Source organism: Melospiza melodia, unplaced genomic scaffold, assembly GCF_035770615.1.
Source record: "Melospiza melodia melodia isolate bMelMel2 unplaced genomic scaffold, bMelMel2.pri scaffold_18, whole genome shotgun sequence".
NCBI classification, from domain to species: Eukaryota; Metazoa; Chordata; class Aves; order Passeriformes; family Passerellidae; genus Melospiza; species Melospiza melodia.
In genome coordinates, this window is record NW_026948525.1 from 4,007,878 (window position 1) to 4,136,072 (window position 128,195).

At 50.1% G+C, this 128,195-nt stretch overlaps 1 pseudogene; it reads right to left on the reverse strand.

Annotated features, from left to right (window-relative positions):
* Positions 1–19,956: 19,956 nt before the first annotated feature.
* On the reverse strand, positions 19,957–115,553 carry LOC134433334 (serine/threonine-protein kinase pim-1-like; annotated as a pseudogene).
* Between the last annotated feature and the right edge of the window lie 12,642 nt (positions 115,554–128,195).

Below are 128,195 nucleotides of genomic sequence, written 5' to 3' on the forward strand. Positions count from 1 at the left end.
GCCAAGTGCTGTGATGAAACCTTTGTTTCACAAGGCCTCAAAGAGTAAAAATGGCCTCCATTGTTTCCCAAGTGTTTGCTGTTTCACAATGGACCTATGACTCCATGATGTCCCAGAGTGTCACAATGGCCTCCTTGGTTCTGCTCTTTAAGAATGTCCCCTTGGTCCCTTGGAGCCCCATAGTGTCACTATTGTAGTGACACTACAGTGTCACTATTTTGTGCCCTTGGTTCCATGAGGCCCTGCAGTGCCACACTGGTCCTTTGGTTCCACAAAGCCCCATGGGTCACAATGGCCTGCTTGGTTCCATGATGCCCCGTAACACAGCATTGTTCTCCTTGATTCCACAGTATCACAATGGCCCCTTTGTTCCATGGAACCCCACAATATCACTGTGGTCCCCTTGATTCCATGAGGCCCTGCCGTGCTACAATGGCCCCTTGGTCACAATGGGTTCCAAAGGCTCATAATGGTCCCTGTGGTTCCATGACGCCCCACAATATCCCAATGGACCCTTGGTTCCAAGGGGGCCCGCAGTGTCACAAGGCTGCCTTAGTTCGACAAGGCTCTGCAGTGCTGTAGTGGCCCCTTGGTTCCATGAAGAAAAGCAGAATCAGAATGGCCCCTTGGTTCCATGGAGCACCACAGTGTCACCATGGTCCCATTAGATCCACAGGGCCCTGTAGTGTAACAACAGACCTTTGGTTCCATGAGATTCCTCAGTATCTCAGTGGGCCCTTGGCTCCATGCAGTCCCACACTGTCCAAATGGTCTCCTTGGTTCTGTGAAACCCTACAGAGCCACAATGGACCCTTGGTTCCATGAGCTTTTTGCACTATCAACAATAATCTGAGTTCCACAGTATCCTGGGGTGACGTTGTGATGCTTGTATCCCCATTCATGTTCTGTGCCTTTAAGATTGTCTTTGAAGAGTGAAAGTTTTGTTTGGGTTTCTCTTATCAGGGACACAGGGATGAGCAGTACATAGGGCTGTTTTTGCTTTTTGCTTTTTGGCTTTCTGCTTTGCTCTCTCTCTCTCTCTCCCCCCTCTGCTCTCGCTTCTGCTTGCTTTTGCTTCTGCTAGTTCTAGTTACACAGTCCAAATTCCTTCCTGAACTGTTTCTCCTCTCCTTTTTTTGCGACCATCTTGAACCTGCTCCGGACTGGGACCTGGGAACACCAAGGGTTTGCACTGTTTGGCCTGCAGCAACTGCCCCAGCGCTGGAGAGACTGAGAACAGAGCAATCAGCCCAGAAAGAGAATTTCTGATTTTGTGACCTTTTTCAGAGCGGTGTCATCCGGTATTGTTCATTTTGTGTGCTGGGGGGTGCTCGGCCTGTTAAATAAACAGGTTCTTTCCACATCTCTCTGAGGAATTCTTCCTGAACTGGTTGGGGGGAGGGGCTGTGTGCATTTGCTTTCTGGAGGGGCCCTCCTTTGGAGAGTCTCTACCAAATGTGCCCTAAACAGGGACAAGGTGTTTCCAGCTCTCCTGGTTAAATGACCATGTCTACGGACATCTCCTCACTACACCAGCTGGATCTATGTTCCTCCTGCTGCTCTCAGATATCCTCCTGCAGATGCTCTCTGGTCATTCGAGTATGTCTCAACTGACTGGTTCCATGTTTTGAGTTTCTGGGAGTTGACAAGTCTTTTTGAAGTTCAAATAAATATCACATTAGTCAACATCTAAATTGTGTTTATATCTATCACAAAATTTTCCTTAATCTTTGTCTAAAACAGCTCCTGTATGGAAATTCTTTGATGACAGGGGACATGTCAGATGCTGCTGGGACATACCAGAGAGTTAAGGGAAGAGTTCAGTGATGGTGAATAAACTTTTCAAATGTTCAATTTTTTTTTTGCTGGCAAGAAACCTTTCTGTGCCTCTGAGTGTCACCAGGCCCTGACCCCAAAGGACACAAACCTGATGAGTTGTGGTTCCCACTGAAAGGGCTGCACTTGGACCTTGGCTCTGCACAGGAGAGCTCTTCATCCTCTCTCTCTTTTCCTCCTCTGGGCATGGAGGGAGCTCCTGACTTCAGCGTGTGACTCGTGTGTGCAAAGAACAAATCTGGGCAGAATTGGGGCAGGCAGGGTTTGGGGGACCTTGGGATCTTTTCTGGGCACAGAAGGTGTTTTCCATTGCTCTGAGACTGTCTGCTGTGGAAAGTAGATTTAATATCCAGCAGAAGAATGACTTTTGCATTTGATGAAGCTGTGCCCTCCCTTGGCTTTGTTGGCCAACAAGAAATGAACATCCCTCTGTGTCTCGGGCAGCTCCTTCTCCAAGGAAAGCAGGCGGGAGTTGGAGCCAAGGAGCTGAAAGCTGCAGGTGCAGCCTGGGCTGGAGGGAGCTCAGATTTGCACAAGGCTGCTCTGGGTGCCAGGGCTTGGATGGGGGAAATGGTGGGGTGGGGGTAGGGACAGAGTCGGATTGATTGTGAGCCATGAAGGGTCTTGATTTTCATATCTAATCAAATTGCATGAGGAGGTACTGGGATTCAATTTAAGTTGGAGATTGCACATATCAATGTATTAACAGGGAAAAAAAAACCTAAGCAGGACCTAAAAATCTTTTCTCACTCTCTTTTTAAATAGAATATATTCAGTTTGAATACATTTCTTAAATCTGTCTGAACAACCATGAAGGATTTGGAAAATTAAAATCAAATTATTCCCTGAGGCTTGGCTTGTTCAGGTGTTCTGAATGTTTATGAGCCCTGGGACACTGAATTCCTGCACTGAAGAGCTGAAGGCTGAACAAGCCTCTGCAGCAGGAAAATTCAGCAGCAGCCTCCAAGTTGCTGAGGATATCAGCAGTCCCCACTGAGGCCAATCCTGCCCAGAGACCATGGGGGAATAGGCAGACAAAGAGAGCGTCCCTGGGGCTGGGGCAGCACAACTCAGAGGCACCAGCAGCTCCAGCTGGGAAATGGAGTGGGGAATGTGGCTGGGAAAGCCCTGCCTGGGCCATGCCAAGCAGGACACACAAGCCCTGACTCCCCCCAAAAAGCTCACTCAAAGAGACATTTTAAAGGAATTACAATTGTTTGCGTCCTCTGAGTTAAACTCACTGGAGAAATACCAACAGGAGATTCTCAGGAGCTCAAAACAACCAAACAGCCTTTACTGGCAACTTCAGAAAATCAGAGAAACTTTGTCAAACGTTTATGGTAACATTGTACTTTGTTTTGTTTGTTAAATTCAGATTTTTCTAATCTTGATATTTCTTAATTAATGGATTGATGAGTGTGGTGGGGTTTTAGTGTCGATTAATTATTTATGTATTTATTTTGTTGTGAGATAGGATTACAAGAAACGTAAAGTAGGCTTAAAATTTTAAAAGGGTATAAAGAAAATTTTATGAAAAATAAATTAGAAAAGAAGAAAGTAGTAAGAATTAAAATAAACTCCTTAGTACACTTTTTTTTTTCTTTACAACTTTTTCTGACAATGTGAAGAAACTAAATTTAAAATTTATAGTTACCTTACTATTTCCAGAATAGTCTTTTTTTTAGATCACTTTGGGAGAGAAGTTTCTTCTGTTAAACCTATGGAGTTTTTTTAGAAGAGGAAAAAAGTATTTTTTTTTGTGGTTCTTAATTTTGTAATGAATACAGTTGTCTGGGGAACTTAGATATTGTGAAGTTGTTTTTATTGCTACAAGCTTTTGTACAGCTTGTTGATGGGCCATACTGACTTATGAGGTATTGTTTTAAAGATGAGTTGTTTAAAGATTTTATTATTTACTTTTACAATTATTTTTATCTTCTGGAATAGAGTTCTTCTCTTGGGGGTATTGGATTATTTTTTTTTCTTTTCCTTTTTAAACTTTTTATGAAATTACAGTGATTTTAACATTTGTTTATTTTAGTATTCAGGTTTTTGTTTGATAATAATTTGAATATTTTTTTATAATTTTATGTGCTTTAAAAGAGTTTTTTCTTTACAGTTTATAGGAGGATTTAAGATTTAAGATTAAGGTATTTTTTCGTCTTTTTTATTTGAGATTGCATTTTTTTTTTTACTGACTTTGATGGGTGTTTTTTAATATATTTGTATTTTGTTTTTTTCTTTTACTCAGTGGAGGATTGATGTATTGAAAGGATTAACACCTGACCTGACAGTAACTTGTGGTGGGAGTTGGTTTTGGGTTGTGTTGGATTGGTTTTATGGTTGGTTTTTGGGTTTATTTTGTGTTTAACTTTAGTTGTAGGGTTATTTTTTATAGGTTATGTGTTGTAGGGGTTTTTGGTTTTTGGGTTGTGTTGGGAGAGGGAGGACAACAACTCAATTATAAGATTTTAATAGCTGTGGCTAGCTTTGTTCTGGTCGGGGTTTTGTACATTTTTTTGTTTTCCTGTTTGGTAGCTGTTGGGGTTTGGTTTTGTTAGAATGGGGCCAATGGAGCCTCGAGAGAGGGGAAGGGGCTCAGCCCAGGGCAGGGTTGCTTGGTTTGGTTTGGTTTGGTTTGGTTTGGTTTGGTTTGGTTTGGTTTGGTTTGGTTTGGTTTGGTTTGGTTTGGTTTGGTTTGGTTTGGTTTGGTTTGGTTGAAATGGGGGCCAGGGCAGGGCCCGCTACTTCTTTGTTGCCTGGAAAAGAAAGAGGAGGTTCCTGGGTTTTTTCATCTTTAACATATGTGTTTCACAGAGGCGTGTTCAGTATCTCAGTGGTTTAACAGATTGTCAGTTACACAAAAAGCTTTGTATTACTTTTGAAAATTCTTCTGATGTCAAACTACGACAGACATTCAATCAACAAAAAACTCTTCGCAAAGCATTGACTTGGTCCATTCAGTTTCACAAACTCTCAGCCTGTTACACGTAATGTTACTCAAAATTTGCAGGAGCACAGAAATAGCAGAAGACACAGAAAGAGAGAAAGACAAAAAAGATACAGAGAGGCACGCACACAGCTACGATTCCTGGATTCCAGCACTGTTCAGATGGAAATTCCAAGAGGAGGTAGGGTCAAGATGTGTGCTTGCCTTGTGGTCAGCCTTCAATACCCCTTGGTCTTCCTGGGCTCTTCCCCCAGGTGGGACTTGGGCTCATTTGGTCCCGCGGGAGCTGGGCTGGGGGCTGCAGAGGTGGCTGTGGAGCATTGCCTGTGCTGTGCCAGGGACTGGCAGCCACTGCTGGGCTGGGGTAGAGGCTCTGGGGGGATTGGGGTTCCAGGTCAGGGCAAGGCTGGACCTGCCCCTTCCTGCCCCCCCACATGAAATGTTTCCAGCCAACAATCTCCTTCAGACTGTCACAATAGGGAATGTTAGAAGGTGGAAATCCCAGTTCTAGCCATGGGCACCTTGACTGAGTAGGACAGTTCTTTTCCATAGGAAGGAAAGCACAGAACCCCAGTGTTTGGAGAACCTCGCTAGTCCAAGGCCAGCTTGACTTGTTAGGAATGGCAGATTTTGTCTGGAAGTAGTCTTTGGATTTAAGGAATTTTGTAGGTGGAACTGAATCTCAGCAATGGGTACCTGGAGAAGCAGGACAGGTCTTTCCCACAGGAAGGAAAGTACAGAGCCTTCCCCAATGTTTTGGGGAGAGATGGAAAGTGACCCTTGTGAAACTACTGCAAGACCAAGTTGTCCTGGCAATATTCCTATGGGAACAATCCCTAGATATAAGGAAATTTGGAGATGAAATCCCAATTCAGGCCATGGGTGCCTGGAGGAGAAGAACAGTTATTTTCCATTGGGAAGGAAAGCACAGAGCCGTGGTGTTTCAATAGCATATGAGAAGAGACCCTGAACATGGGCAAGGTCAGCTGGACCAGTCAGGCAGTCCATGGGAGGCTAAACCAGCCAGACCTGTTCTGTCTTGCCTTGGTTTTATGGGGCCCCATATTGTCAAAGTAGCCCATTGATTACAAGAAGACCTGCAGTGTCAAAATGGACCCTTGGTTTGATGGGCTCCCAGAGTGTCACAGTGGCCCCTACATTCTGGAAGGCCCCAAAGAGTCACAATGGTCCCAACAACTCGATGAGGCCTTGCAGTGTCACCATGGTCTCCATGGTTCCATAGGCCCCACAATGACACGTGTCTACTCTATTCCATGAGCCCTGCAATGTCACAATGAACCTTTGGACCCTGGGGGTTTGCAGTGTCACAATGGTCTCCTTTGGCTCCACAGTGTCACAATGGACCATTGATGACTCAAGGCCCCTCTGTGTCAACGTGGAGCTTTGGTTCCACACAGACCTGCAGTGTCACAAAGGCCTCATGGTTTCACAAGGCCCCACAGTATCACAATGGTCCTCTTGATACTGTGGGAACCCTCAGTGTCACAATGGTCTGACTGGTTCCATGATGTCCCTAAGTGTCACAATGGCCCGTTGGTTCCATGAGGCTGTGAAGTGTCCTGATGGTGTCTCCACAGTTCCATGATGCCTTGCAATGTCACAATGGACCTTTGACTCCATGGGATCTCACAGTGTCACAATGGCCCCTTGGTTCCATTACATCCCAAAGTGCCATAATGGTCTCCACAGTTCCACGAGGCCATGCAGTGTCACAATTGACTCTTGGTTTGATGGGGCCTCTCAGTGTCACAATGAACCCTACATTCCATGGAGCCACATAGCATCAATACGGTTCCCTTGGTTCCATGAGGCCCAGCAATGTCACAGTGCTCTCCATGATTCCATGAGGCCCCACAGTGTCACAATGGTCCCTTGGTTCCATGGGCCCTGTGCTACTGCATTCCCCTCTCCCCTCCTCAGACCACCCTGCTAGCTGAGAAATGCTCCCTGGGGCTCGGCCTTGGCCAACAGCCCCTGGGCTAAGCTCCTCTGCAGCTCATCACAAACACTGTCTGCTCCAGGCACTCCTGCTGCCCAACCAGCCCCTGGTTTCTGTAGGAGCAGCCCTGGGAACTGTTTTTGTTTGCTTTTGTTGATGCTTTGTTTCCTTGGTGTGCCTGAAGTGTCCAGTCAGGAGCAGAGTGACTCTTGCCGAGGAACTTTGTGCTGCTGTCCCTTAATATTAAATATGGTTTTTGCTGATCCCTTGCTGGGGATTTTTTCAGCGCTCTCAAGGCCTCGTTCATAAGAGGGTGAAGGAGCCCTGGCCCAGGTTCTGGCCCTGGGGGACAGGGGGATGCTGCCGGGGGGGTCCCTGTCCCCCTGTGCCACCCTCAAGGCCCCGGCCCCCATCCCTGTGTCAGGCTCTGGGGTCGATCTCGTGGAACATCCTCTGGGGGAGGCTGCAGGGCCAGGGGCGGGGGGACCCGGGGGGAGAGGGGCCCCACTGTGCACGAGCAGGGTTGGACTGCTCTGGGGGGAACTGTGAGGGGGGCCGGGGCAGAGTGACCTCCCCAGCGACCTCACATAGCCCCTGTGATGCCACACAGTCCCCTGTGATGTCACAAAGCCATCTGTGATGTCACACTCCCTGGGATGTAACACAGCCATCTCTGTGACCTCACACAGCCCCTGTGATGTCACAGAACACTCTGTGATGTCAGAAAGTCACCCTGTGATGTCACTGGCATTTCTGTGATGTCACAGCTGGCTCCATGGTATTTCACTCCGAGACAGTGATGTCACAATCTGCTCTCTGATGTCACAGAGCCACCTTCTATGATGGCAGGATCTGCTATATGGCCACATACCCTACTATATGATGTCACAGACAGCTGTGTGATGTCACAAAATCCTCTCTGTGATGTCATACTGCCACTCTGTAATATCACATCACACCCTTTGACCTCACAGCCCGCTCTCTGATGTCACACAGTCATGCCATGATGTCACAGCCTGCTCTGTGATGTAACAGAATCCCATATATGATGCTGTAGCTGCTCAATGACTTCACATAACAACTCTGTGATGTCATAGCTCAACGTGTGACCTCACACAACGCACTCTGCGCTGTCACACAGCCCCTTGTTGACATCACAGCTGCTCTGTGCCTCTATGACACAGCCACAGAGGTGCTGCTCTGACACAGCCCCCACTGGGACATGCCATGAACCCCTGCCAGTGCTGAGCCCCTGTGAGCTGTGTCTGTGCCCTGCTGGTGTCCCTGAGGGGCCCTGGCAGTGCCCCAGCCCTGCTGGGCTGTGCACAGGAGCTGCTCCTGGCCAGAGCTGTCTCTCTGCAGCGCTGCCCCTGCCAGGAGCTGCCTCTGGGCCAGGAGCCCGGCCCAGCTCAGCAGCACAGACACAGCACAAGGACTTCAATGACCCTCTGGGGATTCAGTGCTCTTGCATCTGCCCTGGCCAAAGTGCTGCCCAAGTTGGCTCTGTCAGGGCTGTCTTGCAGCTGCTGCCCAACCCTGTGCCCTGTGCAGCCCATGCTGTCCCAGGGGGTCCCTGCCCTGAGCCTCTGTCCCTGCAGGCTGTCGGCATCCCCCGACTGCCCCACCTGGCTGGCCCCTTCGTTTGCTGACAGCTCTGGCTCCTGCCTGCCTCTGCCTGCCCACACAAGGCCTTGGGCTGATACCAAAATTGTTAATTCAATTTTTCCTGTGCCTGTGAACTTTTCGCACAGGAACAAGTCATGCAGGTGCTGCTTTCCCAGCAAGGATGGTTGGAAGACAAGAAGACATCTGGCTCAAGGATGTAATGGCAGAAAAAAGAAGGACTGAAACTGGGAACTTGGGGTGGGTTTTGTGGTAATGGGTAAATAGTAATACACATTTAGTGACACTGGTAGAATTACATGCCCACATAAGGTTAGGAATTATCCCTCGCTAGACCTCAGGCCTGAATCAATGATACCCTCTTAAATAGCAATTTAGTGTTAATGAGTCTTATTCTGATATTTTGGAGATTTGGTGACGGCGAGACCTCACAGAACCAAGGAATCAGCTGTGACACTGAGCAAACTCATGGAACAAAGGATCCATTATGACACAGTGGAACCCCATGGAACCAAAATCCATTTTGGCACAGTGGGGCCACATTGAACCAATGGTCCATTGTGATACTGCGGATCCAAGGAGACCATTGCGACTGAGGAACCTCAAGGAACCAAGAGTCCATTGTTCCACTGTGGGGCCCTGTGGAACTAAGGGGACCACAGTGACTTTGAGAAGCCTCATGGAACAATGGAGACTGTTCTGACACTTTGGGACCCACTGGAACTGAGGGGCCATTATAGCGTGGCAGGGCATCATGGAATCAAGGGAACTACAGTGATCCCTGTGGGTCTCCGTGGGATGAAGTGTCCAATGGAACCCGAGATACCATTGTGACACTGGGGCCTCATGGAACCAACGGTCCATTGTGACACAGCAAGGCCTCATGGAACCATGGAGGCCATTTTTACACTTTGAGGCCTTGAGAAACCGAAAGGCCTTTGTGGCACTTCAGAGCCTTGTGGAGCCAAGGGGACACAGAGACACTGTGGGGCTCAGTGAAACCAATGGTCTGTTGTGACACTGCAAGGCCTTATGGAATCATGGAGAGGGTTGTGACACCACAACGCCTCACAGAACCAAGGGGCCATTGTGACGCTACAATACCTCATGGAAGCAAGGAACCATTGTGACACTATGGAATCTTGTCAGGCCAAGGGGCTGTTGTCACGCTGTGTGGCTCCATGGAATCAAGGAGTCCATTGTGACACTACAGGGCCCCATGGAACTAAGCATTCATGGAACAGTGCTGGAACACATGGAACCAAAGTTGCCTTTTGACACTACAGGGCCTCATGGAATCCTGGAGGCTATAATGACACATTGAGGCCTCGTTGAATCAAGGGGCTGTGCAGGGCCTCATGGAACCAAGGAGACCCTTCTGACACTGTGAGTCCCCATAATACCAAGGGTCCAGTGTGACACCATGGAACCAAAAAGACTGTTGTTGGCTGTTGTTGGCAGTACAAAAGCTCTTTGAATCAAAAGTCCATTGTGACATTGTGGGGCCTCATAGAACCATGGAGTCCATTATGACACTTCAGGACCCACTGAAACCAAGGGGCCACTGTGACACTGTGGGCCCCCATGGAAGCAAGGGGCCAGTGTAACATCCAGGCCTGGTGGAACCAAGGGGCCATTGTGACCCTGAGGAGCCCAATTGAACCAAGGGGCCAATTTGAAACTCTGAGGCCTCATGGAACCAATGGGCCATTGTGGCATTGCGCAGTCCCATGGAAACAAGGAAACCATTTTGACGCTGCAAGGCCTCATGGAAGCAAGGGGCCATTGTGCCACTGTGGAGCCAAGGAGACCATTGTTATATCACTGGGCCTCATGGAAACAAAGATCTGTTCTGATCCTACAGGGCCTCATGGAACCAAGGGGCCGTTGTGATGCTGCAGGGCCCCAAGGATCCAAGAACACGGAACAGGTCTGGCTGGCTGGGCCTCCTGGGGGCTGCCTGACTGGTCCAACTGACCTTGGCATGTTGAAGATCACTTCTCACCTTCTCCTGAAACCCTGGAGTTCTGTGTGTTCCTTCCTGTGGGAAAGAACTGTCCTTCTCCTCCAGGGGTTCATGGCCAAAATTGGGATTCCTCCTCCAGATTTGATTATATCCAAGGATTATTCCCATATGAAACTTGCCGAGGCAGACAGCTCTGCCGGGCCTTGTCTTCTTGGGGGCCACCTCTCATCTGCCTTCATAACACTGGGGGCCTGTGCTTTTCTTCCCATGGAAAAAGACGTCTTTCAAGTCCAGGGCATCCATGGCTAAAATTGAGAATCCACCTTCAAAATTCCTTATACCCACGGATAGCTCCCAGACAAAAGCTGCCTGGACTGTCCAGGTTGCCTTGGCTTCCTGAGGGCCAGCTCTCATCTCCCTTTGAAACACTGGGGCTCTGTACTTTCCTTCCTGTGGAAAAGAACCGTCTTCTTGTCCTGATGCCCATAGACAAAAGCGGGCTTTGGCCTCCCAAATTCTGTCTGTCCAAGCATTCTTCCCTGACAACAAGTCTGGCTGGCCTTGGCCTCCTTGGGGCTGCCTCTAATCAGCCTTTGAAACACTGGGACTCCACCCTTCTCCTTCCTATGGAGAACTGTCATTCCAGTCCAGGAACCGTGGCTGAAATGGAATTCCACCCTCAAAACTCCCCATATATCCAAAGGCTGCTTTCAGACAACAGCTGCGAAGACAGACAGGTCTGGCTAGCCTTGGTCTCTGGTGACTGCCTCTCATCTGCCTTCAAACCCTGGGGTTCTCTGGTTTCCTTCCTATAAAAATAAAAACTGTCCCTCTTGTCCAGGAATTATTGGCCTCAAACACTTGACCACTCTATAGGGACACAGGAGATCTGTGCATAGTGGGGCGGAGACTGAGTACAGCAGAGAGCCCTGGGAGGGATTGAAGGGTGCTTTCAGAGATGTTGGATCCTTTTCACATAGTAGAGAACAGCCAGCGAAAGAAAGAATTAATGCCAAAGCCAGCTGGGGAGGCCCAGGTCGGACATAAGGAGAAAGGAATTTCCCTGCCAGGGCAGGGCTGTGGTACAACACATTCCCCAACAGGAGCCTGGAGCAGCCCAAGGCTTTGTGTGGGCAGGCAGGGGCAGGCAGGAGGCAGAGCTGTCAGCAAAGGAAGGGGCCAGCCAGGAGGGGCAGCCGGGGGATGACGACAGCCTGCAGGGACAGAGGCACAGGTTTGCTCAGCATCAGAAACACCTTTCACTTGCTTGTCCCCAGCCATCATCACTGCATCCAGTTCTCTCCTCTACCTGGAACCTGGGGACACTTTGTCAGTTATGTGCCTCAGAGGGATCCAATTAAAGTACAAGAAAATACAGTCTTTCAATATCAGTTTGAGTTATTGAGAAGTTCTTTGAGCACACTCTGAGGGACTGGCTCTGATGCAAAGAGCACCAAAGCCCCAGAGGGTCATTAAAGTCCCTGTGCTGTGTCTGTGCTGCTGAGCTGGGCCAGGCTCCTGGCCCAGAGGCAGCTCCTGGCAAGGGCAGCACTGCAGAGAGACAGCTCTGGCCAGGAGCAGCTCCTGTGCACAGCCCAGCGGGGCTGGGGCACTGCCAGGCCCCTCAGGGACACCAGCAGGGCATAGACAGAGCTCACAGGGGCTCAGCACTGGCAGGGGCTGTGGCATGTCCCAGTGGGGGCTGTGTCAGAGCAGCACCTCTGTGGCTGTGTCATAGAGGCACAGAGCGGCTGGGATGTCAGCAAGGGGCTTTGCGACAGCACAGAGTGGGCTGTGTGAGGTCACTGGTTGGGCTATGACATCACAGATTTTGTTGTGTGAGGTCATTGAGCAGCTACAGCATCATATAGGGGATTCTGTGACATCACAGAGCAGGTTGTGAGGTCAAAATGTGTGCGGTGACATTACAGAGTGGATTGTGTGACATCACTGAGGGGATTGTGTGACATCACTGGGGGGATTGTGACATCACAGAGGTGGCTGTGACATGATAGGGTAGGATGTGATGCCATAGACCAGACTCTGCCATCATGGAGGGTGGCTGTGGGACACCAGAGAGTGGGTTATGACATCAATGGGTGGCTGACTAACATCACAGAACTGGCTGTGACACCATAAATCAGACTATGATGTCATGGTGTGATTGTGTGATATCACAGAGCCTTCTGTGACATCACAGAGTGTCACGGACATATTTTATGAAAAATCCTTTGCCAGGATTTTTCTCCTGAGAAGCTGAGAGGCCTCAGAAACAAAAGGTAAACAATAATTACCTGCTGCTGTGGAATGCAACAGGTACATCTTTGATTGGTCTCATGCGGTTGTTTCTAATTAATGGCCAATCACAGGTCTGTCTCAGACTCTCTGGTCAGTCACAAGATTTTATAATCATTCCATTCTTTTCTACTCCTTGCTAGCCTTCTCATGAAATACTTTCTTCTATTCTTTAGGCATATAATTTTCTCTTAATATAATATATATAAAAAAATAATAAATCAGCCTTTTGAAACATGGAGTCAAGATTCTTGTCTCTTCCCTTTTCCTGGGACCCCTGTGAACACCACCACAACAGAGCAGCTGGATGACATCACAGCGTGACATCAAAGAGGGCTCTGTGACATCACAGGGGCTGTGTGACATCACAGATGGCAGTGTGACATCACAGGGGCTGTGTGAGGTCACTGGGGAGGTCACTCTGCCCCGGCCCCCCTCACAGTTCCCCCCAGAGCAGTCCAACCCTGCTCGTGTGCAGTGGGGTCCCCTGTCCCCCCGGGTCCCCCCACCCTCGGCCCCGCAGCCTCCCCCAGAGGATGTTCCACAAGATCAACTCCAGAGCCTGACACGGGGATGGGGGGCTGGGGCCCTGGGGGTGGCACAGGGGGACAGGGACGCCCCGGCAGCATCCCCGTGTCCGCCAGAGCCAGAGCCTAGGCCAGGGCTCCTTCACCCTGTTATGAACGAGGCCTTGAGAGCGCTGAAAAAATCCCCGGCAAGGGATCAGTCAAAACCAGATTTAATATTAAGTGACATCATGGCTAAGTTCCTTAGCAAGAGTCACTCTGCTCCTGACTGGACACTTCAGGCACAGCAAGGAAACAAAGCAACAACAAAACAAAACAGAATCCAGGCAATCAAACCAGAAATGAAGCAGGAACTGTCCCTGTGTGTGTGTGTGACACAAGGACAGTGAGGGCAAGGATGAAAAAAATATGGCGTAGAAGCTTAACAGAGCTCAAACTTAAAAGGACTTAAGTTATGCCTTAACCTTAACTGATACCTTCAACTTCAAAATTTGGCAAAAGAATAGCACCTAATTTATAACCTATGACTTGACAATTTAACACAGGAATAACACTTAACAAAACTTAGCTTATAACTTATATTAAACATAACAACTTAGAAAAGAACATCTCTTAGCAGCATTTAACTTCACTTAGACCTTGTGATTTAACCTTACTTACAGGCCTGACTGACTCAGCTATCCAAGGCACTCAAACCCCTCAGAGAGCAGCATTTCTGCCACATTTCCCCAGCACAGGCATTCCTGTGTGCACACAGACACCAAGAGTCAGTGGAAGGCACCTGTGAGAAATTCCCCTGAGGACAGGAAATGCTCACTGTGGATCCTTTGGCATCTCCCCAGTGGGTGAAGGGCTGAGCCTGGAGGAGTGGGGGGATCGGCCCAGGCTCTGTCGTTGTTCGGGATCCCTGAGTGCAGCAAACGGGAGAGTTCCTGACTGGTAGAGGCCCCACTCAGAGGGAGTCGCTGGCCCAGGAGTGGCACTATAGGACACAAAAGAACACAAACACACCATTGTTCTCAAGGTGAAGAAAAAAGGGGAAGTTTATTTTTTGACTCCAACATTTATAGTTTTCCAAACTATAAATTGGAGGGTGACAGTGCCATCTCTCCAATGACACTGGTCAAACCAACAGTCCATCAACTCTCTCCTCCTCCATCAAGGAATGCAAAACAATGGGTTATTTACAGAAAGTGTGTGAGAAAGTTCACTACAAGAATGTCAACATCAGAAGGCTTAGAAAATCTTTAAAACCAGGGTGATATCTCACCCTTTTCCTTTTAAAAAAGAAAAAAGAGAAAAGAAAATTAACAATATGAAAAAGAAAACATGAACAATGTTCAGCATCCATTTGCGGAGGAATCAGCAGAGTGATCACTGCCATCATCTGCATCCAAGTCATCACTCAATGATTCACCCGCTTGATGCCTTTCAGGTTGGTTACAGTTTCCATTTTGCTTGTTGGCTTGATTCTGTCTCTGTGGTCCAGGTCAGGGCAAGCACACTTCGAAGGTACCCAGGTACCCCAGTATCTGTGGATACACAAGCATACCACTGTCCCGAAGCGATAAGGTCATAGGGACCTTCCCACTGTTTGTTGACTAAATTCCGCACCCGAACCTTCACTCGAGGCTGACGTGCCTCGTCTGCAGCCTGCAACAAGAGATGGTGATTCGAAATGACAGGATTATTTGAGTTCTGCGGCACAGTGAGATGACTGATTGTGCACAAAGTTTTGCCAACCGACTGTGCGGGGTTTCACCCTGCATTCCCCGGTTTTGTTTTTGAAGAACCTGCTTCAGATTACCATGACCGCATTCTACAAGAGCTTTACCAGTTGGAGAATGATGGATACCAAACTTGTGCGAGACACCCCACAACTGCAGGAACTGCCACAACTTTTGCGATGCACAAGCAGGACCATTGTCGGTTTTCACAGCAGAAGGTATGCCCAGAACAGCAAAGGCCAGCCTCCAGTGGGCGAGGATATAATGGGCCTTCTCCCCAGTGTGACCCAAACCCCACATCGCAGAGGAGAATGTGTCCACAGTGACATGCACATACTTGAGCCAGCCAAACTCGGCAATCTGGGTGACATCGGTCTGCCAAAGCTCCAAGGCCCTAAGGCCTCTGGGGTTTACCCCTGCTGGCAAAGGTGGAGCAAGTGCATTGGCTGTCATGGTACATGGAGTGTATCAGGCTGAGGCGCTACCCATGCTGGGTTAGCCAACTTGTCAGCCCTCGCGTTACCTTCCACTATAAATCCTGGCAAATTGGTGTGACTCCTCACATGCAGAACATAGAATGGATAAACCTGGGCCTGAATGGAACACCACAAGGTCTTCAGTAAATGAAACAAGGCAGGATTACTGACCTCCTTCAAAACTGAATGACCCAACTGGTGTGCAATATCAGCCACATGGGCAGAATCCGTGACCAAGTTGAAATGTTCCTGGGAAAATATCTCAAATGCCATGACAGCAGCCCTCAATTCGACCAACTGGGCTGACCCATCCTCATGGCCTTCCAGAACCTGCCACTCAGATCCGTCCCCCAGGTAACAATGGCTTTTCCTGTTTTCCCTGAACCGTCAGTGAAGACGGTGGGTCCTTGCACGGGTTTCTGGCTGTTTTTGGGCCGCAAAGAGATTTGTGTGAATATTGCCATATGCAGTAGCCTATGGCTAGGCAGATGATAAGTGATCTGCCCTGAATAGTTTTCCAGAGCACTCTGCAGGGACACACTGTTTGCAAAGCTCCAGTCAAAATTCTCCGGTTGCACCGGGAGTATGATCTTTGCGGGATCCACACCCATCAATTAAAAACACTGTTGCCGGCATTTGATTATCAAGCGAGCAATCAGCTCAAACAATGCAGTTGCCATCTTCTGCAGCTGATGGGGCAGGAAAACCCACTCTAAAACATGCAGGGAATCAGACCACTTGTCACTCCATTGGCCAATGATGCCCGTGGGATGCCAATCTGGAGTGGTGATGAACACAGTGACATCAACGGAGGAATCAATGTGATGAACTTGGCAAGCTGAAACAGCTTGCTGAACCACCTCCAATGCCTTACAAGCCTCAGGGACAGTGTGCGGAGGCAACTTTAGATCAGAGTCTCCTTTCAACAAATCATACACAGGAGACAGCTGTGCGTCAGTTAGTCCCAAGTACGGACGTAACCAAATGATGACACCTACCAATTTCTGAGCATCATTCAGTGTCTTCACAGAATGCACAAATTGCACCTCCTGGTGACGGATCGTCCGTTCCAGAATTTTGTCCCCCAAGTACTCCCAAGGCAGTTGTTGTTGAACCTTTTCTGGAGCCACCTGCAGTCCATGAGCATGCAAAGCATCGAGCAACCGAGGCTGAATCCTCAGCAGCTCATCCTGGGTGGACGCAGCCACCAAAATGTTGTCCATATAATGATACAGATGTGCATCAGGAAACTGCTTGCGAACTCCAGACAAGGCACGGGCCACATACCACTGGCATATGGCAGGAGAACTGAGCATGCTCTGGGGCAAAGTCCTCCACTGATATCTTTGTGCGGGCTCAGCCTTGTTAATTGCTGGCACTTCGGTCTGTCATCAGAATGCAAAGGAATTGTAAAGAAACAATCCTTCAGATCCACAATGAGGACCAGCCAGTCTGTGGGAAGCATGGTAGGTGATGGCATGCCCACCTGCAATGTTCCCATGCTTTCCATCACGGCATTAACCTTTTGGAGGTCTTGCAACAACCTCCATTTCCCAGATTTCTTTTTGAAGCAGAAGACAGGAGTGTTCCAGGGACTGGGAGAAGGCTCCAGATGACCCTGGTCACACTACTCCTGCACCAAATTCCGAAGGGCATCCAATTTATCTTGAAAGAGGGGCCATTGCTTCTCCCAGACAGGTTTGTCCACCAGCCACCAAATAGGAGGCATAGGACACTCTGCACCCTTCATCACAGTGACCCCCATCAAAAAACTGTCCTGATGCTCACCCCACAGACAGACAGAACATCCCTCCCCCAGAAGTTGGGAGGAGTTGAAGTAACATGAGGCCTGACCCAGGCCATCTGTCCCTCCAGGTTCATAACCAGTACGGGCCGCTGGCTCACATAGCATTGCGCCATTCTTCCCAGGCCCACGACAGATGTCTCCACCAGATCCAAGGGCCACTCTGGGGGCCAGGCGGCAAGGGAGAGAACCGTGACGTCAGCACTGCAGTCGAGAAGCCCGCGGAGGTGGATTTCCGATGGTGTTCCACCAGGAACAGACGGTACACAGCATCTCAGGATGGTCCGTGGTCAGGACAGCAGTCCAGTGAACTTAAGGTGGCCCAGTGGATCCAAAGCCACCAGCTGCACGCAACCGGTCAGCTGTCCTGCGAACAGAGGACTTAAAAGGCACAAGTCGAGCAAGCCGCGTCCCTTTCAGGATTGTGATGGGGGGTGGCTGTGGAGACCATGGCAGAAATCTGCCCTGTGAAATCTGTATCAATGAGCCCCAGGTGAACAATGATGCCCTGAAGGCACTAGACCTCCCCATGAGAAGAGCACTCATGCCCCTGCCCAAGGGACCAAAGGCATCCAGGGGAACCTTGCGTATCTCAGAAGATTCTAAGACAACTGTTGCTGCGGTGCAGACATCCACACCTGCTGATCTGCGGGTGCTGACTGCGAGCTGGCAAAGGAGACCTCTATCGGCTCCTGGGTCTGGAGAGAAGCTTGTGTCTGGGTGTGCCCCTCCTGCTGCGCACTCCGCTTCATGTTTCCTGAGCCCGGTAAAGCCTGGCCATGAACATGAACAGTGCCCTTGCAAATATTGGACACATGATTTGGCCTACCACACAGACTGCACAGAAACATGGGGAATTTGACCTTCTGTGTTTTCTTCCCCCGCTTCTTGCGAGCCTGCGCAGTCCCCTGCTGTGGCCGCTTGCCGTGCGGTGCCACCCAGACTGGCTGCACAGCAGCAGCCACGGCAGCCAACTTCTGGCCCGAGGGGATGATGTCCGCACAGGCCTCCACCGTCTGGGAGACAGTAGGAACACCTGGCAGAGCCACTATGACCCTCCTACAGAAGCAGAGGTCATGAGGCATGAGCACGTCCATAGCAACCCTCTGGAGAGTCTGCATAACCTCAGCAGACCCCAAACCATGCTGAGCAACCACATCATGGACTTCCCTCTCCAGCTTATACGAAATGGGTTCATGGGTGTTATGAGTAACACTCCTGAGCACAGGGAAAGTCTGGGAACTCCCTAGCAAAGCCACAGCACCTGCTGTGTCCTGGTGCTTGGGCCCCACAGGGACAAGAGTAGATGATCGACTGGGAGCCAACTCAACACCACTCGCCCCTGCGCCCCCTGCAGCACCGGCAGAGCCAGAGAACCCCACTCTGCGACCCTGCGGATGCCGCAAGGAGGCAGGCTCAGACATCTCGTAGAACTTAGTTTTTAGTTCTTGCCAGAAACTCTCGGGGTGCCTAGGACGCACAGTCACCTGGCACAAGGGAAGCATCCACAAATTTGATGAGGAAGCGCCATGGCCCCGGGCACCCACCGGCTCCCGCTGGCCGTGTCAGCAGTTGCGCTAAAGGTAAGGTAAACACCTCAGCGCCCTGTCGCGCTGCAGCCCCGGCATGGGGCGCCTTGGCGGGCACAGGTTCCAGCATGGCCCGCAAACCTGGTGTGCACCGGAACGAGACCGGCGCAGGGCCTCCGGCCCCCAACATGGGGGAGGGGCGGGGTACCGAGAGAGGTGCAGCCCGCGGAGCCGCGTCACTGCGGGGCAGCACAAGGGAGCCCGGCACACTCCCTATGAGCGTCCGTCCTGAGCCGCAAGGCACGGCCCCCACCGAGTGGAGTGGGATGGACAGCCTGCTCACACCCAAGCGAGGCCAGACAGAATACTAACCAACGCCCCGCCCCCGGCTGCTTCCACTGACTGCGCATGCTCAGCAGGCTGCGCAGGCCCAGAGACGGGCAAAGTCGCCCCCCCCCCGCCGAGGAGCCTGACTCGAAGGCGAGTGAAACTGCCTCTGCCACGCTCAGCGGGAACTTCGTGGAAACACCGCAATTCAGACAAAGAGTCGTCAGCGAATCAGACTCAAGCCGAGGCGGAGGCTGACCCTCAAGTGCCGGGAAGGCACAAAGAGAGGGCAACCAGTCCCCCACCCAGCCGCCTGCGCAGGGCAGGGTGGAGCTAGAACGGTCCGCTGAATCCACAGAGCCCTCAGAAGCCCACAGGGCTGCGCCCCCCTGATTCAGGACCAGGAGTCCACCCCGGGGGAACAGTCGCCACCCCCCAGCACACCATCCCGGGGCGGGGAGGGGGACTCCACATCACACAGAAACTCAAACTCCCCCTTGTCCACGTCCGAGACAGAAGGGCTCCCCTGAGAACTCCGAGGGGTACAAGAACTAGACCCCTGCCAAAGCTCCTCACACTTTTTCCCCTGCACCAGCAGCAATCAGACGTCTACAGTGCAATCATCAAAGAGGGCATCCATGAGGCCGACCCCCACAAGAGACCACACCTCCCTGGAGAACGCCTTCACAGAGTCCGAAAAGAAACCCCTTTCACGGGCCCACAAAAACAATCTCTCGAAATCGCTCCAGGAAATTGAAACCTGTTTCCACTCCAAGACTCCTCTCCAGAGGTCCAAAACGAGGGAATCCTCCTCGAAACCCGCAGAGGTTTCCATCACCACGAGAACAGCAGGCAAAGCACCAAAGAGAAGGGGACAATACAACATCACCAGCAATCCAGACTGTGTCTCAGCCTAGGCTGCAAGACACTTCGGCATCACCAGATGTCGCTACAGGACACGGAAAAACACAAGCACACACCACTGGTCTCAAGGCGAAGAAAAAGGGGAAGTTTATTTTCTGACTCCAACATTTATAGTTTTCCAAAAGTGACAGCAGATTGGAGGGTGACAGTGCCACCTCTCCAATGACACTTGCCAAACCAACAGTCCATCTCTCCTCCTCCATAAAGGAATGCAAAATAATGACTTAATTACAGAAAGTGTGTGAGAAAGTTCACTACAAGAATGTCAACATCGGAAGGCTTAGAAAATCTTAAAAAACTAGGGTAACAATTTCTGACAAGTCTGGCTGGCCTTGGCCCAGTGAGGCTATCAGCTGCCTTCTAAACAGCGGGGCTCCATGCTTTCCTTCCTATGAAAAAGAACTGTCCTTCTCGTCCAGGTACCCAAGGCCAGAATTGGGATTTCACCTCCAACATTCCCTGTTGTGACAGATGGGAGGAGATTGTTGGCTCAAAACATTTTGTGTGGGGGGAGGAAGGGGCAGGTCCAGCCTTGACCTGACCTGGAACCCCAGCCCTGCCCTGCCCTGGAACCCCAATCCCCCCAGAGCCTCTACCCCAGCCCAGCAGTGTCTGCCAGTCCCTGGCACAGCACAGGCAATGCTCCACAGCCACCTCTGCAGCCCCCAGCCCAGCTCCTGCAGGACCAAATGAGCCCAAGTCCCACCTGGGGGAAGGGCCCAGGGAGACCAAGGGGTATTGAAGGCTGACCACAAGGCAAGCACACATCTTGACCCTACCTCCTCTTGGAATTTCCATTTGAACACTGCTGGAATCCAGGAGTTGGTAGCTGTGTGTGTGCTTCTCTTTATCTTTTTTGTCTTTCTCTCTTTCTGTGTAATCTTCTTCTGTTTCTGTGCTCCTGAAAATTTTGATTAACATTAAATTGAACAGGCTTAGAGTTTGTGAAGTTGAATGGGCCAAGTCAATGCCTCGAGAAGTGTTTTGTGTTGATTGAATGTCTTTCATAGTTTGACTTGAGAAGAATTTTTAAAAGTAATACAAAGCTTCTTGTGTTACCGACAATCTGTTAAACCACTAAGATACTGAACATGGCTCTGTGAAACACATATGTTAAAGATGAAAAAATCCAGGAACCTCCTCTTTCTTTCAGAGTCAACAAGAAGCAGCGGGCCCCCACCCCAGCCCCCATCTCCACCACACCAAAGCAAAGCAAAGCAAACAAAACCAAACCAAACCAAGCAACCCTGCTGTAGACTGAGCCCCTTCCACCCTCCCCACACTGCTCCCCCTCCCCATTGGCCCCATTCTAACCAAACCAAACCCCAGCAACTGCCAAACTGTAAAACAAAAGAGGCTAAAAGACCTCAACCAGAACAAAGCTAGCCACAGCTATTAAAAGCTTACCATCAAGTCCCCTCCATGAAACACAAGTCACACCAAAAACCCCTACAACCTACCACCCACACAAAATAACCCTGAAACTAAAATTAAAGACAATAAAACCCCCAATACCAGACATAAAACCAACTGTAACACAACCCAACCACAATTTCCACTGCAAGTTACTGGTGGGTAAGGTGCTAATCCTTTCAATACTTCAATCCTCCCTCGAGTAAAAGAAAAAAAAAAATACAAGCATATAAAAAGAGCCATAAAACCATCAAAGTCAGTAAAGAAGTTATATCCCAAATAAAAAAGAAGAAAAAATACCTTAATCTAAAAAATAAAATCCTCCTACAAACTATAAAGAAAAAACTTTTTCTTTATAACACATAAAACTATAAAAAATTTTCAAATTAATATTGAAGAAAAACTTCCATGTTAAATAAACAAATGTTAAAATAACTGTAATTTCATAAAATTTTAAACAGGGAAAAAAATTTAATCCAGCATCCCCAAAAGAAGATCTCTATTCTCAGAGATAAAAATCATTTTATAAGTAAATAATAAAAATTTTTACCTTTAAATAACTCATCCTTAAAACAACACCCCATAAGTCAACTTGTACATCAAAAAGCTGTAAAAAAGTTTGTAACAATAAAAACAACTTCACAATAACAAAGTTCCCCAGACAACTGTTATCCATCAAAAATTAAGAACCAAAAAACCCTATTTTTTCCTCAAATAAAAAATCTCCATAATCTTAAAAAGAAAAACTTCTCTCCCAATGTAAACTAAAAAAAGACTATTCTAGAAATAGTAAACTAACTAGAAATTTTGAGTTTCTTTACATTGTCAGTAAACAGAAAAAGTCGTAAAGAAAAAATATTGTAACGAAGAGTTTGTTTTAATTCTTACTACCTTTTTTCTTTAGGCTGCTTTTAATGAAATTTTCTTTATACCCTTCTAAAATTTTAAGCCTACTTTACCTTTTTCATAGTGCTGTCTCACAACCAAACAAGTACATAAATATTTAACCGACATGAAAACCCACCACACTGATCAATACAATAATTAACAAATCTCAAGAATAGAAAAATCTTAAACTAACAAACCAAAACCACTGCAATGTCATAATAAACATTTTGCCAAAGTTTCTCTAATTTTCTAAAGTTCCCACTAAAGTCTCTTTTGTTGTTTTGTGGTCCTGACAATGTCTTGTTGGTATTTCTCCAGTGCATCTAACTCAAAGGACGCAAGCAATTGTAATTCATTTTAAATGTCTCCTCAAGAGAGTTTTTTAGTGGATGGGAGTCAGGGCTTGTCTGTCCTGCTTGGCACAGACCAGGCAGGGCTTTGCCAGACACATTCCACACTCCATTTCCCAGCTGGAGCAACTGGTGCCTCTGAGTTGTGCTGCCCCAGCCCCAGGGACGCTCTCCTTGTCTGCCCATTCCCCCACGGTATCTGGGCAGGGATGGCCTCAGTGGGGGCTGCTGACATCCTCAGCAACTTGGAGGCTACTGCTGAATTTTCCTGCTGCAGAGGCTTGTTCAGCCTTCAGCTCTTCAGTGCAGGAATTCAGTGTCCCAGGGCTCATTAACATTCAGAACACCTGAACAAGCCAAGCCTCTGGGAATAATTTCATTTTAATTTTCAAACCTTTTGTGGTTAGTTCCACAAATTTCAGAAACCTATTTAAAGTGAATATACTATAAGAAAAAAGACAGGTCAAAAAGGTTTTTTAGGTCCTGTTTTGTTTTTTTTCCCTGACAATTCATTGATATGTGCAATCTGCAGTTGACACTGAATCCAAGTACCTCCTCATGCAGTTGGAATAGATATGAAAATCAAGACCCTTCATGGCTCACAATCAATCAGACTCTGTCCCTACCCCCACCCCACCATTTCCCCCATCCAAGCCCTGGCACTCAGAGCAGCCTTGTGCAAATCTGGGCTCCCTCCAGCCCAGGCTGCACCTGCAGCTTTCAGCTCCTTGGCTCCAACTCCCACCTGCTTTCCTTGGAGAAGGAGCTGCCCGAGAAACAGAGGGATGTTCATTTCTTGTCAGCCAACAAAGCCAAGGGAAGGCACAGCTCCATCCAATGCAAAAGTCATTCCTCTGCTGGATATTAAATCTACTTTCCACAGCAGACAGTCTCAGAGCAATGGAAAACACCTTCTGTGCCCAGAAAAGATCCCAAGGTCCCCCAAACCCTCCCTGCCCCGATTCTGCCCAGATTTGTTCTTTGCACACAGGAGTCACGAGCTGAAGTCAGGAGCTCCCTCCATGCCCAGATGGAGGAAAAGAGAGAAAGGGGATGAAGAGCTCTCCTGTGCAGAGCCAAGGTGCAAGTGCAGCCCCTGCAGTTGGAACCACAACTCATCAGGTTTGTGTCCTTTGGGGTCAGGGCCTGGTGACACTCAGAGGCACAGAAAGGTTTCTTGCCAACAAACACGAGTTAAACATTTGAACAGTTTAACAACCATCATAGCTCTTGCCTCAGCTCTCTGGGATGTCCCAGCAGCATCTGACATGTCCCTAATCTGCTCTGCTCCAGTCTGAAACAGGGCCCAGCATGGTACCAGGATCATCAGAGAGCTGAGGTGTGTACTAGAATTCAATGCCCTCCTCATCCCACAGCAGCCCTGCATGTCCCTCCTGCAGCCTTGGTCTCCAGCACAGCCATGGAGGCTCTTTGGGCTCTGGACTGTTCCTGCAGCCCCAAGGGCAGCTGAGCTCTGCCTTTGGCACAGTCAGGCCTGGCCAGCGCAGGCCATGCTCAGCAATGTCTTGTGTGTGCCTGGCCTTGCTGTCAGCCCCGGTAGTGGCTGCGTGGCCCCTTTGTGGCCCTGTGCTGGCCCAGCCATGGTGGCCCAGCCCCTGTGCAGGCCCAGCCCAGGCCAGGAGCATTGCGGTTGGGAATGGCCCCTGTGCCGTGGTGCCCACAGCAGCCTTGGGGCTCTGTGCCCCATGGCCTCCCTGCTGGGCAGCCTCTGCCAGCTCCTGCAGAGCCCCTGGCACCTGTGGGGCTGCACAGACAGCCCTGCCCTGGGCTCTGCCAGTCTCTGGGCCAGCAGAGAGGCAGCCAGGGCTGGCCATGGCTGGGAACAGGCCCTGAGCCCCGCAGGAGGATGGAGCTCAGCCACAGCCAAACTCAGCCCACGCCAAAGCTGGGCTCAGTAGCCAGGGCTGCCAAGGGCTGGGCACAGAGGCTGGCGCTGACAAATGTCCTGGGCCCCCTCCCTGCTCTGTCCATGCCACCAAGGGCCCAGAGCAGCCTCCTCTCTGGGCCACTTGCCTGTTTGCAATGCCTTGCAGAGGCACTGGCCCTGCCCCACAAGGCCTGGCCTGAGTCCTGCCCCTGCATGCTTAGCCAGGTTGAGACGGACACTGATGGTTTCCGGGCCAGGCTTTCTGGCTGACTGCAGAGGCCAGGACAAAGCTGAGTGGTTTCCCTGGTGTCCCCCAGCCCTTGCTGGCCCCAGGGGCTGATGGCATTTATGCTCCCTCAGGTTCATTTGCCCACAGAAACAGCATGGGGGTGCTCCCACGTGCTGTGTGCAATGTAAACAGAGGCTCCTGAGCCAGTGCTGCCATGTCTGTGCCTGCAAGGATGGGGCACCTGTGTGAGCTGGGGGAGAGGCCAGGGCTGCAGAGGTGGGATGTTGTTGGCAGCTCCATGAGGACGCTCTGGGACGCTGCCCTGGGCTGTCCAGTGCACTGAGGATGGATCAATCCCTGCTCTGCTGCTCCTTCCCATCTCCCTCATGGCCCTTGCAGAGCCCCAGCCATGCTGTTTGCCCCCAGCCTGCCCACAGCCAGCCTGGGGCTGCTCACGGGGGTTTTCTGTGCTAAGCATGGGCCTGGGCATGTTCCTGAGAGGGCCTGGGCATGTTCCTGAGAGAGCTTGGGCAAGGAGTCTGGAGCCCCCAGGGCCTGGGCTGAGGCGTCAGTGCTGCCCCAGCAGGGCGCTTGGCCTTTCCCTGCTGCAGCCCTGGCACTGCCACCCCCAGGACTGTGCCTGGCCCTGAGAGCACTCAGGCCCTACATCAACACCAGGGCCACCAGGGCAGTGGGGCAGGGCCACAGCAGCAGCACTGGCAACACCAAGTGCTGCTGCTGGGCTCAGCTGCTGGGCCAGCACTGATCTGCCCCCAGCTCTGCACACAGACATTGCTGCTGCAGCTCCAGAGAAGGCAACAAAAGGACATCTCTGCAGAAAACTCTGCTGGGAGATCCTTTAGTTCATTTAAAGCCACCAACAGCACAGCTCCTCATTGACACAGTGTGTGGCCACAAAAAAGGTGGAGAGAAACAAAATGAGAAATGGCACAAAAAATTACTTTTTTTGATGGACAATATGAAAAACGTAAAATAAACATAAAGAAACAAGGAAACCAACAAGAAGTACGAAAGATGCCTTATTACGAGTTATTTGCAGAAACTGGCCAGGAGTTTAATGTTTCTGAAACCATCCAGTAATCAGTGTCCTCACTGCAGCCTTGAGCTCCTGGTTCCTCAGGCTGTAGATGAGGGGGTTCAGGGCTGAAGGCACCAGTGAGTACAGAACTGACAGGGCCAGATCCAGGGATGGCGAGGAGATGGAGGGGGGCTTTAGGTGAGCAAATGTGCCAGTGGTGAGGAACTGGGAGACCATTGCCAGGTGAGGGAAGCAGGTGGAAAAGGCTTTGTGCCGTCCCTGCTCAGAGGGGATCCTCAGCACAGCCCTGAAAATCTGCACATAGGAGAAAACAATGAACACAAAACAACCGAGTCCTAAACAGCCACTAAGAGCAAGAGGCCGCAGTTCCCTGAGGTGGAATATGGAGCAGGAGAGCTCGAGGATCTGGGGGACTTCACAGAAGAACTGGCCCAGGGCATTGCCATGGCACAGGGGCAGGGAAAATGTATTGGCCGTGTGGATCAGCTAAAAGAGAAAGGCACTGGCCCAGGCAGCCGCTGCCATGTGGGCACAAGCTCTGCTGCCCAGGAGGGTCCTGTAGTTCAGGGGTTTGCAGATGGACATGTAGCGGTCATAGCACATGATGGTCAAGAGGAAATACTCTTCTGACAGGAAGAACATAATGGAAAATAGCTGTGCAGCACATCCTGTGTAGGAGATGTCCGTGGTGTCCCAGAGGGAATTTTGCATGGCTTTGGGGACAGTGGTGCAGATGAAGCCCAGGTCGCTGAGGGCCAGGTTGAGCAGGAAGAAGAACATGGGCATGTGCAGGTGGTGGCTGCAGGCTACGACACTGATGATGAGGCCGTTACCCAGGAGGGCAGCCAGGGAGATGCCCAGCAAGAGGCAGAAGTGCAGGAGCTGCAGCTGCTGCATGTCTGCCAATGCCAGCAGGAGGAAATGCCTGATGGAGCTGCTGTTGGACATTTGCAATGCCTTGGCATGGGGATCTGTAAAAAAGTAACCATGGAATAGTTGGGTTTGGAGAGGACTTTAAATATCCCAGCACAGCTTGGGGGCACTTTCCCTCCACTGCCTGCCCAGGGCTCTGCTGCCTGGAGCTGTCCCTGCAAGCAGCTACTTCCCTGTGCCCAGGGCTGGGCCCTGCCAGTGCTGCCAGAGCCCAGCCCAGTCCTGGGGGCTCAGCTCTGCCCTGCAGGACCCTCCCAACTCTGGCACTGTCCAGGGACAGCTCTGGCTCTGCAGGCTCTGATGGCAACGTCAGAGCAACCCTGTGGAGGCTAGAAAAGCGACACTGATGCTGCCTCTAAGGGGCCCTGTGCTGATCTCCGCAACTGCCCGGTTTATTCAGATCTGAGAATTTTTTTTTCTCAACCTGAACCGAGAGATGAATATGTATGTGCAAATTCCCTTCCAAGCAAACCAGAGCAACAGATTAAAAAAGTAGGATTTCCCCTTTCATGCAGTCCCTGCATCGCTGTGCTCTCTGTATAATCTGCTTAGAAATGTTCTGCAGTTGAATGCCATGCTGGGAGCAGTCCTGAGCAATGCAGCATCCTCTCCACACAAGGAGATCACTTCCAAGCCTTACCAGCTGTCTCCTCCCACCCAGACCTTGTGCCCCAGTGCTGGGAGCAGCTGCCAGGGCTGGCTGAAAGCTGTCCTTGGCAGGCAGCAGAGTCCCTGCCCCTGCACAGCGCCCTGGGCTGCAGGACCCTACTCTGCAGGACAGCCCTGGGCACCCCTAGCTGCTCTGCACAAGAGACAATCGGAGTCTGTAGGCATTGGGAGGTTCCAGCTTTAGGAGATGGCTCCAGGAGCTGCAGCTGCATTGTCCTGCAGCCAGAGGTTCCTGTGCCAAGGGCTGGCAGTGATTGTGCCCCAGGCACTTCTCAGCACCTTCCCAGCCCTGACTGACTGAAGCTCTCTGGGCCTCTGTGCTGTGCCTGGGGTGGCTGCAGGCAGTGCCCCAGCCCTGCTGGGCTGGCAGAAGAGCTGCTCATCAAGAGAAATGTGCTTTTGAAGCTCTTCTTGATTACCAGAAACTGCCTCTGTGCCAGGAGCCCAGCCCAGCTCAGCAGCACAGACACAGCACAAGGACTTTAATGAGCCTCTGCAGCTTTGTGCTCAAGCCCTGAATATCAGTCCCTGAGAGGGAGCTGAAGAAACTTCTCCAGAACTCCAAGCCAGAATCCAACTCCAAACTTTCTTGGACTTTTAATGGGTCCCAGAGAGGGACACAACTGAGAAAGTGTCCCCAGGCTCCAGGCAGAGCAGAGAACTGCAGGCAGTGATGACAGGTGGGGACAAAGAGAAGCCAAGTCTTGGTGCCCTGGGGCACAGCAGGGTCTGTGCTGCCAAGGGCTGTGAGGAGACGCCTTGTCCTGAGGCCCTGGGGCCTCCTGGCACAACCCCAGTCAGGCTGGGCACTGTCAGCCCCTTGTCCTGCCCTCAGCATCATCCCCCTAGCCCACATCCCAGTGGCCTCAAGGATCTGCTGGAAGGAGTCCCTGGGGAGCCTTGCTCAGGAATGGCCTTGGGGGCTCCTAATGCTCGCTGTAGGGACTGCAGGTTTTTCAAAGGACTTTGGGTTTGGTTTTTGCCTTGGAGTCTCTGAGAGGCTTGTGCAATCCTAGTCTTCAATTATCTGCTGTAATTAGTCCCCGGAGAGGCTTTGTCAGTAACAACACTCAGTGGGCTCATTAATGCTTCGGGGTATTCATTTATTTTGAGTTACTTTGTGTTTCCCTTTTGGATACAGGTTCTATGAGAAAGATTGTGAAGTCACAGACTCCATTATCTCCTTTAATTAGTCCCTTGAGAGTCTTTATCAGTAATGACATTTTGTGGGCCATTAATGCTTCAAAGTACTCAGTTATTTTTAGGTACTTGGTGTTTCCCTTTTGATACAGACTCTGTGAGAGGCTTGTGCAATCATGGCCCCAATTATCTGCTTTAACGAGTCCCTTGAGAGCTTTGTACTGACACTCAGTGGGGCTCATGAATGCTTTGAGGTACTCAGGGTTTCTAAGGTACTTTGGATTTTCCTTTCCATTTTGACCCTCTGAGAGATTTTATGTACAATCCTGGCCTCCAATTCTGTCCTCCAAGGAGTCCATGAGGAGCCTTTGTTGGGATGGACCTCAGCATGACCCATTCATTCATTGAGACACTTTGGGGTTTTCTTCTGTCTTTGACTTCTGGAAAGGTTTGTGCAACCTCCTCTCAGGTCCTGACGTTCCAGGACTCAGCTGCAAATGCACCACGGGGCTCATTAGGATCAAGCAAGTCCTGACAAACCATGGCTCTGCCTTGATTTCCCTCTGGTCTAGTTCAGTTCAGCAGGAAGGCTTCTTTTTACAGTTATGGAGAAATATTTCAAAGAGCTTCTCAGAAATATGTAATCCTATCTTAAAGGGGGCCTTTTATTGCTGTTCCTATTATACAAGATGTGATTTCAGCATTCTGTGATTGATATTGATCCAGGGTCTCTCCTAAGGAAGTCTGGCCAGGTCAGTGAAGTTTTACCCCGAGAGCTGACCCAGTGTGGAAAACCTTGCCCCATATTCCCCAACCCCATGTGAGAAATTATTTTTACTTTCAAAAATGTAAATGTTTTTTTAAGACCTTATCAAAATACAACAGAAGACTGAATAAAGAAAAGAACACAGCACCAGGAGCAAAGGATTCTGACACTATGTGCTCATCTACAGAATGGATGCTCTGTCCTTTACACCTCTAGCCCCTCCCAAAGTCTTGTCAATCAATTTCTTCTTCACTGTCCAGTGGTGGACATCACTGTCTTACCCCTTCATTGGAGGTCAGGTGCTGCCACTGTAACAAGCCAAATGCCAAATGCCCCGACTACTGAGGCCATCCTGTGAGAACAATGCAAGGGGGAGGGGAAGGATAACAATACATCTACAAAACTTCTCTTAACATATATTTAATATTCACCCCTTAATTGCAAGAGTCAACAATAGGATTACTCATCTATAACAAACTCCTCTTTTCTTTTTTTATAAGTTATTTTGTTCAAACAGTTCAGTCAAAAATTTTCTCTCTCTTTTGAATGAGTCATACCAGCATCTATTGATGTGGGCAAGGACAATGGGAACAGGAGAAAAAAATCTCAGGTTTTCCTTGGACACAGTTTTTTGGAATGGACAACAGGACATCCCAGAGGTCCAGTATGGCTTTGACTCCTATCTACCATGCCTATGAGGTTGCTACCCAGAGTTGATGTATCTTAGGGGTGAGTGCAGAAGCCAATTTGCTCCTTCTCTCCAGTCCCTGTGGAATTAAAAGACAATTGAGGAATTATAGAGGTCTCGTATGGCCTTTTGTCTGTACCTTACCATGCCTACAGGGTTGATACCGGCAGCAGGGCTATGGAACCTTCTTGGTAGCAAACAAAGGGGCCAACCTCATCTTGCCCTCCTTCCTTTGTCTTATTTCCTTAAGAAGCTGTCCCATTACCTTTTACGGTTCCTTGTGTACTTCCCCTCAACAGATGCTGGTATTTCTAACCCATTAAAACAGAAAGACAGTTCTCGAGCTGGTTGGTGGATGCTTGACTCTACCTTTTGAGCATCTTGGTATTTTTCTGGTTGTCTCTCAGTCTCTACTTGAAAGTCAGTCTTGTTTCACCCAGCCTGGATATTACAGTCCACTCTTTGGGTTCTTCTAGTGGGCCTTTGACTCTGTTGCCATGAGTCCATCCCTGCTCTGCAGTTCACACCGCTGATTTGGCGGTGAGCAGTACCTGAAAGGGACCTTCCTACTGAGGAGTTAGAGGCTGATGTCTCCATGACTTAATCATCGCCCAATCCTCAGGATTAATATTATGGATTCTGAAATCCAGGGTGGTAGTTTGAGGAATTGCCCCTTTATGTCTTAGCCCTTCTAACGTTTGTGCTATGGACATAACCTATTTCTGGCTTCCCCTTCCTCATAGGTGGCAACCTTCTGGGGTGAGGTCAGGAAGGGTAACCCAAACATCATTTCATGGAGTGACACCCCCAGATCTGATTTGGGTTGGGTTCTAATTCTTAATAAGGGCAAAGGGGGACATTTTATCTGTGACAGTTGCGTTTCAATAATTTGCTTAACTTGAGCTCTTTTAAGAGTTTGATTCATCCTCCCAACCTGACCAGAACTCTATGGTTTCCATGGATTGTGTAATTCCCATTTTACTCCCAGGGCCTGAACAACTTTCTGCAATAGTTTCGATTGATATGAGTTTCCTGGTCTGAATCAATCCTGTTTGTCATTCCATATCGGGGACTGATTGATTCTAGAAGTGTTTTACTCACAACATTGGCAATGGCTTTCACAGTGGGTACCACCTCTACCCAATGAGTCAAGTGATCTACTATCACTGGCAATAATTTCCACCGTTGTACCTGGGGAAGCTCAGTAAAGTCTACTTGGATGTTTTGAAAGGGCCTTAAGGCTAGTTCTCGCTCTCTCCTGGGTGTTTTCCTCATCATTGTTATTTACTTGTTGACATATCACACACCATTCACTTACTTACTTAGCTATTCTGAAAATTCCTTTGCATCCCAAATCCCTTAGAAATTGATCACTTAGCACTTGTGTACCCCAATGTGTTGTTCCATGTATGCCTTCTAGCATTTTCTTAGCAAGGGGCTTATTCAACATTTGCCTCCCATCTGCCAATCTCCACTTCCCTTTGTTATCTTTCTTGGCTCCCATTTTGAGGAGTTCTTCCTCTTCTGTCCCACTGAATACAGGGACTTCTTGCATTTCTCTCATGAGACTTAATGCTATCATTAATTTTTCTGTCCCTGATTCGGCTGCATTCTTACCATCTAAATCTGCTAAATCGGTCCTTTGTTTTTCTTGAGCCACCACTTTTTGATATCCTTTAACATACACCACTGCTATTTCTGACAGTTTTAGGATTTCTAATAATGTGAATCACTCCCTTAACCTTTGAATTTAATAGCCCCCTCTCTTCCCAAAATTTTTCAAAGATATGTACTATTCTAAAAGCATATTTTCAGTCTGTATATATTTTTCCCCTTTTTTGTGCTTATATTTCCAGAGCTCTCTTTAGGGCATACAACTCACACCTTGGGCTGACCAGTTGGAAGGTAACTTTCTGTTTTCTACGGCTACTAACCTTTCATCCACTATAGCGTACCCCGATACCCTGTTCCCCCTTATTACCTATGAAGATCCATCGATATACAATCGTTTTCCACCTTGGAGAGTTTGATCTCTTAGGTTCTCTCTTACTTTGGTTTGATAGTTTATAACCTTTAGGCAATTATGTATTAGTGCCTCATCTGGTCCTCCATACAAAAACTGGGCAGAGTTGAGTTGGTTACTCATGATTAGCTCTAAATCATTATGTATTAAGATGGCTTCATAATTTAGCACTCAGGAATCAGTGAGCCATTTCTCAGCCTTTTGGCTCAGGATACTCCTTACTGAGTTAGGGATATATATCTTTGACTTCCCCCCAAAAGGTTAATTTTTTTCTTTCTGCAAGGAGTAGGGCAGTCACTGCCACAGCCTGAATGCAGGTTGCCACCCCCAGCTGACAAGGTCTACTAATTTTGATAAATAGGCCACTGGCTTCCTGGATCCTCTCCAGTCTTGGGCTAATACTCTTTGTGTTACCCCTTTTTCTATATCCACAGACAGAAGGATCTGTCTAAGGCAGGAAGACTCTGTTCTGGTGCACTAATTTTTCCTTTAAAGCTTTAAACTTTTGTTCATCATCTTTTTCCCACCTAATCTCTTCTTCTACTAACATTTCATACAAGAACTTGACAGCGTGTGTGTATCCTTCAATCCATAGCTTACAATATCCCAAAAGTCCTAAAAACCTTCTGCCTTTCCTCTTTGTTTTTGGCCGTGGGAGTGAGACTATCCCTGTAATTCTCTCAGGGTTCAGCCCCCAGCTCCCTTGACAAATCCCATCTCCTAGGTATTTTAGTTCTCTGTCTACAAATTTGACTTTCCCTTTTGATACCTGAGGTCTTTGGTCCCCCAGAAAATTTAACAACACTATGGTTGATTCCCAAACTTCTTTTTCTTCCCATCCTGATAGAAGCAAATAATTTACATATTGGATGAACTTTATCTCAGGTTTAATGTAAAAGAGTTGTAGTACTTCTCCCAAGGCTTGACCGAAGAGGTTTGGGAATTCAGAAAACCCTTGGGGTAACCCAGTCCACCAAAGCTGTTGCTTCCTCTCAGAATTGGGGTCCTCCCATTCAAATGCAAATATATCCCACTTTCTCTGCCAGTGGGCACACCCAAAATGCATCTTTTAGGTCTATCATGCTAAACCACTGGTGTGCTGGGGGGATATTACTCAGTAGCGTTTAGGGGTTAGGCCCTACTAGGTACTGATTCACTGCTCTTTTGTTCACTTCTCTTAATCTTGGACAAGCCTGTAAGTCCCATCTGACTTCTTTACTGGTAATATGAGTGTATTATGGGGGGACATGCATGGTTCTAAGGTCCCATCCTCAAGCAGGTCCTGGATCAGCTGCTGCAGTCCTTGTGTCCCTTCCAGGGAGAGTGGGTATTGTTGTACCCAGACTGGATGGCTCTCAATAACTATTTTTATTACTATAGGTTTCATGTTCAATTTACCTCAGTTTTTCGGTTTTGCCCACACCATCTCATGAATTCTTCCTCATTTTCTTACCTTAATTGGAGAAGCTTAACTACCATTTTCCCTTTCTCTGGGAGCATTCCAATGTAAAACTGCACTTGTAAGTCCTGTCCTAATAAATCTCACCCTGCTTCTGGAACTAATAGAACATTCCCAATTCCTATTTTATTTGTTCCTTCAAACTTTATATGCATTATAACTGAGGTTTTGAACCTTTCCCTTTGTCTTGCTTTGAAAAGACAGGTGTCTGCTAAAGAAGGCAGTAGCTGTTCCTGAAATGAAAAATGTGAACCCCCTCCCTCCAAATTGTTATAATTTTGAAATTAAGGGGGCTCTCAGGCACAGGTGTGGGAGCAGGAATAACAGTTCTTTATCAGGGAAGGAAAAAAAAACCCAAAAAATCAATGCACTAAAAAAAAAGAACACTGACAGAGTCAGAATACTGACACCTGACAGAATACTGTCAACCTGACACCCTGTGGGTGAGGGTGTTTGTAGCAGTGCAATTAAAATGGTGGCTGCACTCCTCCTGCAGTCTTCCTGCAGACAGGTGTGGTTCTGTTGGAGCAGCGATCCTGTAGAAGTGTGTAGTCTTCCTCTGAAGATCCATTGGTGGCGTAGATGGGCCTGGTCTTCCTCTGGGAATCCAGTGAGAAAGGGCTGCTCCTCTAGGAGTCTGGTGGAAAGGCTGTTCTGAAAGGCTGTTCCCAAAATCTCAGATTATATTCAGTTTGGAATGCTTGGCTCCTCCCTATGGGCGGAGCATCTCACAATGGGCTGATGCAATTTTGATCAGTCATTCAGTGATACTCAATAGCCCATTAACAGCAGATGTCTCTCCAGAGGGAGGATTGGTTTGTGGAAGAGATAAAGAAAAACTGCCCAATTAACAGAAGATAACTGCAACACCTCTAACAGATGGGAACAGAACACACACATTACCTTGCAATCTAGGACATTATCCATGCCTTATTCTATTTCGATCTGCATCACAATGAAACCTTACACACAGTTCTCACTTAAGACTAGGTTTCCCTGTGGTACACAATGGTTTTCTCCATCTTTCTGCATTACCCACCAAGTGCAACCAGGTCCTTGAAAAAAACAATCCCACGGATGGGTTTGTCTTTGCCTGAGGTGGGATTAATCCAAACAGTCTTTCCTAAAATACCTTTCATGTGTACCTCTAGGACTTTATCTCCATCCACTGTGTGCAGGGGTTCAGACTGGGCTGGACAAGCTCAATTGATGGACCCTCTGGTGTTGACCATCCAGGTGGCTTTTGCTGACTTCATTTTCCAGTTTCCAAAAGCTCCCCTTCCAAGTGCCTTCAGGGTAGTCTTAAGTAGTCCATTGCACCATTGTTCAACTTTCCTGGCAGCTGGTGCATGATAGGGAATATGATAGATCCATTCAATACCATGTTCTCTGGCCCAGGTGTTGAAAAGGCCCATCTTGAAATGGGTCCCGTTGTCTGACTCAATTCTCTCAGAGGTGCCATGTCCCCACAGGATTTGCTTTTCCAGGCCCAGGATGGTGTTCCTGGCAGTGGCGTGAGGCACAGGGTAGGTCTCCAACCATCCAGTGGTGGCTTCCACCATGGTCAGCACATAGCATTTGCCTTGGCGTGTCTGGGGCGGTGGGATGGAGTCAATCTGCCAGGCCTCCCCATACTTGTACTTGGACCACCGCCCACCATACCACAGGGGCTTCACTCGCTTGGCCTGCTTGATGGCAGCACATGTCTCACAGTCATGGATAACCTGAGAAATACTGTCCATGGTTAAATCCACCCCTTGGTCTCATGCCCACTTATAGGTGGCATCTCTGCCCTGATGACCGGAGGCATCATGGGCCCATTGAGCTAGGATATAACTCTCCCTTGTGTTGCCAGTCTAAGTCTAACTTCGACACCTCTGTTTTTTCTGCCTGATCTAGTTCGTTGTTTTGGTGTTCCTTATTAGCCCGACTCTTGGGGACATGGGCATCTACATGGCAGACTTTTACAGGCAACTTCTCTACCCTGGTAGCAATGTCTTTCAACTCTTCAGCAGCCCAGACTGGCTTTCCTCTACACTGCCAGTTGGCCTTCTTCCACCTTTCCAGCCAGCCCCAAAGAGCTTTGGCTACCATCCACAAATCAGTGTAAAGGTGGACTTTGGCTACCTCTCTCTCTCAGCAATGTCCAGGGCCAGCTGAACAGCTTTGAGTTCTGCAAGTTGGCTTGATCCACCTTCTCATTCAGTAGCTTGTGCAACCTGTCATGTGGGACTCCATACGGCTGCTTTCCACTTCCGGTTCATCCCTACAATGTGGCAAGAACCATCAGTGAAAAGAGTGTAGCGTGTATCTTCTGCTGGCAGTTCGTTGTATGGTGGAGCTTCTTCAGCACGTGTCACTGGTTCTTGTTCCTCTTCATCAGTGAAACCAAAGTTCTCACCTTCCAGCCAATTTGCAATTATCCCAAAAATCCCAGGGCGATTCAGGTGTCCAATACGAGCGTGCTGTGTGATAAGAGCAATCCATTTACTCCATGTAGCATCAGTGGCGTGGTGGGTGGTGGGAACCTTTCCTTTAAACATCCATCCCAGCACTGGTAGTCGGTGAGCCAGGAAGAGTTGCGCTTATGTGCCCATCACCTCTGAGGCAGCCTGGACTCCTTCATAGGCAGCCAAGATTTCCTTCTCTGTTGGAGTGTAGTTGGCTTCAGAGCCTCTGTAACTTCGACTCCAAAATCCCAGCGGTCGGCCTCGAGTCTCCCCAGGCACCTTCTGCCAAAGGCTCCATGACAAGCCATGGTTCCCGGCTGCAGAGTAGAGCATGTACTTCATCTCTGGTCCTGTCCTGACTGGGCCAAGGACAACCGCATGAGCGGTCTCCTGCTTGATCTGGGCAAAATCTTGTTGCTGCTCAGGGCCCCAGTGGAACTCCTTCTTCTTGCGGGTGACCAGGTAAAAAGGGCTCACAATCTGACCGTATTCGGGAATGTGCATTCTCCAAAAGCCTATGGCACCCAGGAAAGCGTGCATTTCCTTCTTGCTACTTGGTGGAGACATTGCAGTGATTTTGTTGATTACCTCAGTGTGAATCTGACGCCATCCATCTTGCAACTTCACTCCCAGGAACTGGATCTCTCGGGCAGGTCCCTTGACTTTACTCTTTTTGATAGCGAAGCCGGCTTCTAGCAGAATCCTGATGATCCTCTCTCCTTTCTCAAATACTTCCATTGCCATGTTCCCACACACAATCATGTCATCAATGTATTGCAAGTGCTCTGGAGCCTCACCCTTGTCCAGTGCAGCCTGGATCAGTCCATGGCAGATGGTGGGACTGTGTTTCCACCGCTGGGGCAGTCGGTTCCAGGTGTACTGCACAGACCTCCAGGTGAAAGCAAACTGAGGCCTGCATTTTGCTGCCTAAGGAACGGAGAAAAAAGCGTTAGCAATGTCTAAAGTGGCGTACCACTTCACTGCCTTGGACTCCAGCTCGTACTGGAGCTCTAATATGTCTGGCACAGCAGCGCTCAGTGGTGGAGTCACTTAATTCAAGCCACAATAGTCCACAGTCAGTCTCCATTCTCTGTCAGACTTGCGCACAGGCCAGATGGGGCTGTTGAAGGGTGAGTGGGTCTTGCTGACCACCCCTTGGCTCTCCAGCTCTCGGATCATTTTTTGGATGGGGTCACGGCATCTTGATTCGTCCAATACTGCCGGCGGTGCACTGTTGAGGTGGCAATTGGCAGTCGTTGCTCTTCCGCCTTCAGGAGTCCTACTGCAGATGGGCTTTCTGATAGTCCAGGCAAAGTGTTCAACTGCTTGATGTTTTCTGCCTCCACAGCAGCTATGCCAAAAGCCCATCTGAGTCCCTTTGGGTCTTTGTAACAGCCGTTCTGGAGGAATTCTGTGCCTAGAATACACAGGGCCTCTGGGCCAGTCACAAGAGGATGTTTCTGCCACTCTTTTCCAGTCAGTCTCACCTCAGGTTCTAACAGGGTCAATTGCTGTGATCCCCCCGTCACCCCGGCCCTGGAAACAGGTTCTGCCCCCACATGTCCTGATGGTATCAGGGTACACTGTGCACGAGTATCAACTAAGGCATTGTACTTTCGTGGTTCTGATATGCCAGGCCATCAGGTCCACACCGTCCAGAAAATCCAGTTTTCCTGTGCCTCTCCCTGGCTAGAGGCAGGGCCCCTCTAACCCTGGGTATACATGGTAGAGGTACCTTCCAGGGGATCTGACAGATCATACTCAGCAGCTCGGTCATGGGAGGCTGAGGCTACCTTCATTTTACTGGAGTTCCCTCGATTATTGTTTCCCTCTTTGAGTTGATGCACCCATGCTGCCAGGACAGAAGTGGGTTTTCCATCTCACTTTCCTATATCTTCTCCATGGTCACGCAGAAAAAAACACAGGTCAGCCCGTGGGGTGTACCCTCTCTCTCTAGTTATGGAACGTTGGGCTCTGACTTTGGGGCCTGTGACTTGCACTGGTGCAATGTGGGAACTGTTCCTCCTGATCTCCTCCGTCATCTCCCTCATCTCCTCTCTGAGTTCTTGGACGACAGCAGAGACATGAGCCTGCAGTGGTCCATTGATCATACTTTCATAATTCCTAAGCTCGTTGGCCACAGAACCCACTGTCTCTTGGTTGGTATCAGCATTAATCATTGCAATAAATGTGGTGTATTGGGATGGCCCCAGATTTGCCAGGCTCCACAACATTTGCCCTGTGCACCTGACTTTGTCAGGGTCATTATCATGCTGTCCATCCCTCCCAAAGAGTCCCTCCAATACTGCCACTTCTCTCAGCTGTTGGATCCCTTCCTCAAGAGTCTTCCAGCACATTCTATGGTGGTGCTCCTGCATTCTTTCCCTTTGAACAAACCTCTCTTTGACACTCATTAAAAGCCGCTCCCAGAGGGAAAGGGACCCCGCCTCCCTTACAAAAATATGATTGATACCTGAGTCCTGGGTCAAGGGTCCCAAATTCCTTGCCTCACCACCGTCCAGCTGGATGCCTGTACCCATAAAATCCCAGACCCGGAGTAGCCAGGTTGTATAAGCCTCATGTCCCCATCGTACAATGTCTTTGTGCAGATTACGGAGACTTTCATACATCAGGGACTCGGTGATGATCGCAACCTCTGGCTCCCCTGTGGGTTGTGAGAGCCATCCCCTATCTGGGTTCTCTGCTTTCATCTTAGATCTCCTTGTTTCTACAGGGGCAACTGCTGCTGGATGTGACTGCCTTCACAATTCAGCTGGAACCCAGACAGTTGTAACATATATGGGTTCCACTGCTGCACTGTTAGACTCTCCCTCTTCGAGGCAGGGGGAGGTTTCCTCACCAGCTGGGAAGTGCATTCCTTCAGCATTTTGCACATCTCCTTCACCAGACCCCCCACCCAATCTGGGTGGTTCGTATCTGAGGTGGGCTGTGGTATAGGGTCAGGCTCTGGGGCAGCAGCATCCCTAGCTCTGGTGACGTGTTAGGTTCTGGGGTAGGTGTCATGGTAGTTATCCAGGTAAGTCTCCCCTTCTCTCTAAATGCTAAATAGAACAGGCCTATCAGCAACACCAGCCACTGTATGATATTATTAACATTTAGAGTGGATCTCAACCCTTCAAAAACTGGTGGGGCGGACCCAAAGAAATGGCTAAAGGGTTGGGAGAAGATTTCGCCCAGTGTCATTTCCTTACAGCAGGTGCTGTATTATTAAAGTAACCCCAAAAACATACAGTTAGTGTGTGATAGCTGTGAATCCATGTGCTTGCTTTCCAGAGGAAGTTAAAAATCCATGAATCCCTCACCTTATTCACCCATAAAACAAACCGGATAACAGCCACAGTAGCCTTGGTTATAGGACCCATATTCAGATAAGGGCCTATAAATGGGAGAAATACAGCCACGATCACGTGACACCCAAACCAGGGCAAGCTGGACCACATGGTGTCGCTTAATGAGGTTTCTATAGCCACACACAAAACTCAGATTACTCGAGAACTGTTATTCCCTTTTTTGTTTCTGTGCCCTCGTGCCGCATGTTGGGTGCCAAAATCTGTCTTGGTTTGGAAAGACAGGAGTCTGCTAAGGAAGGCAGGAGCCTCCCCTGAAATGGAAAATGTAAACCCTCCCCACGCCTCCGAATTGCTATAAATTTTAAATTAAGGGGGCTCTCAGGCAAAAATATGGGAGCAGGAAATAACAGTTCTTTAATAGGAAAGGAAAAAAATAAAGGATAAAATAAACAATGCAGTACACTAGAACAACACTGACAGAGTCAGAACCCAACCTGACACCCTGTGTGTCAGGGTGTTGGTGGCAGTCCAATTGGAAATGTGACTGCAGTCCTCCTGAAGTATCAGGTGTGGTTCTGTTGGAGCAAAGGGAATCTGTAGAGAAGGATGTATTCTTCCTCTGAAGATCCCATGGAAGGAGAGGCAGCTGCTGTTTCTCTGGGGAATCCCGTGGAGAAAAACATGCTGGTGTCTCAAAAAAATTTCTGGATTATATCTGGGTAGCAATGCTTGTCTCTTCCCTCTGGGCAGAGCATCTGACAATGGGATGTTATAGCTCTTATCAGTCATGAAGTGACATTCTATAGCCTGTTATCAGATGTCCCCTCCTGAGGGAGGTGTGAATGTGGTCACTCAAAGAGAGAGATAAAGCAAACTGCCCACTTGACAAAGGCAATCTGCCATACAGATGGTAATGGAAAACAACTTGCATTGCCATCTTCAACATTCCACCAAGGTGTCACCATGGTTTCCTGGGTCCTTTAACAATTCACACTTGGTTCCATGAGATATACCACCATGGTGTCACCATGGTCTCCTGGGTCCTGTAACAACTCAGAGTTGAGATTCCATGACATTGCACTGTTGTGTCTCCATGGTCGCTTGGGTCCTGAAACAATTCACACTTGGTTCCATGAGATTCCACAATGTCACCTTGGTCTCCTGGGTCCCATGAGGCCCCTCTCTGTGTCACAGTGTTCTCTGTGGTTTCCTGAGAATCTGATGTGTTTACAGTTGACCCTTGGTTCCTTGAGATCCCATTGCATCCCAGCGGTGTCCTTGGTTCCATAAAGCCCAGGTTTATCACAAGGGAGCCTTGATTCTAGGATATTCCATTGTGGCACAATGGTCTCACCACTCTCTGGGGCTGTACCATGAAACAGTGGACACCTGGTTCCATGAGAGTCCGTGGGATAACAGTGAATTCTTTTGCTTCTTTTCTGCCAAGGTCGGGATTAAATCCCAAGACAGCATGTCTTGTTTGGACTCAGGTGTCCATTAGCTCTTGTCTCTAGAACAGTCTCACAAGCTGTTAGTTCTGCAGCACTTCGCTAACAAGGTAAAAATGGAGCTCCATCTCTCTCTCTACAAGGTCTTTTAAGAATAAACTGTCCAATTAAGAAATGACACCTAAATTATTCTTACTTTTAACCCAATAACCAACCACCCATGCCTAGCAATTGGGACTTTTTTATCCATTAACACAATACCACCCAAACCCGAGGAGTGGTGAGAGTTTTTTGCAGGACAATGGACTAATGCAACATATGCACAATCCAGCCTTCATAGGGACTGAGTAAGGTCACGATGTCCATGAAGGACACAAAAGAAGAAGAACACGCTCAAAAGCTGACAGTTCAGGATGCAAACACAGACAAGAAAACTGCAGCGAGAAGCATGAAGAAGGAAGACCAACAAAAATTAACTAAAATATTAAAATGTGTGCATAAAAAGTATTTAATCAATCATGTATTAGCTTGAGGCATGAACAATAGAGAATAGTATAAAACTCGCTTTTTGTAATAAATTGGCTTCACATGATCACATTGATCATGATGTGATGTCCCATTAATGATCCTCTGCAGAGGAGGAGGAAAAGGAGGAGGAGGAGGACGAGGGAGGATGAGGGAGGAGAAGGCAAAGAGGAAGGATCAGCCTCCATCCTAAAACCTCCATCTTGTTTTATATATATTACTATATTCAAAAACCTTAAACTCCAAGTTTTCCACCATGTGATATTACACCCTTCTATTCAAATTCCACACTCATAATACCAGTTCTGTCTTTCCATTTTGGAAGCCTTCTTCACAGCCTCAGGTCAAATGCAGTGTTTTCTTGGGGGTCAGTGTCTGTCAGCTCAGAAAGTCTGAAATTCTCAGCAGCCAGGGTTCCAACAGGTAAAAATGTTCTCCTGTGTTCCACTAGCTTCCATTAGGCCCGGCTCTGTCATCATGGACGCCTGGTTGCATGGGATTCCATTGGGTAACAATGTTCTCCACTGTTCCATGGACGCCTGATTGCATGGGATTCCATTGGGTAACAGTGTTCTCCACTGTTCCATGGACACCTGATTCCATAGATTCCACTGGGTAACAATGTTCTCCAGTGTTCCATCAGGCCTGGCTCTGTCACTGTGGTCACTTGGCTCCATGAGATTCCTTTGGGGAACAATGTTCTCCAGTCTTTCATGGACACCTGGTTCCATGAGATTCCATTGAGTAACAATGTTCTCCAGAGTTCCATCAGGCCTGGCTCTGTCACCATGGACACTCGGTTCCATGGGTCGTGTTCGTGTCCCAGTGGCACCTGTGTTCCAGGGCACCCTGCTGTCTTACCAGAGACAGTTTGTTCCAGAACATTCCTTGGAATTCCAGCGGTCACTTGGGTTCCATGCAGGTGCCTGGGGAGCAGGAGCTCAGCCCAAATATCCTGGGTGTCCCTGGGCTGGTGTTTTTGGGGGGGAATCTTTGGATCTTGCAGGGCTCCAAAGCTGAGCTGCAGATGCCCCTTGCGACAGAGTGGAGCATCATGGAGCCAGGAGACCCTGATGGAGCCAAGGCTGCAGGGGGACACAGGGGGACCTCAAGGGAGCCAGCAGAGCATTGTGAGGCTGTGGAACAGTGTGGCACCGAGGTTTCCCTGGGGCTTGACAAAAGCTCCTGGAGACAAGGAAGCACTGGGAGCCTCCGGAATCAGTGTTTGCAGGAGGATTTTCTGCTCCCTCCTGGGATGCTGGTGGACAATAAAGCCTGAGGCAGCCTCCCAAATGTCCAGCTGTGTCACCAGTGGGGGCCACATCTGGGGGGATGCCCTGTCAGCCCTTGCCCTGCTGCTCCTCCTGGCCAGGCGTGGAGATGCTGGGAGCCCAGGCTGGGGGATAATCCTCAGGACTGTGCAAGGAAAGCTTCCCCACAAGCAGCACTGGAGCGAGATGTGCAGGCAAAGCCAGTGAGACAGCAGAGAAAGCAAGAGAGCAGAGCAAGCGACACAACAAACGCCTCAAGAGCAAGAGAGCAAGTTTGAACAGAACTTGCAAAGGGCAAAATCAGCTCAAACCAGGTTAGAATGAAGAACAAGGAGCACCAGGAATAGGCTGATGATCCAGGTAAAAAGTTCCAACATGAGGAGGACGACAGAAGCCTTCATCAAAAGAGCACCAGAAGACTGATGAGCACCACAGGAGCAACTGACCCAGGTGCTGAAGCCACACAGGGTTGTAAAAACATGACACAGCTTTATGCAAATATGAGTATGCTAATGGAGTGTAATTTGACTTTTAAAATGGAACTGAAGGCTAAAGGAGATCGAGTGGGTGACACCATGGTGGAATCTCATGGAACCAAGTGTGAATTGTTACAGGTCCCAGGAGACCATGGTGACACCATGGTGGAATCTCATAGAACCAAGTGCCCAGAGTTTCACGGCTCAGCCTCATGGAGCGCTGGAGACCATTGTGTCCCAATGGGAACACATGGAACAAAGGCTTCTTAGTGACACAGCAGGGCCTCGTGGAATTCAAGAGATCATCCTAATGGAATGGAAACTCATGGATCCAAGGGTCTACTCTTTTACAGCATGGCCTCATGGAATCCAAGAGACCGTTGTGATGGAATGGAAACTCATGGATTCAAGGGTCCACTCTTTTGCTGCGTGGCTTCATGGAATGCTGGAGACCATTGTGGCACCATGGAAACGAATGGCACAAAGGCTCCTCTGTGACCCAGCAGGGCCTCATGGAACCAAGGACACAGTTGTGATGCAATGGAATCTCATGGAACCACGGTCCAGTTGTGACAAAGCTGGGCCTTACGGAACCAAGGACACTGCTGTGATGCAATGGAATCTCTGGGATCCAAGGATCAATTGTCAACACATCAGGTTGTCATGAAACCAAGCAGAACATTGTGACACAGTGCAATCTCATGGGAGCAAGGCTTTACTTGGATCAGATGGTGCCTCATGGGACACAGGTGCCACTGGGACATTGTCAGTCCTAGTAGGAACAAGACACCACTGTGTCAGACCAAAGCCTCATGGGACCTAGGACAGCACTGTGACACAGTGGAACCTGATGGAACCAAGGGCCCATTGTGACACGGCAGTGTCTCATGGAACCCCTGTGTGTCACAATGGCCCCTTGCTCCCACGAGCCACAGCACGGTCCCCATTGCACCTGGGTTCCATGAGGCCATCAAGGGGCTGTGTTCACAACTGACACTTGCTTCCATGAGATTCCATTGTGTCACAGTGGTTCCCATGTTTCCATGAGGTTCTGTTGTGTCACAGTGGACACTGGGTTCCACAAGAGCTGGCAATGTCCCGCTGGCACCTGTGTCCTGTGGGCCTGACTTTGCCAAAGCAGAGCCTTGGCTCCATGAGATTCCAGGCTGTCCCAATGCTCTGCTGAGTTCCATGAGGCTGTGCTATGTCACAATGGACACTGAGTTCCACCTGCCCTGGCAATATCCAAGTGGCCCCTGGCTTCCATGAGGCCCCGTTGTGTTTGCAGGTGACACTTGGTTCCCCAAGATGTCATTGTCACGTTGCTCTCCTGAGCGCCCTGAGGCCTTGCTGTGCAATAATGAAGCCTTGTTCCTACCAGACCTGGCAATGTCCCAGTGGCACCTGTGTCCCATGAGGCCCCACTTGGTCAAAGCAGAGCCTTGGCTTAACAACTGACCCTTGTTTCCGTGAGATTCCATTTGTGAAAAACACATTAATTCCCCTGTGAAAATGTAAAAAGTTTAATAAAGGACAGTGGGAGACCAGGACCATGTAGCAAAGGTTATTATGGCCAGGTGCATCTTGGCACTCAGCCAGGAGCACCCTGTTACCTTCAGGGATCCCCTGAAATACCTTTCCCCTTACATCAGTCTGTTGCATAATCATAGACCCTCATGCATATCCATAAACTATTTTACATACTCCTGGAACGATTTTACATGGCCCCTGTTTGGGTCTGCCTTTTCATGTGTGTTTCTTGGCTGTGGTTTAGGCTCCTTCTCTTTATCACCTCCAATTTTTGGCCTTGGTCCACTCGGCCTTCAGACGGGGAGTGCTGATAGTTGGCAGATCTGAACAGGTGTCCTCATCCTGTGTGCATTGGATGTTATCCCTTCCAAGCAGGCAGTTTAACACAAGCAGCTATTTCACTGAGCCTTATTAACAACAGAAATAAAAACAATCTTTAGAACAAAGTCACTTTAACATCCCACATATAAAATCTGTTGTTTCCTTATTGTTGTTACCATATTTCTAAAGTCCCGTACCTTCTGGGTGGTTTTCTCACACAAAGCGCTTCACAGCAGTGTTGCTCCTGCTTCTTTGTCAGCACTCCTCCAAGGCTGTCCCTGACTGGCCAGCCCACCCCCTTTTATCCTAGTTATCTTCATTAGCCACAGCTGCCACCCAATTAAGGACATCACAGTTGCAGCCCATTTAGAAATACTAGGATCGGGGCAAAGCCACTTAAACAATACATATATTTTACTAGGACTCCTACTAGAAAATTCATTTTAATATTTTCAAAAAGCCAATTATATGATATTTATCTCTAACAAGGTGAATGAGCCCTGGCCCAGGCTCTGGCCCTGGGGGACAGGGGGATGCTGCCGGGGGGTCCCTGTCCCCCTGTGCCACCCCCAGGGCCCCGGCCCCCCGGCCCCATGTCAGGCTCTGGCGTCGATCTCGTGGAACATCATCTGGGGTAGGCTGCAGGGCCGGGGGCAGGGGGACCCGGGGGAACAGGGGACCCCGCTGTGCATGAGCAGGGTTGGACTGCTGTGGGGGGAACTGTGAGGCGGGCTGGGGCAGAGTGACCTCCCCAGTGACCTCACACGGCCCCTGTGATGTCACACAGCTCCAGCAATGTCACACTGCCGCTGTGATGTGACATAGCCCCTGAGATTTCACACAGCCCCTGTGATGCCACACACCCACCTGTGATGTCACACTGCCCTTGTGATGTCACAGAGCATCCTTGTGATGTCACAGAGCATCCTTGTGATGTCACACATCCCCTGTGATATCACATAGCCCCTGTGATATCACGTGCTACCTGTGATGTCACACAGCCTCCTATGATGTCACACAACCACTCTGTTATGTCACACAGCCTCCATATGATGCCATTCAGCTGATATGTGATGTCACAGAGCAGATTTGTGATGTCACAATCACCCTGTGGCGTCACAGCCTTCTCTGTGACATCACACAGTTGCCCTATGCTATCATATCTATGTCACAACCCACAGTGTGATGTCACAGAGCCACCTTCTATGATGTCACAACTAGCTCTGTGACATCACACTCCCCTCTGTGCTGTCACACAGCCCAACCTGTGACCTCACACATCCCACTCTGTGCTGTCACACAGCCCCTTGCTGACATCACAGCTGCTCTGTGCCTCTATGACACAGCCACAGAGGTGCTGCTCTGACCTTGGGGCCATCCCACAGCCCCTGCCAGTGCTGAGCCCCTGTGAGCTCTGTCTGTGCCCTGCTCATGTGCCTGAGGGGCCCTGGCAGTGCCCCAGCCCTGCTTGGCTGTTCACAGGAGCTGCTCCTGGCCAGAGCTGTCTCTCTGCAGCGTTGCCCTTGCCAGGAGCTGCCTCTGGGCCAGGAGCCTGGCCCAGCTCAGCAGCACAGACACAGCACAAGGACTTCAATGACCCTCTGGGGATTCAGTGCTCTTGCATCAGACTCAGTCCCTCAGAGTGTGCTCAAAGAACTTCTCAAGAGCTCAAAATCAGATTCAAAGTCCAAATTTTTATTAATTTTTAATGGGTCCTGTTGAGGGACACAGCTCATGTGAAAGTGTCCCTAGGTTCCAGGGAGAGCAGAACATTGGAGGCAGTAATGACAGGTGGGGACAAGCAAGGCAAAGGTGTCTCTGGTGCTGAGCAAACCTGGATGTGTTTCAGGAATGCAAAGGGCCAAGGTCTGAGCCCCAGCCTTTGGCCAGGCAGATCCTGTCCCTCCCTCCTTGCTCAGGGCTCTTCCAAGAATGGGCACTGGCATGTGGGGATGGGCAATGGCAAGGGCAGGAGCATGGGGCGGCCCCTGCCAGGCTGCTGAGCAGGGACAAGGAGGCAATGAGGCCCCAGCCTTGCAAGGGTCACTTGTCCCCTCCTGGCCTCAGGCCCAGGGCAGCAGATATGGCCAAAATGCTGCCCAAGTTGGCTCTGGCAGGGCTGTCTTGCAGCTGCTGCCCATCCCTGTGCCCTGTGCAGCCCAGGCTGTCCCCCAGTGTCCCTGCCCTGTGCCTCTGTCCCTGCAGGCTGTCGTTATCCCCTGGCTGCCCCACCTGGCTGGGCCCTTCTTTTGCTGACAGCTCTGCCTCCTGCCTGCCTCTGCCTGCCCACACAAGGCCTTGGGCTGATACCAAAATTGTTAATTCAATTTTTACTGTGCCTGTAAACTTTTAGCACAGGAACAAGCCATTCAGGGGCTTCCTTCCCAGCCAAAATGGTTGGAAGAGAAGAAAACATCTGGCTCAAGAATTCCATCATAGAAAAATGACTGAATCTGGGAACTTGGGGTGGGGAACTTTATGGTAATGGATAAATCGTAATACACATTTAGTGACACTGATAGAATTACATGTCCACATAAGATTAGGAGTTATTCCTCTCTAGACCTCTGGCCTGAATAAATGACCCCCTCTTAAATAGCAAAATAGTGTTAATGAGTCTTATTCAGATATTGTGGAGATTTGGTGATGGTGGGGCCTCACAGAACCAAGGATCCAGCTGTGACACTGAGCAAACTCATGGAACAAAGGGTCCATTTTGACACAGCGGAACCCCATGGAACCAAACTCCATTTTGGCACAGTGGGGCCACATTGAACCAATGTTCCATTGTGACACTGCGGATCCAAGGAGACCATTGTGACTCTGAGAAGCCTCTTGGAACCAAGGGGCCATTGTGACACTGTGGGGCCCTTTGGAACCAAGGGGACCACAGTGACTTTTTGGGGCCTCATGGAACATCGAAGACTGTTCTGACACTTTGGGACCCACTGGAACCAAGAGGCCATTACAGCATGGCAGGGCCTCTTGGAATCAAGGGGACTACAGTGGACACTGTGGGTCTCCATGTAATGAAGGGTGCAATGGAACCAAGGATACCATTGGGACACTCTGGAGCATCATGGAACCAAAGGTCCATTGTGACACAGCAGGGCCTCATGAAACCATGGAGGCCATTTTTACACTTTGAGGCCTTGTGAAACCAAAGGGCCATTGTGGCACTTGAAAGCCTTGTGGAGCCAAGGGGATCACAGTGACACTGTGGGGCTCAGTGAAACCAATGGTCTGTTGTAACACTGCAAGGTCTTGTGGAATCATGGAGACCACTGTGACATGAAAGGCCTTACTGAAACAAGGGGCCGTTGTGACACTACAAGGCCTGATGGAAGCAAGGAACCATTGTGACACTATGCGGTGTGTGCAGGCCAAGGGGCAGTTGTCACACTGTGGTGCACCATGGAACCAAGGAGTCCCTTGTGACATTACAGGGCCCCATGGAACTAAGGATTCACGGAATAGTGCTGGAACACATGGAAGCAAAGGTCCATTGTGACATTGCAGGGCCTCGTTGAATCCTGGAGGCCGCTGTGAGACTTTGAGGCCTCATTGAATCAAGGGGCTCTGCAGGGCCTCATGGAACCTTCTGACATTGTGACTCCCCATGAAACCAAGGGTCCAGTGTGACACCATGGAACCTAGGAGACTGTTGTTGGCTGTTGTTGGCAGTACAAAAGCTAATGGAATCAACAGTCCATTGTGACATTATGGGACCTCACAGAGACATGGAGACTGATGTGACACTTCAGGACCCACTGGAACCAAGGGGCCACTTCAGGGCCTTGTATAACCAAGGTGCCATTGTAGCCCAGCAGGGCCTCATGGAATCAAGGGGTTCACAGTGACCCTGTGAAGCTCCATAAGGGGCCATGGGGCTCTATAAGGGACTGTGGAGCTCTGTGAGACCATAGGGCCATCCTGAATGTGGAACCAACAGTACCATTGTTACACAATGGGGCTTCATGGAACCAAGGAGGTCATTGTGAGCCAGCAGGGGAACCCATTGAGACCATTGTGACACTTCAAGGGCCATTGTGGAACTGCAGAGCATTGCGGAACCAATGAGACCATTGTGACACGGCCTCATGGGGGCAAGGGGCCATTGTGTCACACTATGGGGCCTTGTAGAACTGAGGGGCCCTTGTGACCCTGTGTGGCACCATGGAACCAAGGAGAGCACTGTGACACTGCAGGGCTCCATGGAACTGAGAACTTGTGTGACAGTGAGGAGCCCAATGAAACCAAGGGGCCATTCTGTCCTTCAGGGCTTCACGGAACCAAGGTGCCATTGTGATACTGCGGAACCCAAAGAGACCACTATGACACTGAGGGGCTTCATGGACCAATGAGACAATTCTGACACTCTGAGTCCCCATGGGACCAAGAGGCCATTGTGACACCACAGAACTTCACAGAACCAAGGCAACCACGGTGAAACTGCAAGATCTCATGGAAGCAAGGGACCATTGTGACACTATGGGTCCCCATGGAAGCAAGGGACCGGTGTAACACATCCAGACCTGGTGGAACCAAGGAGGCATTATGATCCTGGGGAACCCAATACAATCAAGGGGCTATTTTGAGACTCTGTGACCTCATGGAACCAATGGGCCATTGTGGCATTGCACAGTCTCATGGAAACAAGGAAACGATTTTGACACGGCAAGGCCTCATGGAAGCAAGGGGCCATTGTGTCACTGTGGAGCCAAGGAGACCATTGTTATATCACTGGGTCTCATGGAAACAAAGATCTGTTGTGATCCTACAGACCCTCATGGAATCAAGGGACCGTTGTGATGCTGCAGGGCCCCAAGGATCCAAGAACATGGAACAGGTCTGGCTGGCTGGGCCTCCTGGGGAGTGCATGACTGGTCCAGCTGACTTTGGCATGTTGAGGGTCACTTCTCATCACCCCCTGAAGCCCTGGAGTTCCGTGCTTTCCTTCCTGTGGGAAAAAACTGTCATTTTCCTCCAGGGGTTCATGGCCAAATATAGGATTCACCCTCCAAATTTCCTAATATGCAAAGATTGTTCCCACATGAAACCTGCCAGTACAGACAGCTCTGGCTGGCCTTGGCCTTTTGGGGGCCACTTCTCATCTGCCTTCAAAGCACTGGGGACCTGTGCTTTTCTTCCCATGGAAAAAAACATCTTTCACATCCAGGCCTCCATGGCCAAAATTGAGAATCCACCTCTAAAATTCCTTATATCCAAGGATAGCTCCCAGACAAAAGCTGCCAGGACTGTTTAGGTTGCCTTGGCTTCCTGAGGGCCAGCTCTCATCTCCCTTTGAAACACTGGGGCTCTGTACTTTCCTTCCTGTGGAAAAGAACCGTCTTCTTGTCCTGATGCCCATAGACAAAAGCGGGCTTTGGCCTCCCAAATTCTGTCTGTCCAAGCATTCTTCCCTGACAACAAGTCTGGCTGGCCTTGGCCTCCTTGGGGCTGCCTCTAATCAGCCTTTGAAACACTGGGACTCCACCCTTCTCCTTCCTATGGAGAACTGCCATTCCAGTCCAGGAACCGTGGCTGAAATGGAATTCCACCCTCAAAACTCCCCATATATCCAAAGGCTGCTTTCAGACAACAGCTGCAAAGACAGGTCTGGCTAGCCTTGGTCTCTGGTGACCGCCTCTCATCTGCCTTCAAACCCTGGGGTTCTCTGGTTTCCTCCCAATAGAAAAGAATTGTCCCTTTTGTCCAGGTGCTGCTGGCATCAGGAATTTGACCACTGTATAGGGACAAACGAGCTCTGTGCTCAGTGGGGCGGAGACTGAGGACAGCAGAGAAGAGCCCTGGGAGTGACTGAATGGTGGTTTCAGAGATGGTGGATTCTTTTGGCATAGTAAAGAACAGCTGGAGAAAGGAAGAATTATTGCCAAGTTGGGGAGGCCCAGACTGGACACCAAACAAAGGAATTTCCCTGCCAGGGCAGGGCTGTCGTGCAGCACGTCCATCAGAACGAGCCTGGAGCAGCCCAAGGCTTTGTGCGGGAAGGCAGAGGCAGGCAGGAGGCAGAGCTGTCAGCAAAGGAAGGGCCCAGCCAGGTGGGGCAGCCAGGGAATAACGACAGCCTGCAGGGGCAGAGGCACAAGGCAGGGACACCGTAGGACAGCCTGGGCTGCACAGGGCACAGGGATGGGCAGCAGCTGCAAGACAGCCCTGACAGAGCCAGCTTGGGCAGCATTTTGACCATGGCTGCTGGGCCTGGGCCTGAGGCCAGGAGGGGACAAGTGACCCTTGCAGGGCTGGGGCCTCATTGCCTCCTTGTCCCGGCTCAGTAGCCTGGCAGAGGCTGCCTCATGCTCCTGCCCTTGGCATTGCCCATCCCCACATGTGAGTGCCCATGGCCAGGAAGAGCTCTGAGCACTGAGGGAGGGACAGGATCTGCCTGTCAAAGTCTGACAGGAGCGCATCAGCCAGCAGGAACAAAGGCAGGTGGTGACATATCCTGAGCCCCTACCCTGATCTGTCCCTGCCACCAAGGGCCCAGAGCAGCCTCCTCTCTGGGCCACTTGCCTGTTTTCAATGCCTTGCACAGGTGCTGGCCCTGCCCCACAAGGCCTGGCCTGATTCCTGCCCCTGCACGCTCAGCCAGGCTGAGATGGACACTGATGGTTTCCAGGCCAGGCTCTCTGAGCCCAGCCCAGCTCCCTGCAAGCTCTGCCAGCTGCCCTGAGCTCTGGACAGCACCAAGGGCCTCTCCACAGCCCAGGCCAGCCAGCTCTGGACCCACAGCTCTGCTCAGGGCAGGCTTCTCTGGGCACTGGCCCCACAGCTTCAGCCCAGAGGGCACAGCAGCAGCTGCAGCTGCCACAGGACTCAGCCCCAGAAATGGGAGAAGGTGTTCAAGTTCCCAAGCTCTTGCTATCCCCAGGGGCTGATTGCATTTGTGCTCCCTCAGGTTCATGTCCCCAGAGCAACAGCATGGGGGTGCTCCCACCTGCTGTGTGCAATGCAAACAGGAGCTGCTGTGTCTGTGCCTGCAAGGATGGGGCACCTGTGTGAGCTGGGGGAGAGGCCAGGGCTGCAGAGGGGGGATGTTGTTGGCAGCTCCATCAGGAAGCTCTGGGATGCTGCCCTGGGCCATCCAGCACACTGGGGATGGAGCAGCCCCTGCTCTGCTGCTCATTCCTATCTCCCCCCGGGCCCTTGCAGAGCCCCAGCCATGCTGTTTGCCCCCAGCCTGCCCACGGCCAGCCTAGGGCTGCTCACGGGGGTTTTCTGTGCTGAGCATTGGCCTGGCTGTGTTCTTGAGAGAGCCTGGGCAAGGAGCCTGGAGCCCCCAGGCCCTGGCCTGAGGCGTCAGTGCTGCCCCAGCAGTGCCCATGGCCTGTCCCTGCTGCAGCCCTGGCACTCTCACCCCCAGGACTGTGCCCGGCCCCGAGAGCACTCAGGCCCTACAGCAACACTGGGGCCACCAGGGCAGTGGGACAGGGCCATGGCAGCAGCACTGGCAACACCTAGTGCTGCTGCTGCTGGGCTCAGCTGCTGGGCCAGCACTGATCTGCCCCCAGCTCTGCACACAGACATTGCTGCTGCAGCTCCAGAGAAGGCAATGAAAGGGCATCTCTGCAGAACACTGGGCTGGGAGATCCTTTAGTTCATTTAAAGCCACCAAGAGAACAGCCCTTCATTAACAGAGTCTGTTGGTCACAGGGAAGGTGGAGAGAACCAAAATGAGCTATGTCACAAAATATAACATTACTTTGTGGACAACATTAAGAAGAAAAACTAAGAAAAAGGACCACCAAAATGAAACCAAGAAGAAGTATCAAAGATTACTTTTATTACAAATGATTGGCAGAAATTGACCATCAGTTTAACGGTCCTGAAACCATCCAGTCATCAGTCTCTTCACTGCAGCCTTGAGCTCCTGGTTCCTCAGGCTGTAGATGAGGGGGTTCAAGGCTGGAGGCACCACCGAGTACAGAACTGACACTGACAGATCCAGGAATGGGGAGGAGATAGAGGGGGGCTTCAGGTAGGTAAAAAATGAGGTGCTGATGAACAGAGAGACCATTGCCAGGTGAGGGAGGCAGGTGGAAAAGGCTTTGTGCCGTCCCTGCTCAGAGGGGATCCTCAGCACAGCCCTGAAAATCTGCGCATAGGAGAAAATCATGAACACAAAACAACCAAATGCTAAACAGGCACTTAACAGCAAGAAGCCCCAATTCCCTGAGGTTTGAGTGTGTGCAGGAGAGCTTGAGGATCTGGGGCACTTCACAGAAGAACTGGCCCAGGGCATTGCCCTGGCACAGGGGCAGGGAAAATGTATTGGCCGTTTGAAGGAGAGCATTGAGAAAGGCACTGGCCCAGGCAGCTGCTGCCATGTGGGTACAAGCTCTACTGCCCAGGAGGGTCCCGTAGTGCAGGGGTTTGCAGATGGACACGTAGCGGTCGTAGCACATGATGGTTAGAAGATAGAACGCAGCTGCAATGAAGAACAGAAAGAAGAAGAGCTGAGAAGCACATCCTGTGTAGGAGATGTCCCTGGTGTTCCAGAGAGAATTGTGCATGGCTTTGGGGACAGTGGTGCAGATGGAGCCCAGGTCGCTGAGGGCCAGGTTGAGCAGGAAGAAGAACATGGGCGTGTGCAGGTGGTGGCTGCAGGCTACGGCACTGATGATGAGTCCGTTGCCCAGGAGGGCAGCCAGGGAGATGCCCAGCAAGAGGCAGAAGTGCAGGAGCTGCAGCTGCCGCGTTTCTGCCAATGCCAGCAGGAGGAAGTGGGTGATGGAGCTGCTGTTGGACATTTGTTGGGGCTGCACATGGGGATCTGTTCACGGACAAAGGACAGTGCAGAGTTAGAGGAGATACCTCTAACCAAAACCAAAGCCATTTCCTACAAATCCTCCTCTGTAACAGGCACAGATTATTTTTATTGAAAATTAACATGTTGCTGTGTTTAAGTCTTTGTTTTTGAGCTCCCCCCATGTCTCTCCTGGTATTCTTGGATATCAGAAACCCTCAATATTTTTACTGCACTCAGGGACAACAGAGCAAGTTCTGGGCGGCAAAGTGATGAGTGGTGAGGGGCGATGGTCTGTCATTCTGACCTGTTCAGAGTTTCTCTCAGCTTTAACCTTTCCCAGGTGGAGGGAAACCACCTTCCCATGCTTCCCTTAAAATGTCACCAGGTACTGCTGAGAGCAGATGGATCCCCTACAGTCCAGCTCCACATTTGTAGCCAAGGACTCACGCTGCTCATTTCAACAACCCAGCAGCATTTTCAGTGTCAGAACACCTCTGCCTTTTTCCATCCATCTTATAACTCAGAGATGCTCTAGGACAGGTTTGCACCCTGGATTGAAGCTCCTAGCTTGGACTGAAATCTCAGGGAGACTTCCAAGTGTCCTTATGCTGGCATTGGATGAAGGGAGACACAGCTCCTTTCCTGGCTATACTGACAGCATTGCCCAGAGCCAGGCACTGGGGACAGCGTCACCCTGAGCCAGCTGTGCCCCCTGCCAGAGCCCCCAGTGCCGGGCAGCTGCTCCCAGCCCTGTGCTCTGCAGACGGAACTGGGCCCGGGGCTGCAGAGCTGCCCCATGGCTCTGCTGCAGAGCTCTGCCTGCACAGGAGGGGCTGCATGCCTTGGAGCCCCAGCCCTGAGGGCAGAGGCTTGGCTGGGGACACAGGAGGGAGGGGGCTTGATCAGAGGGAGGGGCTGCACTGGAGGGGATCCTGTGGACATCTCTAAACTCTCACTGCCTCAGCATTGCTGGGCTTTGTTTTCTCTCCTTGCCTGATCTTCTCTCTGCTTCCTGGAGATTTTCCTCCTGCAGGTGTTTCCCTGTGCCTGATCTCTCCCTGCCAGTACTGACAGACCCCAAATCTCTATGCACTCTCCTCGGCCTGACAGAACCCTGCCTGTTTGCAGGGCACAGGCTGGGGGCAGGTTCTGTTTGCAGCCTGGAGAAAGGACAGCTCAGACTGAGCCTGATGGTTAAGAGCGAAAGTGATGCTGGTGCTGTCCATGGGCAGAGTGGCTGCAAGCACATTAGGGATCTCCTGTGAACCTATTGATCACTAATAGGAACAGTACGAATGTCTCAGACACTAGTCAAAATTCATAATCAGTCTTTAATATTTATACCCCCTTCCCTGCCATTGTTCAGTAGTATGAAATGGAATAAAAAATCTTTGGAAATTTCCACGTTCTTATCAAAATGCTTGTCTTGGAAATACTCCTTGACTGATCGGAACCCCTAAGCATGTCAGAGCTTCATGAGCATTTCACCTCCCCTGCACCAGAAATATTCAGAATTGTACTCACAGAGTCTGTAGGCATTGGGATGTTCCAGCTTTAGGAGATGGCTCCAGGAGCTGCAGCTGCATTGTCCTGCACCCAGAGGTTCCTGTGCTATTGGCTGGCAGTGATTCTGCCCCAGGTATTTCTCCTTCCCAGCCCTGACTGATTGAAGCTCTCTGTGCCTCTGTGCTGTGCCCAGGGTGGCTGCAGGCAGTGCCCCAGCCCTGCTGGGCTGGCAGAAGAGCTGCTCATCAAGAGAAATGTGCTTTTGAAGCTCTGCTTGGTTACCAGAAGCTGCCTCTGTGCCAGGAGCCCAGCCCAGCTCAGCAGCACAGACACAGCACAGAGACTTTATTGAGCCTCTGGGGCTTTGTGCTCAGACCCTGAGAAGGAGCTGAAGAAACCTCTTCAGAACTCCAAGCCAGAATCCAACTCCAAACTTTCTTGAAGTGTTAATGGGTCCCACTCAGGGACACAACAGAGAAAGTGTCCCCAGGCCCCAGGCAGAGCAGAGAACTGGAGGCAGTGATGACAGGTGGGGACAAAGAGAAGCCAAGTCTTGGTGCCCTGGGGCACAGCAGGGTCTGTGCCACCAAGGGCTGTGAGGAGACACCTTGTCCTGAGGCCATGGGGCCTCCTGGCACAGCCCCAGCCAGGCTGGGCACTGTCAGACCCCTGTCCTGCCCTCAGCATCCCCCCTAGCCCACATCCCAGTGGCCCCAAGGATCTGCTGGAAGGAGTCCCTGGGGAGCCTTGCTCAGGAATGGCCCTAGGGGCTCCTTCATGCTCACAGAGTTTTTCAAAGGACTTTGGGTTTTGCTTATGACTTGGAGTCTCTGGGAGGTTTATTGCAAACATGGCCTCCAATTATCTGCTTTGTGTCCCTTGAGAGCCTTTGTCAGTAACAACACTCAGTGGGCTCATTAATGCCTCAAGGTACTTCAGTTATTTTAAGGTACTTGGTGTTTCACTTTTCATACAAACTCTATGAGAAGTTTCTGCAATCATGGCCCCAATTTTCTGCTTTAATGAGTCCCTTGAGAGCTTTGTACTGACACTCAGTGGGGCTCATCAATGACTTGAGATACTCAAGGTTTTTAAGGTACTTTGGAATTTCCTTTCCACACTGAGTCTCTTAGAGCATTTAGTGCCATCCTGACCTCCAATTCACTCCTCCAAGGAGTCCAGGAGGAGCCTGCGTTGGGGATGGACCTCAGTGGGACCTATTCATGCTTTCAGACACTTTGAGTGTTTCCTCTGACTTTCACTCCTGTAAAGGTTTGTGCAATCTCCTCTCATGCCCTGAGGTTCCAGGGCTCAGCTCCAAATGCACCACATTGCTCATTAGGATCAAGCAAGTACTGACAAACCATGGCTCTTCCTTGATTTCCCTCTGCTCTCATGCAGTTCATCAGGAAGTTCTCTATAGTGGTTTTGGATCACCAATATGAGATTTCTTAGCCAATGCATCAATTAGTGTGGTGGGTTAAGTGTTGGCGTATTACCTGTACACTCACTAGAATATTCTTACTGATTTTCTGCTGTGAGATCGAATTAGGAGAAAGGCAAAGTGGGCTCAAAACTTTTAAAGGGTATAAAGAAAAGATTATTAATAGTAACTCAAAGAAAGAGAAATAAGAATCAGAACAAAACTTTTAGAATACTTCTCTCTCTAAAACCTTTTCTTTGTTACTGACAATGTAATGAGACAAAACCTAAAGGTTTCAGTCAGTTTACCACTTCTATAAGAGCCTTTCTTCAGTTCTCTTGGGGAGAGGAGTCTCTCCTTCATTCTATGGAGACTTCTCCATAAGAAAATAATTCTTTCATTGCTCTCAATTTCAATGAATAGCAGCTGCCCGGCAAATCTGCAATTGTGAAGTCCCTCCCATTTTTTCCACAACTTTTCCCACAGCTGTGTTCATAAGCCATGTCTGCTTATGGGGTATTATTTTAAAGATGAGCTGTTGAAGAGCAAAAGTCCTCTTCATGTATTTCTGAAATCATCTTCATCTCTGAATAGAGATCTTCTCTTCATGAGGGCACAGGGTCTCAACACTCTTCTCTCTTTCTCTGTTCAAATTTCTCATGCGATCACAGCTACTTCAACATTTGCTTACTTTAGCATTGATGTTTCTCACGTTAAGGGCTCCCAGACGGGTAATGATAGACATTGACTCAATGATTTACAGAAGGTTGATCAATAATCTTTATTAAGAAACCCATACTTTTATACCCCAGTTTGCTACAGGTGGACCTAAATGGTCCTCCAATCCAAACACCATCACCATTGGCTAATTAAGAACCCACCCTTTGGGAAACAAATCTCCATAAAACATTCAACTTTTTTAAAATACCAAATGCAGCAAGTTAAGCTAAGAATTTTTTCATTTTTCTGATCTTCTCCAAAGGCTTTTCCAAAACAATGCCTGGGAAAGTTGTGTTTCTCACTGTGGCCAGAGAGCTTCTACCATAGAAGGCTTTACTGAATAAGTAATTTCCTCATACTTTTTAGTGCGTTAGAGGGAAAAAGAGAGTCTGATGTATCAATTACATCCTTCTCCATAGCTTTACAAGAGGATTTCAGCCCCCAGATCAGGGCATCTCCTCATCCCTCCCATCAGGGACTCAACTTCCTCTTCAGTGACCTTAGTGTCTTCATATTGCTTCTCTATGAGCCTGCACTTTGTCCTTTTCTCTCACTCGAGGGAGGATGGAAGCACTGAAAAAGTTCATATCTCACCCGGGACCTGCAGATGGTTCTGTGACCCTGGCCGGGCTCGGTGCTTGTGGCTGGAGCTGTTTTACAATGGAGGTTTCTGCAGTGGCTGCTCTGGGGCTGTGTCAGGATGGGCCGTGCTGGGGGGAGGGCCAGGATCTCAGCAGCCTGGCCAGAACACAGCAGCAGCACGGCCGGGGGCTGATGGCTTCTCCTCCCCCTGCCTGGGGCTTGCGGGTGAACCCCAGAGATTTTTTGATCTTTAGCATCTGTCTTCACAGAGGTGTGCACAGTTTCCTTAGTCGTTTAACAGATTGTCAATTCTCATAGCTAATTACTGATTGGTTATTTTGTCAGACACAGAGGAAACTGCTAGCAGCTTCTCTTAGAACAGTACTTCAGTTATGCAAAACCACCACAACAGCACAGAGAACAGAACTCCTTTGTCCATATGTACTAGTCATCTGCCCGAGGCTTCAAAACTCCTCCTTGGGAGATTTCTGGGCCCTCTCCAAGGTGTTTTCAAATTAAAACATTCAGCTAATAACCCAAAAAAATCACCAGAGGACAGGGCCAGCCAGACCTGTCTGTCCTGGCTACTTTTGTCTGGGAGCAATCCTTGGATATACAGAATTTGGGAGGCCTAATTCTAATTTTGGCCATGGTCCCTGGACAAGAATTCTGGTTCTTTTCCATAGGAATGAAGGGACAGAGCTCCACTGTTTCAGGGGCAGATGAGAGGTGACCACCAGAGGCCAAGGCCAGCCAGAGCTGGCAGATTTTGTTCTGAGAGATATCTTTGTATATAGGAAAATTTTAGGGAGAGTACCAATTTTGGCAATGCATATCTGAAAAGAGGAATGGTTCTTTTCCATAGCAAGGAAAACACAGAGTCCCAGTGCTCCAGGAGCTGAGGAGAGGCAGCCTTTGACATCTCAACATCAGCCAGACCTGTCAGGCGGCCCCTGGGAGGCCAAGCCAGCCAGACCTGGTCCATGTTCCCTGGGTTCCACGGGGCCCCACAGTGTCCCAATGGTCCCTTGCTTCCCTGAGGCCCTGAGGTGTCATAATGCCCCCTTGGTGGCATGAGGCCCTGAAGGGTCTCCATGGTTCCATCAGGCCCCACAGAGTCATAATGGTCTCTGGGTTCCATGAAGCCCCGCTGTGTCATCATGGCCCCTTGGTTCCATGGGCTCCAGTGGTGCCACAATGATCCCCTTGGTTCCATGAGGTCCCCACAGTGTCCCAGGGATCTCCATGGGAAGGAAAGACCCCAGCCCCAGTGTTGCAGGGGCAGTCACCAGAGGCCAAGGCCAGCCAGACTTGATGGTACTGGCATATTTTGCCTGGGAGCAACCCTTGGATATTCAGAATTTTAGAGGTGGAATCCCAGTTTCAGACATGGACACCTAGAGAAGAAGGATCATACTTTTGATAAGAAGGATCATACTTTTGATAAGAAGGAAAACACAAAACACTGGTGTTTGAGGGGCAGATGAAAGGCAGTCATCAGAGGCCTAGGCCAGGCAGACCTCTCTGTCCTGGTAGCTTTTGTCTGAAAGCAACTCTTGGATATAGGGATTTTGGGAGGTGGAATCCCATTTTTTATCATTTCTGCACAGATAAGAAGGACTGTTCAGTGCCATAGGAAGGAAAACACTATGCCCCAGTGTTTGGACAGTAGGTGAGAGGCAGCTCCGAAGAGGCCAGGGGCAGCCAGATCTGTCTGTCCTGGCAGTTTTAACTTGGGAGCAATTCTTGGATGTACAGAGTTTTGGAGGTAGAATGGCAGATTTGGCCATGGGCACCTGGTCAAGATGGGTGGTTTATTTCCTATAGGAAAGAAAAGTGAAAAGTCCAAGTGTTTTGGAAGAAGATGAAGGGTGGCCAACCTTAGGCCAAGGGCAGCCAGACCTGTCTCTCTTGGCACCTTTCATCTAGGGGATATCCTTGGACATTGGGCATTTTGGAGGTGAAACATCAATTTTGGCAATGAGCACCTAAACAGGAAGAAGAGTTCTTTTTATTAGGAAGGAAAGCACAGAGCCCCAGTGTTTCAGAGGCAGATGAGTGCCAGCCCTCCAGAAGCCAAGGCCAGCCAGACTTGTCAGTACTGGCAGCTTTTGTCTGGAAGCTCTCCTTGGATATAGGGAATTCCAGAGGCAGTTTCCCAATTTTGGCCATGGGCACCTGGTTGAGATGGATTTTTTTTTTCCTAAGCAAGAAAAGCACATGGTCCCAGGGTTTCAAAGGCAGATGAGAGGTGGCCCCTGGGTGGCCAAGGCAGGCAGACCTGTCTCTTCTGGCAGATTTCATCTGAGAACAGTCTGTGCATATAAGGAAATTTAGAGGAGGAATACCAATTTTGGCCGTGGTCCCCTGGAGGAGAAGGACAGTCCTCTCCCTTAGGAAGGAAAGCCAAGAGCCCCAGTGCTTCACGGGCTGATGAGAAGCAGCCCTCGACATGCCAAGGTCAACCAGACCTGTCAGGTGATTGCCAGGAGTCCCAGCCAGCCAGACCTGTTCCATGTTCCCTTGGTTTCATGGGACCCCACAGTGTCACAATGGTCTCCTTGGTTCCATGAGGCCCTGCAGTGTCACAGTGTTCCCCTTACTCCTGCAGCGTCACAATGGTCCTGTGCTTCCATGGGGCCTTGCAATGTCACAATGGTGTCGTGGTTCCACAAAGCTCTGATGTGTCACCATGGCCCCTCAACTCCATGTGCCCTCGCTGTGTCACAGTGGCTCCTCTGTGACACTACGGGCTCCACAAGGTCACCATGGACCATTGGTGCCATGGGGCCCCCGAGTTTCACAATGGTCTCCTTGTTTTCATGAGGCCCCACAGTGTCCCACTGGCCACTTGGTTCCTTGAGGATCTGCAGTGTCACACAGGTTTATGACATTTGTCCTTGCTGCCCCTCACATCCCACTGCCCCACAAACCACCCCAAGCCACCCGTGAGGGACAGGCCCTGCTGTTCCAGGCTGGGCTCAGGCCTTGGCCTTTCTGCTTCCCTCAGCCCAGCCCAGATCTTGCTCAGCATTGCAGTTCCCTCCTCAGAGCATTTGGCTCCCTGCAATCCTGGCCTCAAGGATCTACTCTCCGCAGTCCCTGGGGAGCCTTTGGCAGTCCCTGCCCTCAGTGGGGCCCAGTGATGTTCCAAAGGACTTGGAGTTTTGCTTCTGACTCCTTGAGCAGCTTCTTCAGCCTTCTCTCAGTGCCTGAGGGTCCTGGACTCAGCCCCAAATCCACTGTGGGGATCATCAAAATACAGAAAGCGCTCAGGAGCTCTTTTCAGCCCCTTGTACAATTCTCACCCTTTGGCTCAGCCTTTGTGTCCCCTCAAGGTGCTTGCAGAGCCGTTGGGGACAGGGCAGGAGCAGGGCAGCCCTAGCTGACAACCAGCTCTGCTAAGGACAAATCAGAAACTTTGATAACAATGGGATTCTAAGTCACTGCAACTAAATTTAAATGGGCTAATTCAACAGAATTGCTAATAGTTCTGAATTAGACATTACGCCCTGGCTACTATCAAGAAGCAACATTCTCTCTGCAAAATGAGCTTTTCATTCCTTGAAAGTTCTGAAATGGAAAATTAGGAAATAGCCAGCGATGCCTTTGTTATTGCTGCTGCAGACATGGAAATGGATTTTCTTTCAGCCTACACAGCTGGCCCTCTACACTCTGCTGCCACAGGTCAAGCTCACAGCTTACTCTACAATTCTTAAGCACCAGGAACATGGAATGTTCCTTTCTCACTCACCTCAGGATCAGCACCTCTGAATACAAGGATCATGTGATCTGGAGTGGGCAAGGGAAATGAACAAGTGCTGTGAGAAAACTGCCTGGGCTGCTGAATCCCACAGAAGAGAAGAAGTCAACCCAAACAGAGAGTATTTTTCTTTATCAACATCCCTCCACATGACATAGTTCCTTCACACAGCCAGCAAGAGATCAGGACAATAATCTTGGTTGTGCCTACACTTCAGCCTGTTTAGCCTGTAAATGAATACAAACGTGATCAAGAAAATGCAAATTGTTCTTCAACACTCAATGCTTCTGTTCTGTCCAGCAGATAAAGCAGCTATTGTTCTCTTGTCTTTCAGGTACTTTTTTAAAAAAAGAAGTTGCATGCACTAATTCCCATTAAGTTGCTGAAAACAGTCACCCAGAAAAGCTTGCCCCAAATCCCCCTGAGCTGTGGCAGTTCCATTGTGAAAGAGCACAGCAGCAGCTCCAGGCCGCAGGAGCAGACACTCACTGCTTTGGTGTTTGCACTTCACTGCAAAGGGAATCACTCTTTTAGCACTCAGTCAAGGGTCAAAATAGACAGTCAAATCCTTTCATTACAAAATTTGGAACAAAAGAAGCTTTCCCTGAGTTCTGGGGAGAACTACAAAGTCCTTAGAAGGCCTTCTGAGAAGGCCTCCCAGGCTGCATTTTGGAAGTTGTCCTGCTTGTCCCAGCAACCTGAGGAAATGACAGACTCTGCTGCCCCAGACTCTCCTGTGGAGGGAATGGAAGCCCAGCAGGTTCCCTTGCAAATGCTGCCCCTGTGGCTACAGACACCCCCTTTTTAGCTGAACCTCTTGACAGGAGCTTTACCAAACCACTGGCATCCTAATGCTCTTTCTCTTTCAAAATCAGAAACTCAGCCCCCAAGAAAGAGCAGGAAGACATACAAAAGCCGCAAGGATACACCCTAACCTAAGTAGAATGGAAAACTCTACTTACGTGCAAAGTGTGTAACGTAATACGCGGAAAAAGAAATGCCATATGCAGCAAAAGCTGCTGTGGCCAGATGGTGAAACATTGTCATTTTTGAAAGTTGGGTAAATAGAAGAAACAAGGCTCTTGTCAGTGGGCAGCTACCCACTGACAAATACCCCAACCAGAAAAGTTCTCCTCAACTGATCAAGGCCCAGGGCTGCTCTGACACTCAGGCCTTCTGTGCACCAAGGCAACCTTCTGATGTCACGACGACAAGGTGGCAACCATGCCCTGACATCACAAAGCAAATGCTCCATGTTGGTCTGTGAGTTTATGCAAAGCAATAACCAACCTTCCCTACAGCAAACACAAAAGAGCCTGGGAAGTTTTTCTGTGTCACAAAGCAGCGCAAAAGCCCCTCATGGGCCAAACCCGGTTCAGGGATCCAAGAGGAACTCCAGGAGTGCCCCAAGCACCTACAGCCTGTACCCCAGCTGAGCACTCAGATGGGACCCAAGCAAAGGAAACCAGAACAAGACAATGGCCCACAGCATTGCACATGTGAGAAATGACTCTCACTTTTAAAATTTTAAAGGTTTAGTAAACCTTAACAAAGGACTGAATAAGGAAAAATTGCAGCATTGGGAGTCTCTGTGACTAGCAGCCATGTGCTCATCTACAAAAACGATGCTCTGCCTTTTATACCCTTAGCTCCTCTAAAAGTTTTGTCAGTCAACTTTTTCTCTGCTATCCATTGGAGGATATTACTTTCTTGCATCCTGACTGGAGGCCAGGTGTTGTTATACCCTGCCTGCTGGTCACAAGCCAGCCCTCCCCAAATGCCCTGACTACCAAGGCTATTACAAGGGGGACGGGAAAGAGGACTATGGGATGATATATTACAATATAATCACTACACATTTGAACATCCACATAACATCTACTTCTTCATTGTCAGAGCCAACCATTGCATTACTCGTCTAGAACACACAGAGCCAGGAGAGAAGCTACTGTTGGCATCACAGCTGAAATTCTTCCTAACAAATCTCCCCACATATTTGCACCTTTATTGGACATGCCCAGGGCTCCGGTGCGGGTACATCTCTGCCTCTCTTCCCTTTTGGCAGCAGTCGAACTGGCAGCATCTGCCCGCCAGCAGCAGCTGCTCCCAGCTGGGAACGCCACTGGCGGTGCTGATTTCCAGAGGCTTCTGTGTGCCAGGGGAAGCCAAGGCAGGAGCGGGTTGAACGGTGCTGGCACTGCTGCTGCTCTGTGCCAGAGAGCCCTGGCTGGGCAGGGCACGGTGCCCACTGCGCTGCGGGCTCCTTCTCCTGCCACAGCTGGGCACACCTGGCAACAAGGCATGACAACCTGTGGGCAAGCCAAGGGGTTTCTGGGGCTGCACTGCTCTGCACACACCCAGCACACCTGCAGCACACAATTTTAACCCTCAAACAGGTAAACCAAAGGAAAACAGCTGGAAAAGATTTCATTTTCACCATTCTTACCTGCTCAACAGAAGTCTTCAAAATGAACGTTACCAAGCAGGGCCCAATTCCTGCTGCCAGCTCAGGGTTAGAAGAGAGGCAATCCTTGATCTCAGCACTGGGTGTGTGGGGAATCACTTCCCTAACACGTGCACTCCCAGCAATCTCACTTACTAGTTTGTATCCATGGATCTAAGACATATTCAATACTTTGCTGAAACTCACAGGCTAAATATTCCCCCAAATGATTTGATTTACTGATTGATACTTATTGACTTCTTGATACTTAAATCACTTCTCTGAATTTACTGACAAGAGAATAGGAGTGTCCTGTAGATCCCTACTGGTCATTGTCCCAGGTTCAGGACAATGCAGAAAATAAGCCAGGACAAAACTGGGCTTGCAAAGCAAATTCATTCTATTTGTTGCAGTAGCAAATAATACATACCAAGCCCTGGATTCCTAAAAATTTGCTGAGCAGGAGAAGGAGGTGGAGCATGGTGCTCGGCAGCAGGGGCAGGTGGGCAGTGCACTTTCAGGACATCCCCTGGAGCAAAACCACGTGCATCTCATCCTTCTCACCCTTCCAGCTCAGAACCAGGCCTGGGATCTCCTGCTCAGGAGTGGAATTTCCCAGTTACAGCATGGGCTCACACATGGCTGGTGTGTGAGATGAGGCCATGAATCCAGGATTTAAAAGAACTGGAAGAGTTAAAATTTTAGCAAGATTTAGTTAGGGGGAAAGAGTATAGCAAGAAGAGTAGAAATAATAAGGGATAATTAATTTTTATCAGATAAGGTAGTTAAGGCTAGGGTAATATATCACTTGCCTGTCTTTACTATGTTTAAAGAAGCAGGATGGGATGCGGATTCCTTTGTGACAAAGAAGAGGACCGTAGCCTGCAGCTGGGCCCCGAAACTACAACTATAGCCAAGGGGTGTGAAAGCCTGCCAACAGATTATAAGGAAAGAGGACAAATTGAGGAAGACATCTTGGCCTTCATCAGAAGGAGACCATTCCCCACTTTAAAACCCACCAACCCATTTGAAGTGAAAGACTGCAGAAATGTGAAGGAACTTTGGACTCAATTATAATACATTTTAATTCAAAGGAGGGTAGGCAGTGTTATCTAATGAATATGTGTTAGGTTTTTTGGGATTTATATGAATGTGTAAGATATTTTAGGTGAGTAGAGATGAGAGAGAGAGCCAGTGATTCTTCACACACGTCTTCAGGAGACAACTCCTCCTGTGCCTGGCTGTAATAAACACACCACCTCCTACCTTTAACTGTGGGGAGTTCTATTCCACACCTCATTTGCTGACCGCGGCAGGAACGCTTCCCTGCTCCAGCAGGAACATCCGGGCTCTGGACGTCTCTGGGCGCTGCCAGGACATTCCTTTCCTGGAGGCACCTCCGCTCTCGGCTGTTCCTCGTGGGGGACAGACAAGACTGCTGGCACTGTGGAGAAAGGAACGTTTAACTCTGTATAAAGTAACCCATAAGGCATATGCAGGGGAAGGGCTGTTCACAAGTCACACAGAGATGTCCTGTGCACAACGTACGCCTGTGCAGTTTGGGCTTGGATCTGGCTGATGGCAGAAAGGATTTGCTGTGTCAATAAGGGCCTGCTAGGAATTCTGGGGGTGAATTGAGCAAATCCTGTTTTATTGCTGCTGTTTTGCCTGTGTGTTGTAACTGTGGTTGTATTTTCAGTGTGTGAATGTTTGAGGAAGATGATGTGGGTGGATGCCGATGTGGTGGATGGTGTGTGTTGTGTTGAGAAGAGTGAGCTCTCTGTCCCCTCATCAAGAGATATTCCCTTCCCGGTGAGCCTGTGTGTGTGGACTTTCTAGTTGCAGGGATTGGTACTCCCTGTGACACCTGGTGCTTGGGTATACAGGGGGGTTGAGTGGTTTTTCTCCCACACTGTGGTCATTTGGGACTGCACGGTTGTGTTTGGGGAGATTTCAGGATTTTGTTTTCAACAAGTGCAGCAATTTATGCAGAAAACTACAGTGTGGTGATTTATTATGCTGAACTATGGCAGTTCCTTTCTACTGCCCCCCTCTCCGAGCATTTACAGTCTCCTGCCAGGAGGAGGACACTCTCTTGCCTCCCCTGGACATCCTCTTTCCTTTCCTGGACACTCCCTTTCTCTCCTGGAGCTGTTCTCCATTAAAGCTGTGGGACTTTGGTCCCGGGAAGAGAGAGCGCCTCTCGTCTTTTGCTTTTGTCCTTGTCAGTGTCACTGGGCCCAGAGCTCGCCAAACTGATCCACCACGAGCTAAAAACTGACAAATGGTCCCATATACACAGCTCAAAAATTGGCCACATTTTTGATGGACTGGAGTGTTCGTCACATTTTGGAATTCTCTATTCCTACACAGGTCAGGCAATTGTTGAAAGGACGCACCACACTCTAAAACCATTCTACAACAAGAAAACGGGGAGTGGCCCAAGCAACACCCCAGATGAGGTTGAGCAAAGCTTTATATGTCTTTATGTTTTTAATAGCTCATTTGCAGGAACTAATCCTCCAATTTTTAGGCACTTTTCAAACAGCACACAGGAAAAATTGAAAGAAAATCCTTCAGTTTTGATCAGAAACCTTGAGTTAGGACAAACTGAAGGACCATTTTCACTAATCATTTGGGGCAAAGGGTATGCTTGTATTTGCACAGGTGCCGGACCTAAGTGGGTCCTGGTGAAGGATGTGAAACCATCTCATACACAAGAGCACACCAACAATTCCACCAGCAGGGAAATGAGCACGCAGACGTGAGCTGCACGGAGAAGCTACGGTGCATGCCAGACGTTCCCCGTTCAACCTGTGAAAGCTACAATTCTGGAGTTTGATGTTGATTTTTGGACTGGGAAAATGGTTTGTATCATAGAGCTCTTTCAGCAAAAGCGTGGTGTCCATTGTGTTCCAAAGAATTCTAAGATATCCAAATTTGTAAAAATTGAAGGTTCGAGGGACAGTTTAGTGCCCTATAGTTGGCCAGTCCCTGAACAAGCGCTAAAAGATTTGCTTGAGAACTGAAATAGATGGGGAAGCTTTTGCCAAAAAACAGCTGAACAGGAACATGGGGCTTGATCAAATTATATACTGGCACTTGTTGGTTTTGCTTGCTTGCTTTTGCATGCATACGTGCCTGCAGATCAACCAAAAATGAATGTTTGCCTTGCTTTAGCCAAGTCAGCAGGCTCAGACACCGTGTGTTTGACCCATTTCAGCCCAGACAAATCATTTGCAACCCATCTGGTTGGTGTGCCTGTGCCAGCCAAGGAGCAGCCAATACCCAATCGTGACAAATATTGGTGTGAGGCTGCCAACGAGACCAATCTCATAACCAGCTGACATCACTGGGCCCCTGATCTTCTTAAAGCACCTTCTGAACCTCAAAAATTGGAATTCTTGGTTCATTGGTGATGGAATTTTGTGCTGAGTTTCAGTACCAGGGAGATCCACAGTTGAATGTTACTCCCCATCATCCTGAGGACAGATACTCCAGTTTGTGGTGCAATTGTACTACCCCAGTGCCCCCTAAGGGTGAAACTGCTGACGAGTAGATGACCTAGATGAGTCCCCACATCAATTAGCAACAGAATATTGCCTCATTTGTGGAGATAGAGCCTGGCAGGACATTCCCTCAAAAATTAAAGGTGGCCCATGTAGCATCAGACAACTCACTGTGATAGCACCTATCGTTCAAAAAGCCATCAAGAGAAAACACAAAGAAAAAAGATTTGCCCATCATTATAAAAAAAACTGTAATAGCAATTTCAGACCCTAGGGCCCTGCAAAATGAGGTACATTGAATTTATTTCTACATCAACTTGCCTTGGGTGAGGCATTGAAACCATTACATCGATTGGGGTGTTGGCTGAAGAAAGAAGACAGTGCTACTTCCATTGCAATTAGTGACATGAGGACTGATGTTAGTGCTGTCAGACATGCAACCTTACAGAACACAGCAGCAATTGATTTCCTTAGCAGCCATTCCATGTGTTCAGTGTCACCCCCATGTTCAACACTGTCACTGTCAGCTTTGACAGCTTTTGGACTGTGTTTGAGAAGTCAATTTTTTCTGACTGTTGAAGGGCTTTGGGGCATAGAGTTCTTGTTAGGAACAAGGGATTAAGTGTGTGAGCCATGGAGTTGTTGGACCAGGTGTTTTGTCTAAGTGGTGAGAAGGGTTTCTTCCTTTCTGTTTCTCTTTCAAGGGAAATATTAATGTTGCCCCTGAGTTCTCAGGAGGGGAGCCTGTGGACAGAGCTGCAGCAGAGGGAGCTTTGCCTGGCACCGAGAGCTGTGGGAACAATCCCCAGGAGCCCGAGGAGCCTGGTAAGGACAGAGCCCCCACTGGTTTAGAGAGGTGTGAGATGGCTGCTCTGAGCCTGCCTCTGGCAGGGAGGGAGATGAGAAGGGTTGAGTTCCTGTCTGCAGCCTTGGTGCTTCCTGGTGCCTTGAGTTCAAATCCTGCACTGGCACAGCCTGCCTGAGCCCTGCCCTCCACGCTTCTCCAGAGGCTCTGACACTGAGTCCTCTGAGGGAATCCACAAAATTAGAGAGTTTTGGGAAAGCTGCAAAAGGCAGGTCTCAGATACAGCAGAACTGTGATTAGAGCCAAGCAGCAGCCGTGAGATAGGTCAGCAGAAAAATTATTTAAACTGCAGAAAAGCAAGAACAAATAGAACAATGGTCTGTGTATTAATGCTGGTCTAGAATAAATCTCCAAGCTACAGAAAAGTTTATCTAGCAAGATATTGGGAAGGTTGAAGCTTAATAATGGAGCTCAGTGCATTGTGTTTTAAGGCTTCCTGGTAGGTATTGTCTTCAAAATAAACAAGCACTGTTTTAACCAAAGGTACCTGTGCTTATAGTGATTGGATAGAACTACTGTCAATATGCTTTTGCTTTGTGTGATTGGTCAAAAATTTTAAAGTAAATTTTAACATTAAGTTCTTTGTCTGCTGCCTGGGATGTGAGCTGCTGGCATCTTCCCATTGTCATAACCACGTAATGAGACTGATGCTGGAAAACAAACAGCTCGAGGCGCGTTCCTCAGCAGCCCCGGCCCGCTCGTGATTTCTACATAGCCCCCTGCCAGCGTCAAATGGCACGGCTTGATTTGCAGGGCAGACAGTCTTAAACATCTGCAATATACTATCAGAGTCCTAGTTTGGCTTCATTCAAAGAAAGAGGAGAGTGCACCTAACACTGACCACTTGTTAGGCAATATCTTCCACCTTGCCCTTGTACCCCTACAGAGAGGCTGTCTGCAAAATGCCCAGAACACCATCCAAATCTGCAGCAAGGACAGGAAAAGCAGGCAGAGAATCTTTCTGTTTTCAAGGTCCCCCTTCCTAGGCGACTTGACCCTTTCTACCTGATTCTCACTTGAGATCTACCCATGATAGAGCACTGCAGGAAAACACTTTAAAGGGTCATTAACCAGGACCTGCTTGGAAAGCAAGGGTAGAAACTCTTTCCCTCCCTGGTGGGATGCGGGCCGGCAACTGCTGCTCTGAAGATGTGCAGCTGCTCCTCTCTGGAGAGGCCATGGAAGGGCTGTGATGGTCTACAGGAACCAGAGGAATGATGAGCTCAGGTTGCCATTTGAGCTTCATGGGAACAAGCAGAATGAAGAGCTCACAGTGGAGATGAAATTTGCCTGTGCCTGGCTCCTCCAATGAAACCCCAAGAAGTCCAGATGAAGCAAACACCTTCTCCCAAGAAGCTAGGAAACCTCAGAGTCCTGAGCACCTGCACTTAGCCTGGAAAGGCCGGGAGGCAGCTCTGAATCCTCAGGTGAGGCAGCACTGAGGTCCTGGTATGAGAGCACTGTGTAGCAGTGTTGTCCAGAGCCACTGCCAGGAAGTTCTAGGAGCTCCAGTCTATGAGATTCAGTTCTACAATTTGAAAGAGCAATGCAGGTCACACCATGCTTGGCTAGAGAGCCCTGCCCTTCACCCATGCTGCTGCAGCAGGTGTGGGTGCACATGTGCACACACACATGTGCAGGTGAGGGGCAGCCTTCTGAGTGTCACTATGCCCAGCTGCTGGGGCCAGGTACCCTGCTCCAAGGCATCTACACTGTGCCCTAGACCACTGTCCCGCTAAGGCCACACAGGGACACTCCAGAAGGGGTCTGTGCTAGCCTGGCTACACAAAATAATACAGACAGCCCAGTTACACTGTCCTAGGAACAGCAATCCAGTGCAGAATGTTCTGGATGCCCAGAACTCAACCCTGTAGCCTACTTACAGTAGTCGTTGAACATCTCTGGTGCATCCAAGACCCGTTCTGGCTTTGAGGGAATATTTCTGCTATTCTTCCTGCTGGATCCAGGTGCCATTTTCTGACTGTAGAGCACTGTCAGGTTATTCTGACAGCCTGTGTGCAGGGGAACAGGTTTCTTAACCTGAGTTAGTTTCCTCCCAGCTGAGTGCTGCTCACCCACCTAGGAATCCCTTGGAGTGAAAATAAAGTCCTAAGAGAAACACTCACAAGCCTGCAGTGCACTAAAATCACTGGCAGTATCAACTGCTGAACAGGGGTGAGCTACAATTTCCTCATTCATGGAAACAAATTTGACAAACACTTGGGTTTTTGAATCCCATTATATTTAGTTGCAGTTTAAGCTAGAAAGTGCACAGCAGAGGGTTTGATGCTCTTACAGACTTCATGAAGGTTTGGAACCTGCAGTATAGGTGAAATGTCACCGACATCTTTTCATAAAAATCCTTTCTTTAGGATTTTTCCCCCTTCTGAGAAGCTGTGGCCTCAGCAACAAAAGGTAAACAATGGTCATCTGCTGCTGGGGAATGCAACAGGTGGATGTGTGATTGGTCTCAGGTGGATGTTTGGATTTACTGACCACTCAAGGCAGAGTGCCGTCACTGGGCAGTGCGCGGCCGTTGGGTCCTTGATCAGCCGGCACTTCTGCCAGCCGCTCTGTTTTGCGGAGAAAAGAAGAAACCTCACAACTTTATAAAAGTTGTAAAGCCCGGTATGTTTATTTACAGCGCGCGCCGGATGCAAGTCCCCCAACAAGTCATGCATACCTCTGAAGACCTCGAGTCTTCTTTTATCCCCCTTCCAAATGCATATGCATACAGTTTCACAATAAGTTCATACATATTCATTCCGCGTGACATTTAGCACCAGTTCTTCTTTATCAAAGGAATTTCTAAGTTGGGGGCAAATCGACCTTGTGGTCTTTTCTGTTTTTCTTTCTCTGTCTCCTTGCTGTCTCGGCATGCGAGTTTTTCCTTCAGCTTTGGCCTCACAGACTTTTCACCTTTCTTAGACACTTCACCTAATTCAGAATGGATCTTTACTCTGTCTCATTCCCCCTTTCCTAGGAAATAAGTAAATTCTTTTACTTAATGAAAACCTTCATGACAGTAAGTGTCTTTTAGTGCTTCACCATGTACGTTTGACAAAGATTTTAGTACAGCGTTGTAGCATTCTACAGTTCCAAATTAACAATATAATAGATAATCTTAAGCTTATCCCAACTAATATTAGTAAAACTAAGTGGGGTGGCACAACTTATTAAAGATTCCATTTGCAGTTGGTGACCACCCAAAGATCAAATCTCACCAGTAATGATCCATATTTTGTTTTATTCTTTGTAGAACTCTGGTTATCTCCTTTGTATCATTTTGGACAGTAATTAAGGTTTTCTTTCCGCTTCCTTGGATTCCTTTCAAGCCTTCCAGTAGGTCTTGGTGCTTAATTAATTGTTTTACCAATGTAAGGTTCATCCCACTAGGGGTAGGTGGTAGTCTGTGATACATTGTGTAATTGGCTTAAATCAGCTGGTGGGATGTTACTGGTACCAAATACCAAAAATCACACCCAATAATCTTAACAAAATTACAAATACAGAGATTAGAATGGTTTCTACTAGACAGAATAACATCATTGCTATCAATTTGTACAGCAGCACAAGCAGTTCTCAAGCATACACCCTTTTCTAGTATATACGAGCACAGTTTTCTGGTCAGTGACTGGATGAATTTCAAAGTGACAAATACTCTGTTCAGTGTCCAAACACACATCCTGAGCATTAATAGTATTGCTTTCACAAATGAATCCCATCTGTTCTCTAGTAATGCAGGATTCCAAGTTTACTGTCTGCCACTTTGCATTCATCTTTCGTGCCCACACTCTATGTTGTGAAGGATATTGTTTTTTCATGGTTTAATCCTAGGGCAATGATGGGATGGATAACATAAACAGTGGCATTATGTATGGTAAGCACAAAGGCAGTTGCCACATTAGAAACAGGATCATAGGTGAAATTCACCATAGTCTGCCAGGATTGAAAGTTCCTTTCAAAATCAATTGCATTATCTAACACAATTTCTTGAATTTCAGCTGGAAAATTACCTTCACCCCTTTCCCATATGATCAGAGCTGCTGTTGCTTGTATCCATAACTGTGCTTGTATACAACTGAAAGCTAAAGACACATTATCTTGAACTATACTAAGTGCTTCTGCTATCAACTTGTGGTCTTGGTCCCCGGCCTTTTCATACTTCCTTACTTTGGCAGTACTTTTGAAATCTGTCACTGGCTAGTTCCTAATGCTAATAGAGATTACTATAAAGGCTGCTTCAATTTTGTTAGGCCACCTGCTGCAGTGGCCAGTTTATTCATCAGTATTTCTGAATCAATTCCATTTAAAACTCCTAATCTTGTCCCTAATATGCCAGTTAGATGTTTGTTATGGGGAACAGGAACTGCTTTCTGTTTATGACCATCCCTCCCTGCCAGAGGGATGTGCTGGGCTCACACTGCAAATTCAGACGCACTTCACAAGTGTATCTGACAGAGGTTTAGGTACCCTACTTTGATTTCTTCTCCTCTGATTCCTTGAAGAGTCCACAGTTCCTGTTCTTGCCATTCTTGCTCCTCACATACCTGATTCTCGTGGATTACTACAGTAGATATGTTTAAATCTTTTATCTCAGAAGGTTTTCCTATGGATCCAGTATACTGATTAAATGCCAGGGACCAAGGCCATTTAGCATTACTTTGAACAGAGGTACTCTCAAGTTCTGAAATTTCAGTTATGATTACACACAATACAATTCTACAAACTAAAATATGAGCTACTCCCGACCGCAATATACTCATTTTGCCCGAGTAAGTTTTAATCTCAGTTCATTGTCTCCTGGCGTCACTCCTTAAAGGGTTTCTGGGCCTTCTTCACCCGAGAGTGATGGATCCAGGCATTCTGCTCCTTGATTTTGATTGCAGTGAAGGTGGTGAGAAGTACTCGCAGTGGTCTGTCCCACTGTGGTTCCGAAGTCCTCTCTGTAAGAGACTTAACACATACATCATCCCCAGGCTATCTAACTCCCTGCTCCAAGTTCCAGCCACATGTTTCTCAATTACTCTGAGCTGTTTGCTTAATGCCACCATGTAGGTGGACATTCTGGACATTCCCTTTGTATTCTATATGGTCTTCTATAAGGCATTCCAAAAGGACTCAGCATTCCTTTAGCTCAAGGTTTAGTTTGAATTTGCAATAGTGCTAGTGGAAGAGCTTGGGCTAGGGTAGATTAACTTCTTGCCCCAGTCTTATGATTTGCTGCTTAATCAAATGATTCATTCTCTCCACCTGGCCGCTTGATTGGGGGTGGTATGGGGTGTGAAGTTCCTGATCTATGCCCAGATAGCTACTAATCTGTTGCACTATTTTGGAAATGAAATGTGATTCTTTATCTGAGGATATCGTGGCTGGAACTCTGAAGCGTGGTATTATTCCTTATAAAAATAATCTGGTCACCTCTTGAGCTTTGACAGTTCTGGTGGGGAATGTTTCTGGCCACCCTGAAAATGTATCTATCAATACCAGTAAATACTGATACCCCCCTTTCCTTGGGAGTTCTGAAAAGTTAATTTGCCACTGCTGTACAGGCCCATGGCCTCTCCCAGTCTGACCGAGTTTTGGCCGGGGGCGTATTTTGGGGTTAGTCTGGAGGCAAGGATCACATTGTCGGCTTACCTGAGTGATAGTGGCATATAAATTCCTGACAACGATACAACGATTGTTTCAATCAGATTTGTGTAATGCACTCTGTATCACTCGCAGCCTTGGTCATTTCGAAAAAGGAGCCACACTCTATAAAAGGCTTCTAAGTAGTTAGGCCCTAGTGTTTTTTCTAGTGCCCTTCCTTCACTAGTAACTACGAAAATGGGAAGGGATTACTAGCCCTCTTTCAATGGTAGCCCACCCCTTCCAGTTGTACATCTCTTTTGGTTAGTATTATTGTATTATGTCTTACCTTCGAGGAAAATCTGTACCTCACCCTTTGCTGCTTTCTTTGCCTCTCCATCCGCCAGCTCATTTCTTTCCTCCAATTTTAAGCTCACTCTCTAGTGTGCCTTAATATGCCTTTTCAGGTAGCTGAACTGCTTCCAGCAGCTGGATTGTCTCTTCTTTCCCTGTGAGGTCAGCAGTCCCCTCTCTTTCCAGATGGCTCCATGTGCATGTATGACTCCAAATGCATTCCTTGAGTCTGTGCAGATGGTTATTTTCCTCCCTTTTGCCCTTTCCAGGGCACGGGTCAGGGCAATTATCTCAGCCTTCTGCGCAGAGGTACCTGTTGGTAAGGGTCCAGACTCGATTACCTCTCTGCAGGTAGTCACTGTGAACTTTGCAATGTCGCTTTCCTGTCAGTGAACCAGGTCTCTGCATCGTCCGGAGGAGTGAGGAGTGTCCCTTAAGTCTGGGCGGCGGGAGTAGGTAGCTTCGGTGGTCTCTAGGCAACTCTGGTGTCCACTGAGAAAAGAAGCTGAGTTGACAATATTAGTCACCACTATCTCTACATCGTCTTGCTCTACCATGATGGCCTGGCATTTCAGAAACCTCTGTGGTGAGAGCCAGTGGCCACCCTTTACTTCCAGTGCTGCGGACACTGTGTGGGACACTAGCACAGTCATTTTTGTCCCAGGGTAAACTTGCATGCCTCTTGAATATTCAGCACGACTGCTGCTACAGCTCTGAGGCAACCTGGCCATCCTTTGGCTGTTGCATCTAGTTGCTTAGAGAAGTAAGCAACTGCCCTTCAGTAAGGGTCCAAGTCCTGAGCCAGTATTCTCTGGGCAATTCCTTGCATGGGAAAAATAGAAAGAATGGTTTACTTGCATCTGGAAGTTTCAAAGCTGGAGCTGACATGAGGGCACTCTCTCTAGCTGGCGAAAGGCCCATGTGGTGTCTTTTGTCCACTGGAGATCTCTGTTTCCATTGGCAATAAGAGCATAGAGGTGTCTGGCGAGCAGTCCATAATTATAAACCCACATCTGGCACTACCCTACCATGCCTAAGAGGGTTCGGAGTTCTTTCATTGTCTGGGGTTTCAGGGTTTGGCATACGGCTTCTTTGCTTTAAAGTCTGCTGCTCCGCACTCACTTCTTACCCCAGGTAGATTACCTTCTGTTTCACTACCTGTGCCTTTAATTTGAGACTCTGTGTCCTTGGAGTCCTAGGAAATTCAAAAGGCTTACTGTCCATGTTTCTCTCGCTTCCATCATCCGAGTAGCTACTAGAAGATCGTCCACGTACTGCAACAGCCTCCTTTCTTCTTGTGGAGCTTCCTGGGACTCTGGGTCTTTGCAAGCTGTTCTCCAATCGGAGTGGGGAATCTTGAAGCCTTCAGGCACATGGACTATGTGAGCTTGAGTTTGAATGCAAAAATTTCATGGCTGGCTTCATGGATAGGGAGGCAAAAGAAGGCATCTCTTAGGCCTAAAACAGTGAACCAGGTTAGCTCAGGTGTTAAACAAGTCAGTAAGGTATATGGATTTGCTACCACAGGGTATAAATTCTGTGTTATCTTATTGACAGCCCTTAATCCAGTACTATCAGTTATTGGGCTGATTCCTTCCTTATTTTCCTTTTGAGGGTACTACTCAGTTCTCACTGGTTGTGTTCTTTCCTTAAACTTGATGCTCATGGGGGAGCATCTTTCACTCTCCCTGGTACAGCAGAGGCCCATACCCTTGAAAACACTTGTTTACTTATTCCAATATCTCCTTACTAATATCTTTCTTAATTTCAGTGTCTGTTAATGTTAAGCCTAACATCTTTATATCATTTGCCTCCAGAGTAACCTTTCTCATTTGAGAATGTTTAGCAAATTGAGCGAATTGTACAAAAGCTTTTAGGTACACATAGTACACATATTACTTTAAAGGTTTGCACAAGGATGCCTTCTCAGACTGGCCAGTTGTTCAGTTGTTCCCCACACTGCAACATAAACATTCTCCACAGGTACTAAAGTTTTATTTAAAACTGAATATATGGCCCTTGTGTCAACAAAAATTCTTCCCTTTTGGGGAGGTCATCTTTACCCTTCCTCCCTTACCTTGGGAGGAGCCTTTAGCAAATCATATGTACTCATTTTGTGAACTGTGATTGCTTTGCATTTCAGCATGATAATCCTTGCCTGATTTCATACGTCGCTATCTTATGCTGCATGCTGAACAACATGTTTGATTTGCTTTCTCTTTGCCTTGTTTTCCCTTTTCAAGAAATCTGGGTGATTTTTTAAAACACAAAGACATTTCAGCATACAAAACTCTATCCCATTTATCCTTCTATTTTAAAACAGTACTAACAGCAATGAAGTATTATAAATCTTTTTATTTTCTGAGCTACTCCTACTGGCAGCCTTCTCCCAGTGAGCCCCTCCCAAAAGGGGCTAATTTAAAAACCTCTTTGCTCTGGTCAGTTCTTATTATTTATTTCTCCTTGCCCTATCTTGCTTCCACTCAAACCTTTTTACAGACCTTCACAGTAGTTTCTCAACTTTCCTCCTATACACACAGCTCCAGGTGGCAGGTATCAGATGTGATTCCCACACGCAAGTTCTAAGACCTTAGGTTCTGAATCCGCTTGACCAGAAACCTCTAATTTACATGTGCCCTGACACTTATTAGAACAGCAAAACCAGTGTTTCTCATAAACACCGCACTGCAATAATAACTGCACATCCAGCTTTTGCTCACAGGCCATTCCCATGTTCCCTGGGGAGACGGCGCAGCCAGAGCTGTCCCTGTGCCCAGGGGACAGCCACTGTCACCTCACACAGCATGTTAATGAAAAACGTGACATAGACACTATGTTCTGTTCAAACAAAATATCAGTCTTTTCTAGTTCTCTTCTTGCACAATCTAATTAAGCACTGTGTCTACTTACACTTGTTTTACTGCTTTGCAAAAAGGCTGTGCTAGTCACAGCCGAAACTCTGATATGCCCACAGACACAAACACTCGCACCCGCATCCCCCCTTTATCTCAAATTCGCTAGAGCCAAGGCTTGAATTGCTGTGAGGGGGGGAATTCTTGGAATTCCTTTAACTCTATCATAATTAAGCATAAATCACCGTACTATAGTTCTCCTATGTAAAATGCCACTCTTGTTGCAACAAAATCTTAAAATCTCCACAAACACTACTATACAATCTGAGAATCAAATTACCACAATGCAGCGGAAGAAAATCACCACACAAAACCACTGGGAAAGGGCATATCTCTCAAAGTGCTCGCTTTTCTCAACACAACATAGCATACCATAATTCAGCATTTACTCACATCAATTTTCTTGGACACAATCAAAATCAAACATCTAAGGCAAAGGAACTCTCTGAGCTCATACTCATACTCACGGTTAAAATGTACCAGATCTACACAAATCACTACATTTAAACACGATAAATACCCTCACTGACATTCTTCCACTCGCTTCTCGGTGGGGCACTTCCGTCCCTGCCCCCGCAGCCTGCTGCAGCCGGCGCCTCAGGCCTCACTCGGTTGCTGCAAACACGGGTAGTACTGACCCCCCCCGCACTGTAGAATTATTCTCTTTTATACACCATACACTTATACACTTGCACGATTAGAAACACAGTGCACCGACCACACAATGCACACATTAACCATACAGCAACACAGTGTCCGGACATCACACACACACAAACAAAGCACACACGGGCTCAACAGTTTTGCTCTATCAGAACTATGAACCCCCAACACACATACACGGGTTTACCCGGCTCACCCCCAGAACCGCTTGCGGTCTGCTCTATCAGAACGATGAACCCCATCTCTAATACAGCTGTTCTATCAGCTGAACCCAGACGTCTCTGGGTGGTTTACTCCCTTGCTCTCCTTTCCCTCCCCCGGGGGCCCCTCAGTACATACCGTATCTTCCTCCACAGGCCAGTAGGTCCTTGTCTGTCCTCGCAGGTGGCAAGTTGAGACGAGCGGAGCCCCACCAGGAAAAAATCCTAGGGCGTGCCTTGGAGGTCCGTCTATCCCCCCTGCCCCTGCGGGGGCAGAGAATTCCTGGCTGGCTTGCCATAATGTTTTGCGGAGAAAAGAAGAAACCTCACAACTTTATAAAAGTTGTAAAGCCCGGTATGTTTATTTACAGCGCGCGCCGGATGCAAGTCCCCCAACAAGTCATGCATACCTCTGAAGACCTCGAGTCTTCTTTTATCCCCCTTCCAAATGCATATGCATACAGTTTCACAATAAGTTCATACATATTCATTCCGCGTGACATTTAGCACCAGTTCTTCTTTATCAAAGGAATTTCTAAGTTGGGGGCAAATCGACCTTGTGGTCTTTTCTGTTTTTCTTTCTCTGTCTCCTCCTGTCTCGGCATGCGAGTTTTTCCTTCAGCTTTGGCCTCACAGACTTTTCACCTTTCTTAGACACTTCACCTAATTCAGAATGGATCTTTACTCTGTCTCAGTGCCTGGCCTTGCTGTCAGCCACGGCAGCGGCTGCGTGGCCCCTTTGTGGCCCTGTGCTGGCCCAGACATGGTGGCCCAGCCCCTGTGCAGGCCCAGCCCAGGCCAGGAGCATTGCGGCTGGGATCGGCCCCTGTGCCGTGGTGCCCACAGCAGCCTTGGGGCTCTGTGCCCCATGGCCTCCCTGCTGGGCAGCCTCTGCCAGCTCCTGCAGAGCCCCTGGCACCTGTGGGGCTGCACAGACAGCCCTGCCCCGGGCTCTGCCGGCCTCTGGGCCAGCAGAGAGGCAGCCAGGGCTGGCCTTGGCTGGGAACAGGCCCTGAGCCCTGCAGGAGGATGGAGCTGGGCCACAGCCAAACTCAGCCCAGGCCAAAGCTGGGCTCAGCAGCCAGGGCTGCCAAAGCATGGGGACAGAGTCTGGTGCTGACAAATGTCCTGGGCCCCCTCCCTGTTCTGTCCGTGCCACCAAGGACACAGAGCAGCCTCCTCTCTGGGCCACTTGCCTGTTTGCAATGCCTTGCACAGGCGCTGGCCCTGCCCCACAAGGCCTGGCCTGAGTCCTGCCCCTGCACGCTCAGCCAGGCTGAGATGGACACTGATGGTTTCTGGGCCAGGCTCTCTGAGCCCAGCCCAGCTCCCTGCAAACTCTGCCAGCTGCCCTGAGCCCTGGGCAGCACCAAGGGCCTCTCCCCAGCCCAGCCCAGCCGGCTCTGGCCCCACAGCTCTGCTCAGGCCAGGCTGCTCTGGGCACTGCTCCACGGCCTCAGCCCCTGGCAAGGGCACAGCAGCAGCTGCAGCTGCTACAGGACTCAGCCCCAGCCATGGGGGAAGGTGCTTGGCCAAGGCCAGAGGAGGGTCCCTGGCTGCCCTGCTCCCCACTGGCTGAGGTGCTGAGAGCTCTGCAGCCCCTGCTGCCATCCCATCTGCCCAGGGCAGCACAAGAGCCCGGGCCTTGGGGCCCTCAAGAGCTGCTCCTGCTCCAGGCCCAGGGCCCATGCCAAAGCTGGGGCAGCCACAAAGCTGTGCCCATTTCTGTTCATTGCTGCTCTCATGGGGATGGATCCTCAGCCACTTGGAGGTTGCTGATGAATTTTCATACTCCAGTGGCCTCTTCTTTCTGGAGCTCTTTGCTTCAGAAGTTCACTGAGAAAGGCTCATTAACACATTAACATTTGCACAAAAAACACAGGGAAAAAATGTTCCGGGGAATAATCTGTATTAATTCTTCTGTGGGAAAAATTATTCTTCCTGGGAATAATTCTTCCGTGAATAAATAGACAGATTTCAGAAGTATGTTCTAAGTGAATATATCATATGGAAAACGGTACATGGAGAAGTGTTTTGTCATGTTAAGTTTTCTTTTTCTGTTTGTAGATTGGTATCAGCAATATCCAATTATCATTGATCCTTAGATCATGCTAATGCAGTTTGAACAGATATGAAAAGGAAGACCCTTCATGGCTGATAATCAGACTTTGTGCCCACCCTCTCCCCACCATTTCCCTCATCCAACCCCTGGCACTCCCATGGATCAGGAATGGTGTGGCCAGCAGGAGCAGGGCAGTGATTCTTCCCCTGTGCTCAGCACTGGTTGGGCAACACCTCGAGTGCTGTGTCCAGTTCTGGACCCCCCAATTTAGGAAGGACATGGAGGGGCTGGAGCGTGTCCAGAGAAGGGCAACAAGGCTGGGGAGGGGTCTGGAACACAAGAGCAGTGAGGAAAGGCAGAGGGAAGCTGGGGTTGTTTATCCTGGTGAAGAAGAAGCTCAGGGGAGACAAGGCAGTGTCAGGGCACACATTGGACTTGATGATCTCCAAGGTCTTTTCCAACCTTGCTGATTCTGGGACTCTCTGAAACTACCCTTGGAGCAGTTCGTACTATGAGCCCTGGGCCTCCTCTTCAGAAGAAGGGAACAGGGCTGGGCAATAGGAAGAAATTCGGACCAGGAAAGAGTTAAGGAAGCAAAGGTGAAGCAAAGGAATTGCTCAGGGCAGTTTGGGGGTGGCTGCCAGGCAGCCCTGGCTCTGAGCAACAGCATCTGCAGTGGGACAGGAAATTCCCAGTTGATGTGAACAAACTTTCTGGCTGACTGCAGAGGCCAGGACAAAGCTGAGTGGTTTCCCTGGTGTCCCCCAGCCCTTGCTGGCCCCATTTGTTCTCCCTCAAGTTCATGTCCCAACAGCAGCAGCATGGGGGTGCTCCCCCTGCTCTGTGCAATGCAAACAGGGGCTCCTGAGCCAGTGCTGCCGTGTCTGTGCCTGCAAGGATGGGGCACCTGTGTGAGCTGGGGGAGAGGCCAGGGCTGCAGAGGGGAGATGTTGTTGGCAGCTCCATCAGGACGCTCTGGGACGCTGCCCTGGGCTGTCCAATGATCTGGGGATGGATCAGCCCCTGCTCTGCTGCTCCTTCCCATGTGCCCCAGGGCCCTTGCAGAGCCCCAGCCATGCTACTTGCCCCCAGCCTTCCCACGGCCAGCCTGAGGCTGCTCACAGAGCTTTTCTGTGCTGAGCATTGGCCTGGGTGTGTTCTTGGGAGAGCCTGCGCAAGGAGCCTGGAGCCCCCAGGCCCTGGGCTGAGGCGTCAGCATTGCCCCAGCAGTGCCCATGGCCTGTCCCTGCTGCAGCACCGGAACTGCCCCCCCCAAGTGGCACAAAAATTGATATTTCTTTGTGGACAATATGAAAAATTAAAACAAGGGAAACAAAACCCCACAACCAAACCAACACTAAACATCATTTTTGACTTTTATTATTAGTGAGTCGCAGAAATTGGCCAGCAGTTTAATGTTTCTGAAAGCATCCGGTCATCAGTCTCCTCACTGCAACCTTGAGCTCCTGGTTCCTCAGGCTGTAGATGAGGGGATTCAGGGCTGGAGGCACCACTGAGTACAGAACTGACAAGGCCAAATCCAGGGATGAGGAAGAGATGGAGGAGGGCTTCAGGTGAGCAAATGTTGCAGTGCTGAGGAATAGGGAGAGCACAGCCAGGTGAGGGAGGCAGGTGGAAAAGGCTTTGTGCCGTCCCTGCTCAGAGGGGATCCTCAGCACAGACATGAAGATCTGCACATAGGAGAAAACAATGAACACAAAAAAAACAAATGATAAAGAAATGGAAACTAAAAGGAGCCCAAATTCCCTGAGATAAGACTTGGAGCAGGAGAGTTTGAGGATCTGGGGGATTTCACAGAAGAACTGGCCCAGGGCATTGCCATGGCACAGAGGCAGGGAAAATGTATTGGCTGTGTGCAGCAGTGAATAGAGCAAGGCACTGGCCCAGGCAGCTGCTGCCATGTGGGCACAAGCTCTGCTGCCCAGGAGGGTCCCGTAGTGCAGGGGTTTGCAGATGGACACGTAGCGGTCGTAGCACATGATGGTGAGAAAAGAAAACTCTGCTGCAATGAAAAATACAGTCAGAAAGACCTGAGCAGCACATCCTTTGTAGGAGATGTTCCTGGTGTCCCAGAGGGAATTGTGCATGGCTTTGGGGACAGTGGTGCAGATGGAGCCCAGGTCGCTGAGGGCCAGGTTGAGCAGGAAGAAGAACATGGGTGTGTGCAGGTGGTGGCCGCAGGCTACAGCGCTGATGATGAGGCCGTTGCCCAGGAGGGCAGCCAGGGAGATGCCCAGCAAGAGGCAGAAGTGCAGGAGCTGCAGCTGCCGTGTGTCTGCCAGTGCCAGCAGGAGGAAGTGGCTGATGGAGCTGCTGTTTGACATTTGCTGGTGCTGCACATAGGGATCTATTCATGGAGAAAGGACAGCGACAAGTCAGGAGCGGCTGCTATGGGCCAAACCTGAGCCATTTCCTGCAGATTGTCCTGCTGGGACTCACCCACCCTTGTTGCTGCTCTGGGAAAACCTCACCCAGGTCCCTGCCTGAGTTCCAGTTGTGCTGGCTGAGTGTGGCAGGAGGAGCAACACCTGTGTGTGGGGGCTCTCTTGTAGCCATCCCTGCCCTGCTGCTCTGGGTTTGTGGCCATGGGGCAGGCGGTCAAGGCTGGGTATTCAGGATTTGTCAAGGGAATCACTCTGAATGCAGAAAGGCTTGGTAGCATCTGCAGTCCTAGTTCTATAAGACATGGATGGCAGGAGTTGATTTTAGGAATTGTTTTCCTACTCACACATCATTCCTGGCTCTCTGAGGTCAGAAATCCCCAGCATTTCTACTGCACTCAGAGTTTGCCACTGAGAGATGGGAGAGGCAAAGGATTCCCTGTGGCTGAGGGAAGGTGAGGGGCTGGATGGGCTGGTTACCAGCTGCTCTGGCTTTGCACCTTTGGCTGCAATACGAGCACAGTAACACATCCAGGTTACCCTGGGATAAACCAGACCCTGCCCAGAGCAAAGGGATCCCTGAATGTCTCACCCTCTCTAAAGGTCTCTGGGTGGGGTCTCAGCACCCCCTTCTGCCAAGGACACCCACGGCTCCCTTGGCAAACTCAGCAGCATTTCCTCAGCTGTGGCAGCTCTGCCCTTCCCCGTGGGACATTCAGGGTACTCCCAGAGACCTTGGCACAGATTTGCACCCAGTAGGGCAGCTCAGAGCTTGGAGCATGATGGGATCTCAGGGAGGGGGCTCAGCTCATTCCCCTTTCCCATGGACTGCTTTGCCCACAGCCCCACAGGTGCCAGGGAAGCTTGGACACCCCATTCCCATGGACAGCCCTGCCTGGCAGGAATGCCAAGGGCAGTGCCTGACTCAGCTGCTACAAGTGCCAGAGCCTCCCTGAGAGCAGCAGATAACAGTGACAATATCAGGGCAGTGCAGAACCAAGAGAAGATGTTGTGGTGCTGTGCCTGAGAGGGCAGGGCAGAGACAGCCGGGCACTCAGGACAGTGTTCCTGTGCCCAGCTGTGCCCGGCACCTCCCACACACCAACAGTGCCCTCATCCTGCCCCCAGCACTGTTCTCTTCAGCCCCCTCTCCTTCCCTGAGCATCTCCCTGGGCCTGGACATGCCCTCCTGAGAGGAGCCTTGTCCCTGCCAGCGCTCACAGAGCCCATCCCAGCCTGTGTCCTCTGGCTGGGGCCCTACAGAAACCTGCCTGTGTGCAGGGCCCTGGCTGGGGCAGGCTCTGTGTGCAGCTGGGCAAGGGCAGCTCAGGAGAGCCCTGCTGGGCCCTGCAGAGGTGATGCTGCTGCTGTCCAGGGCTGAGGAGTGGCTGAGGGCCCTTTGGGAGGCTCCCAGCAGAGAGACTGACCTGCTTAATTTACAGTTCTGCAGTCCCTGTAAATGTTCAAACATTAGTTGTATGATCCTGTGTGTCCCTTTCAACTCAGCATGTCCTGGGATTCTGGGATTACAATTCCTGTTCTTCTTCTCTCATCCCCCTGTTGTCTATAATCAAAAGAGAAAAAAAAAAAAAAAACCAAAAACAACCCTTGCAACAGTGTTAAAACAGTAAAGTAAAACCCAGACACTTATTGGAAGCTTCCAGGTGTCCCAGTGGGGATGGGGCACACCTGGGGACTGATTTACACAATTTATTAAAGTTGATTAATTAAGAAAATTTAACAGGAACATCCAATAGGAGATTCACTTACCCCAGTTACACACCCCTGGCTCAATCCATTGGAGTAAGTCCGAGGGCTTCTTTGCTTTCAAGTTTTTGTTATGACTGCTCACATTCTGGTCAAAAAACAAAATGCTCTTCTAGGTCCTCTTCCTGATAATAAGACTATACAGGATACTATATGTATTGTATACTATATGTATTTCCGGAATGCATTTAGATATCAGCTTATTTTTCTAAAATCAAAGAAAAAGCTTAGGGAAAATAATAGAGTTAATACAGGATTATAGTTATATAAGTATATAATAGTAATAGAGTTCATTAAGAGTTTACCAGACTGAAATAAGGATTATAGATTTATAACTATGTAATAGTAATTTATAGTGCTACAATTATATGAAAAATGTATAAAATGAAAAAATCTTTTTTTCATCACCCCAACGTTCCCATCCTTCTCCAAGCAGGAAATTGAAAACACTCTCAGGAAAGCTCCTGATCTTTACAGGAATCCCAGGCTTACCTTCCTTGGGAAGTGCCCTCTGGAGCTGTGCCCAGACTGGTCTAGAGCTGGGAGGAGCCCTACCCCACCCAGCCCCTCTCAGCAGCAGCCCCTGCCCTGCTCAAGGTGGCTCCTTCCCCCCACAGCTTCTCTCCAGCGCTGGGAGCATCTGCCAGGGCTGGCTAAATGCTGTCCCTGGCAGGCAGCAGAGTCCCTGCCCCAGCACAGTGCCCTGGGCTGCAGGACCCTGCTCTGCAGGACAGCCCTGGGCACCCCTGGCTGCTCTGCACAAGAGACAATCAGAGAATGTACTCACAGGGTCTGTAGGCATTGGGATGTTATAGTTTTAGGAGATCACTGCAGGAGCTGCAGCTGCATTGTCCTGCAGCCAGAGATTCCTGTGCCAAGGGCTGGCAGTGATTCTGCCCCAGGCACTTCTCAGCCGCTTCCCAGCCCTGACTGATCGAAGATCTCTGTGCCTCTGTGCTGTGCCCGTGGTGGCTGCAGGCAGTGCCCCAGCCCTGCTGGGCTGGCAGAAGAGCTGCTCATCAAGAGAAATGTGCTTTTGAAGCTCTTCTTGGTTACCAGGAGCTGCCTTTGTGCCAGGAGCCCAGCCCAGCTCAGCAGCACAGACACAGTACCAGGGCTTTAATGAGCCTCTGGGGCTTTGTGCTGAGGCCCTGAACATCAGTCCCTGGGAGGGAGCTGAAGAAACCTCTCCAGAACTCCAAGGCAGAATCACACTCCAAGTTTCTTGGACTTTTAATGGGTCCCGCTGAGGGACACCACTGAGAAAGTGTCCCCAGGCCCCAGGCAGAGCAGAGAACTGGAGCCAGTGATGACAGGTGAGGACAAAGAGAAGACAAGTCTTGGTTCCCTGGGGCACAGCAGGGTCTGTGCCACAAAGGGCTGGGATGAGACACCTTATCCTGAGGCCCTGGGGCCTCCTGTCACAGCCCCAGCCAGGCTGGGCACTGTCAGCCCCTTGTCCTGCCCTCAGCATCCCCCCTAGCCCACATCCCAGTGACCTCAAGGATTGCTGGAAGGAATCCTTGGGGATCCTTACTCAGGAATGGCACTGGGGACTCCTTAATGCTCCCTGCAGGGACTACAGGTTTTTCAAAGGACTTTGTGCTCTGCTTTTGCCTTGGAGTCTCTGAGAGGTTTGTGCAATCATGGCTTCCAGCTCTCTGCTGTAATTAGTCCCTGGAGAAGCTTTGTCAGTAACAACACTCAGTGGAGCTCATTACTACTCAAGGTACTTCAGTTATTTTAAGGTTCTTGGTGTTTCCGTTTTGATACAGACTCTGTGTGAGGTTTGTACAATCACAGCCCCAATTCTCTGCTTTAAGGAGTCCCTTGAGAGCTTTGTAGTGACACTCAGTGGTGCCCATTAATGCCTTGAGATACTCAAGGTTTTTAAGGTACTTCATGGATTTAAGAATAGTTTTAGGTACTTATAAGGATTTTCCTTCCCACATTGAGTCTCTGAGAGGTTTTTGTGCCATCCTGGTTGCCAATTCTCTCCTCCAAGGAGTCCATGAGGAGCCTGTGTTGGGTATCTTCCCCCTTTCTATTTTACAAGAAAGATGGAGCTGAAAGAATTTTCTAAGATTTTCTAAAAGCATCCAAACAAACATGGGACAATTAACAATACAACAATAACCACTAAGAGAATGAATAGTCCTGTTTTAGCTAGACATCATCACACCCTTTAGTCCCTTGGACTGGAAGAGTTTTTCAACCCAGTCTTTGTTTTTGACTTGAAGCTTCTTGAACCCTTCCTTCAGTACCTGAATGCTCTTGTGGATTGACTCACTGTGGCTGGAGAGGTTCATGCAACACATGCTCTCAGAGTCTACACAGCCATGCCCATATACTCAGAGTAAAAACTCTATTGCTGTTTTGCAAGGTGGCATGTCTGATGGTCTCTATGTCTGAGAGCAGGCCACTCAATGCGAGGGAGGTAGCATTGGTTTGCTTACTTAACAGGCACCCAAGATGGTTGAAATGTCCTAAAGCTTTAGCTGCAGCCACCCAAGGTAGTCCAAATTGGGGGTGCTAACATTTGATAACTGGATTAAAGCTTTCAAAGCCATCTCTTTGCTATCATCCAAGACTTCTCTGGACATACCTGCTGCTTGATCATCTAGTTGGCTGTGTTGTCCTACTCCAGCTAGATGGTTGATTGTCAATTCTGTCCTTGCTTCATTATTAGCATAGTATGCTATTAATTGATTTAGTAAACACTTCCATCCCCCACCCCACAGGGTGTATTCTGTAGGTGACAACAACATGGTCATAATATATTTTAAATCATAGGGGGTTAAGACGTGCTGTAAACATGGCCCTCATTAGACCATTAAAACAAGGTAAGTCCTTCCTATGTTCTTTAGCTGCCCTACACAGATCCTTGATATCCCCGTAAACCAATGGCTCTTACCTGGGATTCTTCCTCCTTCTTTCATAACATACCAGGGCAATGACAAGTTTTGAGAATATTTGCCTGTCTCCTTCCTTAACTGCTTCTTTCCAGATCCTTTCCCAGGGATCTTCTGGGGGTGAGTGGTGAGGTGGCTCTAGGGAATCCAAACGGTCTTCTGGGGAGAAAAAAAAAATTGGAGCAGAAACATTCAGATTAGAAATATTGTGACCGTTGTGCTTAGTATCTTTGACCATGGGGGTTACATTTTTGCCGGAGGGTGAGGCAAAGGGCACTGCCATTTTGTCAGGTGTTGGGGAGGAAGTACCTTGATTTAGGATGGCGGACTTGCGGGGTGGAGTTTTGGAGGCATGGCCCAGAGTGAAGGTGGAATGATTAACAGTGGGGTTGTGACCCGTAGTTGTGGGGGTGGAGTCTGGAGGTTCATTCATGGCAGGAGAAAAGGTTGTGGTATCAGGAAGTGGAGGAGCCAAGATGGAGGAAGGATGGTTGGGCTCCCAAGCCACATTCAGGCTCCTTCCATCTTGAGTCTCCAGGGCATGATTCTCCAAGACCATGCAGCCGTGGCCATCTTCGACCATCGTGGAAGGTCTGAGAAAGGCAGGTTTGAGGGGAGGTCCTGAGTTGGAGTGACTAGCGGATTGAGTTTTCAACATGCTGCTTGCTGGTCAAGGGTGGTGTGGAAAGTGGGGAGCATGTGGGATACAGTGGGGTCCCTTTTGATCGAAAATTGTACAGTTTAACTCCCATTGAGACCCAAAATTCAGTGGTATGGATTTCATCAGCAGAGGCATCTGGAAAATTTTTAATGATCCACCTCATAATTGATTTTAATTTGTTCTTTGAAAATATTATGTCATGATCAGTGAGAATTAAAGCATCCATATATGCTCCTTTCTACTTTGGACATCCGGCTGCTGATTTTTCTCTTTCTCTGCCTTATGGGGAAGAGCCGCTGTAACACCCCAAATCAATTATGGGACGTGGGTGCATATTATAAAAACAGTGGCAGAATGGGCAATAAATATCTTGCATTTCCCCAAACCCACCTGCAATCCTATGCAGGTGAAATCGTCGTTGTCCCTGCTGATCCTGGGAAAGGTCCCTTGAAGCAATGATGAATCCACCAGGGCCGGCACAATCCAAAATCCCAGGGAGCACTGGCCTATCCATCAGCTAACCCCAGCTGACATGACTGAAACAGGGAGCCCTGAATGTCATGGTCCCTCTTCGGGTGCCAAATGTCTCAGTGAGGGTGGCTGCGACAAACCTCTCTGGTTCCCTGACTTCAGGGCGAGGGTGGCAAAAATGAAAAAAAATGAAGGTGGCTGCGACAAACCTCTCTGGTTCCCTGACTTCAGGGCAAGGGTGACGAAAATGAAAAGGAATTGATGGAGTTGTTTAAAAGGAACTTTAATACCAGGGTGAAAAACAATAAACATGGAGAAGTCGAGAACAGTATGAGGGGCAGGATCCAAAGACCTGAGATAAGGGGGAAGAAACAACATAGACACTTGAGGGCAGAACATTCTAGAACAATAACCATGTAGGGGAAACAAGTAACCAGTATGGGAGGAGAACTTGGACAAGTTAGCGCAGCAATACTAAAGGCTTATGGGGGAACTCTCAAGCTCACCCTAAGTTAAACAGATGATTTCCCAGGGCTTGAAACTCATGCCTAATTATTTTGGGGTAAGATCTGGCTGACTCTGAGTTACAGCTGAGCTAACTACCGCACCACTGCTTCTCACTAGCCCCTTGGGACCATGTGGCCCAACAGAGCCACAATAATGTCCTTGGTTCCATGAGGCCCCACAGTGTCACAATGGTGCCTTGGACCCATGGTGCTCTGCAGTGTCACAATGGCCCCTTCATTTCACAAGGCTCCCAAATGTTCCATTGGTCTCCTGTGGGATCTCAGCACCTCAGGACTGAGATGCAGAGTGACCGAGACCAGACCACCCTTGGGGGGCTCAGGAGTCCTGGAATGTTGCCAGAAATGTCTGGTGGCTGGACTTTGATCCTACACAGGAGACGACACCTGTATGAGGATAGGAGGATTTCACTGGGGTGAATGGTGAAGGGATAAGTTAATTAGAATGTAAGACACAGGGTTTAGGATTTCTGTACAGGGGGGTCTAAAGAAGTAAGATGGAGGAATTGGGGCGTGTCCTGTTCTTCTTCTTCTTCTTCTAGGCCTCCATCTTCTGTGGTGATGTTGGCACTTTGGGATTGGTTATTACTAAAAGTGCACTGGTTAATAAGGGTAAAAGGTATTGGGGAAAAAAGATAAATATTGTATACGTAATTTCGAGTATAAAGATAGGTGACCGCCCCGGGGGCTCTCAGTGTGCTCATGGCTGGCTGCTGTGCAGACCTCTGTCGGGCCAAGAGAAAATCTTTTAGATAAACAATTAATAAACACCGAGACTGAGAAAAGATCTGAAGCCTCTTCTCGTCCTTTGAAGCGCGGGCTGTCCAAGGCCACCCCGGGCCTTTCCAGGTCACTTAAACAGCCGAGAAACCGAGAGTCTCCATATGAAGGAAACCATGGAACTCCCATGTTTCAGGAGCTGATGAACAGCAGCCACCAGAGGCCAAAGCAAGCCTGACCTGTCTGTCCTGGCAGGTTTTCTTGGAGCAACCCTTGGATATTCAAAATTATGAAAGTGGAGTCCTAATTTCAGACATTTGTGCCTGGAGAAGGATGATTTTTTCTATATAAAACAAAGCACAGAGTCTTTTGCAGTATTTGGTAAACCAGTGAGTTCTCGCACTCAGGATTCAAAGACCAGCCAGACCTGTCTGTCCTGGCAGCTTTTGTCTGGCAGCAATCCTTGGATACACAAAAATTTGGAAGTGGAATCCAAATTTTGGCCATGGATACCTGGAAAAGATGGACAGTTCTTTTCTATACAAAGGAAAGCCCAGAGCCTCAGTGTTTCAGGGGCAGATTGGAGTGGCCTTCCACATTCCAAGGTCAGCCAGACCGTTCAGGTGACCCCTGGGAGACCAAGGCAGCCACACCTATTTCATGTTCCCTTGGTTCCACAGGGCCCTGCAGTGTCACAATGGCTTCTTGCTTCCATGAAGCCTTGCAATGCCACAATGGTTCTCTTGCTTCCATGATGACATCAGGTGTCATATTGGCCCCTTGGTTACACAAGTCCTTAAGGATCTTAATGATCTCCATTGTTCCACAAGGCCCCACAGTGTCATAATGATCGATTAGTTCCATGAAGCCTCGCTGTGTCCAATGGCTCCTTGGTTCCATGGGGTCCAGTGGTGCCACAATGATCCCCTTGGTTCCACAAATTCCCATAGAGTCACAATGGTCCCTTGCTTCCATGAGGCTCCACAATGTCACAATACTCTCCATGATTCCATGGGGCCTTGCAATGTCACAATGCTCTCCATGGATCCACGGTGCCCTGTAGGATCACAACGGCCCTTTGGCTCCATGAGACCCTGAAATGCAACAATGGCCTCTTGGTTCCACAAAGCCCTGCTTCTTCACACTGGCCCCTTGGGACCATGTGGCTCAACAGAGTCACAAAGATGTCCTTGGTTCCATGAGGCCCCACAATGTCACAATGGTCCCTAGGATCCATGGTACTCTGCAGGGTCACAATATCCCCTGCATTTCAGAAGACCACAAAGTGTCACAATGGTCTCCATGATTCCTCAAGACCCCACAATAGCACAAGGGTCCCTTGGAACCATGGTACCCACAGTGTCACAATGATCCCCTTGGTTCCACAAGTTCCTACAGTGTAACAATGCCCTTTGGCTCCACAACACCCCACAGTGTCAAAGTGGTCTCCATAGGAAGAAAAAAACCGAGCCCTGGGGCACATGAGAGGCAGTCACCAGAAGCCGAGGCTAGACAGATTTGACTGTATGGGCAGATTTTGTTTGGGAGAAATCCTTGGATATAGGGAATTTTGGAGGTGGAATCCTAATTTCAGCCATGGGAGACTAGACAAGAAAAACAGTTCTTTTCCATAGGAAGGAAAGCAAGGAGCGCCAGTGTTTCACGGTCAGATGGGAAGTGGCCCTTGACATGTCAGATTCAGTGGGACCTGTCAGACAGCCCTCAGGAAGCCAAACCAGGCAGACCTGTTCCATGTTCCCTTTGATTTCGTGAGTCTCCTGACTGTCACAGTATTCTCCTTGATTCCATGAGGTCTTGCAATGTCACAATGGCTTCTTTGTTTCATGAGCCCCAACAGAGTCAAAGGGTTCCCTTGACTCTATGCGGCCTTGCTGTGTCACAATGGCTCCTTGTTTCTATGGGCCCCAGTCTTTGCTTACTGATCCTTGCATCCATATGGCCCCTGAGTTGCACAACGGTCTCCCTGGTTCCATGAGGCAGATGAAAATGAAAGATTTTGTGTTCCGTTTCCCACTATAGTAGAATGGCAGGGAGGGGGGGATAGATATTAAAGGTTGCTTAATTATTATTATTATTATTATTAATTCTGACAAGTGTCTGAGACATCTGAAACTGTTACTTTTAGTGATCAATAGGTTCACAGGAGATCCCTAATGTGCTTTCAGCCACTCTGCCCATGGACAGCACTAGCATCACCTTTGCTTGGTGCCATCAGGCTCAGTCTGAGCTGTCCTTTCTCCAAGCTGCAAACAGAACCTGCCCCCAGCCTGTGCCCTGAAAACAGGCAGGGTTCTGTCAGGCCAAGGAGAGTGCCCAGAGATTTGGGGTCTGTGAGTGCTGGCAGGGAGAGATCAGGCACAGGGAAACACCTGCAGGAGGAAAATCTCCAGGAAGCAGAGAGAAGATCAGGCAATGAGGGAAAACAAATCTCAGAAATGCTGTAGCAGGGAGAGTTTAGAGATGTCCACAGGATCCCCTCCAGTGCAGCCCCTCCCTCTGAACAAGCCCCCTCCCTCCTGTGCCCCAGCCAAGCCTCTGCCCTCAGTGCCGGGGCTCCAAGGCGTGCAGCCCCTCCTGTGCAGGCAGAGCTGCAGCAGAGCCGTGGGGCAGCTCTGCAGCCCCGGGCCCAGTTCCCTCTGCAGAGCACAGGGCTGGGAGCAGCTGCCCGGCCCTGGGGGCTCTGGCAGGGGGCACAGCTGGCTCAGGGTGACACTGTCCCCAGTGCCCGGCTCTGGGCAATGCTGTCAGTGCAGCCAGGGAAGGATCTGCATCTCCCTTCATCCAATGCAATTATAAGGACACTTGGAATCTCCCTGAGATTTCAGTCCAAGCTGGGAGCCTCATTTCAGGATGCAAACCTGTCCTAGAGCATGTCTGTGTTATCTGAAAGCTTCAGGGTGAGGCACAGAAGTTCTAGGATGGGAAAATGATGTCGGGTTGGTGAAATGAGCCCTGTGTGTCCTTGGGTACAAATGTGGGGCTGACATCTTGAGAAGAGGATGGACATTTGGTGGACTGTGGGAGATCTATCTGCTCTCAGCAGTGTTGGGATGGTTTCTAAAGTAAACATGGGAGAGTTATCATCCTCTGTCTGAGAATGGAGAAAGCCCAGGGAAACCTGGAACAGGACAGGGAGAAAGACCGCCTCCCCTAAGTCTCCACTCACCACCTTGTCTCAGAGAACTCACTCTGTTCTCCCTGAGGGCAGCAGAAATGCTGAGAGTTTCTGACATCTGAAAATAGTCAGACAGAGAGGGGGAAGAAGAGCTGTAAAACTCTAGAGGATTTAAACAGACTTTACCATACCTGCTCTAGGGCAGTGAGGGTGCAGATGCTGACAGGGCCTTCTGTATTAACAGGATTTCAAAGTGGAACACAAGAACAGGTGCCTGTCCTCCTCCCCCATCTGCAGAGCAAGGCTGAATTAAAAAAAAAACCTGTCTGTAGTTGCCCTGAACATTAAATCCCACTAAGCCAGCACCAGCCAGGGCTCCCCACTTGGAGCAGAAGGAAAATCTGCTCGAAAATCAAAAGGGTGTCAGGGGGTTACAGGAGAAAGGTCCATGGGAAGTAGCTTTGATTTTGCTGGAAGAAGTTTCTCCTAACTTTTCACTGTCCTTTATCCATGAACAGGTCCCCATGTCCAGCCCAGGCAAATGTCCAACAGCAGATCCATCAGCCACTTCCTCTTGCTGGCATTGGCAGACACGTGGCAGCTGCAGCTCCTACACTTCTGCCTCTTGCTGGGCATCTCCCTGGCTGCCCTCCTGGGCAACGGCCTCATCATCAGCGCCGTAGCCTGCAGCCACCACCTGCACACCCCTATGTTCTTCTTCCTGCTCAACCTGGCCCTCAGCGACCTGGGCTCCATCTGCACCACTGTCCCCAAAGCCATGCACAATTCCATCTAGGACACCAGGGATATCTCCTACACAGGATGTGCTGCTCAGCTCCTTTTTTTTGTTTTCTGCACGAATACAGAGTATTTTTTCCTGACCATCATGTGCTATGACCGCTACGTGTCCCTCTGCAAACCCCTGCACTACGGGACCCTCCTGGGCATCAGAGCTTGTGCCCACATGGCAACAGCTGCCTGGGTCAGCGCCTTTCTTTATTTGCTGCTCTGCACACAGCCAATACATTTTACCTGCCCCTGTGCCAGGGCAATGCCCTGGGTCCAATCTTCTGTGAAATCCCTCAGATCCTCAAGCTCTCCTGCTCCAAATCCTATCTCAGGGAACTGGGGCTTCTTGCTGTTAGTTCCTGTTTTGAATTTCGCTGTTTTGTGTTCACGGTTTTCTCCTATGTGCAGATCCTCAGGGGTGTGCTCAGGATCCCCTCTGAGCAGGGACAGCACTAAGTGTTTTCCACCTGCCTCCCTCACCTAGCTGTGGTCTCTGTTCCTCAGCACTGCAATGTTTTTCTACCTGAAGCCCCCCTCCATCTCCTCTCCATCCCTGAATTTGGCAGTGACAGTACTGTACTCCGTGATGCCTCCAGCCCTGAACCCCCTCATCTAAAGCCTGAGGAACCAGGAGCTCAAGGAGTGAGGAGAGTGATGACTGGATGCTTTCAGGGACATTAAACTGCTGGCCAATTTCTTCCAACCACTTCTAATAAAAAAAATTCTATGATACTTTTTTTGGTTTCATTGTGGGGTCTTTTGTCCCGTTTTATTTGTTCATATTGTCCACAAAGAAATGTCATTGTACCATTTCTGATTTTGTTTCTTTCCACCTTCCCCACGGCCACAGACTGTGTCATTGAGGGGCTAGTCCCCTGGTGGCTTTAAAGGAAGGAAAGGATCTCCCAGCAAAGTTTTCACCAGAGATCCCCCTTTTGTCGCCTTCTCTGGAGCTGCAGCAGCAATTTCTGTGTGCAGAGCTGGGGGTAGATCAGTGCTGGCCCAGCAGCTGTGCCCAGCACCAGCAGCACTTGGTGTTGCCAGTGCTGCTGCTGTGGCCCTGCCCTGCTGCCCTGGTGGCCCTGGTGTTGCTGCAGGGCCTGAGTGCTCTTGGGGCCAGGCACAGCCCTGGGGGTGGCAGTGCTGGGGCTGCAGCAGGGACAGGCCATGGGCACTGCTGGGGCAGCGCTGACACCCCAGCCCAGGCCCTGGGAGCTCCAGGCTCCTTGCCCAGGCTCTCCCAAGAACACACCCAGGCCAATGCTCGGTACAGAAAACCCCCATGAGCAGCCATAGGCTGGCCGTGGGCAGGCTGGGGGCAAACAGCATGGCTGGGGCTCTGCAAGGGCCCTGGGGGAGACAGGAAAGAGCAGCAGAGCAGGGGCTGATCCATCCCCAGATCATTGGACAGCCCAGGGCAGAGTCCCAGAGCATCCTCATGGAGATGCCAACAACATCTCCCCTCTGCAGCCCTGGCCTCTCCCCCAGCTCACACAGGTGCCCCATCCTTGCCGGCACAGACACAGCAGCCCTGGCTCAGGAGCCCCTGTTTGCATTGCACACAGCAGGCGGGAGCACCCCCATGCTGCTGCTGTGGGGACATGAACCTGAGGGAGAACAAATGGGGCCAGTGTTATGGTTTTGGCCTGGCAAAGCCAGAGCCCCCATGAGTACACCTTCTCCCCGGTGTCTGCTGTGAGATGTGACCAGGAATAAGCAAAGCAGGCTCCAGCTTAAACATAAAGAAAAGTTTATTAGCTAAACTACACACAAACAATTACTAAACTACACACAAAAGAAAAAAAAAGAAAACACGAGGAAAATGAAAACCTCACAAAAAACACTCTCCCCCTCCTCCCCTCTAAATTCCCAATACAATACATCCTCCAAAATCACCAGTTCTGAGTCCAACACCACCCTTTAGATTGCTCAAACTTTCAGTTCCTCAAGAGGAGAGGAAGTCCTTCCATGTGTTGTGGTGGCCTTTTCCGTTCTTGTTCCGGTGCTCTCACCACCGAACAGGGATCAGGACTGCTTCCAGGGTTGTCTTTTTAAGGATGCTTTGTCTAGTTCCAGAAAAGCACAGTATCTCACCTTCCCACCTTTGGGACATCTATCCCCCCCATATTTTATATACCCCCTGGGGCTGAGGGGTACCCACACTGAATCTTCTTTGGCACTGGGACATTTCTCCCCCTGGACTCAGTCTCTGTATCACACGGAAACATGGCTCTGTCCATGGCTACACGAAAAAGTCCAGCATAAAATGCCAATTCATCTTCTCCATTCTTTCAACATCTCTCACTCTCTCTCTCTCTCTGGTCCAGACCTCCATCACTTGTTCATTTCCTTCGTCCTCCTCCACTCTTATCACTCGTCTAGGAAGGGTTAATGTTCTGTAACATTTTCATTGTCCAAAAAGGGTTAAAAACTCCTCCAAGTGGCTGGACTCCAGGCTGCAGCCCTGCCATCTCCTCAGCCGGGCTGCCTGCTGCCAGCACATATTTACTGAGTTTCAAGATAACGACACAGGCTGCACTCTCTCTCTCTCTGTCTGTCTCCAAGGGGGTGGGGGCGGGGGAATGGCTGCCCGATGTCTCTTGGGGCTCCTCCACTCTTCCATTCTCCAAGGCCTCCTCACCTCCCATCTCTGTCCAGGCCCAGGCCTACCACATGGCTGCCCCTCCCCCACGCAGCAGCAGCGGCTGGACAGGGGAGAGATCCGAACTCCGTCCCTCGAAGTCCCAAGAGAGCCTCCCAGGACCGAAGCTCTGCTTTTAACCCCTGTGTGTTCTCGGAGGTGTGTCCAAAATCCCACTGGCTACACCAGGTGCCAATATCAAAATCCAAGCACCCATTGGTTTGACCACAACATCCCAGAATTCCCACTTCTTCCTGGTCAAACCACCACAGCCAGCAAGGGCTTGGGGACACCAGGGGAACCACTCAGCTTTGTCCTGGCCTCTGCAGTCAGCCAGAAAGTTTGTTCCCATCAGCTGCGAGTTTCCTGTCCCACTGCAGACGCTGTTGGTCAGAGCCGGGGCTGCCTGGCAGCCACCCCCAAACTGCCCTGAGCATTTCCTTGGCTTCACCTTTGCTTTCTTCACGCTTCCTGATACAAATTTCTTCCCATTGCCCACCCCTGTCCCCTCCCCTGCAAACAGCCCATCCCTGGTTGCCCTTTCCTCTCTGGCCCCACTCCCCATTGCAGTTCCTGACTTGGCACCATGGGAACATCCCCTGGGCAGCAGGATCATCCTAGAAGTGCTGCAGAAATTGTCTGTAGGCTCCTACACTGCCTGATGCTGCTCCCTTGCCAGAGGCACCCCAGGCCAGGGGTGCACATCTGGGCTGCTGTGTCTGGCTCTGGGGCTCCCTGTTCTGGGCAGTGAGGAGGAGCTGCAGAGGCTCTGCAGGACTGACAGGATGGGCTTTGGGGCTGGCAGGAGAAGCTGAGGGACCTGGGCTGCTGGAGCTTCTGCAGAGGAGGCCCAGGGCTCCTCCTGCAACTGCTCCAAGGGTGGTTTCACAGAATCCCAGAATCAGGAAGGTTGGAAAAGACCTTGGAGATCATCAAGTCCAACATGTACCCTCACACCGCCTTGTCTCCCCTGAGCCGCCTCTTCTCCAGGATAAACAACCCCAGCTCCCTCAGCCACTCCTCACAGGACTTGTGCTCCCGACCCCTCACCAGACTTGTTGCTCTTCTCTAGACATGCTCCAGCCCCTCCATGGCCTTCCTAAATTGGGGCACCCAGAACTGGACACAGCACTCGACATGCTCCCCAAGAAGTGCTGAGTACAGGGGAAGAATCACTGCCCTGCTCCTACTGGCCACACCATTCCTGATCCATAGGAGTGCCAGTGGTTTTATGAGGGAAATGGTGGGGAGAGGGTGATGACAATGCATCATTGATTGTCAGCCATGAAGGGTCTTGGTTTTCACATCTGCTCAGAATGCATTAGAAGGTGTTGGGGGCTAATATCAAGTGCCATTGCTGATATCAATCTACAAAGAGGAATAGAAAACAGGAAAAAGCAGTTAACTTTGCATTGTTTTCAATACATTATATTCACTTTGAATTAACTTTTGAAGTCTGTCGAATTAACGACAGAAAAATTGAAAATTTAAGTTATTCCCAGTCGCTTGTCTTGTTCAGATGTTTAGAAAAAATATTTTATGCTTTTCTCACTGAATTCCTGAACTGAAGAGCTCAAGAAAGAAGAGGCCACTGGAATAGGAAAATTCATCAGCAATCTCCAAGTGGCTGAGGATCCATCCCCATCAGAGCAGCAATGAACAGAAATGGGCGCAGCTTTGTGGCTGCCCCAGCTTTGGCATGGGCCCTGGGCCTGGAGCAGGAGCAGCTCTTGAGGGCCCCAAGGCCGGGGCTCTTGTGCTGCCCTGGGCAGATGGGATGGCAGCAGGGGCTGCAGAGCTCTCAGCACCTCAGCCCAAGGGGAGCAGGGCAGCAAGGGAGCTGCCTTGGGGCAGCTGGGGCTGAGTCCTGTGGCAGCTGCAGCTGCTGCTGTGCCCTTGCAAGGGGCTGAGGCTGTGAGGCCAGTGGCCAGAGCAGCCTGGCCAGAGCAGAGCTGTGGGGCCACATGGGATGGGCTGGGCTGGGCTGGGGAGAGGCCCTTGGTGCTGCCCAGAGCTCAGGGCAGCTGGCAGAGCTTGCAGGGAGCTGGCCTGGGCTCAGAGAGCCTGGCCCAGAAGCCATCAGTGTTGGTCTCAATGAGATGGTCTCAGCCTGGCAGAGCGTGCAGGGGCAGGACTCAGGCCAGGCCTTATGGGGCAGGGCCAGCGCCTGTGCAAGGCATTGCAAACAGGCAAGTGGCCCAGAGAGGAGGCTGCTCTGGGCCCTTGGTGGCACGGACAGAGCAGGGAGGGGGCCCAGGACATTTGTCAGCCCCAGTCTCTGTGCCCAGCCCTTGGCAGCCCTGGCTGCTGAGCCCAGCTTTGGCCTGGGCTGAGTTTGGCTGTGGCCCAGCTCCATCCTCCTGCAGGGCTCAGGGCCTGTTCCGGGCCATGGCCAGCCCTGGCTGCCTCTCTGCTGGCCCCGGGGCCGGCAGAGCCTGGGGCAGGGCTCTCTGTGCAGCCCCACAGGTGCCACGGTCTCTGCAGGAGCTGGCAGAGGCTGCCCAGCAGGGAGGCCATGGGGCACAGAGCCCCAAGGCTGCTGTGGGCACCACGGCACGGGGGCCGATCCCAGCCGCAATGCTCCTGGCCTGGGCTGGGCCTGCACAGGAGCTGGGCCACCATGTCTGGGCCAGCACAGGGCCACAAAGGGGCCACGCAGCCACTGCCGGGGCTGACAGCAAGGCCAGGCACACACAAGCAATTGCTGAGCATGGCCTGCGCTGGCCAGGCCTGACTGTGCCAAAGGCAGAGCTCAGCGGCCCTTGGGGACTGCAGGAACAGTCCAGAGCCCAAAGAGCCTCCATAGCTGTGCTGGAGACCAAGTCTGCAAGAGGGAAATGCAGGGCTGCTGTGGGATGGGGACGGCATTGAATTCTGGCACACACCTCAGCTCTCTGATGATCCTGGCACCATGCTGGGCCCTGTTTCAGACTGGAGCAGAGCAGATGCTGATGGGACAGAAGTCCTGCAGGGCTGTCAGGGACCTGCAGCTTGCAAGGTGCTCTGCTCTCCCTCAGGTGCTCTCTGAGAGTTCCAATCCTAGCTGGGAACATTAGGGCACAAGTGCCCTGTTCATGGGCACACAACTGATGCCTGCCTGAAGAGGGGCACAGGTGTTAATCCCTATTTATTTTATAATATGGAAGCACATTTTTATTATCTGCGTCATTTGAGTACTTTTAAGACATGACAAAGTTTTCCCACCAGGAACAGCAACTTCCTCGAAGTTTACTGATGTCAGGAAAAGAAATGCTGATCTTCCCTTCTACTTGCATCACCAATATTCTGTTTATCATCTCCCTTTGCCTTCAGATGTTTTCAGCTCTCCTGTTTAAATGGCCATATCTGAGTATATATCTTCACTAGACCAGCTGGATCTTTGTCCTTCCCACTGCTCCCAGGTTTCTTCCTCCAGGTGTTCGCTGGTCATTCGAGTGCCTTTCAACTGAGAGGACCTTGGCTATGCACAGGAGAGCTCTTCATCCCTTTTCTCTCTTTTCCTCCATCTGGGAATGTAGAGGTCCCCTGACTTCAGCCTGTGACTCGTGTGTGCAAAGAACAAATCTGGGCAGAATTGGGGCAGGCAGGGTTTGGGGAGACCTTGGGATCTTTTCTGGGCACAGAAGGTGTTTTCCATTGCTCTGAGACTGTCTGCTGTAGAATGTGGATTTAATATCCAGCAGAGGAATGACTGTTGCATTGATGGAGCTGTGCCTTCCCTTGGCTTTGTTGGCTGACAAGAAATAAACATCCTTCTGTGTCTCGGGCACCTCCTTCTCCAAGGAAAGCAGGTGGGAGTTGGAGCCAAGGAGCTGAAAGCTGCAGGTGCAGCCTGGGCTGGAGGGAGCTCAGATTTGCACAAGGCTGCTCTGAGTGCCAGGGCTTGGATGGGGGAAATGGTGGGATGGGGGTAGGGAGAGAGTCTGATTGATTGTCAGCCATGAAGGGTCTTGATTTTCATCTCTATTCAAACTGCATGAGGAGGTACTTGGATTCAGTGTTGACTGGAAATTGCACATATTAATTTATGAACAGGGGAAAAATGGAACAAGACCTAAAATATCTTTTCTCACTGTCTTTTTAAATAGAATCTAATCAGTTTGAATACACTTTTGAAATCTGCCTGATTAACCACAAATTATTTGAACACCTAAATTATTCCCAGAGGCTTGGCTTGTTAAGGCTGAATGTTAATGAGCCCTGGGACACTGAATTCCTGCACTGAAGAGCTGAAGGCTGAACAAGCCTCTGCAGCAGGAAAATTCAGCAGCAGCCTCCAAGTTGCTGAGGATGTCAGCAGCCCCCACTGAGGCCATCCCTGCCCAGAGACCGTGGGGGAATGGGCAGACAAGGAGAGCGTCCCTGGGGCTGGGGCAGCACAACTCAGAGGCAGCAGCGGCTCCAGCTGGGAAATGGAGTGTGGAATGTGGCTGGGAAAGCCCTGCCTGGTCTGTGCCAAGCAGGACAGACAAGCCCTGACTCCCATCCCCCAAAAAACTCTCTCAAGGAGACATTTAAAAGGAATTACAATTGTTTGTGTACTCTGAGTTGGATGTACTGGAGAAATACCAACAGGAGATTCTCAGGAGCTCAAAACAAAGTCATTTTTGGCATCTTTAGAAAGTCAGAGAAACCTTGGCAAAATGTTTAATATGACATTGTAGGGGTTTTGGTTTTTTAATTTAGGATTTTTCTAATTTTGACATTTTTTAATTAATATATTTATGAGGGTGGGTTTTAGTGTCAGTTAATAATTTATGAATTTATTTTGTTGAGAGATAGGATTAGGAGAACAGTAAAGTAAGTCTAAAATTTTAAAAGGGTATAAAGAAAATTTTATTAAAAGTAACTAAAAGAAAAAAAGTGGGAAGTATTAAAATAAACATTGTAGAGTCCTTTTCTTCCTTTACAACTTTTTCTTTTTACTGACAATGTAAAGAAACAAAACTTAAAATTTCTAGTTAGTTTGCTATTTCTAGAATAGTCTTTTTCCAGCTTGTTAAGGTTATGGAGATTTTTTTACAAGAGGAAAAAATAGATTTTTTTGTTGTTCTTATTTTTGTCATGGATAACCGTTGTCTGGGTAACTTTGTTATTGTGTAGTTGCTTTTATTGCTACAAGCTTTTTTACACCTTGTTGATGGGCCATGTAAACTTATGGGGTATTTTTTTAAAGATGAGTTCTTCAAAGGTAAAAGTTTTTATTATTTCCTTATTAAATTATATTTATCTCTGGGAATAGTGATCTTCTCTTGGGGGTACTGGATTACTTTTTTTTTCTGCCTGAACTTTTTATGAAATCATAGTTATTTTATCATTTGTTCATTTTAATATGGAGGTTTTTGTTTGATATTATTTGGAATAATTTTTTTAAGTTTAATGTGTTACAAAGAAAAGGAGTTTTTTTGATTATAGTTTATAAGAGGATTTTAGTTGTAAGACTAAGGTATTTTTTCTTCTTTTTGATTGGGTATTTAATTTGTTCTTTGCTGACTTTGATGGTGTAATGGTTTCTTTTAAATGTTTGTATTTTGTTTTTTTCTTTTACTTGAGAGAGGATTGAAGTTTTGAAAGGGTTTACACCTGATCTGCTGGTAACTTGCAGTGGAAGTTGTGGTTGGATTGTATTAGGACTGGTTTTCTGGCTGCTTTTTGTGGTTTTTTGTGTTTAAGTTTTTAGTTGTAGGGTTATTTTGTATGGGTTGTAGGTTGTAGGGGTTTTGGTGTTAGTTGTGTTGGCGGGAGGGGACTTGATGGTAAGATTTTAATGTTGTGTGGCTGGCTTTGTTCTGGTTGGGTTTTGTAGCCTCTTTTGTTTTCCTGTTTGGTAGTTGTTGGGGTTTGGTTTGGTTAGAATGGGGCCAATGGAGGGGAGCAGCCTGGGGAGGGGGGAAGGGGCTGAGCCCACAGCAGGGTTGCTTGGTTTGGTTTGGTTTGGTTTGGTTTGCTTTGCTTTGCTTTGCTTTGCTTTGCTTTGCTTTGCTTTGGTTGAGATGGGGGCCAGGGCCAGGGCTTGCTGCTTCTTTGTTGACTGGAAAAGAAAGAGGAGGTTCCTGGGATTTTTTGTCTTTAACATTTGTGTTTAACAGAGGCGTGTTCAGTATCTTCGTGGTTTAACAGATTGTCAGTTACACAAAAAGTTTTGTATTACTTTTTAAAATTCTTCTCCTGTCAAAATATGACAGATAATCAGTCAAAAAAAACCACTTCTGAAAGCATTGACTTGGCCCATTCAACTTCACAAACTCTAAGCCTGTTCAATTTTAAGTTTCTCAACATTTGCAGGAGCACAGAAACAGAAGAAGACACAAAAAGAGAGAAAGGCAAAAAAGATCCAGAGAAGCACATACACAGGTACCAGCTCCTGGATTCCAGCACTAAGATGGAAATTACAAGAGGAGGTTGGGCCAAGATGTGTGCTTGCCTTGTGGTCAGCCTTCAATACCCCTTGGTCTTCCTGGGCCCTTCCCCCAGGTGGGACTTGGGCTCATTTGGTCCCTCAGGAGCTGGGCTGGGGCTGCAGAGGTGGCTGTGGAGCATTGCCTGTGCTGTGCCAGGGACTGGCAGCCACTGCTGGGCTGGCATAGAGGCTCTGGAAGGATTGGGGTTCCAGGGCAGGGCAAGGTTGGACCTGCCCCTTCCTCCCCTACACATGAAGTGTTTCAAGCCAACAATCTCCTCCAGTCTATCAGAACAGGGAATGTTGGAGGTGAAATCCCAATTCTGGCCATGGGTGCCTAGAGGTGCAGGACAGTTCTTTTCCATAGGAAGGAAAGCACAGAGCCTAATGTTTGAAAAGCAGGTGAGAGACTGACTAGGCCAAGGCCAGCCAGACTTGTCAGGAATGGCAGATTTTGTCTGGGAGCAGTCTTTGGATTATGGGAATTTTGGAGGTGGAAGCCCAGTCTTGGCCATAGGCACCTGGAGAAGCAGGACAGTTCTTTTCCATGGGAAGGAAAGCATGGAGCCTTCCCCAGTGGTTTGAGGAGAGACGGGAAGTGACCCTTGTGCAACCACTGCAAGACAGACTTCTGGCAATATTCCTATCGGAACAATCACTGGATATAAGGAAATTAGGAGGTGAAATCCCAATTCTGGTCATGGGTGCTTGGAGGAGGAGAGATCATTTCCATAGGAAGGAAAACATGGAGCCCCAGTGTTTCAGCAGCAGAAGAGAAGAGACCCTCAACATGCTAAGGTCAGCTGGACCAGTCAGATGGTCCCTGGGAGGCCAAACCAGCCAGAGCTGTTCTGTGTTCCCTTGCTTTTATGGGGCCCCACAGTGCCATAATGGTGACTTGTTTCCAAGGGGTCCAGCAGTGTCACAATAGTCCCTAGGTTTCATAAGGCCCTGCAGTATCACAATGGTCTCCATGATTCCATGAGTCCCCTCAGTGTCACAATGGCTCCCTGGTTCCATGAGGCTGTGAAGTGTCTTAATGGTCTCCCCATGGTTTCATGAGGCCCTGCAATGTCATAATGGACCTTTGGCTCCATGGAGTCTCGCAGTGTCACAATGGCCCCTTGGTCCCATGACACCCCAAAGTGTCACAATGGTCTCCATGGTGCCATGAGGCCCCACAGTGTCACAATGGACCCTTGGTTTGATGGGGCCACACCGTGTCACAATGATCTCTACACTCCATGGAGCCACACAGTGTCAGTACAGTCCCCTTGGTTCCATGAGGCCCAGCAATGTCACAGTGCACTCCATGATTCCATGAGGCCCTACAGTGTCACAATGGTCCCTTGGTCTCACAGGGCCCCAGTGTCACAATGCTCCCTTGGTTCCATGGGCCCTGTGCTGCTGCATTCCCCCCTCCCCTTCTCAGGCCGCCCTGCCAGCTGAGAAATGCTCCTTGGGCCTTTGCCTTGGCCAACAGCCCCTGGGCTCAGCTCCTCTGCAGCTCATCACAAACACTGTCTGCTCCAGGCACTGCTGCTGCCCAACCAGCTCCTGCTTTCTGTAGGAACAGCTCTGGGAACTGTTTTGGTTCCCTCAGTGGCACAACATCCCTGTTCTCACAATGCCAAAGAAAGCTGTTGATGCCAAGTGCGGCCAGGATGAACCATTGCTGGGACTGAAGCCCCTCTCCTGGGGCCCTGCAAACAGCGCTCCAAAAGAAGCCCTTGGAGCTCTCCTGGGCCAGTGACTCCCTCTGAGTGGGGCCTCTCCCAGCCGGGAACTCTCCCGTTTGCTGCACTCAGGGGTCCTGAACAACGACGGAGCCTGGGCCGATCCCCCCACTCCTCCAGGCTCAACCCTTCACCCTCTGGGGAGATGCCAAAGGATCCACAGGGAGCATTCCCTGCCCTCAGGGGAATTGCTCACAGCTTCCTTGCACTGACTCTTTGTGTCTGTGTGCACACAGGAGTGCCTGTGCTGGGGAAATGTAGCAGAAATGCTGCTCTCTGCGGGGTTGGAGTGCCTTGGATAGCTGAGTCAGTCAGATATCCAGATATCAGTAAGTAAGGTTAAGTCACAAGTTCTAAGCTAAATTAAATGCTGCTAAGAGTTGTTCTTTTGCTAAATTGTTACATTTATTTAAGTTATTGGTTAAGTTAAATATTGTTAAGTGTTATTCCTCTGTTAAATTGCTAAGACATAGGTTATAAGTAATGTTAAAAAGTGTTAAGTGCTGTTGTTTTGCTAAACTTTGATGTTTAAGGTATTGGTCACATTTAAGGTGTAATTTAAGTCCTGTTAAGTGTGAGGCCTGTTAAGCCTTTAGGCCATATTCCTTTTATCCTTACCCTCACTTGTGTCACACACACACACAGGGACATTTCTCAGTTAATTTCTGGGTTGATTCCCTGGATTCTGTTTGGTTTTGTTGTTGCTTTGTTTCCTTGGTGTGCCTGAAGTGTCCAGTCAGGAGCAGAGGGACTCTTGCCAAGGAACTTTGTGCTGCTGTCCCTTAATATTAAATCTGGTTTTTTTGATCCCTTGCCAGGGATTTTTTCAGCGCTCTCAAGCCCTCGTTCGTAGCAGGGTGAAGGAGCCCTGGCCCGGGCTCTGGCCCTGGGGAACATGGGGACGCTGCCGGGGGGTCCCTATCCCCTGTCCCACCCCCAGGGCCCCAGTCCCCTGTCCCCGTGTCAGGCTCTGGGGTCGATCTTGTGGAACATCCTCTGGGGGAGGCTGCGGGGCTGGGGGCGGGGGGACCCGGGGGACCCTGCTGTGCATGAGCAGCGTTGGACTGCTCTGGAGGGAGCTGTGAGGGGAGCCGGGGATGAGTGACCTCCCCAGTGACCTCACACAGCCCCTGTGATGTCACACACCCACCTGTGATGTCACACTGCCCCTGTGATGTTACACAGCTGCCTCTGTGATGTCACACGGCCCCTGGGATGTCACACTGCCCCTGGGATGTCACAGGGCCAACTCTATGTCACCCTGTGATTTCATACAGCAATGCTGTGACATCACAGAAGACTGATATTGCAAAGTCACCCTGTGATGTCACAATCTGTTCTGTGATGTCATAGCCTCCTCTATGATGTTACACAGCCACCAGGTGATGTCACAACCCACTCTCTGATGCCTCAGAGCAACCCTCTATGATGGCACACTCTGCTCTATGGCCTCACACCCTGCTCTGTGATGTCACCACCACCTCTGTGATGTCACAGAACCCTCAAGAACCCACAAGAACTCAGTTCCATTGAAACACTGAAGTTTCTTGTACTTTGAAGAGATCTCTGTCAGGGACACGACTGAGGAAGTGTCCTCAGGCCCCAGGCAGAGCAGAGAACTGGAGGCAGTGATGACAGGTGGGGACAAAGAGAAGCCAAGTCTTGGTGCCCTGGGCCACAGCAGCAGGGTCTGTGCCGCCAAGGGCTGTGAGGAGACACCTTGTCCTGAGGCCTGGGGCACAGCCCCAGCCAGGCTGGAAACTGTCAGCCCCTTGTCCTGCCCTCAGCATCCCCCCCCTAGCCCACATCCCAGGGGCCTCAATTAATGCTTTGAGACACTCAATGTGTTGAAAGTACTTTGGATTTTCCTTCCCACACTGAGTGTCTGAGAGGTTTCTGTGCCATCCTGGCCACCAATTCTCTCCTCCAAGGAGTCCATGAGGAGCCTGTGTTGGAGAGGGACCTCAGTGGGAGCCATGAATGCCTGGAGACACTTGGGGTGTTTCCTCTGCCTTTGACTCCTGGCAAGGTTTGTGCAATCTCCTCCCAGGCCCTGATGTTCAAGGGCTCACTCCAAATGCACAGTGAGGCTCATGAGGATCAAGCAAGTCCTGAAAAACCCTGGCTCTGCCTTGATTTCCCTCTGCTCCAGTGTAGTTGATTAGGAGCTTTTCCTTTTAGAGTTATGGGGAAATAGTTCAAAGAGCTTCCAGGAAATATGTTGTCCTATTTTAAAGGGTGTCTTTTATTGCTGTTCTTATTACACAAGAGATGATTGCAGCATTCAGTGACTGATATTGTTGCAGGGACTCTCCTAAGGAGGTCTGGCCTGCTCAGAGAAGCGGTGCCTTGAGCTCTGAGCCAGTCTGGACAACCTTGCTCCACATTCCTCAAGCCCATCGTGTCTGTCCTCACTCCCCTGGGACCTGCTTTGCTTGAAGAACTGGCTGCACACAGCCAAAGAGGGATTTTCCTTCTTTGATTTTTGAAGCAATCTAAAACTCCTGAGTTTCCCCACTGCAAACAGACATCATCCTTAAGTGTGTGCCAAGCCCAAGGTGCCACCCAGAACACTCCAGACCTGTCCCGGGCCAACTGTGAGGGTGCATCATCATCCCAACATGCAGTGGTGCCATTGCAAGGGACTGTTGCCATGGACACTGCCAATGCCGTATCTGGGTGCCATGGCAACCCCCATCAGTTCAGGTTTCTTTGGAAACCAGCCCAAGGAGCCATTTCTGCAGCCAGGTTCCATGGCCACTTGCCTGCAGAGCTGTTGCTGCCCTCGACTGCCATGGCAACCCTCAGGACAAAGCAGTGCCTGGGCTGTTCCAGGTACAATTGCAGTGACACTCGTTGGTGCCACCAGGTGCCATGGCAACGGCCATGGGGACCCGGTCCTTGGTTTGGTGCCATGGCAACCAATGCCCGGAGTTGTTGTGGTGGCTGGTGGCCATGGAAAGCTGCCCTGGCCCTTGCTCAGGGCTGGTGTCAGTGCCTAGAGCCAGAGGGGATCCCTTGCTGGGGGCTGTGCCATGGCCACCTGCCCTGTGCCGCACTGGCCGCTCTGGCACCAGGAACCAGCAGCCACCGGCACTGCCAGGGCCAAAGGCCAGGTCAGCCAGACAGAAAGGGGCAGGGCTGGGCACTGTTTCCATGGCAACCGGCACTGGGGGGACACCTGGGTCACCTGGCCTGGCAGTTGCCATGGAAACCCCCGGCAGGGACTGAGGGCACAGCCCCTGGCACTGAGACACTGCTGGGCCAGGTGCTGACCACAGCGCTGAGCACGCAGAGATGGTTTTGTTCTTGCTGAGCTGCAGCACAGCCAAGGCCTGTCCTGCCCCTCGTCCAGCCACGCTGGGGAGGGGCTGGGGCTGTGGGGGAGCTGGGCAGGGGACACAGCCAGGACAGGGGACCCCAACTGAGCCCGGCCATAGCCCAGAGCAGAGCACATCATGCACAGGGTATGAAGGGGGGAACAAGGAGGAAGGGGGGAATTTTGGAGTGAGGGCTTTTGCCTTCCCAGGGAACACTTAGGCAAGAGGGGGCCCTGTTTCACCAGTGGGCAGGGTCACTACCAAAGACACAGACACCAACTTAAGGCATTGTGTCATTTATATCATGCACAGCTGCAGAGATTTACAAAAGGACAAGCTCAGCAAAGCACATCATCATTAGCAAAGAATTACAAAAGAAGCTCAGCAATCCATCATAACTCATTATTACATTTTGATGACCAATCCCTTGGTCAAACACTAGAGGTGTTTGTGGCAGACAAAGATTCTGGCTGACTATCAAGGTACACCTTACAGACATCAGTAGTACTTTAGTGACACCATTCTTCATTCGTTTTTCTCAATGTAGTTCCAATTAGGAACAAGAATCCTGTTGTCCATGGAGCTGGCACCTTTTTAATTCCGGAATAATGCCTCCAGGCTCTTTGCTGTTCAGCTTTCCCATGCTGTCTGTGGCTAACAAGGCTTGGGGGGCCCTTTCCCCTCTGGCTGGAAGGGGCCAGGTCCCAGTCCCTGAGGGGCACCCAGGCTCCTGGATGGAATTCCTGTGCAAGTCCCCCAGTGTCACAGCAGCCTTCCCATGGAGCCCCGTGGATCAGAGCATGTTCCAAAGGGGCCCTTGGGGCAAACAGGGAGATCTGGTCTGGCAGGATGTGTAAAACAATCTCCTGGCAGATCTACTTGTTCTCACACAGAATCCTTGGCTGCAGGGACACATTCCCATTGTTCCTGCCCAGGGTTCAGGACTCAGAGTTGTCTTTCCTAGGAGCTGCTCCTTCAGCTGCCTCGGGAGGGCCATTTGGCCTCCGGACCCACACTCTGGCTCCATTATTAGGGCTGCTGCATCTAAACCCTTTTGTCTCCACAAATGTTGGTGACTGGAGCTGGATCTCATTTTTTCACAATCGTTCTCAAAATTCCAATATCAATAATTGTGCTACCCTGTCATGGGGTTGAATAATCCAATCTTGTTCATTATAGTTTGACAGAATTACTGTAATTTCTCCTGGATATTCTGCATCGATTCCTCCTGCCATGACAGGAACACTTTGCAAGGCCAAGCTGCAAGGGAGCAGTTACCAAAGCAAAGTGTCCTGGAGGAATCTGAATTCCAGTTTCAGAACTGATAGCTCTCATTTGCTTTGAATTTATCCTAATGAATTCCAATGCATGAAGGCCCAGCCCTGCAGCCTCTGGGCTGGCCCTGCCAGGGGCCATCACAGCTAGAACAATTTCCCAGGCAGCCAAAGTCTCACTGCCCATGGTTGGATTTGCAAATTGGGGGCAGCCGTGCACAGCCAGGGGGTGTCCATTTCCCCAGTGGGCCATTGTGAAGAGCATGGAGCACATCTGGGAGATGGGTTCTCCATGGGCAAAGTTTCCCATCTCCTCATTTTACCAACTGTTCTTTTAACAACCCCTTCACCCACACAGCCAATCCTGCAGCTTGTGGATAGTGTGGTACATGAAAAACCCTGCAGGCAAAATCACTGTATTTTTCACAGGAACAGACAAAGCACTCTGCATCACAGTATCAGCACATCCTGTAAAAATCGCCAATTTCATCTCTTTCTCCTTTTTCATTGTATACAATCTCACAAAGTTGACCACTGACATTAGGGTCCTGAACAATTCTGTTCTGTAGGGTATTTAGTGTTACATCCCTGAGCAGCCAAAGATACCAAATTAGTATTGTCAGCATATCACATTATTATTGTCAATATTTCACATTATTCTTATTTTACATGTACATATTGATATAGAAATGTAGATATAGATATGTAGATATAGAAATAGACATATATAAAAATCTATAAATATAAACATGAAGGTCTTATTATCCTATAAATACGTATATACTTATTTATTATATTGATATTTCACTTGCACAAGTGCATCTGAGCTCAAGATTAAAACCTTCTTCTGTTGCTCCATGTGGGAGCATTCCAACAATAATTGCTCCTCCTGAAGGTGCTGTTTCCTATGTGCTCTCAGCAAATCCAGCTTTGTCTGCCCAAACTCACAAGGTCTTTTCCTTTTCCATATGCAATTTTTGGATGCATTTGAAGACATCCAGGGGTGCAGCTTCTTTTACCCGATTGCCCCACTGCTTCCATGGGGCTCCGACCTCAGCTCACTCCAGAGCCAGGGAACTCCAGGGAAGGGCTTCCCAGCTGGGAATTTCTGATGGCACTGATTCCTCACATTTACATTGAACAAGTGAAATTTTGTTGGCATCTGGCCAGACTGTGCCAGTTTTGTTTTGCCAGTGGGCAGGGTCAGCACCAAAGACACAGACACCAGCTGAATGAATCAGTGTCATTTCCTGCAGTTCAGAGCAGCAAAGAATCACAAAAGGAGCAGCTCAGCAATGCACCCAACCATCCCCACCAAAGATTGCCTGCAGTGATTAAGAAAGATCCAGCAGCATTTACCCTCAGCCTTTACCATCCCCACCAAAGATTGCCTGCAGTGATTAAGAAAGATCCAGCAGCATTTACCCTCAGCCTTTACCATCCCCCAGACCCACACAGCAGCTGGGGAAGCTGTCACAGCCAAGGGCTGCAGAGCCACTCCTGGGCACTCGGAATTCCTGCAGGTGCCTCCAGCCCCAGGTGAGGCTCCAACCCCGCTGGGTGAGGGCCCAGTTCTGACAGTGCTGAATGAACAAACTGACAGCACTGCTAGTGTGGCAACATCTGCTTTCATCCTCCCCTTGGGTCCCTCCCAAAGCCTGGCCAGGGCCCCAGGAGGAACCAAGGGAGGTGACTTTGACCATTCAGCCCCAAACAGGGCCAGATGTCAGATTTCATGGCCTTGTCTGGCTTCTAAATACACAAAGGTCAATACATGTCCCACTAATGAGTGGCTACATCTATTACAGGGCCTAATAACCATGCATATTTCATCAGGGAGCAGATACAAAGATAACGTTTGCTTGGAAGGTTCATCCAGAGGCCACCTTTGGCTCAGGGCCTGCTGTCCAGGCCTCACTCAGGGCTGGTGTCCAGGCCTTGGCACTTCAGGGACGTGGTTTAGTGCTGGGCTTGGCACTGCTGGGTGAGCGGCTGCACTGGCTGAGCTCAGAGGGCTTTTCCAACGGAAAGGATTTTGTGATTCCATGATTCTATCAACTGCATTCAGCTGGGGCTATTTTAGCAGCATTCCTTTGCTCCAAAAGTTCCCTCTTGCCCAGCTCCTGTGGCCTGAGGCTTCAGCTCCTTCAGCTCCGGGTGCTGAGCTGCTCATGCTGAACGAGATGACTTGGAGAGAAGAACACAGTCCATGCAATTCCTTCTGGGACACGGAGAGAGGAGGCTGTGCAAACAGGAGCATTGTTTGCTGTGGCCTCCTCTCTGCCCTTCACGCCTTTCAGCGCTTTGAACCAGCCAAGAGCTTTCTCCAAGAGTGCAATGGAGCAGCTGCTCCTGCTCCCAGGCCTGGCTCTCTCCAGTCTCTGCCCTTGCCTGGTTCTGTCCCTCTTGCTGTGCCCTCCGTTCCCCCAGGGCTCGCCGGCTGCTGCCCAGGACTGTGGCACTGGCACAGATCCAGTGCTCCAGACCCTCCTTTCTGTGCCCTTGCAGCTGCCTGGGCACAGCAGCCTTTTCCATATGGAAGCTCCCCATGCACAGGGAGTTCCCAGCTCCGTTCCTTGCACAGCCTCCAGGAGCCCAGGGCTGCCATCTCCAGTCCCTGCTGCCACTGGGGGCTCCCAGGTGCCTCAGGCTGCTGTGACACTGCTGCACACGGGAGGGAAGAGGGGCAGGGGCTGTGCTCAAAGTCAGCTCCATCTGCTGCTGCTGCTGCTGTGGGGTCATTTGTGCAGCCCTGGCCCAGAGTCAGGGATCAGATCCTGCCAGTCTCTTCCAGCCCTGGCTGCTCAGAGTTTGGGCCTTGGAGCCTCAGGTGGCCAAAGGCAGCTGCTGCTGGTCCCTCTGTGTGCCCGTGTTCAGCAGTGCTGCTCCATCAGTCTGTGCCCAGCAACGGGGAAAAGCCTCAGCCCTGCAGGGCCAGGAGCTGCCGGGCTCTGCCTGAGCAGCTCAGCCAGCAGGAAGGGAGCTGCTCCACACGGGAACCAGGAGCAAACGACACTCCTTTTATAGGACATGTTTTCTACTGAAAGGAAAAAGTAATCAAAAACTATATAAAATGTGAAAGATAAAAACAAAACCCAAGTGTGCAGTGAAAAATCTTCTCTAACTTTGAATTAAGAGGCAACTGATCTTTTGAAAGAAAACTCAGTTATTTACTTTGTAAATGTGCTGATGGCATGGATCCATCGTACTGACTTCAGCAGTCTTTTCAAAAAGTTTTTGGGGATTGTTTCCAATATTGTTATTTTAAATTGTGGTTGAGGCAAGGCTATGTGCCCTTCCAGCTCCAAGCAGGACTGGGAATGGAAACTCTGTCAAAGCCCAAATCCTTTAGAAGATGACCTTCCTTCTCAGCCTGGGAATGGGCTGCACATTCCCTTTGAAATTGTCAGGGATCTCTTAGAGTCACAAAGTCCGACTGACAGCTTTTTGCTCTGGTGTGGAAGTGCAGAAGGGTAATTCTCCATCCACCAGCTCCAGACTGCACTGCCTCAGGAGCACGGCCCACTCGCCAGCTTTGGCCCACTCATGGCACTTTTAGAGGAGGAAGAAAGTGCAATTGCACAATTCCAGCCAATCAAGAAGGAAGAGTGGGACAGACAAAACACCCTGTGCAGATCCAGGCATTCAGCTGGGACTGTGGAGATTTTGGGTCCTTGCCAGTTGGATGTGTGTCCCCAGCTGCAATCTCTGGGCCTGCAGCAGAGTCTCACTCACCTGCCAAAGCAGAAAGCTCAGGCACTGTGCTCGCAAGGGGCTCGTCTGTTGCAGAGCTGTCAGAGCAATGTGAGGGCAGAGCCAGCCCAGCTGGGCCCAGGGCTGAGCCCAGCAGAGCCCTGGCAGAGCCCAGAGCAGCCTCAGCACCCGCAGAGCCTGGCTGCAAGGAGAGAAAGCAGAAACCGCCCGTCAGCTGAGGGCTCCTGTGCCCTTGTGCCAAGGCCTGCGGTGCCCAGGCCATGCTGACTGTGCCCAGAGCTGTGCCCAGGGCTGCCCATCCCTGCTGCCTTTGGCAGCAGAGCAGGAGGGCAGGACATGTGCCCAGCCTGCAGCCAGCCACGGCACATCCAGCCCTCAGCAGCTGCCCAGAGTCAAAAAGCAGCTGGGCAACTGACTGAAGAATTAATTGCATCTGCCCCAGCTAAGGCGGAACCTTTGGTGCCCAGCTGTGCCATGCCCAGATCTGGGAGCAACCCCCTGCCTGTGGACTCACCTGCAAATTGGACCTGGAGCCTGGCTTTGAAGAAGGTGCCAGAATCCAAGTCCATCATCTTCAGCTGGCCAGGCCAAGGAAGAGATTGTCATCCTTGAGGTTGTCCTTGGTGTCTCCAGCACCAGCCCCACTTGGAACAGCTTCTCCAGGGGCTCCTTCTCCTTCCCTGGGGTCAGACCAGGCTTTCAGGGCTCTGCCCAGGGCCCCAGCCATCCATGAACCATACAAACAAAACCGTGGGGATGGTGGCCACCAGTGCTTGTCACACTGGGTCTCCAGCTCAGCTCCAGCCCAAGAGCTGCATGTTCCCTTCTGCTGACCCCTGCTCAGAGCTACAGGCAGGACAAAACCAGCCTGGTTTGCTTTGCCACTGATTGCCAAGAGATGCGTGGTGCTGGTACCTGCCAGGCCCCTGGATCCAACTGTGCACGTTGATTTCTTCAGTCTTCTAGGGCAGGGAAACACCCTTCACCCAAGGATGACAGAAAAGCTCTTCTAAGGATGGCCTGTCCGAGGGTTGCATGGACAAACACCTCTTAATAACATCTTGGCACTCTGGGGAGAGAAACCAGAAATCACCAGTCAGTTGGAGAAGTTGCCCTCCTGTTCCCATGCCCAGGTCATGCTGGGTGTGACCAGAGCTGGGCCTAAACTTCCCCATGGATGCTCTGTTTGAAGGACAGCAGGAGAGCAGGACATGTGCCTGCTCAGCAGCTGCCAGAGTGGTTTGCCCATGAGCCTGCTGCTGTCTCCCAGCACTGGCATTGCCCCCGTGCCCAGAGATGAGGATCCACCTTGAGAGAGCCATCGTGGGAACAAGATCCGCCCCCGGATGATCTCCTGGCCCCTCCTGAACGGGTGCTTCCCCATGACCAGGTGGCACAGCAGGAGGCCCAGGGACCAGATCGTGGCTGCCTCGCCGTGGTAGCGTTGGTGCTGGATCCACTCTGGTGGGCTGTAGGACAGGGTTCCTGTGGAACACAGACACAGCTCAGCAGGGGGATGCTGCTGCTCCCAGAGCCCGGCCCCAGCATCCCTGGGCATGTGGGGGCTGCCCCAGAGGCACACGGGGTGAGTGCTGCCCTCTCGCCAGCACCTGGGACTTGTGCACAAACTCGCGGCTGGAAAAGAAGCCACTGGTGCTGGAAGAGGGCAGCAGAATCCCTGGGAAAGCCCAACCATGACACACAAACGAAAAACCCACCCAGTAGTGGAGAAAACCCACTCTCCTCCCCACCTGCACGGCCCCCAAAAATGTTAATAAGCCAAGGCGGACAAGGAGAGCGGAGCAGTCCAGCCCTTCCTCGCCTGCACACCAAACCATCTGGGGCACGCGGTCAGGCCTCCCTCTCTGCTGCCCCCATGGGGGTTTGTGTTGGGCTGGCTGCCCCAGCTCCAGCCCCAGCCCAGGGCACAGTGGGTGCTGAAGGCTGTCAGCAGGGCTGGGAGCTGGCCGCCCTCACACCCCACCCAAATCAACTCGGCTCTAGCATCAATCCCATCCCGGCTGCAATAGGGGGAAGCCCCAGTGCTGCACCCAGGCTGGGCCACGAGATGCCCAGGAGCATCCCCTGCGAGGGCTCACCTGCAAATTGGGTGTAGGCTGTGTCTTGGAGGAAGGCGCCACAGCCAAAGTCAATCAGTTTCAGCTGCCCGCTGGCCAGGTCGACCAGGACATTTTCGGGCTTGATGTCCCGGTGCAGGACCCCGCAGCTGGTGCAGTGCCGCACGGCCTCCAGCACCTGGCGGAACAGCCCCCGCGCCTCCTCCTCCGGCAGGAACCCCCGCTCCGCCAGGAAACCCGAGAGCTCCTGGCACCGCTCCGGACGCTCCAGCACCAGCAGGAAGCTGTCGGGGAGCTCAAGCCACTCCAGGAGCTGAATGACACCGCCACAGCCACAGGACACCTTGGCCAGCAGCACGATCTCCAGGGGTGCGCTGGTGCCGTCGGGCTGCGGGAGGAGCACGACGCCGTCAGTGGGGCCGAGGCTGTGCCAGGGCTCTGGGAGCCCTCAGCCAACCCGGGATGCTCTGCATGCCCCGCTCAGCCCACGCCCGCTCTCCCAGCAGGGCTCACGGCGGCTCCCACCGTGCCGGGCCCCGACTCCTCGCCGCCCGGCACGGCCCGGCTGCTGCCGCTGGCCCCGCTCACTCACCAGCTCGCCCCAGTGCCGGATGCGATCCCTCGGCACGCGTTTGATGGCCACCTGCGAGCGAGGGAGAGCAGCGGGCTGAGCTCGCCGCCCGTTCTACCGTGCCCCGACCTTCTCCTCCTCCTCCCTCCTCCTCCGCCCCCTCCGCCTGCGCCTGCCACCGGCCCCGCCGCTCACCGGGGCGCCGTCCGAGAGCCGCGTGGCTGCGAAGACGCTGCCGAAGCCGCCGCGTCCCAGCAGCGATCCCAGCCGGTACCGCTCCTGCAGGGCCTCCTGCGCTTCCCCTGCGGGCGGGACGCGGCTGTCAGCGCTCGGCCCGGGGCCAGCAACGACCCCCGAGCGCCCCTCACCCGCCCTGGGCCCGGCATCCCCACCCGCCCCGGGCCCCGGCGGCTTGGGGCCGGAGGCCGCGCTGCCGAGCGGCGGAGCTCGGTCCGGGGAAGCCGCAGCGGAAGCGGCGGGAGCGGCCGCGACGCGTGTGTCCTCCGCAGGCCCCGGGAGGAGCCGGGGCCGGGGCCGGGGTCGGGACTGGAGCCTGCGTCGGGTCCGGGGCCGGGGCCGGGCTCGGGCCAGGCGGAGCCGAAGGGCGGCGATGCCGCCCCCACACCAGGCACTGATGCCCGCCCAGCAGCGCCACCGCCAGTACGGCCAGAGCCAGGCGGAGGCGAGACCGCGGTGAGACGGCCGGGGCCGGGCTCGGGGCAGCCCCGCCCGGGGCCGGGGGCGGGCCGGGGGCATGGCCCGGCCCGGCAGGGGAGAGGGAGGCGGGGAGAGGAGAGGGACGCCGGGCAAGGGACCCCGAGAGAAGGGTGCCCGACAGCGGGAAAGGGAGAGAAAAATAAAGAAAAAGAGAAAGAAAGAGAGAAAGAGTGTTCGAAAGTATCTGTTTGCTGCTGCTGCCACTGCTGCCGCCGCTGCTGCTGCCGCTGCTGCAACTGAGGCACCGGGGCCGTTCGTCCCCGTGTCCGTTCCCCGCTCGCCCCACGAGCCCCACGTTCGAGCCCCGCGCGCCCCGGGGACAGCCCCTCCGTCTGCCCAAACACGGGAACTTTGCAGCGCTGAGCCCGGATGCAGAGCCCTGACTCCTGCGCACTGGCACAGCGATCCCCTCGCTCGCTGCTGTGCATTGTCCTTGCTGAGGGGCAAACACTGTCGGGCCACCTTCCCTTAGGGTAGGATTCCGAACTGACCCCAGCACTGCACGTACACCTCCAGCGTTACTTTCCTGTAAAAACAGAGGAAGGAAAACTCTGTTTGGCTCATGATATTTTACAGTGTCTAAAAATCTCTAAGTCACCGATCTTAGAGGTGAGGTGCATCTGGAATTACTGGGATGGAGAAGTAGTGCAACATGGAAAAGGGGAGCACAGAAATTAATAGAGGAAAACATCATGGATTGTTTCTTTCATTTTCATTTCACATTTGGAAAGCTGTTTGAGTTTTCCAGGAATCTTCTCTTGTCTGCTCTTCCCAAAAATCTCTCATGGAGAACAAGGTCAAGCTTCTGTCACAAGATTTGCTACCAGGAAATTATGCCACTGGTGCAGTTTTCATTGTGACTGTTTGTGTTGCTTTAGGGCAAATTTTGGGAGGAAACCTCCAAAATGGGTCCGTCTAGAAAGCAAGGTCAAGCGGCCCCTCCCCCTACTAGTTCAGGAAAAACTTCCCTTGAGAAAAGTGAAAAAACCCCAGTTTATTTAAAAAGTAAAGTAGTCACAAGCATGAAAAATGAATAATATTAAATAAAACCTCTGACAGTGCTGAAGAGATGGCAAATTCAGAAAGTCCTTTTTGTGGGTTGTAGTTGGCTCACTCGGTCTCTCCTAAGTCCCTCTGGTTCTGGAATGCAGCGTCCCAGAGCTCGGTGGGCCACAGGTGTGAGCTGCCAGTTTTTGTCTGGGTTTTCAGTCCAGAGCAGGTTTAAACAGTTCCAAGAAAAAGGAAAGTCACAGTCTGAGGAACTTCTCTTCCTAAACTAGCTAAAACCAAATTGCTAGACCTGGGCTGTGAAGGCACTGGGAAATTTCCAAATCTGGGCACTGGCAGTCCCAGCAAACACCAGAGCTGGATGGTGCTGGAGCCAGAACCTGTATATTTCCAAACTTTGGCTTTCTGTGCCAGCAAATCACTGGACTTGGGCTGTGCCAGCACCAGGAAGTTTTCAGATCTGGGCGCTGGTGCTGCCAGCAAACATCAGATCTGGGTGGTGTCATTGGCAGAGACAGAAATCTGCCAGATTTGGGCTCTGCTGGCACTGAGAAATTTCCAAATCTGGGTTCTGGTGCAAGAAACACAAGATGTGGGGGCGGTGCCAGGCCCAGTAGCACGAAGCTGCCACGGGTTTTGGATTTCTGTGCCAGCAAATTGCTGCACTTGGGCTGTGCCAGAATAGGGAAATTTCCAGATCTGGGCACTGACAGTGCCAGCAAACAGCCCATTTCAGGCTCCAGGCTCCAGGCAGGACTGGATCTGGATGCCTTCCTCTTTTCTTTCCTTCTTTCCTTCCTTATTTCTTGGGATCCTGCTGCCAGCAAACTCCAGATTGGGCAGTGCTGGCAAGGGGAAATTGACAGCTTTTAGCTTTCTTTGCCAGCAAATTGCTGGACATGGACAGTGCCAGAAGAGGGAAATTGCCAGATGTGGGCACTGGCAGTGCCAGCGCACACCAGATCTGGGTGGGGAATGTGCCATCACCAGGAAATTGCCAAATGTTAACTTTCAGTGCCAGCATATTGCTGGAATTATGCTGTGCAGGAACCTGAAAACTTCTGGATCTGGGCACTTGTGGTGTCAGCAAACACAAGACTGGCTTGCTGTAGGTACCAGGTATTTGCAAGGTTTTGGCTTTCTTTGCCAGAAATTACAAGACTTGGGCTGTGCTGGCACTGGGAAATTCCTGCATCTGGGCACTGGTGGTGCCAGCAAACACCAGATCTTGGCATTGCCAATGACGGTAGCAGGGAATTGCCAGGTTGTGGCTTTCTTGACCAGAAAATTGATGGATTTGGCTCTGCCAGAACAGGGAAATATCCAGATCTGAGCTCTGGCAGTGGCAGCAAACACCAGGTCTGGGCACCTGTATTGGCATCAGGAAATTGCCAGATCTTGGCTTTCTGTGCCAGCAAATTGCTGGACTTGGGCTGTGCCAGCACTGGGAAATTTCCAGATCTGGGCACTTGCCCAGCAAACACCAGACCTGGGTGGTGCTGGTGGCAGTGCCGGGAAGCTGCTGGGTTCTGGCTTTCTTTCCAGAAAATTGCTGCATTTTTTGCAGCCGGGTTTTGCTGGCACTGAGAAATTTCCAGATGCTAATTTTCTGTGCCAGAAAACTGCTGGAATTAGGCTGTGCAGGTATCTGAAACATTCCCGATCTGGGTACTGGCAGTGTCAGCAAACCCGAGATTGGGTTGCTGTAGGTACCAGGTCTTTGCTTGATTTTGACTTTCTTTGCCAGCAACTTGCTGCACTTGGGCTGTGTCAGAATAGGGAAATATCAAAATCTGGGTACTGGCAGTGCCAGCAAACACCACATTTCAGGAAGGACTGGATCTGGACCCGTTCCCTCCCTGCCTCCCTCCCCCAACAAGGTGCCAGAGGGGCTGGAGAGCAGCCAGGCAGAAAGGGACCTGCAGGGACTGATGGACAGCAGGCTGGACATGAGCCAGCAGTGTGCCCAGGTGGCCAAGGAGGCCAATGGCTCCTGGCCTGGATCAGGAATGGTGTGGCCAGCAGGAGCAGGGCAAAGATTCTTCCCCTGTGCTCAGCACTCCTTGGGCAGCACCTGGAGTGCTGTGTCCAAATCTGGGCCCCCCAATTTAGGAAGGACATGGAGTAGCTGGAGCATGTCCAGAGAAGGGCAACAAGGCTGGGGAGGGGTCTGGAACCCAAGTCCTGTGAGGAGTGGCTGAGAGAGCTGGGGTTGTTTATCCTGGAGAAGAGGAGGCCCAGGGGAGACAAGGTGGTGTCAGGGCACGGATTGGACTTGATGATCTCCATAGCCTGTTCCACCCTTGCTGATTCTGGGATTCTCTGAAAGAATACTTGGAGCAGTTGACCGATGAGCCCTGGGCCTCCTGTTCAGAAGATCCAGCAGCCCAGGTCCCTCAGCTTCTCCTGCCAGCCCCAAAGCCCATCCTGTCAGTCCTGCAGAGCCTCTGCAGCTCCTCCTCACTGCCCAGAACAGGGAGCCCCAGAGCCAGACACAGCAGCCCAGATGTGTCCCCCTGGCCTGGGGTGCCTCTGGCAAGGGAGCAGCACCAGGCACTGCAGGAGCCTGCAGACAATTGATCTGAAGGCCAAAGCTCCTTAGCTCCTTCTGAAAGAGCAGGAACAGTTCCTCATTCCAGAGTGGTGGAATGCTGGGCACCGCAGCTCCAGGTGAGGACTGGACACAAGTTTGCTCCCACTGAGAGTGCTGTGATGGGTTCTGCAGGAGCTCTGGGCTCCTGTGCTTGCCAGGCACAATGAGGAGAGAAGGAGCCAAGTGCACTGATGTGGGAAATGGATTTCCCAGTAGAAAGTTTTTAGAGCCTAATAGAAGGCCCACATAGTATGAATCTGTATATAAATCTTGAGACAAGAAATGCTAACTTAAAAATTTCCATGGAATAGGACAGATATTTTTGAGAGAGAAATGGAGCTGGAAAAAAGTTTCAAAAGATGGCCTTGCAAATAAGATTTTGGAAAAACAGAGCTATTAAAGATGTATTGTAGTGGGACCCACAAAGTATTTTTAAATCATTGGCTTTAAGGCATCTACAACATGGCATGGCAAAAGGCTGATAGACCAAGAAATGCTTATAGTGTATTATAATTAGGAAGTAGTTGGCTTCTGATGGTGATGGCATGAATTATAACATCTGTATTGTCTCACCATTCTCATGAGACTGAAAATAGAATAAAAGTGTTTAAAACACCTCTCAGTTGCCCCATCTCTAGGTCAAGAAAAGAGTATTATCCAACACACTGACACACCTTTGCCTCAAGCATAGCCCAGCCTGGACCAAACACCCTGAAAGGTTTCCCCTTTGGCCCATGTCTCGAAACATCAGGTCTGCTGTTTGACAACTCAGGTTGGGTTTGTGTCAAGGAGTTCTCTCAGAAATACTGGGTTTGTCTTCCTCTGTGCCTTCCCCTCAGCAGCCTTGGGGATGCTCCTGTATGAAGCCATCTGTCTCACACAGTTTGAGACAACTTCACACAGAATATTGTACAATAAGTTGCCTCCTCTAAAGTGTTCCAACAACCCCTTTCCAGCAATAGGAAATTATTACTAATAGATGAAAGTTGCAAACCCCCAACAGTTTATTATCAAACAGAATCCCCCCATGACATGCGTTACAAGAAGGCGCTGGGGTCTCTCTCAGAAGAACAGGAGCTGTCATGGAGCAGTTCCAGCAGCTGATGGAAGCTCGGGGACTCGTCCGGCGTCGGCCTTCTCCCGTGGCAGAGCTCCATGGAGCGGGCAGGGCAGTGAAGCAGCTGGGCTGGAGCCCCTCGCTGCCTTGTCTCCCTGGCGTGGCTCAGCTCACAGACTCTCAGGCTGGGAGCGGGGCCGCTCCACTCCTGCCACCACCGTGTCCCTGGGCTTGGACAAACAGTTTCCTGCCAGGAGAGCCCTGCACACTGCTCCACAGATCTTTCATAAAGGCCCAAACCAACTCCAAACACTCTGTCTGCAGCAGCTTTTCACAAAGGGCTGCAGAAACCCAGGACAGCTGCACGTGAGTGTCGGAAGGCTCTTGTCTTGTTCGTGACAGCAGAATTCTTGATGATCTTGTGCAATTTTATTCAGAAGTAACATGAGAGCTGAGGTTTTTTTGTTAAAATATTTCATGATGAGTAACAAGCCTTGGGAGCATGAGGTGCAGGACTGACATGCCAAAGCATGAGCATATCCTCCAAAGTGGCCAGTTTAATTGTCCATTTTATTACTCTTGTATTTACTCCCCACTACTAAGGAAAACCAAGCTTTGCTTGAAGGCAAAACAGGTAGGGGTTACACTACAGTCCATCGCAGGCTCAGCAGGTGTCCTGGTTAAGGGCAAATTTGTTAAAGAATCGGCAAAGGAGGGCCCCTCCAGAAAGCAAAACCCACACGGCCCCTCCCCCCAACCGGTTCAGGAAAAAATTCCTTGGAGAGAGGTGGAAAGAACCTGTTTATTTCAGGCACAGCACCCCCCAGCACACAAAATGAACAATACCCGATGACACCGCTCTGAGAAAGATGGCAAAATCAGAAAGTCTCTTTCGGGGATGGTTGCTCTGTTAGTTGCTCCAGCGCAGGGACAGCTGCTGCAGCCGAACGGTGCAAACCCTTGATGTTCCCAGGTCCCAGTCCAGAGCAGGTTCGAGATGGTCACAGAAACAGGAGAGGAGAAACAGTCCAAGAAGGAATGTGGACTGTTTAGCTAGAACTAGCTAATAAGCAGAATCCAAAGCAGAGCAGAAGTGAGAGCAGAAGAGAGAGCAAGCAAAGCAGCAAGCTGAAAGCAAGAAGTGAAAAACAGCCCTATGTACTGCTTGTCTCTGTGTCCCTGATAAAAGAAACCCAAACAAAACTTCCACTCTTCAGAGCCAGTCTTAAAGGCACAGAACAGATGAATGGGGATACAAGCATCATAATGTCACCCCAGGACATTCCACCCCTTATCCCCATATCATCAACATACTACAACACATCATGCATTATTCATACAAAATTTCCATCTGTTCCCCCAATATTTACAAGCAATACCCATCATGCCTTCATCACATCCCCACACTGGACCACTGAATCCAGGCCCTATATTACAGAGCTGCAGGATTCCCCTTTTTCCCTTTTTCACTTTAGTCACTTAGAGCTCCATCTTCCACTTGCCCAGACCTTCAACACTTACACATTTCCTTCTATCTCATGTCTGTATGGTGTAATGTACAGACAATGGCAGTTACATCCACTGAATAGAGATATTGCACATCATTCTTACCCCACAATCAGATCTCCCTGAGGTACACATCGTGTTGTTCCATCTCTTTGCATTATCCACCACGTGCAACCTGGTCCCTGAGCAAAGATAACCCTACGAATGGGTTTGTCTGTACTCGAGGCAGAATTGATCCACACAGTCTTCCCTAACAAACCTCTGATATGTACCACTGGGACTTTGTCTCCTTCTGTTACATTCAGGGACTCAGACTGGGCAGGACCTGCTCAGTTGGTGGAACTTTGGCTGGTAACTAACCAGGTGGCCTTTGCTAAATGCTGCTCCCAATTCTTGGAAGATCCCCCACCCAAAGCTTTCAACTGGGTTTTTAGTAGTCCATTGTACCTCTCCACTTTTCCTGCAGCTGGTGCATGGTAGGGGATATGGTACACCCACTCAATGCCATGTTCCCTAGCCCAGGTGTTGATAAGGCTTTTCTTGGAACGAGTCCCGTTGTCTGACTCGATCCTCTCAGGGGTGCCATGTCTCCACAGAACTTGCTTTTCAAGGCCCAGGATGGTGTTCTGGGCTGTAGCATGAGACACAGGGTGGGTTTCCAACCATCCCGTGGTGGCTTCCACCATGGTCAGCACGTAGCGCTTGCCCTGGCGTGTCTGGGGCAGTGTGATGGAGTCAATCTGCCAGGCCTCCCCATACTTGTACTTGGACCACCGCCCACAGTACCACAGGGGCTTCACTCGCTTGGCCTGCTTGATGGCAGCACACGTTTCACAGTCATGGGTAATCTGAGAAATACTGTCCATTGTTAGATCCACCCCTCAGTCTCGTGCCTATTTATAGGTGGCATCTCTGCCCTGGTGGTCTGAGGCGTCGTGGGCCCATTGAGCTAGGAATAACTCTCCCTTATGTTCCCATTCTAGGTCTATTTTGGACACCCCTATCTTTGCAGCTTGGTCTACCTGCTCATTGTTTTGGTGCTCCTCATTGGCCCTACTCTTGGGTACATGGGCATCTACATGGCGGACTTTCACAGGCAGGCTCCCTACCCTGGTAGCAATGTCTTTCCACTCATTAGCAGCCCAAATTGGTTTCCCTCTACGTTGCCAGTTAGCCTTTTCCCACCTCTCCAGCCATCCCCACAGAGCATTGGCTACCATCCATGATTCACTGTAGAGGTAGAGCTTTGGCCACTTCTCTCTCTCAGCAATGTCTAGGGCCAGTTGAACAGCTTTGAGTTCAGCAAGTTGGCTCGATCCACCTTCTCCTTCGGTAGTTTGTGCAACCTCTCGTGTGGGGCTCCATACGGCTGGTTTCCACTTCTGGTTCATCCCTACGATGCGACAGGAATCGTCAGTGAAAAGAGCGTAGCATGTTTCCTCTGGTGGTAGTTGGTTACAGGGAGGAGCCTCTTCAGCACGTGTCACTGGTTCTTGTTCCTCTTCGTCTGTGACACCAAAATTCTCACCTTCAGGCCAATTTGTAATGACCTCCAAAATCCCAGGGCGATTCAGTTTACCTATATGGGCGCGCTGAGTGATAAGAGCAATCCACTTGCTCCATGTAGCACTGGTGGCATGGTGAATGGAAGGAACCTTGCCTTTGAACATCCACCCTAGCACCGATAGTCGGGGTGCCAGGAGGAGTTGTGCTTCAGTGCCTATTACCTCCGAGGCAGCCTGAACTCCTTCATAGGCAGCCAGGATTTCTTTCTCTGTTGGAGTGTAGTTGGCTTCAGACCCTCTGTAGCTTCGACTCCAAAATCCCAGTGGCTGACCCCGGGTCTCCTCAGGCACCTTCTGCCAAAGGCTCCAGGACAAGCCATGGTTCCCAGCTGCAGAGTAGAGCATGTTCTTTACCTCTGGTCCTGTCCTGACCAGGCCAAGGGCTACTGCATGGGCAATCTCCTGCTTGATCTGGACAAAGGCTTGTTGCTGCTCAGGGCCCCACTGGAAATTGTTCTTCTTGTGGGTGACCAGGTAAAGAGGGCTCACGATCTGACTGTACTCAGGAATATGCATCCTCCAAAAACCTATGGCACCCAGGAAAGCTTGTGTCTCTTTCTTATTGGTGGGTGGAGACATTGCTGTGATCTTGTTGATGACATCTGTAGGAATCGGACGCCGTCCATCTTGCCACTTCACTCCCAGGAATCGAATCTCACAAGCTGGTCCCTTTACTTTGCTCTTTTTAATGGCGAAACCAGCTCCCAGGAGCATCTGGATGATTTCCTTCCCTTTTTCAAACACTTCTGCAGCTGTGTTCCCCCACACAATGATGTCATCAATATACTGCAGATGTTCTGGAGCCTCACCCCTTTCTACTGCAGTCTGGATCAGTCCATGGCAGATGGTGGGGCTGTGCTTCCACCCCTGGGGCAGTCGGTTCCAGGTGTACTGCACTCCCCTCCATGTGAAGGCAAACTGAGGCCTGCATTCTGCTGCCAGAGGAATGGAGAAAAATGCATTGGCAATGTCTATAGAGGCATACCACTTTGCTGCCTTGGACTCAAGCTCGTACTGGAGCTCTAATATGTCAGGCACGGCAGCACTCAGTGGTGGAGTCACTTCATTCAATGCACGGTAGTCCACAGTCAACCTCCATTCTCCTGCCGATTTTTGCACAGGCCAAATGGGGCTGTTGAAGGGTGAGTGGGTCTTGCTGACCACCCCTTGGCTCTCCAGCTCTCAGATCATCTTATAGATGGGGATCACAACATCTCGAATGGTCCTATACTGCCGTCGATGCACTATGGAAGTGGCAATTGGCACTCAGTGCTCTTCTCCCGTCAGGCATCCAACTGCAGATGGATTCTTAGACAACCCAGGCAAGGTGTTTAATTGCTGGATGCCCTCTGTCTCTACAGCAGCTATTCCAAATGCCCATCTGAGTCGTTTTGGGTCTTTGAAGTACCCACTTTGAAGGTAGTCTATGCCCAAAATACATGGGGCCTCTGGGCCAGTCACAATAGGATGCTTCTTCCATTCATTTCCCGTTAGGCTCACATCAGCTTCCACCAAAGTGAAATCCTGAGATCCCCCTGTCACACCAGCAATAGAAACAGACTCTGTCCCCACATGTCTTGATGGGATTAATGTGCATTGCGCACCAGTATCAACCAAAGCTTTGTACTCTTGTGGTTCCGATGTGCCAGGCCAACAAATCCACACAGACCAGAAAACACGATTTTCCCTGGCCTCTACCTGGCTTGAGGCAGGGCCCCTCTAAGCCTGGTTATCCTTCTTTCCCTGGGCATATGTTTTGGATGTTCCTTCGAGAGGATCAGACATGTCATCATCATCATACCTGGCCATTCGGCTACGGGCAACTGGAGCTGCTTTCCTTCTGGTGGCTTCCTTCAGTTCACGCACCCGTTGTGCCAGAACAGCAGTAGGTTTCCTATCCCACCGTCTCATGTTTTCCCCACAATCACGCAGGTAAAACCACAGCTCAGCTCGTGGGGTGTACCTTCTCTCACTATCTGGGAAACGCCTGCCTTGGAGACCAGAACCTCGGATCTGTACTGCTGAAATTTGGAGAAGGTCTTCTTTAATCTCCTCTCTAAGCTTCTTATAGTTCTCCTCTATCTTATCCTCTAAATTCTGCAGACGTGTTTCTACCGCTGCGATTCTGGCATGTGTCGGGCCATGTACAGCATCTGCATATGCTCGGAGCTTCCTTGCCATGTCAAGCACAGTCTCATCCCTCTCATCCCTCTCACCCCTCTTCATGATGGCTAAGGCAGAAGCATATTCGTGTGGCCCAAGTCGTATGAGTTTTCGTCACATCACAGATGTGCATGGTACTAAGTCTGGGTTCCTAGTTGTTACATCATCTGAGAAGATAATCTCTGCCATGGCCATTTCTCTCAGGCATTGGATCCCTTGCTCTATTGTCTTCCACTGAGTTTGCTGCATATAGAGATCATCTGCACACAGGTATCTTTCTGCTACACTTCTTAGGACCCGTTCCCAGAGGCTGTGAGAGTTAGCCCCCCTCATCATTCCTTGGTCTATGACAGGATCCTGTGACAGGGATCCCAAATGCCTGGCTTCAGTGCCATCCAGAATTGTAGCCTTGCCTGCAGCATCCCAGAGACGGACCAGCCAACTAATTATGGATTCATCAGACCTTCGAGTGTAATCCTTCCGTAAGCCATGAAGGTCCTTCAGGGAAAAGGACTCAATATTTGCATCTGATCTTGCACCTGCTGCTTTGACTCCTGATTTTATGTCAGGAGGCATTGAGGTTCCTTCTTCTTCTTCATCATCATCATCATCATCCCCTGGTCGATTGGTCTTGTCCGTGCATTTCCCACTTCTAGTGCTGGTAGCAACAGCCATGGATTTACATGCTGGCTTTGAGCCTGGGCTGTTAGCTGCAGCCTGAATCACCGGGACAGTTGCTGATTTATCTCCCTGCCCCCTGCCTCTGTCTGCTGCCCGACAGTCTCTAACAGAGTGAGATAAGCATATGCCAGGGCCCAACTCACTGCAATGACCTTCCTCTCCTTAGGCTCATCCTGGTACTTCTCTTTCAGATATTTCCCCACCTCAGCTGGGTTCTGAATTTGTTCATGGGGAAAATCCAAGACTATAGGGTCAGAGAGTTCCTTCAGGATTTGGCCCATATCCTCCCATTTCCCACACCACTCAGGATTTTCTACACTGGGGTTTACTCCTGAGTCAGGGGTCTCATCAGCCCGCCTAGAAATATCAGCTCTCATTCTGGAGAAGCAGCAGGCTGTATAGAGGAAGGTTACCAGATTGAATACCAAAAAGATGGTTTCTTTAACATTGAGGGGAAACTGAACATCCTTCACTAGTGATGCAACTGATTCATAGGAGAAGAAGGAAAGCAGAGGCTGAAAAACCTCATTCCCTCCTGCTCCTCCTGCAACAAACTGGATGCATAATCATAGCCATGAACCATTCATACCTGGAGCAGACCCTAGCATGTTTATAAACTTCTTGCATATCGTTGCCACCAAGCCCAGCAGGATAGCTATTCTGGTCACTGCCCCTCTGATGTAGAAACTACATATTAGGGGCAATACTAAAGCTATTTCTGGAAAAGAAAATAAACCTAGGGACCAGAGAGGTAATAAAATCTCAAAAAACCCTAGGGACCAGAAATGCATGCAAACCTTCACCCCAACAGACATTATGAATTCAAAAAGCATGGTTATTAGCTGATTTAAATGAACACAGAGGAATAGCAACCAAAATGCAGTCAAAACAGGGTTTTTCCACTCTCTCTCGAGCCCCAAGTTGGGCGCCAAATTTTTGTCCTGGTTTAGGGCAAATTTGTTAAAGAATCTGCAAAGGAGGGCCAACTCCTCCAGAAAGCAAAACCCACACGGCCCCTCCCCCTAACCGGTTCAGGAAAAAATTCCTTGGAGAGAGGTGGAAAGAACCTGTTTATTTCAGGCACAGCACCCCCCAGCACACAAAATGAACAATACCCGATGACACCGCTCCGAGAAAGATGGCAAAATCAGAAAGTCTCTTTCGGGGGTGGTTGCTCTGTTCTCAGTCCCTCCGGTGCTGGGGCAGCTGCTGCAGCCGAACGGTGCAAACCCTCGGTGTTCCCAGTCCCAGTCCGGAGCAGGTTCGAGATGGTCACAGAAACAGGAGAGGAGAAACAGTCCAAGAAGGAATGTGGACTGTTTAGCTAGAACTAGCTAATAAGCAGAGGCCAAAGCAGAGCAGAAGCGAGAGCAGAAGAGAGAGCAAGCAAAGCAGCAAGCTGAAAGCAAGAAGTGAAAAACAGCCCTATGTACTGCTTGTCTCTGTGTCCCTGATAAGAGAAACCCAAACAAAACTTCCACTCTTCAGAGCCAGTCTTAAAGGCACAGAACAGATGAATGGGGATACAAGCATCGTAAGGTCACCCCAGTGACAGAGCAGGCAGTCTGCTTCATTGTGAACCACTACAGAGCTACATCCCAATATGGTTTAAGCAGCATGGTATTATTAAGAGCTCCTTTTCTGCATGAGACACAAAAAGGAGA